General features: G+C 47.2%; 1 protein-coding gene across 2 annotated transcripts; it reads left to right on the top strand.

Moving 5' to 3' along the window:
- Positions 1–12,208: 12,208 nt before the first annotated feature.
- On the top strand, positions 12,209–116,116 carry ASS1 (argininosuccinate synthase 1). Of its 2 annotated transcripts, XM_083160882.1 has the most exons (16): positions 12,209–12,288; positions 23,382–23,444; positions 43,190–43,304; positions 47,326–47,394; positions 49,167–49,355; positions 54,269–54,325; positions 56,496–56,570; positions 68,322–68,392; positions 68,588–68,618; positions 77,516–77,606; positions 79,911–79,995; positions 84,850–84,914; positions 103,838–103,969; positions 109,274–109,430; positions 113,909–113,974; positions 115,771–116,116. In XM_083160882.1, the coding sequence occupies exons 3-16, from the start codon at positions 43,197–43,199 to the stop codon at positions 115,820–115,822; spliced, it is 1,248 nt and encodes a 415-aa protein (XP_083017008.1). In that variant the 5' UTR covers positions 12,209–12,288; positions 23,382–23,444; positions 43,190–43,196; the 3' UTR covers positions 115,823–116,116. The 2 variants fall into 2 exon arrangements, with proteins under 2 accessions (XP_083017008.1, XP_083017009.1); XM_083160883.1 differs by lacking the exon at positions 23,382–23,444 and having other exon boundaries at positions 12,268–12,288.
- Positions 116,117–121,896: the final 5,780 nt, after the last annotated feature.

Genomic DNA, 121,896 nt, shown 5'->3' with positions numbered 1-121,896 from the left:
CTACTTATAAGTGTGAAGTCAGCCACCTACTTCCAGGAAGGCATCAGCCCGCCTGTGTTCCAAGGGGAACGCCCATCGATTTCAGGGGGGGGGGGCCTCTAAAACGCTGGACGTTCCCCTGATCTGGCCCCGTCTGCCCCTGCTAAAGCAAATGGCTCAACGATTATGAAACTCACCAACGCTGTTCACTCCCGGACAGGGGCGGATCCAGGATAAAATGACAGGGGGGGCACCATGATAAAAGAGGGTTTAGGTGGGGGAGGGCCAGTGTTAGTGGTGCCAGTGTACATGCTAAGAGAGCGGCAGAGAGAGGGTGGGAATGGGATTAAAAATAGGCCCTGGCATTTAAAGTACGCAGGGCCACCATGGCGACAAAAGTGCAGGATGTAGTTGTATGCGCGCCAAAGGCGCGCTCCGGAAAAGGGGAGTGGCCACTCAACAGGGGGCATGTCCTTGAGTGTAGTGTACAAAACCATATACAACTTCTACACATTATGCAACAAAACACTAGACCCCATTACACTTGCCCCTTACACATGATGCCAAATGGAATGAGCCAAAATTCACATAATGCCACATGGATTGTGCCAAAATTAAACAATACGCTTCATAAACAGGGACATTTTCCACCAAAGGTGTGCATTAAACATTTACACCATAATGTCCATTACACGTTAAGTTACACGGCATGATGTCCATTATGTATTATGCCAAACACCATAATGCCTATTAAAAATTATGCTACATAAGTGCTGCTTATCAACATGCTCATTGCCAAGGGTTCCATGCTCATTGCCAGAGGTTCCATGCTCGTTGCCATGTGGGATTACATGCTCATTGCCAAGGGGGAATACATGCTCGCAGTAAATGGGGAACAGCCACCACCAGGCAGAAGTGATAGCCACTGGCAGTGGCACAGCCTGGCTGTATTCAGAGCACTGCAGGTCCCGGCTATTTGAAATAATACCCCTTTCACACCAGAAAATGCATTCCTGGATTGGCTCCTTTTACACCAGCCTAGTCCGTGCATTTTCTGGTGTGAGGGGGAGAGAAAACCACCCCTCCCCCTGTTTAACCAGTTGTCTCATTTAACCGGCTATATCTTCGGAACGAACTGACCCATTTACATGAGACGAGTATCATATTGAAGAACTTTTGAGTGGGCTTTGAATGATTTTGGTCCAGTGAAACTGGAACGTTTGGTTCCAGAGTAATCTGCCCTCAAAGAACATGAACAGCCATGAAATTACATTTCAAAAATAAAAAAATAGGTTTACCCGCAATATCTCTGGAACCGATTGACTGATATGGACCAGCCTGGTATCATATAGATACTTTTTGGGGTATACTCAGGATCTGGGCGCTCTCCTCACGGATATAAGAGATAATCGTTTTTCTCAGGGATCGATAAATGATCCCTTCTCTCCAAATACTGGAATACAAAAAGAAGAAATAATACTTCCCTTCCTGTATATGGTCTTGTCTGGTTCTTCTTCCTTTCTACACTGTCGTCTTTTTAGGATTCTCCAAATGTCGGCATATATGATAGGAGAAAAACAAATGTAGAAGAACCAATGTGTGAATAAATTTCAGAAGGATGTTAAATGCAATTTTCCACGAAGATAGATCCACTTTTTCGCTTTCAAAGATTACAGCCTGGTCTCATATTGAAGGCCCAGCGATTTGGAATTGAATGAGATCAACCACAAGCTTCTGTGATGCCAGGGGGGAAACTGGCAGCCGTCGGAACCGGGTGGGGGTCGGAATTGACGGGTCCCATATCATCCTATGGGGAAAAAACGTTACAGCTTTGCCCGGTGATATCTCCGGTTCCCGGGGGGGGGGGGGGGGGGGCGTCTAGAGACACAGGGCTGGGCTTGTTGGAAAGCCCTGGTCCTCAGCTACAAAATTAAATGACAGGGGGGCATGTCCCCCCCCTGAATCCGCCACTGCTCCCGGAGTCTGCACATGTGCACATAAGTGCATTCACAGACTCCCCCCCCCCCCACCATTGGAATGGGGACGAATTCTGCCTCGTCTGATCGGTGCTGAATGACCCCCTTAGTCAGATGTTTTTGCAGTGTAAATGATTGCCACTTTACCGTTCGGATGCATCCGGCACCGCTGAGGGACATGGACGCTATCACATAGGTTTATTATTGATTCAGCCTCTAGAACAGGGGTGGGGAACCTCAGGCCCTGGGGCCGTATGCGGCCCCCGTAGCCGTCTGAGTGGCCCTCCCACCCACCAGGCGGCTTTGCCGGGAGTCAAGTAAAGGGGAATTCTCGCGAGAGGTCGGTAGTTCTCGCAAGATTCCTCTTGATCAACAGCAACTGGAGACTGTCAGTCGTATTCAGCGGCAGCCGCCGAAGTGTGGGACGGCTGCAGCAGGACAATTTGTAAGAGACATTTTAACATATGGCCCCCGAAGGATTTTTCCCCCATACAAACGGCCCTTGGCACAAAAAAGGTTCCCCACCCCTGCTCTAGAACATGAACATCAAACCCAAATTATGTCTGCAAATATATATGATTACACTATGCTAGGGTCACAGTGGAATCAGGGGCCCCTTTATCATGGTGAGACGTTCTCCAGCGACAGCCACTACAGTCCACCTGTGTCTACCTGCCGGTCCTCCCTCACCTCTGCTCAAGCCTCACACTAACAAGCATCGGACGGAGCAGTGTACACTGACACTGGGCAGATGGGAGAGTCTGGGTTTGGCAGAGGACGGGAGAACGTTACCTGCCTGACTGCATTATGCCAACTCTGAAGATTGGTGGAGGAGGGATAATGGGAAGGGGCTGTTATTTCATGTTTAGGATAATCCCCTTATCTCCAGTGTAGGAACGTCTTATGGCTTTACATGATATCGCTCGTTTGGGACCTTCTGGGCAAAATTGTTTAAAATAGCAGATGTATATATATATGTATATATATATATATATATATATATATATATATATACATATATATATATATACAAGAAAAAAATGCAGACACTCACCGGACTTGCTTGTAGCTTTTTTACTTAGTCACCTTATTTAGTGCATAACAGTGGGTACAGGTCGACGTTTCGGTCCCAGCACAAGCAACAAGCAAGTCCGGTGAGTGTCTGCATTTTTTTCTTGTGGATATGGAAGCCCCTGGAGTGTGGTAGCTTTCTGGCATTGGCACCCTGGCTGTTGGCATTGAAAGTGGAGAGTGCTATCCTCGCAACATGGATATATATATATATATATATATATATACACACACACAAGCAGATACTCAATTAGTTCAGTTATATCCTTTAGGTTCTTGCAAGGGAGGGGGTAATTCTGTGTATGAAAACACAGCTATAGACCTTTCACACGTGCGACATAGCAATTATCCAGCATTTTGAAGGGTCATTTTACCATGTGCAATCTGACCCCCGTTCACAAAATATTGCCCAGTGTGTATGCTGCAAACGATGGAGAAGTCAGGTAGTAGGCTCTCCATCCATCCTGTCTCACTCCGGTTACCTCAGACAGGGCCAGATTCTCTAAGCTTCAAAAGTGATAAAATGGAGAGTGATTAACAGCCAGCCAATCAGCTCCTGCCTGACATTTTTCAAACACAGTCTGTGACATGGCAGGTAGGAGCTGATTGGCTGGCTGTTTTTTTCATATTCTACATACTGTATTACAGGCATTCCCAACCACGGTCCTCAAGGCACACCAACAGGGCAGGTTTTAGTGATATCCAGGCTTCAGCACAGATGGTTTAATCAGGAAAACTCAGGTACTAATTAAGTCACCTGTGCTCAAGCCTGGATATCACTAATCCAGCCTGCCATATTAGGAGAAGGCCCAAACAAGTATCAAACATGATCTAAGCCCTAGTGATATATTATGTACTAAGGTGCACCTGACAGACAGCATGTTCTGGTATCCCCTGCTTATTTCCCAACTGTACATAGATTACCAAACTGTCCTGGAACAGGGCCATACGCTGTTTGATCTGCAGTCACATTTGCTGATCATCAACCAAGCTTTTGGGACACCAAAATTGCCCTTCTCTGTAACAATCCTCAAAGTAAACGGTTTCATCACACATCAGTATTACGCTCTTCCCATACAACCTGTGCGTTTAGAGGTCAGTCCCATCTATTACAGCAAAACAAAAAGATGAAAGATAACGAGCGGGGCGATTCCCTCCGCAGCGCTGACCCGGCTTTGTACTGCACCCCCCCCCCCCCCCCTATACACATCTGTGTTTGGCACATTCACATATTTTCTGGACTTTTAGTGCCATCCCTCTCAGAGACACCAGAGCAGAGGTCCAAGTGACAATGGCTGTTTGTCTCACCATGGGGCCCCAGGAAAGCAATATGGCAATTCACTGCATCGCGCCCCATGGCGAGTACTTTTAACTGTCAACCTTCCCCATGTTGACCTAATGCTTGTGTTGACCTAATGACCCTGTCGACCTAACCCATGTTGAAATTCAGCCCTCTAAAAACATAAAAAACATAAAAATTGAGTGTACAGATAACCATCGATGACAGGAAACCACTTGGTTCACAGTCGATGGTAAAACTATTTAGGATCAGACACAGACCATCGATAGTTTAGAATCATAGGCGATTGATGGCCGTCTTTAGAGCAGTCTGGAATTTGGAACTATGGCTGAACTATTTAGCTTATAATCAGGGGTTAAAGTGAGGGGGAACGGGGTGGAGCTGAGTTCCACCACCTCTAATGGGGAGGTGGAACATTTTAACCTCCACATTGGCCCTGCACAGTAATTCTCACAGAACAACATTCTAGTTTGCAGGGGGATGCCAAAAACCCTACCACCGGCCCTGTCTCTGCCTAATGGTGGGAGGGGAGGGGGAGTAATTAGGTGGCAGAGAGAAATGAGTTCCCCCACCTCTGCATGACCACTTTAAGCCCCGCTTATATTAGTGCCACACACATGCTTTTCATGCGACAGTGGTATGTCCAGAGGGTAAGAGAGTCTGTGTGTGTCCTACTTTATGTTGTTTTGCAACCAGGACTGTTTTGAGACAAATCGGCTTCCAGTGCGAACAGTTAAAAATGCGGCCCCCTCACAAGTTGGTATTGAAGATTTTGCACGCACCGAAGGTGCACGCCAAAAAAGGGTGTGGTCTAGCAACAGGAAAAAGTGAAGGTGCTGAGGTGGTCTGAGCTGCAGGTCCATAGAAACCATCCTAAACTCAGCACTACATCACTACATACCCCCTATACGCAGCACTGCATCACTATACTGCATCCACCTATACTCCACACTGAGGGCCTTATTTTGGTTCATTCTTTCTGACAAAATCCTTCTTAGATGGAAAAAACCATGTGCACTGCAGGGGGGCAGATGTAACATGTGCAGAGAGAATTAGATTTGGGTGAGTTATTTTGTTTCTGTGCACGGAAAATACTGACTGCTTTATTTTTACACTGCAATATAGATCTCACTTTGAAGTAAAACCCAACCCAAATCTAATTCTCTCTGCACAAGTAACACCTGCCCCACCTGCAGTGCACATGGTTTTGCCCATCTAAGAAGGATTTTGTCAGAAAGAATGAACCAAAATAAGGCCCTATATTACTGCACTACATCCAATCTATACTCTGCACTACACGACATCCACTCTATACTCTACACTACATCACAACATATCCCCTATACGCAGCACTACATCACTACATTGCATCCACCCTATAATCCACATTACATCACTATATATCCCCTATATGCCGCACTACATCACTATACGGCATCCACCATATACTCCACATTACAGCACTACATACCCCCTATACGCAGCACTACATCACTACACTGCATCCACCATATACTCTGCAGTACATCACTACACAGCATCCACCATATACTCTGCACTACATCACTATATTACCCCTATGGATGTAGTGTAGTGCTGAAAAAAAAAAACATCCTCAATATAGAGAAAAAGATAGGACAGCAGGAGTCAGGAATACTTCCATGATCAAATCCCCAGCATAATCCGGGCACTTTCGGGCACTGAGCCAAGATACAATTTGAAGCCGAGAGTGTAGCACAGTGGTTCCCAAACAGTGTGCCGTGGCTCCCTGGGGTGCCATGGGACACTTGCAGGGGTGCCACGGGTTGGTGATCCTGGACCAATTCAAACTTTTATCGTCAATTATTTATGGACAAAACTAGCGCTGGTGGCTGCCAATCATAGAATATGTGTACACACAGAAGAAAATAGTCCCCTTTACTACATAAATGAACCTAATACCCCTTTCAGACAGAAAAGTCTGAAAATCCCATCAAATACACAACATTTCAAATGCCGTGTCAATTTGCCGGGAGCAGCCTGACCCCCCTTCACACAGAAGAACAAATTACCGGGTTGAAAATTTCTACCCGATAATTTGCTGAATAACACGGGTATTTCTTCTGTGTGAAAGGGTCAACACGGGTCATAAATCCCGTGTCCTCGACCCTGGTCAATTCCCGGGTCGGAGACACGGGATTTACGACACGGGTGTGTCCTTTCACACAGAAAAAGGACCCGTGTATTTAATGAAATTCCCGGGTGGAACTGCTTCACCCGGGTATTTCATTTTCGGTGTGAAAGGGGTATTAGGCTCACATATAAACACAATCTACTTCATTGTGTAATTTCTTTTTTTGGCCTAGGGGTGCCATGAAAAACTTCTGATACTCTAGGGTGCCGTGATTTAAAAAAGTTTGGGAACCCCTGGTGTAGCATATAACTAGTTACAGTAGCTAAGCTCAGAACTTTCACTGGATCCAAAAGTATCGAACCAAGGTCTGTGGTAAAGTAATACTAGAAGAGAATCAGAATTAAAACAGTAATGATGGTACAAATAATTCATCCATATATTCTGATTATTTGTGAGTTAACAAGAAAGGAAATGAAAGAAACACACACGCCAAGCGGCTTGGTCACACAGTTTAGTTTAAATCCCTTTTTTTCTGTATACAATCTACAAATAGTTTTTTTTTTTAATGTTGCTGTTGAAATAGATTATTATTTTACGGTAAATAAATAAAAGTTATATATTAGTAAATACTGTCTTAAGTGTGCCAGAAACAGACTCTTTCTCTCTCCCTTTTCTTCGCACTACACAACATCCACTCTATACTCCGCATTACTATCATCACTACATACCTCTTATATGCAGCACTACATCACTACACTACATCCACTCTATACTCCGCATTACTAGCATCACTACATACCTCTTCTACGCAGCGTTACATCACTATACTACAGATAGAGCAGATCCTGGGTACTTCTTTACTTTCACGGCGCCAGGCGTACTTCCGGGTTACGCTCGCCACTAATTAAGTAAAATAAACTAAGTTAACGCCATGCCAACATGGATAGTTCATACCTCCACTATCCATGTTGGCATGGAGTTGATTTTAATTAGCGTGGCGAGCGTAGCGAGCCACCGAGCCCGCAGCGTGGGCGAGCGAAGCGAGCCCCGCAAGGGGACTCTGACGCGCGGCGCCATGCTGGCGCCGTGAAAGTAAAGAAGTACCGATCCTGTTGATAGAATCACCATCCTCCAGCTCGGGCCAACCGCCTGAAGGGGACGCACACTCAAGAGATGCTAATGCGCCCTGTTACGACGGAGTCCTCTGCCGCCCTCTGCCACTCCCCCGTCGCAGCCCGCAGCCCCCCCACCCCCCTAACCCTGCCCGTCTCTATGAAGCGGAGATGGGCAGGGATTCCGCTCCCCACCGCCAAGTGACTGGGACGTGTGAGACGTCTGCGCTGGCCCTGGGACCCTCAGGCCTGGGTAAAAAGTACCCCCCTCTCGGCACCACTGGAGTGCACTGGTATGGGCCGATGCTTAATGACATAGCTAAACAGTAGGGAGTGCATGGCTTGGCCACCATGATATATATATATATATATATATATATATATATATATACAGATAGTGCATGAATGCTAATGTGCCAGATTAATAATACAGCACAGCATACTTGCCTACCTGACCCTCTCCATGTGGGAGAAAATGCTCTGCCCCTGGACTTCCCTGGTAATGTATGATTGCCAGCACCTGTGGTGACACCTTTCTTATAAGTTACCTAGCTCCCCACAGGTGCTGGCAATCATACATTATCCATACCTCCCAGCATGCCCCTCTCCAGGAGGACACAATGCTCTGCCCCTGGACTTCCCTGGTAATGTATGATTGCCAGCACCTGTGGTGACACCTTTCTTATAAGTTACCTAGCTCCCCACAGGTGCTGGCAATCATACATTATCCATACCTCCCAGCATGCCCCTCTCCAGGAGGACACAATGCTCTGTTCCTGGACTTCCCTGGTAATGTATGATTGCCAGCACCTGTGGTGACACCTTTCTTATCAGTTACCTAGCTCCCCACAGGGGATGGCAATCATACATTACCAGGGAAGCCCAGGAACAGAGCATTGTGTCCTCCTGGAGAGGGGCATACTGGGAGGTATGGATAATGTAGGATTGCCAGCACCTGTGGGGAGCTAGGTAACTGATAAGAAAGGAGTCACCACAGGTGCTGGCAATCCACCAGGGAAGCCCAGGAACAGAGCATTGTGTCCTCCTGGAGAGGGGCATGCTGGGAGGTATGGATAATGTATGATTGCCAGCACCTGTGGGGAGCTAGGTAACTGATAAGAAAGGTGTCACCACAGGTGCTGGCAATCTTACATTACCAGGGAAGTCCAGGAACAGAGCATTGTGTCCTCCTGGAGAGGGGCATGCTGGGAGGTATGGATAATGTATGATTACCAGCACCTGTGGGGAGCTAGGTAACTGATAAGGAAGGTGTCACCACAGGTGCTGGCAATCTTACATTACCAGGGAAGCCCAGGAGCAGAGCATTGTGTCCTGCTGGAGAAGGGCATGCTGGGAGGTATGGATAATGTAGGATTGCCAGCACCTGTGGGGAGCTAGGTAACTGATAAAAAAGGTGTCACCACAGGTGCTGGCAATCCTACATTACCAGGGAAGCCCAGGAACAGAGCATTGTGTCCTGGAGAGGGGCATGCTGGGAGGTATGGATAATGTATGATATCCAGCACCTGTGGGGAGCTAGGTAACTGATAAGAAAGGTATCACCACAGGTGCTGGCAATCATACATTACCAGGGAAGCCCAGGAGCAGAGCATTGTGTCCTGCTGGAGAGGGGCATGCTGGGAGGTATGGATAATGTATAATTGCCAGCACCTGTGGGGAGCTAGGTAACTGATGAGAAATGTCACCACAGGTGCTGGCAATCATACATTACCAGGAAAGCCCAGGAATAGAGCATTGTGTCCTCCTGGAGACGGGGCATGCTGGGAGGTATGGATAATGTATGATTGCCAGCACCTGTGGGGAGCTAGGTAACTGATAAGAAAGGTGTCACCACAGGTGATGGCAATCATACAAAACCAGGGAAGGCCAGGAGCAGAGCATTGTGTCCTCCTGGAGAGGGGCATGCTGGGAGGTATGGATAATGTATGATTGCCAGCACCTGTGGGGAGCTAGGTAACTGATAAGAAAGGTGTCACCACAGGTGCTGCCAATCATACATTATCAGGGAAGCCCAGGAACAGAGCATTGTGTCCTACTGGAGAGGGGCATGCTGGGAGGTATGGATAATGTAGGATTGCCAGCACCTGTGGGTGAGTTTGAAGAAACTCAGGAGCCCGAGGTGTGCTCCCTACCACCAGTGCTGTGCCTAAACACGTGCAAAAGCGGCCGTGCGATCGAGTGGGCTTATCTCCCGAAGGAGACGGGCCCCGTTTTTCCCCTAACCCCTCTCAGCCATAAGGCCGACGAGGGGAAAATAGGGAACGGTGGGTCCTCTTCGCCGAAGCTTAGAGAGACCCTCATTCCTCAACCCCCGAAAGGGTTAGGACGGTGGGTCCTCCGCACCCCGTGGTTTGGAGAGACCCGCTGTGGACTTCCCTCCGCCTTGCGGCTCGGGGTCGTCCTCGGGGGGGCACGAAGCTCTCCCCAAAAGGCGAGAGCTTCGGCACATTGGGGAAATGGAAGGCCCGTAAGGGACGACCACACAACCCAAAAAAACGTGACAGACTACAAAAAAACAGAAAACGTGAAGTGACGAACGTGAGAAGGAAAAGAAATAAATAATAAAGAAGACCCTAGCCAGAAGGCCAGGGTGGGGGGGTGTGGCACCTGTGGGGAGCTAGGTAACTGATAAAAAAGGTGTCACCACAGGTGCTGGCAATCCTACATTACCAGGGAAGCCCAGGAACAGAGCATTGTGTCCTGGAGAGGGGCATGCTGGGAGGTATGGATAATGTATGATATCCAGCACCTGTGGGGAGCTAGGTAACTGATAAGAAAGATATCACCACAGGTGCTGGCAATCATACATTACCAGGGAAGCCCAGGAGCAGAGCATTGTGTCCTGCTGGAGAGGGGCATGCTGGGAGGTATGGATAATGTATAATTGCCAGCACCTGTGGGGAGCTAGGTAACTGATGAGAAATGTCACCACAGGTGCTGGCAATCATACATTACCAGGAAAGCCCAGGAATAGAGCATTGTGTCCTCCTGGAGACGGGGCATGCTGGGAGGTATGGATAATGTATGATTGCCAGCACCTGTGGGGAGCTAGGTAACTGATAAGAAAGGTGTCACCACAGGTGATGGCAATCATACAAAACCAGGGAAGGCCAGGAGCAGAGCATTGTGTCCTCCTGGAGAGGGGCATGCTGGGAGGTATGGATAATGTATGATTGCCAGCACCTGTGGGGAGCTAGGTAACTGATAAGAAAGGTGTCACCACAGGTGCTGCCAATCATACATTATCAGGGAAGCCCAGGAACAGAGCATTGTGTCCTACTGGAGAGGGGCATGCTGGGAGGTATGGATAATGTAGGATTGCCAGCACCTGTGGGGAGCTAGGTAACTGATAAGAAAGGTGTCACCACAGGTGCTGCCAATCATACATTACCAGGGAAGCCCAGGAACAGAGCATTGTGTCCTCCTGGAGAGGGGCATGCTGGGAGGTATGGATAATGTAGGATTGCCAGCACCTGTGGGGAGCTAGGTAACTGATAAGAAAGGTGTCACCACAGGTGCTGATAATCATACATTACCAGGGAAGCCCAGGAACAGAGCATTGTGTCCTCCTGGAGAGGGGCATGCTGGGAGGTATGGATAATGTATGATTGCCAGCACATGTGGGGAGCTAGGTAACTGATAAGAAAGGTGTCACCACAGGTGCTGGCAGTCATACATTACCAGGGAAGCCCAGGAGCAGAGCATTGTGTTCTCCTGAAGAGGTGCATGCTGGGATTTATGGATAATGTAGGATTGCCAGCACCTGTGGGGAGCTAGGTAACTGATAAGAAAGGTGTCACCACAGGTGCTGGCAATCATACATTACCAGGGAAGCCCAGGAACAGAGCATTGTGTCCTCCTGGAGAGGGGCATGCTGGGAGGTATGGATAATGTATGATTGCCAGCACCTGTGGGGAGCCAGGTAATTGATAAGAAAGGTGTCAGCACAGGTGCTGGTAATTATACATTACCAGGGAAGTGACTGGAACAGATCATTGTGTGAGGTATGCATTCAGGAACCTGATCCCTAAAGGTAGAGGTAGGCTCCCAGGCAGTGTGTTTCCCCTGTACCCCCAAGTGCCAGTCCGGCCCTGCACAATGGTGCCTACACACGGGGTGATTTCACTAGATTGCTCTGTGTGTAGGGGCCATAGTGATGTGTGGCCCTGTGTGTGTCGCTATCGCCCGGCGATTAAGATACAGCATGCTGGATAAATCTAGTTAATCGCCGGGCAGGGCTAGTGTTGTCACCGGAGAACACTGGCCCTGACAGATCCCTCAGCACTCAGCGCTGACACATTGCTGTGCTGTGCGATCTTGTGCACTGTACATTGCTTTGATCGCTCAGCAATATCTCCCCTTAACAAGCGTGCGGTGGGAGATCTCTGGATGACTTTAACCGAATAACAGCAATAACACAAAAAAAGTTGACATTTTTATTTATAAATGAAAGCTCGCATCACTAAATAGCTGACTATTGCGGCTGCTTGTCCCTGACATCTCCAATGGTCGGTCTCCTCTACCAGGTTCCCAGGTGAGACATGAATCTGCTGAATGTGCTGCTGCTCTGTGCTGGCTGCTGTGCTGTAATAACAGGGAGGCAGGTACTGGGGATGACGCTCACAGCACACCTCCCAGTCCTGCCCTCCCTGCCCCTGGCTGCTATGTAAGGGATCAGGAACAGCTAGAGGCTACACAGAGAGATCAGCCAGCACCGTGAGTACTATACTCCCTATACCTCTGCTTCCATGCTCATACAGCCTCGTATTCTCCCCTCTGCCATAGCTGTCCCCAGTCACTCTCCCCCTTTACTCCTGTGCATGTTACATCAGCAGTGTCTCTGCCTGGTTCTGTAGTAAGACATGCCAAGCTGGCCAAGTGATGCGGTGGCAGGATATGGCACAATGGATTGGAATGTATTACAAGTTTAGGCAACCTATGCTCTTCTGCCTTGGATACAAAGCTCAGCCAGCTGGGAGTTGTAGTTCCACTGTAGCTCGAGAGACCCAGGGGGGAAATGTACAGGACTAAGTAAAAAACGGATCCGGACAAAACCCTGGAACGCTGGACCAGACATCAAACTCTGCATTCCGTAGCTTGTAGTGTCCCATTCGGGGGTGTCTTGTGCAGGGATGACTGTGATAACTTTCACCAGGGACATGGGAGGGGAGATTACAGCCTCCCCGTGTGGTCCGGACCGTTCCGGTATTTGCGGTGGGATGAGGCACATCCTTTCCTGTCATACTAACGTATATGCCAGAGTTTTGAATTTATAAAATATGTCAAAAATATAAAAAAAAATCTTATTTTGAAAATTCTAATAATTTTTATAGTCAAAACTCTGGAGTAAAAAGTCTATGGCAGGTGAGGCAGTGCCTCACCTACAGTGCCTCACCTGGCTATCTTTTCTGAACATCTCTTATCAAAACTCATCGAATATCCAGTGAAAAAACCCATGTCGACCTCGTGACCTGTCGACCGAAAGTCATGTTGACCTTTTCACCTGTCTACATTCTAAATGTCGGTATTTTGACCTTGTCGGGATTTTGACCATGTCGGCATTTTAAATGTCGTTATTTAGACCTTGTCGGGCTTTTGACCGTCGGTCAATGGTTGTCGGTATTTTGACCGTAGAGATTTTGACCATCAGGATTTTGACTGCATCCTGTTACTATGTAGAGCACACATATTCCGCAGCGCTGTACAGAGAATATTATTAATTACAAACAAAAGAAGAAAAAGAAACTCGGGTGGGGTGCACTCTTAATCCCCAGCAGCCGAGCAATCTTAGATTGGGGATTAAGAGTGCACCCCACCCGAGTTTCTTTTTCTTCTTTTGTTTGTAATTAAACGTATTTATACTCGGGGGTGCACCACTGGCCATCACATTTCTTAAAGCTACAGCCCTGTGCATAGGCTGGTAGGTGATGATAGACAAGAATTATAATTGTCAATTATAGTCAGTTTTTCCCCCAATTTTCCTATCTCTTTAATAACAATTCCCAATTATTAGTGCAGGCTCCTCCCACCCAACTTTCTCTTTATCCAGAGAATATTATTACCAGTTATTTATATAGTGCACACATATTCCGCAGCACTGTACAGAGAATATTTGAGCATTCACATCAGTCCCTGCCCCAGTGGAGCTTACCATCTATGTTCCCTACCACATGTACACGCACACACAGACATGCTAGGGTTAATTTTGTTGGGAGCCAATTAACCTACCAGTATATTTTTGCTGTGAGGCAGTAATGTAACCATTACACCGTCCGTGCTGACCCGTATATATAACACATGGTGGGAATAGAACCCATGACCTCAGTGCTATGAGGCAGTAATATAACCATTACACTGTCCGTACTGCCCCGTATATATAACACATGGTGGGGATAGAACCCATGACCTCAGTGCTATGAGGCAGTAATGTAACCATTACACCATCCGTACTGCCCCGTATATATAACACATGGTGGGAATAGAACCCATGACCTCAGTGCTATGAGGCAGTAATGTAACCATTACACTGTCCGTACTGCCCCGTATATATAACACATGGTGGGAATAGAACCCATGACCTCAGCACTGTAAGGCAGTAATGCTAACCATTACACCATCCGTACTGCCCTGTATATATAACACATGGTGGGGATAGAACCCATCACCTCAGTGCTGTGAGGCAGTAATGCTAACCATTACACCATCCGTACTGCCCAGTATATATAACACATGGTGGGGATAGAACCCATGACCTCAGTGCTGTGAGGCAGTAATGCTAACCATTACACCATCCGTACTGCCCTGTATATATAACACATGGTGGGATTAGAACCCATGACCTCAGTGCTGTGAGGCAGTAATGCTAACCAAGGCCAGTGGTAACTTCTGAGATGTTCCTGGCTAGAGCAATCTGTGCTTCTTCAGAGCCTCTTTCTCACCGCACGTTTGACCTGGGTTATTACCAGGTTACGGACGGTGGTATATATATATGGTTATAACCCAGGTTGAGCAACCCGAAAATTCAACCTGGGTTAAACCTGGGTCACCCTCTGTAAAATGGGTGACCCGGGTTTAATCTAAAAGTGCCAGACCTGGTACCGCAATCCCGTGTACAGCCCGGGTTTGCGATGCGAAAGGCGCACAGTTGACGTAGAATGACCAGATTAATGCTGGCAGCGTGTACTAACTTGGAGTCACAAATTGCTAAAGCCAGCTTTAACCCTTTGCGTACCAACATCTCTGGGAGATATTCAAGGCTGCGAATGGATGATCATGCTAAACCTCATTCACACAGCCAGCATAAGAACCGTGTGAGAGCTGTAAGAACCTAAATTGATCCTCTTCACACTCCGGAACCACTTTCAATAGAGAAGAGAGAGCGAACGCATTCGTCAAGCTATTCGGAGGTTGATAAATGTCCCCATATATTCTACAATTACCGCTGGACATCTGCAATATCTCCTGTGTTATCCACTTGATAAATAGGAGTTTTACGTGATTTAGTGATAAGTGATTTCCGCATGATTAACGGAGTAGAGTGGTTTAATAAATAGGCCCCTATTTGGTAGATTAATATTATATTCTGCAAATTAATCCAGAGTAAAACAGCATAATAACAGAAGACGTAGTTCTGCGCAGCATCATTGCATAGAGGATAAGAGCAGATACTGACAACTGCTTACAAGGGGCCGATTCAGGGACACTCGTAGCGTTCCAAATTTGGCCCCAGCCACAATGGTTGGAATTTCCGACAGCGGACGGCTTAGGTGAGTTACGCACTCCCCGTGCTGTTCGCTGCGGGGAGGCAGGGCCGGGGGTGGACGTCGGCAACAATGGGGCTCATGGTCCCTATGAAGATGCTGGGCCTTCCCATGGATAAGTAGGCGTGGCGATGCCTGTCGGGGCGCGCGGATGATGTCACAGCGCTTGTAGATAGTAGTCAGTTGGGAGCTGAGTTTTATTTGTGATGGATGGAGAAATCATTCGATGGATGGGGCAGGGTTTCAGGCGGGTGGCGTCTCAGGCGCTCGTTTAGCAGCGATGTTGGCAGCCAACCTGAATTAGCGCCAGGATGGGAATGATGGTACTGTGCATATTCTCCTTTTGGTACATACGGAGAACTGCAGAAGAACAAGATGTGCACAGTATTTGGCGGTTTATTAGCATATAAATCATTGGCATTGTTCAATTGTCATAAATAATAGTATTGCTCACAATCTGTATAATGACTTCATTACTGTTTTCATTTCTTATTCCACCCAACTGTTTTATCTCAGTTTCTTCAGGTAGAAGTTGTTTTTGTTGTGATAGAAAACCCCTGTTGTTAGTTTTTGAAGGCGTACTTCGCATTAACCGGGTGTATCGTGTCCTAGTTCTCCTCCGTATAACAGCAGCAGATACAGGCTTCATCCCAGGTCTGCCATAGGGCCTGATGAGACCTGCACACAGATCATTTACAATGATAGGGAACCTGCGGCTGTGCCAGGTCCGGGAGGTCAGCATTCCAAGAATCAACGGGTGTCGCCCCTGTTTTCTGGGACATAAGGAGTCATGCAGACTTCCTGTCCTCGCAGCCCCAGTTTCCGTCAGTCAGTAGCTGGAAATCTGAATGGAAACTGTGACTAATGTTCCACCAATGATCCCGGTGATGTTGGATCCCAGCTTGCTACTGTGGTCGCAGTGCTGGGATTGCAGTAACATGCCGGAAACAGTGGGTGAGATTTAATGGGATGAGAGATTGAGAAAGTGACAGATTTGGTAAGAAATCTACAGTTTTTTTTAAAGCGCAATCATTTACACTGCACAATCAGACTGCTATTGCAATGTAAATGATTGCCGCTTTAAAAAAACTGGAGATTTCTTACCAAATCTCTCACTTTCTCAATCTCTCATCCCATTAAATCTCACCCCTTGCTTCTACTGCCTGTCCCTCCTTCAGACCAGATGGAAATACAGCATTGCATTTCTGTCTATCACTGAATCAGGCCCATGGTTCCTAGAACGTAAGGCCTACCGTACCTATCTCCTCTTTTGCTTCAACCTAAACGTTAATATTTGCCATCTCAGCATACACAATTTACTAGTAAGAGTCTAAAGCTTTCCCTCACCTCTGTGGGGGGAATTCAAGTGATTTGCACTAGATGGCACCATCAGCACTGACATTACGTTAGACCTGGGGTAGCCAACCCTAGTCCTCGAGAGCTACCAACAGTGCATGTTTTGCAGGTCTCCTCACAGAATCACAAGTGAGCTAATTAGCTCCATCTGTGTATCTTTTAAAATGTGTCAGTGATTGAGTGCAGCTGTGCAGCAGCTAGGTTGTCTGGAAAATGTGAACTGTTGGTAGCTCTCGAGGGCTAGGGTTGGCTACCACTGCGTTAGACCATTTCCATCTTCTTGCATTAGATGTTGCAGTGTACGTCTACATTATTGCTATAAAGAATGACTGTGATATTACACTTAGGGCAGTGCTTCCCAACCTCCATCCTCAAGGCACAGTATCCAGGCTTCAGCAAATAGGGTTAAAGGAAAACATCCTTGGTACTAATTAAGGGGTAGATGTATGAAGCAGTGATAAGGGAGAAGTGATAAAGTGCCTGGTACTTATCACCGGCCAATCAGCTCCTGACTGTTAAGTTACAGGCTGGGTTTAAATAGGAGCTGATTGGCCGGTGATAAATTACCAGGCACTGTAACACTTCTCCTCCATTATCACGGCTTCATAAATCTAACCCTCTCTGTCACCTGTGCTCAAGTATGACTAGCCTTAAAACGTGGACTACTAGTGTGTCATGAGGACTGTGATTATGAACTCCTGACTTAGGAACTAATACATACAGTGACTGAGGTGCACATAAGGAGAATTACGGCAAAAACACTGTTTGGGGGTTTCACCACTTTTCCCGATACACTGAACCCACACATCAGAGCTTCGGTGCGGAGGAAAACATCAGCAAAAGCTGGTATTAGCTGTACAAGCCTATGGAGATCATGGATTCCTCCCAGCGTGCCCCGCGGCCACCAGAGGCCCTTCCAGCAGGAACTCCTCAGTCACAGACCCAAAAGTCCACCGCAAAGTACAACTCTTACTGTAACGCATACGTTATGCACTAATGCGTGCGTTACTAATCGCATACATTAGTGCATATGATATACGATAAGTATGGATGCAAAACGATGTGTGATGGGGTGCACAGACGGAGTTTCCTGCATCCCACCCAGTATCCTTATATGCATCATTAAGTCCTTATTACACTAGTTATGACTGTTCGCGGCTTCACAGTGTCACATCAGATAGATAGGGACATTAGATTACTAACAACCATGAGCAATTGCTACAGAGACTTAATGTTCATGTACTGACCGAATAATATATCCAGCCAGCAGCATATGACAAAATGCAGACAGGATACATGGTACTTTATAATACTTTATTAGGGACCCAATGGCAGCCACCTGTCCCAGCACACTTTGATGGACCAGTTTCCTCCTCCTGCTAGGGCTACACAAGGGCGCCAAGAAGACAATCGCTCACAGTTATTGGCTGATCAGCGAACCAGCCAGGCTCATTGCAGCCCGCCCCCCAGCAGTGGTGTATTTATAATGGGTACAGTGTGCACCCATTGTTCTAATACTGACTCTGCTTAGTCCAACATAGGCGGCAGGAGCGATGACGAAATTGCCCAAAAAATAGTGTGGCGGCCATCTTTCCGGCGACTGCACAGAGTCAGATCAGACTGACTTTGCCTGCGAGCGGGTCGACGCCCATCAAATGATTTTTCGATTGTATGCGAATTGATTTGTGTCGACGGGCGTCGATTAGTCCACATGCAACACTGCGAAATTGGCAGCGTTGCATGTGGACCAGAATAAGGTCCCAAATCTGGACATGTCAGTGTCTCGCTTGTCTCCACGTGCAGCTGAGTACACGTTACTGGTGGCAACAGGGGGGGGGGGATGCACAACATAGGATAAGTGTTCCATGGCCCAGTAGGCCAAAATATGGCGAGCCAAGGTGATTGTATGCAGGTCCATCTAATTTCAGCACCATGGACAGGGCCAGCGCACATGTACACTGACAGGGACGCCAACCGCGGTCACAAGCCGATGTGTAGCGACATTGAGCCATATTTCCCAGCACACATTGCAGACGTGTCTTTGTGCTGCTCAGCGGCTGGCTGGCAACTTTTAGCCTGGCGGGCAAGTACAGCGCACCGGCCAAAAAGGAGGTGTGGTCCCTCAAAAGGGGGCGTGGCATTAAGCTGGCTGGGGGGGGGATGAGAGGGGGTTAGGTGACGAGGGGTTAGGTTACCAAAGGTTAGGTGAGAGGGGGTGATAGAGATGGTGAGGTGCTGAAGGGGCAAAGTGTTGGGGGGTGACCAGGTGATAGAGATGGAGAGGTGGCCAGGGGTTACTTTAGAAGGGGTTAAGGCGAAAGAGGTGAGGTGCTAGGGGGAGACGGGGGGGATGTGATAGAGGGCAAGAGGGAGTGAGCTGATAGGGGTGATGAGGTGAGGTGAAAGGAGAGTGGGTGGGGAGGTGAAGCAAGTCTTCTGACGGTCTCCCAGTGCCAGCCGCTGCTTGACTCCCGCTCCCCTGCCCCTGCTTTTGAGTCTTGATCTTCGGCACTCTCTCTCGGCCGTGTGACAGCTGCGGCTGTTGAACTGTGGACAGGCCACGGCCGTGGCTGTTGAACTGTGGACAGGCCACAGCCGTGGCTGTAGCCACAGGACACACTGGACCACCGGGGCACTTCTTGCATTTTAAAGTGGCCCAAAACACTAGGTAACAGAGTGGCTCGGGGGACACATGGCACCTTGCCCCTTGGCCCAGCCTGCCACCAGAGCTGCTGTGATTCAGTCCCATTGTATATGTGTTTGCTTGCTGCAGTATTAACCCAATGCTATATGTCCCGCATCAGCATTCCTCTTGGGAAAAAAAGCAGCACTCATCCCAAATAGAACCGTATTTCCTTGGTCCCTTTGAATCACGAGATCCCTTCAGATGACCACTCTGGATGTTGTAACAAACTAAATGAAAAAAATATGCACCATTCAGATTGTTCTGACTCCCAGAATGACTCCTATTCTATGTGGCGCAGATGCCTTCACCTACAGTATCTTCTGTGACCATTATACGTTTTATAAAGTTAGAGCAGATCTATATGAATTCCGAGAATATATGGTCATCGTACACATATCTCTAATACCACTTTCAGACATGCGACCTGGCAATTAACCAGCATTTTGTGTGGTGGGTCATTTTGCCGGGCACAGGCTGACGCTGCAGCCTTTCACGCTGAGCAGCAAATTCCCGGTTCAAAATGTCAACCCAGTAACTTGATAACATGGGTATTTCTTCAGTGTAAAAGGGTGAAGAGCAGGGTTACCGACCCGGGATGACCCTTTCACATTGAACAAATTACTGGGTAGAACTGCTTCACACGGTAATTTGATGTTCAGTGTCAAAGGGGTATAACTGGTGTACAGCATCACCAGGAACACATACGAGGCCATAAAACATACAGGAAACATTAACCCTTTTAGTGCCACCGTTGCTGTGAGGGATCCTCAAAATAGCCGCAAAAAATGCCGGCGTCACTATAGACATGGCTGAAAAACATAGAAGGAAGAAAAAGTTACTGGAGGAATTATATACAGTAGTCCAGAAAAGTAGAGACGACAGTGGAGATTCCATTCCCGCAGGTACAATTATCAATGGTATATGAGAAGGATTCAATGAAGATAAGGGCAGCGGACACAGCAATGTTCCTGCCGTGAGTCCCTCCGAATTATGTGGCCATGCCCTGATCTGAGAACTTGCACCTCCTAAATTACACTTCCCTGTCATACGATATTCCTGGCTTCTCATGGTTACAGGATCCAGATCATACAGGTCTCTTCACTAAAGGAATGGCAGGGCCCCTGAACTCAGGATTCCAGTGCATTATCCCATCGCTAATCGGATGTGACATGTGCATCCTGTATACTTTACAGATCACTGCACCCTTGTTCTGTCCATCCCAGAATAAGAAATATTCCAAGGTGCCACATGCATAGAGAACAGCATGAGGCTGAAAACCATAATTGTCTTCCCTCCCTGATCAGTCATATATATATATATATATATATATATATATATATATATATATATATATATATATATATATATATATATATATATATATATATATATCCTGCTGCCCTACATTGACCTCTTAATATCCCAAATTCTTCAGATTCTGCCAGGGGTGCCACTAAGGAATTTCTTTACAAGGACAGTGATTTGCTGTGTTCACTGTGCTTTGCTTTGGCTGCTCAGAAGTCTATTTGAACCCCTGATAGGAGAGAGGGCAGCACATGATATGTGCTGGTGTGCACTCATCCATAGCATGCTGCTACTGTTTGTAGTGAGCTGTGAGATTTTTCTTAGTTAAACCTATTTAATTAGAGCATCTGATGTCCATACTGATTTGGATAATGCAACATCCAATAAAAATCTAGGTGGTGCATACAAGATGCCGACCGTGTGCGGTCCAGTGTTCACAGTCAAATAATATTTAATACACAAAAACGTACTTGTATGCTTGGGGATGAATTCACACAAGGTCAAAGTGCATGTGGATTTTATTTCATAGACATTAATCATCAGGGCTGCCATTAGAAATTGCGGGGCCCCGGACTGACAAAATAGGTAGGGCCCCGGGCCCCCTCTTCCTCCCCCTTCTCACTGCTGTGCTGATTGAAAATGACCTTACTACTTGTAGCTAGAGTTGCAGTCTAATGTTGACAGGCTGCTCTGCAGCCAGCATGACGTCAGTAAAGGTGCGTACACACGTACAGATTTTCTGTCTGATCTAACTGGTGGGAACAAAAACCTGGAAATATATGGGAGCAAATGACAATCAACCCAAATGCAGGAAAACAGAAAATCATGTTTAAATCATTCTGATATAACAAATTTATCAAAGCATATATTTTTCTGTTTTCCTGCACTACGCCGCACACCGTGATGACAATTACAGATTACGCCGCACACTGTGATTGATATTTACATATTACGCTGCATACCGTGATGACAATTACACATTACGCCGCACACCGTGATGACAATTACATATTACGCTGCACACCTTGATGACCATTACATATTATGGCGCACACCGTGATGACAAGTACATATTACGCCGCATACCGTGATGACAATTACATATTAGGCCGCACACAGTGATGACAATTACATATTACATCGCACACCGTGATGACAATTACATATTACGCCGCACACCGTGATGACAATTACATATTACGCCGCACACGTGCCACATATGCCCCCACAGTGCCACATATGCCCCCACAGTGCCACATATGCCCCCACAGTGACCGATATGCCCAGTGACAGACATGCCCCCACAGTCAGACCAAACATGCTTGGGGGGGAGCGGTTCTGTACCGTCAGATCCCGAGAATCCAATTCCAATTTCACATGTGAAGGAAATAGAAAACTGGTATGGTGTAATATCGCTTTGATAATATATCATAAAATGCACATCAAAAAGAACAAGCAGACTCGTAACCTGTGTCCTGGTCTACTGTTTTCAGGCAGACCTCAAGTGCTTTGGGGGGGGGGGGAGGAGCGGTCTCACACCGTCAGATCTCCTTGGTATCCCAAAACCAATTGCATATATAAAAGATAAAGAAAGCTGGTTTGGTGTAATACCGCTTTATTCACAATACATCTAAAACAACAGCATAGGGGGTCAAAACAACAGACTCTCACCGAGTTATAATGTCCACAAAATGAATGCAGACAAAATCGGCAGATGGTAATTATCACGCGTCCCTGTAGCCTCTCCCGGTGTAGGTCCAATGCGATCGCCCCTCTTGCTCCACGGCCAACGCGTTTCTAGACCACAATGGTCTCTTTTTCAAGATGCCGCATTGGCTGCGTGATGTCACACGCAAACATGGCCAACAGATTGCACAGCAGAACAGCTGCACGAGCGGTAGCCTGCTACAAGCCAGTCCCCAAAAGTAATGAATTTGTGGATTAGCTCACAGACGAGATCGTCGTTAACACTGACAAAAGGTCGACATGGAAAAGGTCGACAGGTTTCACTTTTTTGTGTGTTAATGTCAACACCTGAGCATGCGAATCAACAAATAATGTACCGTATCCCCTCACCTGCTTCAGGCCACTTTACCGTTCCCAACCGGAGTCCACATGGATGTAATGCATGAAAAAGTTGGGGGGAAATGTAAAGCCCATGCGGACTCTTTCATGTGTCAACCTTTTGTCAATGTCGACCTATTAACTGTCAACCTAGACCTCTGTGAGCCACCTGGATACTCCGGGGCAGGATATCCAATAACTCTCCAGCAGTGCGCTGAAATCGGGAAATATCATTGGCATTTCCTCTTTCCTTTGTAGTAAAGTCCCTTATTTCGGGGACACTTCCTACAAGGGGAGGGAATCGGGATGTACTAAATGTGGTTTCCGAATGTATTAAAGCCCCTATGGCGTATGAAATGCATATTTGTTTACATGTAGCTTACCGCTACACCCTGGCCCTTATTCTGGTTCACTCGCAAAGGCCCCACCTGCAGTGCACATGGTTTTGTCCATTTGAGAAGGAATTTGCCTCTGCGAGTGAACCAGAATAAGGGCCCCTGTGTATTGTATTGTGGGTATATTCAGTTGTGCTGTGACAAAATGGCTGACAGGATCTCTACAACAATCTTCTGTAAAGAACACTACCTAGAAAGTCCCCACTAGTTACATTGTGCTAAATCTGTCTCCCTCATTTCTAGGCCTCTGAGACTGAGTCGCGTAACTGCGTAATCCTCTGACTGATCTGCAGAATCCCACCACAGGTCCGTGAGTAATACTGATCAGATACTGGTATGTCACTGGTCTGATGGCTCTGTGGGGAGCAATGGGGAACTAGTCTACTATGAGTGCCACCATTGGAAGGTGCTACGTTCGGGGGTGGACGCGCACACACACACACACACACACACACACACACACACACACAATCCTATGTACACTAGACCCCCACACCATATACTTCCCCTCTATACACTGCACCCCCCCATTCTCTTCCATATAATGCCCCTATATACACACTGCATCCATACAGTGCCCTCTTTACAGAGTACCCCCCTTCCATACATTGCTCGCACCAGGTTCTGCATTCTCTGCACCCCCTCCTCCATATTCTGTAGCCCTGTTACTAGCCATCGCAGGACTCATCGTAGTAACCAGGGAACCACCAGACGTCCCGCAGCACTCAGGGGCAGATTTATCAAGCTTGTGAAGTGATAAAGTGTCTGGTTTTTATCACCGGCCAATCAGCTCCTACCTGTAAGTTTTTAAACCAAGCCTGTAACTTCACAGTTAGAAGCTGATTGGCCGGTGATAACAAAACAGACACTTGATCACTTCACCGTGCTTAATAAATCTGCCTCTCAGACACCTGGGACATGTGTAGTCACTCACTGTGCGTCAGCGGAGGGGCGGGACCCTGAAACCCAGCAGCTCCTGTGTGAGTGGAGAACGCCCAACCAATAATCCGGCCCTGGTGCCAGCAATTCTCATAGACTTATAACTAGTATTTTTATAACCTTTTTGAACTTTTCTTTTATCTAAATATTTAGTGGAACTGACTAGTTGGGTCACGTATGTGCATATCAAAAGGTCGACCACTAATGGTTGACAGGGTCAAAAGTTCAACAGGGTCAAAAGGTTGACATGGAAATGGTCAACATGAGTTTTTTTTTAAAATGGTGCCGACAGGCGGTATTCAATCCACTGCGGGAGTGAGAATATAATAGTATGGCCGTGCGAGTGGACGCGGTACGATGGCCATACCAACCTATGTCGACAAAAAACATGAAAGCTTCATGTCGACCTTTTGAAAATATGTTTATTCAAAAGCCATTACATATAAAAGTTAAACAATGTACAATAAACAGCTTCTCGAACATAGCAGACGCAGTGATAGCAGGTACATGCTACCCAGTTTCAAAGACTTATTATCTGTGGTAATACTGAACACCAAACCTCTTTAGGCCGTTTGGCCCACTGAACCGCGGTCTTATAAACCAGTATTATAGATGCCAGTTGAGATTTGTTGACTACCGGTATAGGTAAGAGTGTTGTGTCTGCTTATACATTCGGGGGATACTAGGCCCATCATTTTTCATATAATATAAGGGGGGGGGGGGGGGTGGAGATTTCTATATAATGGTGTAAATAAAGAACAAAGGGTTGGGGAGGGGTGAAGGGGGGGGGGGTAGAAGCGTGAAGAGGGTGAGTTCGCGTTTCGAAGGATGTCATATCGGTCGTAATACATATATTTTAAGAGGAGGGTCTCGACCTCAGTTACAGTGGGTACATGAGGGGTGATCCAGGCATTTAAGATAGCTTTTTTGGCTACCGTCACTATAAGTGTCAGGATGGGGATTAGGTATAGCTGAGAAGGGGGGAGTGACCATGGGTCGAAATTTGCAAAAAGAAGTGGGATCGGGTGGAGTGAAACTTTCGTTTGGAAGTTCCGATTTATGAAATATATTAGTTTAAACCAAAATTTCTTTAAACACCTACAGTTCCAAAAGTTATGGAGGTAGTTTGCTAACTGGTGTTTACATTTAGGGCATTTCCCCAATTCCTCTGGGACATAGTGGCTGCGTTGTTGTTGGGTGATATAAGCTCTGTGAAGCGTTTTGATATGCACCTCCTGAAGAATTGAGGCTTTCAGCATACATATGGTGGAGTGATAATATTTATAGAGGAGTGTTTTGTCGTCCGATAGTTGGATATCTTGTGACCACTTATGCGATATCTTTTCCCATACGACCTCCGCCGGCAGTTCCGCTAAGGTTTCATATAAAAATTTGGTTTTGTATTTGCTGTTTTGGAGTTTCATGATTAAAACCTTTAGCCACGGTGGTGTTTGGCTCTGGGTGTTCATATTGGGAAGAGATCTGGCATAGTGTAGTAATTTATATATAGCGAAGTAGCTGTTTGCGGGGAGACCGAACCCATCTTGAAGCTCCGAGGCCACCAATATTCCGCCCCCGGGGTCAAATACCTGCGATATAGCTTTGAGGCCCTTGTTTCACAGACGGTGGAAGATCGAGCTATCCACTACTGGTAGGAACATTGGATTTCCCCAGATGGGAAGCCATTGTGATACGCGGGGGTCGTGGCCCAGAGCAGTGGAGATCGTCCACCAGGCTGTGTGGACGTCTTTGAAAAGAGGGTTTTTGGAAATGTGTGTTGGTATGTGAGTTCTAGGTGTGTGTGTAGGAGAGCGGCTGGGGAGTAAGGGGAAAACATAGCGCTGTCCACGTGGAAGTCCGAGTAGTCACTTTTCTCTAGTAGCCAACCCAGAGCAAATCTACACAGGCGTGACCTCGAGTATTGCTTCAGATTTGGGACATTTTTTTGCCATTCCAAAGAAACTGGGAGAGTAGGGAGTTAATTTTAAGAATGTCTTTATTCTTTAGTGGGATAGGAAGCATTTGCATCACGTACATCAGTTTGGGCAGAATCATAGATTTTATGACTTCCGTCCTGCCTAGCAGCGACAGAGGCAAGTCTTTCCACGTGGACAGTGACATGGTTATGTTTTGAATAATAGGGTCATAGTTGCTGGGGTATAGTATAGTTGGTCGATTGTTGCGGGTATGTATATGCCTAGATATTTTATCTGAGTTTTTTTTTAATCTTTATGCTGCGGAGGTTTTGCTCGTCTGGGAAAGAGGGGGGTGGTCCTCTGTGTCATCAGCTCTGATTTGTGAATGTTAATTTTATAGCCTGAAAAAGTGCCAAATTGTTGGATAATATGGTAGGCTTCGGGAAGTGAATGTTGTGGGGCAGTGAGAAATAGAAGCATATCATCTGCGAACAGGGATACTCTTAGCTCTACAGATCCAATTTAAATTCCTTGAAACCTTGGGGATTGTCGGAGGGCAATTGCCAAGGGTTCCAGGGCTAGGGCAAATAGGAGGGGTGATAAAGGGCACCCCTGCCTGGTGCCTCTTAAAATAGGGAACGGGTTGGGAGGGGGGCGTGGCCTGGCTGTGAAGGACGCTGGTCGCATCTCCACAAGCTCCTGTCCCTTTACCAGCAAAGTGCCCCGTTTACACCACATCAGTGGTGACAAAAGCCACACAGAACCATCCCACAGCCGACTGACACCTTGCAGACAGCGGTGACCGGCAGGACAGAAGCGGGGAGGGGAGCAATCCCTCCCGGCGAGTTGCGGCCTTCCCTTCCCTGAAGCCGCGGACTAAATTTGAACCTGATCCCCAGAGGTCGAGCTCCATGCACCGATCGCCGCGGAAAACGGGCTCTGGAGGGGCTGAAAAGACCAGCAGCAGTGAGTAGCAATCCCCCCCTGCCCCACGCATACCCCGTCTGTGCCCTGGAGAGGTGCAGAAGCCAGACGAAGTCAGAGAATCCCTCTGCCTCCGGACGCGGCGGCCATCTTGGATTCGGGCACCCGCAGTGTACTGGCTCCCACGCACAGCGCGGCACACGGAGCCCTCTATACAGTTAAAGGAGAGGGCCCTCGGCCACAAGGGAGGAGATTAGGTGACCTGAGTGGCCCCAGGATCGGACAGGGGCGGCCGGATCTCCCCCACCTCTATGCCCAGCAGCGGCGGCCATCTTGGAATAACCCCCTCCAATACACACTGACTGTGACTTAGCTGCTGCCCCTGACACACACTCCCTGCCCCTGGGTTAAATATAACCCCATTGGGGAATCTGCCTTCTGAACTCTGGGCCCTGGGTGGGGTGTGTCCCAGGCCCTTTGCCTGCCCCGGGCTCTGGATACACCGCAGCACCCTGAGGGTGATCTGAATCAGGCCCCTCTCTGAATAAACCGAATCCTGCAGCTCCCTGGGCTATATTACAAGACCATTCCGAGGCACTGGAGGCGAAGGCACACACCCCTCTATCCCACTGCCCAATAACAGCATATAAAAGCTGAAGCTAATTGTTACTTGATTGGGACTTCCATATATATATACTTAACGGTGACACCAGCTACCTGAAAGTGCCAAGCAAGGTAGCACTGATAAGCTGCGGAGCCTTGAAGCTAATGCATTGAAAATCTGACCCCAGGGTCCTGACCTAACTAGACAAAGTTGGTTCATGAGAATGTGAGGCATACCCAGGCCACGAGGGGGAACCATGCGTAGAGCCACCAAACACTGAAAACCAGGCTAAAGGGGGGAGCACCAGAACTTATGCTGATCACTTCCACATGACAAAACGCCGCCGAAATAAACCCCTGGTAAAGACCCCTTCGAGACCGTCACAGACCGAGGCCTTTTGTTCCCTCTTTGGAACTACAGCTCCGGAGCCTGCCCCATCGACAACAGAGTCCTCTGCTTCTCCTCCCAGAGTGCCCTCAGCCGATCTACAGACACCGTCTCTCCCAGGTTCCAAGCCCACAATGGAATCCCCAGATCTCTCCACTATACTTTCTAAACTGGCGGCGATCCCGACCCGCCAAGAAATGCAGCAAGATCTGCTCTGTACAGAAAAAAGGCTCCAAGAATCCATGCAAGCTCACAAAGCGGTCATCAAATCTGACATAAAACATGTTGCAAATAGAGTGAACCTACTGGAGGAACAAAATGAGGATGTAGATGTCCGGCTTTCAGACCTTCACGACTTGGTCTCTCGTCAATCTAAGACGCTACTGGAGATGGGCCGTAGACTAGACGACGTCGACAACAGGGGGAGGAGAAACAACCTGAGAATCAGGGGTATCCCTGAAGATGTCGCACCTTCAAGTATTGAAAGTGTTTTGACAAAGATTTTTAACGAACTCACTAACGCCGACCCGAATTACCAGCTGATATTCGACAGAGCACATCAAGCCTTGAGGCCCAAAGGAGCGCCATCAGAGAAACCTCGTGACATCATCTGCAGACTACACTACTTTCAGGAAAAGGAAGACATTCTCAGAGCTGCCAGACGTTCCCCAAACATTGACTTCGACGGCCATAAGATTGAAATATACCAAGACCTCTCCTGGTCGACCCTACAACAAAGACGTCTACTGCGCCCAATCACGGAGGAGCTCAAGAGACGCGACATTCGGTTTCGCTGGGGCTTCCCGCTAAGTATCCATGTGAATCACAAGGGGACATCCGTCATTCTTCAAGATCCGGAAGACGTAGAAAACTTCTGCACAACATTGGGACTAAATACACCAGCATTGCCTAATTGGCTCGACCCTGCAGAACTTTCTACCCAACCTAAGCCCCGGAGAGAACGGTGGCAAACAGTCCACAGAGTCAAGAAGACTGCGTCAGGAAAAGAACAGAATGGAACACCAGCGACCAACTATAATACCCAACTTTGGCAACAACCGTTGTCACCTGGCGTTCCCGTCGCAGACACGTGATTATTACTCTCTGTTTACCCCCTGATTAATAACACAGTTGATGACAATTGCCGCTCTTTGTTTGTGTAAATGGTAATGGTCTATATATGAGGATTACTTAACTAACGAACACACTAGGGGTTTACTTGCGTGATACCTAAAATGCGGGGAAATGCCATATGTGTTAACAATACCATCCAGTACCCCATTACATTAATCTGAATAAATCCATCCAGCATACCTCTACCAAAGATGCCATTATCCCCTCCCAGCTTTGGCCTAACCCGTATCCAAGTTAAAGTTGTTTAAACGTCCTGATCAGGTGGTTCGCCCTGGTTCCCCCAAAACCCCCCTGCTCTGCTGTACACTTGTAGAACATGGGACCCCATTGGTGTCCCATGTCTAAAGATGCAGAGATCTTCGCTGATTGCGATAGTGAATGTTATGTTTATAATCTACTTTGTTCTTCCCCCTTCCTCCCCTCCTTATGTGTCTCCCCGGACTCCCCCCCCACCGCACCTAGTGAGACAGAGCTCCATAGAAAAATGATTTTTTTGGCACCTAACACAATGTCCACCTTAAAGATTATATCCCTGAATGTGAAGGGTCTCAATATCCCTGAAAAGAGGTCAAGAGTTCTTCACTCAATGCACACTGAAAGGGCCGACGTAGTGTTTCTGCAAGAGACCCATTTTAAAAAAGGAGCCGCCCCGAAGTTATATTCCAGACACTTCCCCGTGAGTTTCTATAATGATTTTTCTGAGTCCAAATCTAAGGGTGTAGCCATACTATTCTCCAAAAATGTCCTTATTTCTGAAATAACGGAGACCCCCATAGGAGATGGTAGGGGCTTATTGGTGAAGGCTACTATAGCCAATCAAATCTACACATTCATCAACCTATACCTCCCAAATAAAGGCCAAATACGCTTCTTTAGAAGAGCACTGGAAACAGTAGAGCACATGATAGAGGGGGTATTGGTAACAGGAGGAGACTTCAACTGGGCGATAGAACCCTCTCTAGACACGACAAACTCCTCAATTAAGACACCCCACAGGGAGCTAAAACGCTTCACAGCCCTCTTGCATGACTTCCAACTGATAGACACCTGGAGATTACTCCACCCTAGAGACAAAGACTATACATTCTACTCACACCCCCATAACTCATACTCGCGAATTGATTACTTCTGCTTAGGCCATAGATCTTTAGATCTACTTGTAGACGCCTCCATTGGACAGATAGTTGGCTCTGACCACGCACCTATTACGCTTACCCTGACGCAACTTCACCCCCCAACTAGACATTGGACCTGGCGATTCAACGAGCAGTTTCTAAGGGAGGACGATTGTAGGAAACAGTTGAATGAGGCAATAGAAGATTATATAGCCACCAATTCAACAGGAGATGTCTCCCCTGTTTCCATATGGGAAGCTCACAAATGTGTGATACGTGGCAAATGCATTCAAATAGGCTCATACCTTAAACGGAAAAAAACGGAATGCCAAGAGGCGCTGCTCACCAAAATCAGGAAACTAGAACTGATGCATAAATCCTCACTAACTCCCGATATATTCATAGAACTCCAGGAAGCACGTCTATCCTTGAACAGCCTATTGAATGATAGTACCCGCAGAGCTTTCCGCCGGTGCAAGCACAAGTTCCATAGATGGGGCAATAAGCCAGGGAAGCAACTAGCGAGAGCAATGCGCGCTCAACGATCCCTAACATACATAAAGGAAATGAAAGACACCACAGATACATTACATGCCAACAACACCAAAATGGCGGAGATCTTCCATAATTACTACTCAAACCTCTACAACCTCTCCGCCCAGAAGCCCCCTAGGGACATATTGACCCACGAACAAGACATAAGGACATATCTAAAAGACATACATTTCCCCACTCTTCCCACTGACCTAGCCACGGCATTAAATGACCCATTTACAGAGACGGAAATACAAACAGCCTTGAAAGCCACCCCGTCGGGTAAAAGCCCAGGACCAGACGGCTTCACCACAACATATTATAAAGCATTCCAAGACAAACTCCTGCCCCTTCTTTTGCGGGCCTGTAATGCAGTATCTCCTGAGACCCCATGGTCCGCTCAATCACTAAGCGCTCACATTACAGTTATACCAAAAGATGGTAAGGACCCGACACTCCCATCAAGCTACCGCCCTATCTCGTTGTTAAACGTTGACGTCAAGCTATATGCGAAATTATTGGCGAATCGCCTGTCCTCATTGATACCACTAGTGATACACCCAGATCAAGTGGGCTTTGTTTGTGGGAGGGAAGCGAGAGACAATACTATTAGAGTGTTTGACCTGATTGCCCATGCACAGTCTTCTGGAGTTCCCACCATGCTCCTCTCCACGGACGCTGAAAAAGCCTTTGACAGAGTGGACTGGAAGTTTATGGAGGTAGCTCTGGAGCACTTGGGCCTAGGTGGCGTATTTCTACAGAAAATACTTGCCCTATACAGATCCCCCTCAGCCCAGGTGAGAATCAATGGCATGCTTTCTGATCCAGTGGCTATATCGAACGGGACAAGGCAAGGGTGTCCATTGTCCCCCTTGATATATGTCATATGCATGGAGGCCCTGGCGAGGGCGATCAGGGGAAACCCGAACATCAGTGGCCTTACAGTAGGTACAATAAACCACCGGCTAGCGTTATTCGCAGACGACCTCTTGGCAATAGTCACAAACCCTGTAATATCGCTCCCTAATCTCATGGTAGAATTCTCTCGCTTTGGGGAACTATCGAACTTTAAAATTAATTACGCAAAATCCACCGCGTTGAGTATCTCCCTTCCGATTAATACCAAGACGACGCTGAGCACACAATTCCCTTTTACTTGGCACCCCACTCACATTAAATACTTAGGTGTCTCCATCCCGGTCTCTTTGCAGACCACGGTGTCTCTCAATCACGTCCCTCTGCTGCAAACGTCCGCAGAGAAATGTCTCAGTGGGCCACTCAGAAATTCTCATGGTTAGGAAGGATAAACATTATTAAAATGAATATTCTACCTAGGTTCCTTTACCTATTCCAAACTATCCCACTAAAACTGCCATCCCAATTTATTGGGGAGGCACAGAGGGCAATCAGCCGGTTTATATGGGGAGGTAAGAGACCTCGATTTAAACATTGCTATCTGTATTATAAGAAATCCCAGGGAGGCCAGCAACTTCCCATGCTACAGGCTTACCACCAAGCCTCGGTTCTGCATAGAGTTCTGGACTGGTCGAGAGCCGACACATGCCCAAAACAATGGGTGGATCTAGAGATGTGCTCCTCTGGCCTAGGACTCCAAACGGTCCCCTGGCTGCCAAAGATACCGCACTGCTCACACCCTACAGTTGAGCCTACATTAGCTATCTGGAGAACCCTCCGATACAAGTTAGCCCTCTCCTCGCGCGACACGCTGCTTCTCCCCTTTATTAATAACCCAGATTTCCCCCCGGGTAATACAGGACGCCTTGCCACCACCTGGCAAGCCAAGGGACTAACGAGAATAATACATGTATTAACGGGAGGCTCTATTAAGCCCTTTGCAGAATTAAAGTCAGATAAAAACTTGCCGCAGACAGACACCTGGTTCTATTTCCAAATATGACACTACATTCACTCGAAGAGAACTCTTACGACACTTAAAAAAGAACCTACACCATTTGAAGTGTTGTGCTCCCAATCCTCTGAGTCCGTACATGTTGTCTCAACTATATATAAAATTGTGCTGAAAAGCCACTTCAATGATCTCCCTTCCTTTTGCAAGGCTTGGGACTCAGATCTCTCTTCACGGGGAATAAGAATAAATTGGGAAAAACACTGTGACAACATGGCTCAATGCTCTACGAGCCTGGAGGTGGTGGAGACGCAATACAAATTGCTGACCAGGTGGTATAGATGCCCTCCCTTGATTCACAAATTCTTCCCCTCGGTATCCCCATTCTGTTGGAGATGTGGCACACAGAAGGGAACTTTGATACATATATGGTGGGACTGCCCCAAGATCATGGTCTTTTGGAAGTCAGTGATTCAACTCTCTTCAGTCATACTGGGTTTCCAAACGCCTGAAGGCCCTGATTTCTGGTTGCTTTCACACACCACTATGTCCGCTGTAAAATACAAACGCTCACTGCTGAAACATCTTAATAATGCGGCAAGGGCAGTGCTTCCAGTACATTGGAGGTCTATAGATCCACCTACTATATGGGAATGGTTCCAGAGGATCGATTTCTATGGTACCATGGAAGACATTTATCATTCTGCCCTGGACAAACAATCCGATTATGTAGCCACGTGGTCACCTTGGCTTGAGTTTAAGTCGTCCATGACATATAAAGATCATGTGCCAGCCAATGTACTCTGAGACTGCAGTAAGTACAAATGTACCTTTTGATATAGGGGAAAAAGATAAAACAAAGCAAGTGGATGCTATTCTCACATACCCCTTCCTTCCCCCCCCCCCCCTTATCCTGACACCTTCCTCTTTCTCTTAACCCCCATGTCTTGTCTTCGTTTCGATAATTATTATGTTTAATATTTTTCTACTGAATAGAATATGTTGCTGAATGCGGGGCAATAGGTTGGATTGAATTTTGTGGACACAAATCATTATTTGCTGTTTCTTTTTTGAAACATGAAGCGGAATAGACGTTTTGTAGATTCATTGAGATGTAACTGCTACTCCTTTTGTATTACAATGTCCCGATTCTCTAACTTGTTGTACCAACAAATGTTTGTAATGTTTTCACCTTTATCCAAAACCAAAATAAAGAATATATAAAAAAAAAATAGGGAACGGATCTGAGAGGATCCCATAACAGTGTATTCTGGATGCAGAGTTGCTATACAATGTGTTTAGTATGGAGATAAATTTTTCGGGGAAAGAGAATTTACGCAAAGTAGTGTATAGATGGTCCCAGTGGACCATGTTAAAAGCCTTTTCCGCATCCAGCGAAAGTATCGCCAGCACGGGGCCCGACACGGCCCACTGGGACTGCTGCAGCACCGACAGCACCCTCCTGATGTCCGTTACCGGATTGCGTCCCATAACAAATCCAGTTTGGTCCTTGTGTACAAGGGTAGTTAACATTGGTTTTAGTCTCTCGGCCAAGATCTTAGTTAGGATTTTGTAATCCAGGTCTAGCAGGGATATGGGTCTGTAGGAGCCTGGGTCTGATAAATCACGGCCCGGTTTGGGGAGTACTTTAATTGTGGCTGTATTGAAGTAAAGAGGGGCTTGGTCTGAGTGGAGAATAGAGTTGTACATGTCCATTAGTATGGGGGTGATTTGTGGTGCAAGGAGTTTTAAATATTCTGACGTCAAGCCGTCTGGGCCTGGGGCTTTTCCGGGCTTGAGACCTGCTATAGCGTTCAATATTTCGTCTAGTGAAAAATCTTTACAAAGAGAATCGGACATGGGTTCTGTTAAGTGTGGCGTCGGAAGATGTTCCCAGAATTGTGTGGCTGTACACTCATCGGAAACGGGGGCTGAGTATAATGATTTATAATAGGCATTTAAGGTATTGGCAATTTGCACATTAGTGGAGGTTATGGTGCCATCTTGACATTTCAGAGGATGGATTGTGGCGGGGGAGTTATACCCTTTGAGTAGATTTGATAGTAATCTACTAGATTTGTTGCCGTATTTGTGGAATTTAGCATTGGAGGCGAAGGTGTAGAGTGCTTCAGATTTTATAAAAAGACCCTCAAATGTGGCCTTGGCTAAGTTTGGTGGCTGGGGTGGGAGAGGATTTATAACTCAAGAAAGCGGTAGTGAGGTCTGTTTGGGCTTGGGCAAAAGCTAGGGCTATCGTTTTACGTTGGTATGAAGTGTGTGCGATTATAGCTCCTCTGATTGCAGCTTTGGAAGCCTGCCAGAATAGAGCAGGGTTCGTACGGGCCGTTTCTTTATTGTTTTGTGTATACTCATCCCATGCTTTTAAGACCACTGCTTTTAGGGAGTCGGATGTAGTGATAGATGAGGGGCATCTCCAAGATATGAACGAGCTTTTTTCTGGTGACACTTTCAGGGAAATCCAAATCACAGCATGATCGGATAGTGAGATTGGTTCTATATGGGACATGAGGATTTTTGGGAAAAGGTCCGTAGAAGTAAGTATATAGTCTATCCTGGATAGTGTGCTGGTGGCTGAGGAAAGACACGTGTAGTCACGGTCAGTGGGATGGAAGATCCGCCATATATCCTGTAGATGCAGTTGAGCTGCTAGGGCCGGGACACCTAAACTAGGGAGCTTTCTTGAAGTAGGGAATTGTTTATCTAATTCTGGATGAGAAATTAAATTGAGATCTCCACAGAGAATGATTGGGAGATGCATGTGTGGGGTGATTTTTTTAATGATAGTCTGAAAGAACGTTTTCGTATAGGCATTAGGGGCATAAGCGTTAAGGGGGATGTATTGTGTTTGTGCGATAGTGAGGCGTGTTAGAGTATATCTACCCTCTGGGTCAGAGTATAAGGTGTCTGCTGTCAGCGGAATGCGCCTCTTGCTCAGGACCACGACCCCTCAGGCCTTGGAGTTACAGGATGCAGAGGAATGCACCTGCCACTGGAGAGCGTTAAGTTTGGCGACCTCGGTAGGCATCAGATGAGTTTCCTGCAAACACACAATGTCAAGGTTTAATTTATTTAAGTACATTAGAATCTTTTTGCGTTTTTGTGGGGAGTTGATGCCACCCACATTCCAGCTACCTAATGTTAGCGTGGTCATCTAGGTAAAAGGAAGGGGGAAGGAGACAATGACATACAAAGCAAACAGTGGGGAGGGGGGGGGGGGAGGGGGGAGGGGAGGGGAGGAAAGGGAAGGGGGGGTTAGATGATATGGTAGAAGGGAAGAGAGAGGGAAGGGGGGGGGTAGATGATATGGTAGAAGGGAAGAGAGAGGGGTAGACACATAATATTGCATTGCAACTATCAAGAGCATACTGGCGTAACCATACAGTGTGTGTCTGCAAAACCCATATAGTTAGTTCAGTTTAATTAGGGGGTGGGGGGGGGGAGAGAGAGAGTGTGGGGGGGAGGGGAGTTAAGCATTAAAGTAGCAACAGGGGAGGGGGGGGGGAAGAGAGGTACAGTGATGGAAGGGTGACTGTCCATCCGTAAATGGAGCGTTTTTACCTTTTTCAGTGAATAATTTAAATATGGAGTAAAGTGAGAGGTAAGGTAAAGGTTGGGGGGGGGCTAGAGCCTCTACAGTTGAGGATTAAGCGTGTTATTCCAGGAGACATTATCTATCTGCAATTGCTGAACTGGGCCCGCCAACATTCAGCAAAAGAGGTAGGAATTGGTGGACAGTTTTCCATATTATCTTGTAGTAACAGTGGGGAGGAAAGCTTATAAACCATTGTCTTGCTGTCTTGCTGCTTAAGTATCTGCCGCCCAGTCCGTTTGTTGGTCTGCGGGTGGTGCGGCTTCATCTAGGTAGGCTTCGGCGTCCAGGTGGGTGAGAAAGTCTTTAAATGAGTTCCCCTCATAGATGCGCAGTCGCGCCGGATACAACATGGCAAACTTTATCCCATCATGGATGAGTCTGGAGCAGGTGGGGGCGAAGTCTCTCCTAGCTTTGGAAAGCTCGGCGGAGTAATCTTGGAAAACGAGGATCTTATGGCCTTGCCATGTAATGTCCCTGGTTTTGCGAGAGGATGACCATATGAGTTCCTTATGTAGGAAGTTTAAAGTTTTGAATATTACAGCACGGGGCCTGGCGCCTTCTTGTGGCCGTTGAGAGCCCAGTCTATGTGCGCGTTCGATTATTAGATCATTACACCTGTCTGCAATATGCAAGAGTTCTGGCAAAGTGATTCTAATAAAGTCAAAGAGATCCTGCCCTTTTACAGATTCAGGGATGCCTATCAGCCGTAGGTTACATCTCCTGCACACAGGGCCGGTGCAAGCCCCCCGCCCGCCCCCAGGCAAAGCCCCCCCGCACTGCCTGCCACCCGCGATGCGGCACGGGGGTGGGGGGGTTGCTATAATACTGTGATGCGGCACAGGGGGAGGGTGCGATAACACTGTGATGCGGCACGGGGGGGGGGGGAGGTGCGGGCGATACTGCCGCGCTGAAATCCCCCAAGCAGGGAGCGGGCAGCGTTGATTAACGGGCGGGATGGGGGTCGGGGAGGGGAGAGGGAGGATGACCGCTCCCTGCTTTCTGGTACCTCTCTATGGTACCTTGGCGGCTCAGTACCGCCCTCCAGTGGCCGGCGCCCTAGGCAAATGCCTAGTCCTGCCTAGTGGTGGCGCCGGCCCTGCCTGCACCTGTTCTCGAGATCCTGAACCTTGTTATGGAGGAAGTTTATTTCCTTGTTTGCAGATTTAAGAGAGGACTTCAAGTCAGTAATGTCAGCAAAGTTTGCGCCCACTGTTTGCTCTGTGGAGATAACTCTCTGTTGGAGCTGATCTATCCTTCTGCCAAGATCATCAGTCTGTGCCTTTAGCAGGGGACCTATAGCTGTCCTGATGGCCATAATCATGTCCCCATACGTGACTGGGGAATCGGGGGAAGGCAGGGTCTGGAGCGGTTGCGGACACTCATTGTGGGGATCGCTCTGGTCATCTTGGTGAGGGAAGCGCAGGGGGGGGAGTAGGACCCCTTGAGTCTAGGGCCGGTGAGGTTAGTGCAGGTCGGCGGGAGTTGGCGTCTTGCGCCATCTTAGGACCTGGTGTCTGGCGGTCTTTATCTCTCCTGCGTGCTTGGTTGCTCGGCATAGCGTTGTAATAGCGCTTCATACAATGGAGTGTAGGTAGGGGGAGGCGGGTTATTGGCAGGCGGCGGTTATGGAGGCAAAAAGCCGTGTATATTAGGTTTTTGGGCTGCCGGGTATTGGAGCTGAGGTCCCCTGCTACTGCTGCATCAGGGGGCGGGACCGGGAGACCTCACTCATATAGACTTTATAGAATTGTTGATATATAAAGGTAAAATAAAATATAATACTGGATAAAATGTAAACATCGCTGAGCTTTGGTGGGGGGTGGTGGGGGATGGTAGTTACCACCTGTGGCTATAGAGCAGGGTGTATTGTAATCAACATGCAGCACCTGAGCCCCTGTTGCCTGGCAGTTTGTATCTGTATAAGACTTCAGGTCAATGTGGTTCTTATGGTGAGGGAGATCACAGTCCCTTCAAAGTGCAGCAGCCTGATGTTGGAAGGTTGTGAGCAGGGGCGTAACTAGATCTTTGTGGGCCCCATAGCAAATGCTTGAAAGGGCCCCCCCCCCCACCTACCAATGTCCCTGTTATGCCCCTTAGGGGAGCAGAATGAGGGGCATGAGAGATAAAGAGGGTCTCAGGGGAGAAGAGCAAGAGAGAGGGAATGAGAGGAGAGAGAGAGTCAGGGAGAAAGAGAGATATGGCTGAGGGGGGAGAGGGAGGGAGGAGCAAGAGAAAGGGTGTGCAAGTGGGAGTGAGAGTGTCACTAAGGGCAGTATTCAATGAGAAAAGTTCTCCGTCTTTTGTGGAGAACTTGTGCTTTTTTCGCCGTGGAGAGAGGTTTTTTTTCTCCAAAGGCGAGCCACCCTATTCAATGTGAAATATTCTCCGTCTTTCTTAGTGATTCTCGCCGTCTCTCTCCGTGAAGAAATTCTCCATCTTTTGATGGAGAGCAGGAATGTGAACTTTTAAACTAAAAGGGTGTTTTTTTTAATTTTGGGGTCAAAAAATCAGGTTTTTTTTTCTGTGGAGGGCCATGTTATTTTTATTCATGTGCCTATAGCACATGAATATATATTTAATTTTTAAAAAAATATTTTTTTACATTTTTTTTTTTTTCTTATTTTTACACAGTGCAGCCAGCAGGGGGCCGGAGCGCTCGAGCCGCTCATTAGATATTCATATATTCACTGCACCCGAAGCACGTTCGGGTACAGTGAATACTGGGTCCCCCGCTGGCTATAGAGGGGGGCAGCCTGTGCTGCCTGGGTCCCAGGGGGGCCCCCTACCCTCACATATGTTCTGTGGCATCCAGGGAGACTTTAATCTCCCTGGATGCCACGTCCCTGTCAGCTCCCTGCTGCGGACGCTCGTCCGCTGCAGGGGTTAAGACTCGCCGCGAGTGGCGGCGAGTCTTATAAACATTGAATAGTGGCAGCAGGAGAGGCAACGAGCCCTCCGGAACACGGAGAGTGCACGGCGAGCAAAAAAAAATGCTCGCCGTGCACGGAGAATATCTCCATTGAATACTGCCCTAAGGGTGAGAGGGGGTGCAAAAAAGAAAAATAGAGGGTCAGAGAAAGAGAATATAAGGGGAAAGCAGCAGTGGGAAGGGGCAGAGAGAAGATGTCACAGGGATGGGGGGTTGACAGAACATGTCACTTACAGGAGGGGCAGTTGGCACATGCAGGAGTGCAGGCTGTTACTTACACGAGGGGGGGGGGGGGGTCATCTGGCACGCAGGAGAGCAAGGGAAACAGGCTGTCAGTTACAAGGGGGGATTGGCTGGCAAAAGCAGCGAGGGGCGGGCGGGGGGAGACAGACAGTCACCTTTAGCCATTTACATGAACCTAGGACAGGTCACATTCGAATCCCCACATACAGCTTTGGGGTCAGCTCTCATCTCCCCTCTCTAGAGCTGACTAGAGCTGACTGGTGCTGGCCATATAGTGTAGCACAGATATATGATGCTTAGCAGTCTGCTGAGCCCTCACTTCCTCCCTCCCTCCCAGCCCATAGCTACCTGTTTGGGCGTTGCGTTGTGTGTCAGGAGCGGCTCGATACACATGGTTCCAAGTGCTGGGGTCACACCACAGGCTCCGCGTCGCCCGTTCCGTAGGAGGAGGAAGAGGACGGAGTGGAGACACCTAGTGTATAGTGTGCTGTCTGCCTGGGAAACAGAGAAAGCAGCTGCAGCAGTGCAGCGCCCCCTACAGTGTGGTGGTGTGCGCAGCTAGCCTTGTCCGAGTCTGTACCCGGTCCCCGCCTCCTTTACTATACGGAAAAAAAACTGCCAGCCATAACCCTGCGCTGCACTGCACCATTAATTAAATAAATTCAAAATAATAATTCAAAAGGGTGCAGGGGATTGCCTGCTGGGCCCTCGGGCCCCCCAAGCCCTCGGGCCCCATAGCAATTGCATCCCCTGCACCCTCCATAGTTACGCCACTGGTTGTGAGGCTTATTATTAGCCTGGGGGCTGAAACAGATAGCCCAGGGTCTGTTGTGTGCTGCTGTAGCGTTTTAAAATGGCAGCCGGGCTTTGGGAGCAGGGGGGCTTAAAAGCCTGAAATCGCACCCACAGTAGTTTCTGGAGGGAGGGCTGCCCTTGGGGAAGCCTCCGGGGGTGGTGGGAGATGTGCGGAGAGGAGGTGAGTACCTGAGGCGGGCGTAAAAGCCCGCAATCTCGTCTGCGGTGTCCGCGTTCTGGCCTGCTCCAAAATCCAGGCCCCGGCTTCACCGGCCGCTCCGTCGGAGTAGGCCGCAACCCGCAAAGACGCTTAGAGGCGTCTCCCGGCTCCGCTGCTCTACCCGGCGGGCGTCCCCGGTATCTGGGTGCTTCAGTGGGTGGGTTGAGGCAGTTCAGGGGGGTCCAGGCACCTGCAATCGGTGGTTTTTGGCGTCCTCAGACGGAGCTCTCAGGAACAGCGTCTGGTCTGGGTCCCGGTCAGGCCCATGTCGACCTTTTGATTGTCGACCTATAGTGGTCGACCTTATGACTGTACACCTAGACATTGTAGATCTAAAATACCGTAACCAAGATCAGCTTATTCCCCCCAATAGACAATAAGACTTATTGCCCCCACTTTAACAAATAGCTACCCCCAGGGGGGCATTTTTCAGACACGATTTCAGCACAATCGTACAAACAGTAGGTTTTACTGCTACGTAAATTCATTTAGACATAAGGGTCAATGGGCCAGATGCACTAAGCTTCAGAAGTGATAAAATGGAGAGCGATAAAAATCCAGCCAATCAGCTCCTGCCTGACATTTTTCAAACACTAACTGTGACATGGCAGGTAGGAGCTGATTGGCTGGATGTTTATCACTCTCCATTTGATCACTTTTGAAGCTTAGTGTATCTGGTTCCATTGCAGAGATAACTGGGAACTGATGCCATCTTCAGATGCTGTTAGTTCCCAGTGGGCAGCTTCCTGTGGGATGGAGGACCAGATTTTGAAGAGGGATCTGATCAGATCCCTCCACCACCTCCGACCCCGTTCCCCACTAGCAGTGTTGCAGTACACATTTTCCAGGCTTTGCTTGTGGCAAACATGAAATAATGGCCCACTGGACTTGTTGTTCACTGGTGGATCCTGTAATAACTTCCAAGGGCAGATGTGGGATCTGGGTCAGTGATGGTCTTTCACAGAAATATGTCAGGACTGCCGGCCACACATCAGACCAACTTTCCTCCAACCATCCAACTGGTTGGAGAATAGACAAAAACATTCAGTGAAATTGTTTAAATCAAATAGGTCCAAGTACAGTACATTGGCCAGTATTCAATGCTCCCGATTCACCGTTTTTTTCCGGCAAATCTGGCTGTTTTCACTCCTTGCGGTGAATCTTTTTCTCTGAAAATCTGACTCACCCTATTCAATGTTCACTGTTTGACAAAAGGGACCAGTGAATGGCGGCCAGTTCTCCGTTTCATGCTCGCTGCAATTCGCTGGTGTATTGGGGTTTACACTGGGATTACTGGGATATGTACGAGTGGGACCAGTGCAGGGGCTCCCTCCACTGCGCCCCTGCCAACTCTCCGGGGGGGCAGTTTGTGCTGCCTGTGTCCCCAGGAGTCCTCCTCACATTCCGGCACAGGCAGGGAGGCTTCCATCTCCCTCCCTGCCGTCGTCCCCCGGCTCCCTGCGGCGTTCGCTGCAGGGGTTGAAAATCGCCCCTGCAGCATTGAATAGGGTGACGTGGAGGGCTGGCAGTGAATGCTCCAGCCCTCCAGAACGCAGCGAATCCATAACAGGATTCACTGCACATGCCAAAAAAGGGCATTGATTACTCCCATTGAGTGACCGTTGTCCATTTTCTGATTTGGGAAACAATTACTTAATTACAAATGACATTTTCTCCCATCCATTACCAGGTTTTTATTCCGTCCAACCAACTAGTTGGATGGCTGGATGAAGGTTGGTCTGATGTGTGGGCAGCCACTGATATGTGATTTTCAGACTTCGCACCTGGAATACAGAACCCTTTACAGTTCTATACCAAACGCATCATATAATACTTCTTTATAATGTCTAGCCGGATAGTACACAGTTATCAGTGAACATAGCAGATTATGTCTGAACCCATCACAGACCGGAGCAATGTCTACAGGAGAGGTTACTAAAGTACGTCTAACATCTACTCCAGTGGCGTAACTACATTTTGGGCGCCCCCCCCCCCCGCCGTTAAAGGGAGGGCGCCCAGCCACTCACCCGCCCCTCCGCCCGCCGCACCAACCCCCGTAGTCTAGATGTTCAGATCCGATATATCTGTGGGTACCTGGGGGAGCGGCAGGCGAGGACCGCAGGCGGCGCAGATGGAGACCGGGGGCGCGGCGGGAGAATAGGAAGAAATCCTATTCAAAAGACCGGGCGGCCGCTGATTGGCTGAGCTCTCAGCCAATCAGCGGCCGCCCGATCTTTTGAATAAGATTTCTTTATATTCTCCCGCCGCGCCCCCGGTCTCCATCTGCGCCGCCTGCCGCTCCCCCAGGTAGCCGTCAATGCAGGTGGGACGGACGCTGCGAGGCGGCTGGGGGGACGGACGCTGCGGGGGACGGACGCTGCGGGGGACACAGAGGCGGCAATTACTTACAGCTGAGCCGGGCAGGGGGAGCCGGGAGCTGTCACTGTCAGTACGGAAGAAAAAAAAAAAAGCCCATACAATGAATCGGCAGCCTGTGATTGGCTGAGCGCTCTCTCAGCCAGTCAGCAATTGCTGCCCATTCATTGTATGGGCTTTTTTTTCTTCAGTACAGACAGCTCCCGGCTCCCACTGCCCGGCTCAGCTGTAAGTAATTGCCGCCTCTGTGTCCCCCGCAGCTTCCGTCCCCCCAGCCGCCTCAATGCCCCCCTGCCCCCTGCTCCCTTCACATTGCAGCTAACGTAACTATAGCACTGCAGCCCCCGGTGCCCGCACATGCATAGCGCCCCCCCCCGCGGTCGCGGGGGCTGCGGTGCTATAGTTACGCCCCTGGTCTACTCACACTGACATGTAATTGTTCTTTCTTTTACCAGAAACAAAATGTCCCAAAACAAAGGCACAGTGGTCTTGGCTTACAGTGGAGGTCTTGACACGTCCTGTATTCTGCTGTGGCTTAAGGAGCAAGGGTACGATGTCATCGCCTATCTGGTACGTAATGGTCTTCTCACAATCATGGTGCTGACATCTGGCCAAGGATCAGACAAGTGAGCGATTCAGACGCACACATGTGTATTCCAGCAACAAACAGAAACCCAGGGTCCAAAAGGTGACCCCTCTCATAAAACTGTGTCTTCTCATACCCTGTCGCTACTTGCCCTTGAGCTAGGAATTGCCATCGACTATCAATGTTCCCAAAGCATCAACGGATGTCACCTAGGGGGTTATTCTAGTCCATTCTTTCTGACAAAATCCTTCTTAGATGGACAAAACCATGTGCACTGCGGGTGGGGCAGTTGCAATTTGTGCAGAGAGAATTAGATTTGGGTGGGGTTTTTCTTCAAAGTGAGATCTATATTGAAGTGTAAAATCATGCAGTCAGTATTTACCCTGCACAGAAACAAAATAACTCACCCAAATCTAATTCTCTCTGCACATGTTACATCTGCCCCACCAGCAGTGCACATGGTTTTGTCCATCTAAGAAGGATTTTGTCAGAAAGAATGAACTAGAATAAACCCCCTAGTGCTCTATGTTTTTGCCGTCGATAGTAGGAGTTCAGATAGTTTTCTGCTATCAATGAAGGGAAACCGATAGTGATGTGATGGTTTCTCTTAATGTAAACCTGTTAGAGGTACATGCTGCTGCCTACGGTGTGATGGGAGTGGGCGTGTTAGAGGTACATGCTGCTGCCTACGGTGTGATGGGAGTGGGCGTGTTAGAGGTACATGCTGCTGCCTACGGTGCGATGGGAGTGGGCGTGTTAGAGGTACATGCTGCTGCCTACGGTGCGATGGGAGTGGGCGTGTTAGAGGTACATGCTGCTGCCTACGGTGTGATGGGAGTGGGCGTGTTAGAGGTACATGCTGCTGCCTACGGTGTGATGGGAGTGGGCGTGTTAGAGGTACATGCTGCTGCCTACGGTGTGATGGGAGTGGGCGTGTTAGAGGTACATGCTGCTGCCTACGGTGCGATGGGAGCGGGCGTGTTAGAGGTACATGCTGCTGCCTACGGTGCGATGGGAGTGGGCGTGTTAGAGGTACATGCTGCTGCCTACGGTGTGATGGGAGTGGGCGTGTTAGAGGTACATGCTGCTGCCTACGGTGTGATGGGAGTGGGCGTGTTAGAGGTACATGCTGCTGCCTACGGTGTGATGGGAGTGGGCGTGTTAGAGGTACATGCTGCTGCCTACGGTGTGATGGGAGTGGGCGTGTTAGAGGTACATGCTGCTGCCTACGGTGTGATGGGAGTGGGCGTGTTAGAGGTACATGCTGCTGCCTACGGTGTGATGGTAGTGGGCGTGTTAGAGGTACATGCTGCTGCCTACGGTGTGATGGGAGTGGGCGTGTTAGAGGTACATGCTGCTGCCTACGGTGCGATGGGAGCGGGCGTGTTAGAGGTACATGCTGCTGCCTACGGTGCGATGGGAGTGGGCGTGTTAGAGGTACATGCTGCTGCCTACGGTGCGATGGGAGTGGGCGTGTTAGAGGTACATGCTGCTGCCTACGGTGTGATGGGAGTGGGCGTGTTAGAGGTACATGCTGCTGCCTACGGTGTGATGGGAGCGGGCGTGTTAGAGGTACATGCTGCTGCCTACGGTGCGATGGGAGTGGGCGTGTTAGAGGTACATGCTGCTGCCTACGGTTCGATGGGAGTGGGCGTGTTAGAGGTACATGCTGCTGCCTACGGTGCGATGGGAGTGGGCGTGTTAGAGGTACATGCTGCTGCCTACGGTGCGATGGGAGTGGGCGTGCTAGAGGTACATGCTGCTGCCTACGGTGCGATGGGAGTGGGCGTGTTAGAGGTACATGCTGCTGCCTACGGTGTGATGGGAGTGGGCGTGTTAGAGGTACATGCTGCTGCCTACGGTGTGATGGGAGTGGGCGTGTTAGAGGTACATGCTGCTGCCTACGGTGTGATGGGAGTGGGCGTGTTAGAGGTACATGCTGCTGCCTACGGTGCGATGGGAGCGGGCGTGTTAGAGGTACATGCTGCTGCCTACGGTGCGATGGGAGTGGGCGTGTTAGAGGTACATGCTGCTGCCTACGGTGCGATGGGAGTGGGCGTGTTAGAGGTACATACTGCTGCCTACGGTGTGATGGGAGTGGGCGTGTTAGAGGTACATGCTGCTGCCTACGGTGCGATGGGAGTGGGCGTGTTAGAGGTACATGCTGCTGCCTACGGTGTGATGGGAGTGGGCGTGTTAGAGGTACATGCTGCTGCCTACGGTGCGATGGGAGTGGGAGTGGGCGTGTTAGAGGTACATGCTGCTGCCTACGGTGTGATGGGAGTGGGCGTGTTAGAGGTACATGCTGCTGCCTACGGTGCGATGGGAGTGGGAGTGGGCGTGTTAGAGGTACATGCTGCTGCCTACGGTGCGATGGGAGTGGGCGTGTTAGAGGTACATGCTGCTGCCTACGGTGTGATGGGAGTGGGCGTGTTAGAGGTACATGCTGCTGCCTACGGTGCGATGGGAGTTGGAGTGGGCGTGTTAGAGGTACATGCTGCTGCCTACGGTGTGATGGGAGTGGGCGTGTTAGAGGTACATGCTGCTGCCTACGGTGTGATGGGAGTGGGCGTGTTAGAGGTACATGCTGCTGCCTACGGTGCGATGGGAGTGGGAGTGGGCGTGTTAGAGGTACATGCTGCTGCCTACGGTGTGATGGGAGTGGGCGTGTTAGAGGTACATGCTGCTGCCTACGGTGTGATGGGAGTGGGCGTGTTAGAGGTACATGCTGCTGCCTATGGTGTGATGGGAGCGGGGGTGTTAGAGGTACATGCTGCTGCCTACGGTGTGATGGGAGTGGGCGTGTTAGAGGTACATGCTGCTGCCTACGGTGCGATGGGAGTGGGCGTGTTAGAGGTACACGCTGCTGCCTACGGTGCGATGGGAGTGGGAGGTACATGCTGCTGCCTACGGTGTGATGGGAGTAGGCGTGTTAGAGGTACACGCTGCTGCCTACGGTGCGATGGGAGTGGGCGTGTTAGAGGTACATGCTGCTGCCTACGGTGCGATGGGAGTGGGCGTGTTAGAGGTACATGCTGCTGCCTACGGTGCAATGGGAGTGGGCGTGTTAGAGGTACATGCTGCTGCCTACGGTGTGATGGGAGTGGGCGTGTTAGAGGTACATGCTGCTGCCTACGGTGCGATGGGAGTGGGAGTGGGCGTGTTAGAGGTACATGCTGCTGCCTACGGTGTGATGGGAGTGGGCGTGTTAGAGGTACATGCTGCTGCCTACGGTGTGATGGGAGTGGGCGTGTTAGAGGTACATGCTGCTGCCTACGGTGCGATGGGAGTGGGAGTGGGCGTGTTAGAGGTACATGCTGCTGCCTACGGTGTGATGGGAGTGGGCGTGTTAGAGGTACATGCTGCTGCCTACGGTGTGATGGGAGTGGGCGTGTTAGAGGTACATGCTGCTGCCTATGGTGTGATGGGAGCGGGGGTGTTAGAGGTACATGCTGCTGCCTACGGTGTGATGGGAGTGGGCGTGTTAGAGGTACATGCTGCTGCCTACGGTGCGATGGGAGTGGGCGTGTTAGAGGTACACGCTGCTGCCTACGGTGCGATGGGAGTGGGAGGTACATGCTGCTGCCTACGGTGTGATGGGAGTAGGCGTGTTAGAGGTACACGCTGCTGCCTACGGTGCGATGGGAGTGGGCGTGTTAGAGGTACATGCTGCTGCCTACGGTGCGATGGGAGTGGGCGTGTTAGAGGTACATGCTGCTGCCTACGGTGCAATGGGAGTGGGCGTGTTAGAGGTACATGCTGCTGCCTACGGTGTGATGGGAGTGGGCGTGTTAGAGGTACATGCTGCTGCCTACGGTGTGATGGGAGTGGGCGTGTTAGAGGTACATGCTGCTGCCTACGGTGCGATGGGAGTGGGCGTGTAAGAGGTACATGCTGCTGCCTACGGTGCGATGGGAGTAGGCGTGTTAGAGGTGCGATAATTGTAATCATTCATTTGATCTTGGACAAACAAGGGGTCATTTGAAATCTTTTCTGTCTGTTTAGGCAAACATTGGCCAGAATGAAGACTTTGAGGAAGCTCGGAAGAAGGCGTTGAATCTTGGAGCAAAGAAGGTAATCTCCTTTTAGACCAGTGGTTCCAAACTGTGTGCTGCAAGTCTTGCCCAAGGGTGCTGTGAGACTCTTTTAGGGGTGCCTCTGGTTCGTGGCCCAGGACCAAGTCAAATTATGTATTGTCCAAGTGATTAGTCAAAACCAGTGCTAGTGGCTGCCAGACATAAACCTGTGGACAATCAGAAGCACAACTGTGCACAACCACGGTACTTGCCCTAATGATAACAGGGATACTCCAGGGTGACTCAAGAATGTTTGAGAACCACTGATTGTAGATAAACGTATTTGGTTCCGGACCCTTTTGGATTGTTATCTGTATATATGAGTTTTTCTCTTTAAGAACTAAATAAAAACCACCTATTTCTATGAGCTCCAAATAACATGGGGCTAAGCGGCGTTGCTTATCGTGCAAGCGAATCGCTCCTCTCGGCGGAATGGCCTCTGATTGATGTCCGATATCGCTGTTCAGGCTTAAGCAGCGGATAAAGACAATGGGACATTGTGTCCAAGGAGCAGTATCGGGAAACTGCTGAAAGGTCTACAGCGGTGGTTCCCAACCCTGGTCCTCAAATACCCAAATACCCTAATATCCTAGCAGTTCACGTTTTCCAAGTACCCAGCCGCTGCACTATGTGTCACCAACTGCCACGTTTTCCAAGTACCCAGCCGCTGCTCTATGTGCCACGTTTTGCAAATCCACAGGTGACCTTGGAAACGTGAAGTGTTAGGGATACTTGAAGACCAGGGTTGGGAACCACTGGTCTACAGGTAGACAGTCAATAGGTTGACACTTAAAGTATGACATGCAATAGGTCAACACAGACAAAAGGACAACATGCACTCAGTCGACCTTGGTTTTTTACAGTTTTATGGGACTTTTTCATACTTTACCATTCATATGGACTACAATTGGGAATGGTAACATTGCAAGCAAAGAGCGTTACCTGAGGGTACGCACTACACTCATTATTGACATTGACACAAAAATCTGTGTCGACTTATGTGTTGACATTTTCCATGTCGATAATTTATTGTGGACTTTTTTGTGGATCTATTGAATGTCTACTCGCTGAAGGCGACATACATTAGGTCAACCACTAAAGGTCAACAGGGCTTGTGTCGACACCTGAAATAGGTTGACAGTCAAAAGGTCGACATAAGTTTTCAACTTTTTTGACCTGAATGTCAACATGGACACCATCTAAGTGTACCGCGTCCATGTCGAATTAGTCGACATTCAGGACAAAAAAATTGGCGACCTTTTGACTGGTGACCTTCCCATTGTCTACCTAATGCTTGTGTCAACCTTAGCCATGTTGACTTATGTTGACCGAAGCCCTGTCAACCTTCAGTATGTCGACCTTCATAGGAGTTGATGTATTTGTGATAAAGCTAACGTACATTGGCCCTTATTCTGGTTCACTCACAAAGGAAAATTCCTTCTTAGATGGACAAAACCATGCACCACTGCAGGGGGGCAGATGTAAAATGTGCAGAGAGAATTAGATTTGGGTGAGTTATTTTGCTTCTGTGCAGGGTAAATACTGACTGCTTTATTTTTACACTGCAATATAGATCTCACTTTGAAGTAAAACCCCACCCAAATCTAATTCTCTCTGCACAAGTAACATCTGCCCCACCTGCAGTGCACATGGTTTTGTATATTTGAGAAGGAATTTGCCTTTGCGAGTGAACCAGAATAAGGGCTACGGTGTCTTCTAATTTACCAACCCCAGTCTGTCTTCTAACCCCTCGTTGTCCCCTGGCCGCAGGTCTTCATTGAGGACATAAGGAAGGAGTTTGTGGAAGAATTCATATGGCCGGCCGTCCAAGCCAACGCCATCTATGAGGACCGCTATCTGTTAGGCACTTCCCTGGCGCGGCCTTGTATTGCCCGCAAACAAGTAGAAATTGCCAAAAGAGAGGGGGCGAAGTATGTCTCTCATGGGGCCACAGGAAAGGTAATTCTTGTCTACGTTCTAAGCTCACTTCATGCATAGTCCTCCATTTATTTGTAGGTGGCTGATACTGACAGAAAATAATAATGTTTTTTTTATTTGAATAAAACATTTTTTAACGGTCTATTTAGATTTTTTTTTTAACTTCTATTTTAATTCATAAGTTTTCATTAACGATTGCCTTAAACTGCCAGCTGGCATGCGTACCACCTGAAAGACTTGGCCAGCAAGCGGTTACGCCTCACAGGTCTGGACCAACAATGGTAAATCTGAAAGCAGTCTTTGAGGGAAACTATGTAGGGAATCCGGTTATCACAGCAGGAGAGGAAGTTCTCTGGTCCTGGATGAGCGGGGACAGAGAGTACAACTGTAGGCGAAAGCAAACACCACAGATATTACACACTGATTACACTAAACCTTGGACAGACCAAACAAACGCTGTATAATTAGTTCAGAGAAAGTTCACGTATTGACATTTTTACGATACACGGAAATTCACTTAGTAGAAAATAAAATGTTCTCTATACGGCAACATTAGCTTAGCGACAACAACTGCATGAAAACAGTCGCCCAATTTCTGGTGCCGTATCGTATAAAATGCATTAAGAGTATATTTTGGGCCAAATGTAATAGGGTGAGAATCAGAAAGCGAGAGATTTGGGGCGAGTTTTCCCATTATTATTTTTTTAAAGCGGCAATAATTTATACTGCAAAAACAGATAGAGTTTTGCCATATCAGTGATTTCCGATTTAAACAAATAATGGGAAATTCCCCTAAAATCTCTTTGTGATTCTCACCCTATTACATTGGCCCTTGTATCTGTACATCACATCGGAAAGCTCACACCTTTTATCGTACTGTAGGCAAAAACGGTACTTGTTTCCTATCTGGGCGCCCACGATCAAAATCGCGTTGATCGGGGGTAAAAATCGCGGTCATCGCGGTCATCGCGGGCATCGCGGGTAAAATTGGATGGTCGCGATGACCGCGATCACCGCGATTTTCCCATAGGGAACAATGTTAAAAAAGGCTGATTGACCGCGATTTCACTGTTAAATGGCTCAATTGACCCGATTTGGCCATAATAACCCTGAATTAGGCCCAATTAACCCTTAAATGTCCCCCCCAAATTTTGACGCCACCCCACGATCGACGCCAACCCGAAGCGTGGCGAGCGCAGCGAGCCCGCGAGGGGCGGCGGTACGCGTCCTCCGACCTTTTCATGCCCTACTATCCACTAGGGCGTGGTGTGAGAATATAATAGTGTGGCGAGCGCAGCGAGCCACCGAGCCCGAAGCGTGGCGAGCGCACGCGGATACCTTCACTGTGAAGGCCGCGAGGGGACGCGCATAACTGTGAAGGTATCCGCGTCCTCTCGCGGGGCTCGCTGCGCTCGCCACGCTTCGGGCTCGGTGGCTCGCTGCGCTCGCCACACTATTATATTGTCACACCACGCCCTAGTGGATAGTAGGGCATGAAAAGGTCGGAGGACGCGTACCGCCGCCCCTCGCGGGCTCGCTGCGCTCGCCACGCTTCGGGTTGGCGTCGATCGTGGGGTGGCGTCAAAATTTGGGGGGGATATTTAAGGGTTAATGGGCTCTGTGGCCCATTTAACATTGATTCCTATGGACAAATCGGGTGGATTGAGGCATTTAACAGTAAAATCGGGTCCATCGCGGCTTTTTACATTGATTCCTATGGGAAATCGTGAGCATCGCGTCGCGGGCATCGCGGGTGCATTTATGGCCGGCCGCGACGCGACCGACACGATTTCCAAGTTTAACATTGGTTTCAATGGGAAATCGCGGGCATCGCGTCGGTCGCGTCGCGGCCATACATAAATGTACCCGCGATGCCCGCGACGGGCGCCCAGATAGGAAACCAGTACCGCAAAAACTTTAGAATATTTTTTTCCCAGTCATTTCCTCTATAATGTTATATGTACAGGGATATCGGTCTCTGGACGTAAAGGCCCAATAAGAGGAGGAACGTATCCAGCAGGAAGATTCCGCTACACGCGGCTTTCCATGATCTGTCTGGTGCGCATATAAATATCACGCAAAGGATTATCACTGTGGAAGATGGTCACAATTGTTCACATTTAATAACAATGAAGGCACAGGAGTTTTACCACCAACAAATACACACACACACACACACACACACACACACACACACGCATAATCCGTTCACCCGCATTTCCTTCCAAACGTGGACCTTTGACAAAGATTATTACAACAGTTCATTTAAAAAAAAAATTGGTTTTGCATAGTAGACACTTTGGGCCTGATTCAGTCCCACTTTCTGGGCTGTGAATTTGCAGCACGACCATGAAACACTGGGAGGCCCCCGGCGAGTGTGAAACTCACCAAAGGCATTTGCTCCGAGGGCTAGCACAGCCACATCTGTTACCAGATTTTATGGGGTAATACATCTGAGGGTATTGCACCGGTGTGGGGATACCTTTTTGACTATAGATTTGAAAGCTATAGACATATACTGATCAGAATTGAACCCCTGATAAGCCGTAATTGGGCTGTGTGTCAAAATTGTTTGTCTGTCTCACAGCCACTAGATGGCGATAAATACCTACCTTTTCCATTGAAGCGTTAGTTTTTGGAATCAAATTAAAAGAACTAAATGGTAATTATCTCTGAATAACAGAATAATGTGCAGGCAGCAGGTATGATTATACAATGCTGGAAATATATTGGCACTTCAGAAGGCTGCCGAGAATTATTAGTAAATGCTTTAACTGACTTATATAAGAGAAATTGGTTTATTTATAGGAGAGTTGGTTTATTTGATTTAACCATGAGAAACAAATGCGTCACCCCTACCACCTCACACAGTGGGACTTATACAGAGTTGGGGGCAAAACGTGTGGAAATGACTCAAATGAAGAGAAAAAAATATCGCTTAATTAATGTATATGGGGGTATAGCGCCGGTGACCACCAATTGTCACTGAAGACTATGGGCCTTATTTTGGTTCATTCTTTCTGACAAAATCCTTCTTAGATGGACAAAACCATGTGCACTGCAGGGGGGGCAGATGTAACATGTGCAGAGAGAATTAGATTTGGGTGAGTAATTTTGTTTCTGTGCAGGGAAAATACTGACTGCTTTATTTTTACACTGCAATATAGATCTCACTTTGAAGTAAAACCCCACCCAAATCTAACTCTCTCTGCACATTTTGCATATGCTCCCCTTCAGTGCACATGGTTTTGTCCATCTAAGAAGGATTTTGTCAGAAAGAGTGAACCAAAATAAGGCCCTATATTATGAATAGCCCACAAACATGGAAACCACTTAAGGCAAAATTCTCAGATGCTGTCAAATCCTTGATCTGGTCGATAGTCACAAACTGATAACTATAGAGGTTTCTTTTTAAGGGATGATATCGTCACCCATAAGACTGATCCAGTGTCATGCATGTATCGATCACACTGCTCTGTGGATGATACGGGTCCTCACTGACCTGTTATAGGTGCCCTATACACACATAAAGGTTTCTTTGTTCTTCTATATCACACACACAACTCAATGTCCCATTGAGATCTGTATCACATGAATGGTGCCCCCTTTGTACAAAACTCACCTAGGGAAAATCCCCTATGTTCCGTGAAAGGTTCCTTTTGGTTCCCTCTCCTCCCAAGGAATACGTGAAGAAATGGTGGAATTAATTCTCTGTGAAAAAAATACTTTAATGCCAAAATACAGATGGTTCGACAAGCCAAAAACGTATAAAAATTCCAAAAACATGAGGTGAAAAAAATACACAAAATTATAAAAAAAAAACACACAACCTGGTACCTGGAGACAATCAGGGTTCCCCTTTTCCAGAATAAGGGAATACCCCCTAAAAATTGAGTGAGTGATTCATTTATTTATTTATGTACAGTTTCTTATATAGCGCAGCAGATTCCGTTGCACTTTACAATTGGAGACAACAGTGATTAAACAAACTGGGTAGATACAAACCGACATGGAGGTAGGAGGGCCCTGCTCGCAAGCTTACAATCTATAGGGATAATAGGAGGGATACATAAGGATATAATTCATAGCATGGCAGTCCCATCAGATTATTAGACGGTCCTGATAGGATGCAATTAGATATAAATGCTACGGGAGTGTCCTGTCTGTGGAGGGCACACCTGGATTTTCCTGTTGAGACCTTGCTGTGAGTCACTCTGGGCAGAGAGAAACCCTGATTGTCTCCAGGTACCAGGTGGTGTGTATTTATCATTTTGTGTATTTTTTCACCTCCTGTATATATTTTTATACGTTCTGGCTTGTCCTACCATCTGTTTTTAGGCATCAAAGTATTTTTTTCACTGAGAATTCATTCCACAATTTCTTCACATGTGTATATATAATTTCTAATCCATATATTTATATTAAAGGGATTTTGAGGATCCATATTCTTGTGAATGCATTGCCATACTAGTGATTGGCCACTAGTGGGAGACATTGACCATTTTTCAGTTCTTTTCACCAGTCTGCTTCTTGATCAACTTACAAAAATAAAACTAAAATAAACGAATATATGCTTAAAAATCTTTTTTACCCCCATTTGTCTCCAGGTATAAACCCCCTGAAATGATGAAGATCAGTATTTTATGTGTAATTGTAGTATAACCATGTTACAGAGACCTTTAGATAAATGTTTTCCTTTGACAGTAAATAGATAATTGGCCTATATTAACCATGATGGACTTAATTCATTATCTGCAGCCTTGTGTACTCATTATCTGTGCATGGTGTACACAGGGAGTGAGAAGTGAATACATTCATTGCACTAATCACCACAACGTAACAATATAACACAGATGCTGGTTTGTGTGCTGCGTGATGTCTCTGTGTCCGCCATCTGCTCTCCGCTCACCTCCTCTCACTCCCTTTTCTTGCAGGGCAATGATCAGATTCGTTTTGAGTTGACCTGTTATTCTCTGTATCCAGAGGTCAAGGTAAATATCAAATAACCAAACATCCACTCGTCAGTCATCAGAAACACAATTCACAACCGCTTTGTTCTAGAAAGGCTCCAAACATGATCAGTACAGTAAAACTAAATTGAAACACTATATGCTTAAATGTAAATCTTATTTTTTCAATTTTACATATATATACTATGAGTGTGTGTGTGTGTGTATATGTGTGTGTGTATGTATGTATGTATGTATGTATGTATGTATGTGTGTGTATGTATATATATATATATATATATATATATTGTTGCAGCCAATTTGCAAGGTTTATAAAGTGCAGCTGACCAATATAGCGCAGACAACAGTCTGTGTGTGTATATATATATATATATATATATATATATATATATATATATATATATATATATATATATATATTTATATATTTATTCGCTGGTGGCACTTACAGACGACTTGTCATAAAAATCACAGGACTCTGCTGTTTAGTTTATCGACGTTTCCTGTGTCTCTATCTATCTATCTACATCAGTATATACACAAGGGTGGATCAATAAGTACCTGTGTCTGAAGACAGGTGGCGCTGCTGAGGACAGTTGGTATTACTATCGTGTACTACCATCTTTCAAACAACGCCAAAACAAATTTCAGATTGATTCATTGGTTAGGTTTTTTTCCACCACGACAATGCACCAGCTCCCTCATCTGGAATTGTAGCGGCCAATTTGCAAGGTTTATACGTACAGATTAGAACTAAGATAAAAAAAAATTATACGTCATGTATTCCTTACTTAAGGAAAACTGCCCAGTCCCTCCCCTCTTCACCCCTTGATGAAGTCAACTGACCAAACGCGTTGGGTGCTGCCTCTGACCTCCTACTTCTAAAGTTACGCTACCTCCATACAGTATCTCTTGTTAATCCTCGTTTTATACATATATATATATATATATATATATATATTTTTTTTTTTTTATATATAATTTTTTTGGGCTTCTATGTTTATTTTGTATTTGTTTGTTCTCTTAGATACATCGCTATTTATAGATCTAATCTATGTATAAACCTTTTAAAATGTGTCTGTCAATATTCTGAAATAAAAAAATAAATGAAACCTTTTCATTATACCGGTTTTCATTTTAACGTCTCATAGTTTGAGTGCGCAGCATCCGTGGTCGCTGAACCTCTACCCAGGATTGTGAGGCCACGGATCTGCAGTCCTTGGCCTAGCCATTAATTAAAAATGGGGATGACACTCGCATGTCCCATGAAAACACTGTCCCTCCCCGCATTATAGTGATCCGTATACTCCATATGCAGTTCTGCGTACGTATCGCTATGACGCGGGGAGGGACTGAGTTTTCATGGGGGCGATGCGCACAAGTTTGCAGTAACCCATAGCAACCCATTTCCATTTGATCAGGTGTGGGCAAACTATGGCCCGCCAGCTGTGGTGAAACTACAAGTCCCATCATGCCTTGCCACAGTTTTGCTATTAGAGAATGCTAAAACTATGGCAATGCATGCTGGGAAGTGTTGTTTTACCACAGCTGGAGGGCCACAGTTTGACCATAGCTGCATTAGATGTTACCAGAAGCATGTGGTGCAATATACAATAGTTTACGGGATGCAGACAGTATTTCTGCCAGTCTGCCCGTCGTTTTAAAGCGGCACTCATTTACAAAGCAAAGCCAGGTCGGTTTAGCCTAGTAAAAAATTGCTGCTTTAAAAATCTGGGCAGATTCGTAGAAATTCCCGAACCGGTGCCTTCTCGCCGGCTATTGTGTATTGCCTAACTGGTGTCATCTGTTTGCAGGATATACGTTGCACGTGCGCCACTGTGTCTAGCGTGTATGTGGTGTACCCAATATCATGTGTCAGCCTCTGTGACCATGATCTACAGTGGCCGGTTAATTACAGTTCATGGTATAGATTCTATACAAATAAGATGTTTCAGTGTCACTCCTGGTATAGATTGTTTGAGTTTTATAACTTTGATAATCGTGAATATTTTGAAGTTGCTTTGGTTTAATATGATGCATCTGTTCATCCCTTTCCCACTAAATGTACTTGGTTGGTTGTCTCGATCTTTCATTGAATTCATAGTTTTAGTACATTAAGAACAGGCGTTTCAGTTTTGCCTCTTTCCAATCATTTTGTTCTCTCGCCCCTTTCTCTCTCTCCCTGATCCAGATCATTGCACCTTGGAGAATGCCTGAATTTTACAACCGCTTCCGAGGGCGCACTGACCTCATGGAGTACGCTAAGGTACCGCAGTACAATACCTGTTCTTACACGTCTCGTTAGGTCAGTGGTCTCTGATCCACCTCTCTCTCTACATTATCAGATTGCAGGTCACCGTTCTCTGCTTTGTAGTACATAGACTGATGGCACATACAAACCAGTATAACCTTCCTAATGACAGATTTATTGATGGACTGTGTATAAGACTAGATGATGACATTCAGGGCATTTGTGTGAAAGGAAGACTCTAATGTATCCCATGATTCCAACGCTGAAATGCTCCGTTATAACCCAAATATCTGCGTCTGTTCCATTCCTGAAATAATGGGCAGATGGATTATTAGTGATGGTTATAGAAGTTCTGCTACTTCCAACGTTCCCCTCTTCTAGGACGACTGCTGCTCCAATCTTTAACCAAACCCATGTGCATTACTAGGACAATGTTTAAAGGGGCAGTGAACCTCAAATATAATATGGCCATTGACAGGCACAGTAGGGGGCCGGGGATAGGGGAGTTGAACTGGCAACCCACTGTGAATTCAATTGTCAATTTGGCCTTTTTGAGACCGCAATCTCCAGGCTTTTGGGTCCAAAATGGTTCTATATATTAAGCAAATTGTCAGTAGACTGCGTAGACGTTTATATGCAATCTCTGGCTGACCGCAGTTCACGGAAGGCATTGTAATCCTGTTGCTTGGCCCTGGAACTGTCACTGGAACCCGTGAGAGTGTATAGCTGTAAGAGGGGGGGGGGGGGGGGGGGGTGTTTGGTATGCTGGACGTTTCTCCCTCTCATTGATATTAGTACAGGTAATCCTATGTATTCCCCCCGGGTGATAAACATGAGCACTTGTGTATTTTATACGTGACTTTTTCATATCCGCCCTATAGAATCTATAGGGTGCTACACTACACTGCACACTACATCCTACTTGTAGTGCCACTCACAGACAAATATGGAATGAATGCAGGTGCGCACTTAAACGCTACTTATCAGAATGGGACTCAATGTCATCGTGTCTGGTAACCTCATCATCGGTTAAGTCCATCAGTTCTGGGGTATGGGGCACCCCCAGGCTTACCCAACCAAACCACCCCAAGGCACCGCACCCGAGGTAGCATGCTAAGTGTTAAATAAATAAAAGGGGTGTGTTCAGGATTCCAGCAGTTGGGATGGCGGCGTCCACTATTCCGACTACACCGATGCCAGTATCCTAACTATTGTCGGAAGACCGGTGCTGGAATCCCGACTGTTGGGATGCTGACCAATGAGTAACTGGGGTGGGTTAGCGTTACACTGGGGATGGAGGGGGGTTAGGGTAGGCGGCGGGGTACAGGGGGTAAGGACAGGCATTGGGGATTTTTTTTTACATTTGTTCTCAAAATAAGACGTTGATTCGCTGAGAGCGCTGTCTTTTGATTTTGTAAAAATTCTGGCCGCAGATCCGTTCAACACTCCCTGAACACTGCCCACTGCAGTGCTGCTCGGTCCCCCACACCCCCTGGGTGCTCAGCACAGCCCGGCACCGCCACTCCCAGGTTTTTACACTGCCCTCTCAGCTCCCTAGGACTTTACATGGGATAAATCACATGTGTGATCTAGGACATGTAAAAAATGCACATCAAGTGCCAAAATTATAAGTGAGCCTCCCGGGGAGATGATGGGGGAGCTCAGGGGAAATTGAGTCGGACCAGGGTATGGGGGTCGTAACTCTCTCTGCACATGTTACATTTGCCCCACCTGCAGCCAGGGCTGAATTAGGCCCTTTATCCTAGTAGATGGCTTCACACAGCTCCGATTATGCCGGCCAATAGAGGCGTGAGTACGGTGAAGGGGCACCTGTGTATGATGGGTTTCTGGCACCCAGCAGGGGACAGGTGTAACCGTTCTGGCAGGGGATTGGTAACAGTGGGCACTGCTGCTATACAGATCTTTGCAGGTAATAAATGATGTACCATTTGGGATGTGTCCTTATCCATAGGGATGCTATTTAGGGGAGGTGGTGGCTGAAGCGGATCCCCTCCCTCGCTCCCCATACCTGTTCCCACAGCACTGAATGCAGGTTCCGTGTCTGATCAGTGCTCAGTGTGTGTGGGATCCCTATTAGCTTGTGTGTATGTGACAGATTTGCCCTCTGGCACACCCTGAGCTGGTGATTATTACCTATTCAGAATAAACAAAGGGCGGCATTAATTGACTAACAAGCTCTTGAAAACTAATGAGAGGCCTGGAGCACTGTAGGCAGCGATGCATGAAGCGTTACAGGAGCTACAGGACATTGTTCCCCATGACACACGGTCCCATCTGGGACTTATATGGTAACATCGCTGAAAAGGAAAGTTAAATGTCCTCCCATTTTTTTAAATGAGCTCTATTGCATCTTTAGGGACCTCCATCCTGATGCTATACCCCCCCCCCCCCCGCATCTCCCCTTCTGTACATATCACCCTCTTTATTTTTTTCTATGCAAAGTTTCATTTTTGAAGATTTAAAGAGACTTTTTGTAACTGAGAATGGGGCTTAAACAGATCGCTATCAGTGGAAGCCTTGTGCTTCCATAATAGTCCCCCCCCCCGCCATCACCTATGTCCCCTGCCCTCCTCCTCTTTCCTAAATAATTGGTACCATTTAGAAAAGAGATAAAACTCACTGTCCCTGAGGCTGACGATTTCTCAGGGCTCTGTCCGCACATAAGTAAAAGGCTCTCAGTGAACTGAATCTTTGGCTATTCATTAACTGGATGATGGTAAAATGAACCAGGATTTGCTCAGGCTTCCTCTCCTTTCACTGTCTGTCGGGGCATTCCGTGCGGCTGCCCGCACCCATTCACACAGACGCAATTCATGGGGGCAAGAAGAAAAGGAGCTAATTGGAGTTTGTTATAGGCAGGTTATAAAAAGCTCAGATGGTCAATTGGAGCATTACCTATAATGGTACATTCTATTTATGGCAGTATAGGGTGGCACAGCATTGTACATAGTGGTACATTATATTACAGGACAGTATAGGGTGGCACAGCATTGTACATAGTGGTACATTATATTACAGGACAGTATAGGGTGGCACAGCATTGTACATAGTGGTACATTATATTACAGGACAGTATAGGGTGGCACAGCATTGTACATAGTGGTACATTATATTACAGGGCAGTATAGGGTGGCACAGCATTGGGGCTGGATAAGGTATAACCGCATTGTACATAGTGGGATATTCTATTACAGGGCAGTATAGGGTGGCATAGCAGTGTACATAGTGGTACATTATATTAAAGGGCAGTATAGGGTGGCACAGCATTGTACATAGTGGTACATTATATTACAGGACAGTATAGGGTGGCACAGCATTGTACATAGTGGTACAATATATTACAGGACAGTATAGGGTGGCACAGCATTGTACATAGTGGTACATTATATTACAGGACAGTATAGGGTGGCACAGCATTGTACATAGTGGTACATTATATTACAGGGCAGTATAGGGTGGCACAGCATTGTACATAGTGGTACATTATATTACAGGGCAGTATAGGGTGGCACAGCATTGTACATAGTGGTACATTATATTACAGGACAGTATAGGGTGGCACAGCATTGTACATAGTGGTACATTATATTACAGGACAGTATAGGGTGGCACAGCATTGTACATAGTGGTACATTATATTACAGGACAGTATAGGGTGGCACAGCATTGTACATAGTGGTACATTATATTACAGGGCAGTATAGGGTGGCACAGCATTGTACATAGTGGTACATTATATTACAGGGCAGTATAGGGTGGCACAGCAGTGTACAAAATGGTACAATATATTACTGGGCAGCATTGTACAGAATTGTACAGAATGGTACATTACAATTACCAGGCAGTATAGGGTATCACAGCATTGTACAGAATGGTACGTTATATTACCAGGCAGTATAGGGTATCACAGTATTGTACAGAATGGTACGTTATATTACCAGGCAGTATAGGGTATCACAGTATTGTACAGAATGGTACGTTATATTACCAGGCAGTATAGGGTATCACAGTATTGTACAGAATGGTACGTTATATTACCAGGCAGTATAGGGTATCACAGCATTGTACAGAATGGTACATTATATTACCAGGCAGTATAGGGTATCACAGTATTGTACAGAATGGTACGTTATATTACCAGGCAGTATAGGGTATCACAGTATTGTACAGAATGGTACGTTATATTACCAGGCAGTATAGGGTATCACAGCATTGTACAGAATGGTACGTTATATTGCCGGGCAGTATAGGGTATCACAGCATTGTACAGAATGGTACGTTATATTGCCCGGCAGTATAGGGTATCACAGCATTGTACAGAATGGTACGTTATATTGCCGGGCAGTATAGGGTATCACAGCATTGTACAGAATGGTACGTTATATTGGCGGGCAGTATAGGGTATCACAGCATTGTACAGAATGGTACGTTATATTGCCCGGCAGTATAGGGTATCACAGCATTGTACAGAATGGTACATTATATTACCCGGCAGTATAGGGTATCACAGTATTGTACAGAATGGTACGTTATATTACCAGGCAGTATAGGGTATCACAGTATTGTACAGAATGGTACGTTATATTACCAGGCAGTATAGGGTATCACAGTATTGTACAGAATGGTACGTTATATTACCAGGCAGTATAGGGTATCACAGCATTGTACAGAATGGTACGTTATATTGCCGGGCAGTATAGGGTATCACAGCATTGTACAGAATGGTACGTTATATTGCCCGGCAGTATAGGGTATCACAGCATTGTACAGAATGGTACGTTATATTGCCGGGCAGTATAGGGTATCACAGCATTGTACAGAATGGTACGTTATATTGCCCGGCAGTATAGGGTATCACAGCATTGTACAGAATGGTACGTTATATTGCCGGGCAGTATAGGGTATCACAGCATTGTACAGAATGGTACGTTATATTGGCGGGCAGTATAGGGTATCACAGCATTGTACAGAATGGTACGTTATATTGCCCGGCAGTATAGGGTATCACAGCATTGTACAGAATGGTACATTATATTACCCGGCAGTATAGGGTATCACAGTATTGTACAGAATGGTACGTTATATTACCAGGCAGTATAGGGTATCACAGTATTGTACAGAATGGTACGTTATATTACCAGGCAGTATAGGGTATCACAGTATTGTACAGAATGGTACGTTATATTACCAGGCAGTATAGGGTATCACAGCATTGTACAGAATGGTACGTTATATTGCCGGGCAGTATAGGGTATCACAGCATTGTACAGAATGGTACGTTATATTGCCCGGCAGTATAGGGTATCACAGCATTGTACAGAATGGTACGTTATATTGCCCGGCAGTATAGGGTATCACAGCATTGTACAGAATGGTACGTTATATTGGCGGGCAGTATAGGGTATCACAGCATTGTACAGAATGGTACGTTATATTGCCCGGCAGTATAGGGTATCACAGCATTGTACAGAATGGTACGTTATATTGCCCGGCAGTATAGGGTATCACAGCATTGTACAGAATGGTACGTTATATTGCCGGGCAGTATAGGGTATCACAGCATTGTACAGAATGGTACGTTATATTGCCGGGCAGTATAGGGTATCACAGCATTGTACAGAATGATACGTTATATTGCCGGCAGTATAGGGTATCACAGCATTGGACAGAATGGTACGTCATATTACCAGGCAGTATAGGGTATCACAGCATTGGACAGAATGGTACGTTATATTGCCGGACAGTATAGGGTATCACAGCATTGGACAGAATGGTACGTTATATTGCCCGGCAGTATAGGGTATCACAGCATTGTACAGAATGGTACATTATATTACCCGGCAGTATAGGGTATCACAGTATTGTACAGAATGGTACGTTATATTACCAGGCAGTATAGGGTATCACAGTATTGTACAGAATGGTACGTTATATTACCAGGCAGTATAGGGTATCACAGTATTGTACAGAATGGTACGTTATATTACCAGGCAGTATAGGGTATCACAGCATTGTACAGAATGGTACGTTATATTACCAGGCAGTATAGGGTATCACAGTATTGTACAGAATGGTACGTTATATTACCAGGCAGTATAGGGTATCACAGCATTGTACAGAATGGTACGTTATATTGCCGGGCAGTATAGGGTATCACAGCATTGTACAGAATGGTACGTTATATTGGCGGGCAGTATAGGGTATCACAGCATTGTACAGAATGGTACGTTATATTGCCCGGCAGTATAGGGTATCACAGCATTGTACAGAATGGTACGTTATATTGCCGGGCAGTATAGGGTATCACAGCATTGTACAGAATGGTACGTTATATTGCCGGGCAGTATAGGGTATCACAGCATTGTACAGAATGATACGTTATATTGCCGGCAGTATAGGGTATCACAGCATTGGACAGAATGGTACGTTATATTACCAGGCAGTATAGGGTATCACAGCATTGGACAGAATGGTACGTTATATTGCCGGGCAGTATAGGGTATCACAGCATTGGACAGAATGGTACGTTATATTGCCGGGCAGTATAGGGTATCACAGCATTACTTTGTACTGTATTACAGGACAGTAAAGGGCACGTAGATGTCGCTCGGTACCCTTTAGATTATTTTAGATCAGACTTGGCTCATATTCGCATTATGATGTTTGGAAATGACAACTTTCCGGAGCTAGACAGTATCCTAAATCCCACTACTCCTTTTGGATTCAGTACTGAATCCCGGCGTTCAGAATCCTGGCGTTCAGAATCCTGACGCCGGAATCCCGACAGCCAAAATCCCGACAAGGGGGGGACGAGGATCGCCCCCCCTTGCGGGCTCGCTGCGCTCGCCACGCAGCGGGCCCGGTGCCTCGCGTATTTATTCTCCCTCCAGGGGTGTCGTGGACACCCCAGGAGGGAGAATGTGTCGGGATTTCAGCGGTCGGGATTTCAGTGGTCGGGATTCCGGCGTCGGGATTCTGAACGCCGGGATCCCGACCGCCGGGATTTTAACTGCATCCCCTCCTTTTAGACCAATCAGACCAGTGGGACGAACCACAATGCAGGAAATTCAAACTGATTTCATTTTAAAGTTCTATCCTAAATGTTTGTGCTCCGCACCCCTATGCAAAATGCTTGTTTCATTTACCCGCTGCAGAGCTGCTGACAAGAGCGTTCTGCAGTGCATTATAATGAAGGACAAGTCAATATAACAATGAAGTGTCTTCTGGCTTGTGACATCTTCATTATTTCAGCTGCAGGCATTATTCCAATATACTGGACAGCTGATAAGTGTGAATGCTCCTACAGAGACCTCTCTGCTAAACATTAGCCAGAAGCCTTTCTTCAAATGTGGGTGGCATCGGAGAGGAGAAAGCGCTGGGAGTGGACGTAGGGGGCCTTTGGCTCTTTGTGTTTTGTTCATCAAGGCTACATTGCTTACCCTTCACTGCCTAGCCCAATGAGGGGGACACATCCTGCAGACCACCTAAGGGGGCCCCACCTAGATCCCAGTTGGGAACTGCTTCTTCCTGTGATGAGTTTGTTAACATATTAGCAACCTCACTGAGACAGAAGCAATTCCCAGTTATTCTAAGTAGTACCAGAGCACCTGGGGATAGGGACGGGGATGGCGGATGTGCCGGCTCCCTGTGCAGTATGTGAAGGGAGGAATACATTTGTTTTGTGAAGTGTAATGGTTTTGTCCTGGACTTGTGATTAAATTCACAGACGGACCTTGGTGGTGTTTATAATGCATAGAATCCAATGACCATTCAAAGCCGTATATCTGTGCTCGCTCGCTTGTGCTTCCAGAACCTCCCTCTTTCCATGCATATGTTGCTGTGTGTGCAGACTTTATGCGCCTGCAACGTGCAGAACGGCACAGAAGTGTTCAGAAGTCAGTGAGCACCAACGAGCTGATGTAAGTCTGTGAGGTGTCGCAGCAAAACATTGCATCAAGTTATAAATCAGTAACAAGGTCCTCGGAACATACTACAGTTTCCTCCGTCTACCATCCAGTAGTGTATGTTGGGGTTCAGGGGCCCTGACAAAGTAAGGGACTTGCTCAGCTGTGTTATGATGTCCTATATGATGCCCTTCTGGGCTACAACATCATGGAGGCTGTGTGTCTGGGCCCAGGGATAAGGGCTTAGGCCAAGAAGCAAGTCTGAGGTAATTATGCAGAGTGTTGCTCGGCGTCGGATGGACACGGGCCTCCCAGGGGTTGAGAGCAGGAAGCATTTTCCCCTCCACTGATGCCCATGTTGAATTTGCGCCCTCCTATAGTTTACAAAGAGACAGTGCACGCCAGGGGTGCGTGCTGAAAAAAAGGGTGTGGTCTCACAAGAAATGCTCACGCCACATAATAGCTTCCACATTTCCATTCACGTCACACAATGGCACAATTCACATGACGCCACATGTAGTGCCCCTGATTTATATTACAGTGCAGTGCTCCTTATTGATGTTACACTACACAATAGTGCCCTTTACACATAGTTGTAGCTCCTATATATGCAAAATAATGCCTGCAGTAGTAGAACCCCTTATACACACCATAATGCCACAGTAGTTGTGCCACTTACACAGATAATGCCCACATTAGTAGCACCCCTTATACACATAATAATGCTCAGGAGTAGTAGCGCCCTATATGCAAATAATACCCACAGTAGTAGCATCCCACGTAATACATAACAATAATGCCCCAGTAGTAGCACCACTTCTACACATAATGCCCGCAGTAGTTGCACCACTTCTACCCATAATGCCCGCAGTAGTAGCACCACTTCTACGCATAATGCCCCCAGTAGTAGCACCACTTCTACGCATAATGCCCGCAGTAGTTGCACCACGTCTACACATGATGCCCGCAGTAGTTGCACCACTTCTACACATGATACCTGCAGTAGTAACACCACTTCTACACATAATGCCCACAGTAGTAGCACCACTTCTACACATAATGCCTGCAGTAGTAACACCACTTCTACACATAATGCCCACAGTAGTTGCACCACTTCTACACATGATGCCCACAGTAGTAGCACCACTTCTACACATAATGCCTGCAGTAGTAACACCACTTCTACACATAATGCCCACAGTAGTTGCACCACTTCTACACATGATGCCCACAGTAGTAGCACCACTTCTACACATAATGCCTGCAGTAGTAACACCACTTCTACACATAATGCCTGCAGTAGTTGCACCACTTCTACACATGACGCCCGCAGTAGTTGCACCACTTTGGCACATAATGCCTGCAGCAGTAACACCACTTATACACATAATGCCTGCAGTAGTTACATCACTTCATGATGCCCGCAGTAGTTGCACCACTTCTACACATGATTCCCGCAGTAGTTGCACCACTTCGGCACATAATGCCCGCAGCCGTAACACCACTTCTACACATGATGCCCGCAGTAGTAGCACCACTTCTACACATGATGTTTGCAGTAGTAGCACCACTTCTACACATGATGCCCGCAGTAGTTGCACCACTACTACCCATAATGCCCGCAGTAGTAACACCAATTCTACACATAATGCCCCCAGTAGTAGAACCACTTCTACCCATAATGCGAGCAGTAGTAACACCAATTCTACACATAATGCCCCCAGTAGTAGCACCACTTCTACCCATAATGCCCGCAGTAGTAACACCACTTCTACCCATAATGCCCGCAGTAGTAACACCAATTCTACACATAATGCCCCCAGTAGTAACACCACTTCTACCCATAATGCCCGCAGTAGTCGCACCACTTCTACACATAATGCCCGCAGTAGTAGCACCACTTCTACCCATAATGCCCGCAGTAGTAACACCACTTCTACCCATAATGCCCGCAGTAGTAACACCAATTCTACACATAATGCCCCCAGTAGTAACACCACTTCTACCCATAATGCCCGCAGTAGTCGCACCACTTCTACACATAATGCCCGCAGTAGTAGCACCACTTCTACCCATAATGCCCGCAGTAGTAACACCACTTCTACCCATAATGCCCGCAGTAGTAACACCAATTCTACACATAATGCCCCCAGTAGTAACACCACTTCTACCCATAATGCCCGCAGTAGTAACACCACTTCTACACATGATGCCCGCAGTAGTAGCACCACTTCTACCCATAATGCCCGCAGTAGTAACACCACTTCTACCCATAATGCCCGCAGTAGTAACACCACTTCTACCCATAATGCCCGCAGTAGTAACACCACTTCTACACATAATGCCCCCAGTAGTAACACCACTTCTACCCATAATGCCCGCAGTAGTAACACCACTTCTACACATAATAACACTGGTGTGTTCTCTTTGTGAATACCTCCCCACTGTCCCGATTTTCGCAGAAATTTCCCTTTTTTTTGGGGGGGGGGACGTTCCTGTGTCCCACTCAGGTCGGCAGTGTGCCACAGCGGGGAAGGGGGCCCTACTCTGCGGTGAATAGATGCTGTGCGCAAAAGCAAGTAGTGTGTGATTATGCGGCTTCAGGGCCTGATTCTGGTTCACTCGCAAAAGCAAACTCATTCTTTAATGGACAAAACCATGTGCACTGCAGGTGGGGCAGATGTAACATGTGCAGAGAGTTAGATTTGGGTGAGTTTTGTACTTCAAACTGATATCTATATTGCAGTGTAACAATAAATCCATTAGTATTTACTCTGCACAGAAACAAAATAACTCCCCCAAATCTAACTCTCTCTGCACATGTTACATCTGCCCCACCTGCAGTGCAGTATGGTTTTGTGCATTAAGGAATGAGTTTGCTTTTGAGTGAACCAGAATCAGGCCCTGAAGCCGCATAGTCACACACTACCGTAGAATAACGAATTACATTGTTATACGAACCTCTACAACCTATTGTGTGATCTTCACATTCTGATAGAAATGTTATTGTTGTAACTGCTGTAAAGCTGGGGACACACGGTGCGATTCTGGATATCGATTTTGATTATAAATACTCAAAATCGAATAGAAAGTTAGTCAGAATCGCCCAGTATTCAGCCCCGATGCCGATGTGCGCCCACCATTTAGTCAGTATGTAAGTCCATCTATCTTGGCTGTAAAGCGTATTTGGCCAAATTGCAAGATAGTCTAAAGCCGATGCTGAGCTCCGCACGCACCGCTGCACACCTGCCATGCACCCGCTACGTGTGCTGAGCGATCCGTGCGGAGCGATCCGTGCTGAGCGATGTGTATAAGCTGTGCACCCGCTACGTGTGCTGAGCGATCCGTGCGGAGCGATCCGTGCTGAGCGATGTGTATAAGCTGTGCACCCGCTACGTGTGCTGAGCGATCCGTGCGGAGCACCCTTTTGCATAGGCAACACTCGCTGAGGCATTCGCACTGGTAGGGGAAGGGAGGGGGTGTACAGGGGTCGGCATCCGTGGAACGCACATCATTTATGTGCGCCCCCATGAAAATGCTGGGCGTTCTCCTGAAACTGCGGGTGTGCAGATGCTTGCATGGGGCGGGCCGCTGAGGTCACATGCGAATGGATGTGGGGGCATACAAATCCCATTGGCATGCTTCCGAGAGGATTCAGGGAGGGGCGGCAGAGGGTGGGCGTTCGTTCGCCCAGCGGGCGGCGTTAATCACCTCGCTAAGAAGCAAACAACGACTGCTTAACGAGCGGACCTGAATCAGGCCCTGTGTTTCACACCTTAACTTATACTCCTCTAGACGACCGTTCTCCCATCAGGGACAACTTTATTTTCTATCTTTTCAGAAACACGGAATCCCTGTACCCGTCACCCCGAAGAGCCCCTGGAGTATGGATGAGAATATAATGCATATTAGGTAACCGCCCGCTCAGCACGGCTCCTCTGAGCTCAGAAACTTATACATTATAGAGTTCAAAACTTTTTTTGCTAGTAAATTTTCATTCCTCGGGTTGCACTGAACAGTGTACTGACTCTGCAGATATTCAGGGTAGGTCTGAATGGGATTGTTAGTAATACGGAAATACAATAACTTCTCTTGTGTTATTTTCAGCTATGAAGGTGGAATTCTGGAAAACCCAAAGGTGAGTGTCTCTCCCTGACGTCCTAAATACTGCAAATTATCGCTGGTTCCTCTAAGCTATAATGTCCAGTCTAATGCCGGGCAGCGTCTGAGCACTCACTCAGACGCTGCCCGGCTATTCCCGACCCCGACGTGGGACTCTGCACTGACTGACGTGGTCAGAGGTCACACTGCGCAGACCGCACCTTCGCACCTGTCTGCTCTGCTGCCGCCCACCTGCTCACTCCCAGTGGCACCACCGCAACCGCTGCCGTCTGCCTTGCTCCCTCCCACCCATGTAAGTAAATGAGTGGAGCAGCTGGTGTGTGTATGGGGGTGGGGGGGGGGGGCAGTGGCGTAACTAGGTTTTGGGCGCCCCCCCTCTGTTAAAGGGAGGGCGCCCGCCCCGCCGCACCAACCCCTGCCCCGCCGCCCATGCAAACCCCCCCATCCCCCGCAGTCTTACCTACGTTCAGTGCGCGCTGGTCCCGGGTCCCTTCTTCTGCTATGAGGACCACCACAAAATGTCCGCCCCCATACAGCAGACCGTTTCAGAGAACTGTCTGCTAAATGGGGGCGGACATTTTGTGGTGGTCCTCATAGCAGAAGAAGGGAGCCGGGACCAGCGCGTACTGAAGACAGGTAAAGACTGCAGGGGATGGCGGCGGGGCGTAACTATAGCACTGCAGCCCCCGGCGCCCGCACATGCACAGCGCCCACCGCGGTCGCGGGGGCTGCGGTGCTATAGTTACGCCACTGGGGGGGGGGGGGGTTTATTAGGGAGGCCAATCCTGGGATTGAACATTTTGGATTGAAATCCTGGGATTGAAAAATCCCTGCTCATAGTCTCCCCGATCACAATGGTGACAGGCACCTGCTGGCCGTCCTGCGTGCCCTGAAGCGTACTCATGCTGGCCATCCGGTTTCCTCCCACAAAATATACTGGTAGGCTAATTGGCTCCCAACGAAATTAACCCTAGAATGTCTGTGTGTGCGTGTACATGTGGTAGGGAATATAGATTGTAAGCTCCACTGGGGCAGGGACTGTTCAAATATTCGGTACTTGTTTCCTAGCACGGCGCCCATCTCGTTGATTGTATGCCTTAAGTTTAAGGCACTTACGGCATACAATCAATGCGATGGACCCGATTTTGTGTCAATCCCCAGCTAATTTGCCGGTGAAAGACAAAATCGGGTTGATCGCGTCGGCCGCGGCCCATTATAATGGCCCGCGATGCGATCAACCCGATTTTACATAGGTGACAATGTGAAATGGGACAATATGGCCAATTTCACATGGAATATGGTTAAAAAGTATGTTTAACGCCAACCCGAAGCTTGGCGAGCGCAGTGGTACGCGTCCTCCGATCTTTTTCATATCCCTACTATCCACGTCGGCGTGGAGTTGATTTTATATATTGTGGCGAGCGGACGCGGATACCTGTGGATACCTGTGAAGCCCACGAGGGGACCTGTAAAGGTATCCGCGTACCCTCGCGGGGTTGCTGTGCTCGCCACGCTTCGGGCTCGGTGGCTCGCTGCGCTCACCACACTATATAAAATCAACTCCACGCCGACGTGGATAGTAGGGGTATGAAAAGGTCAGAGGACGCGTACCTCCGCCCCTCGCGGGCTCGCTGCGCTCGCTACGCTTCGGGTTTCGCGTCAATAGTGGGGTGGCGTTAATAATTAGGGGGGGGCATTTGAAACATGAGGGGGGGTTTGGTATTAAAATGGGGGGTTTTGGGGCTTTTTACATTGAAATCAATGTAAAATCGGGTCTCAGGGACCATTTTACATTGATTCCAATGTAAAAATCGGGCCCATCGCATGCGATTTGGTTGGCATGCGATGCGATCAACCCGATTTTTCCGACCTGATGGATACAATCAAAATCGGTGTCGCCGTGCTAAGAAACAAGTACCAAATATTCTCTATAAAGCGCTGCTGAATATGTGTGCGATTTATATAATAACTGGTAATAATAATAAATTATATATGTGTGTTGTTAAAAACTGCATTAGGTGGAGATATATTTTCTGTTCTGGAGAGCTTACACTCTACAATGAATGTAGTATAGGGTGAGCAGGAGATTATCTTTGTGCTCAGTCAGTCACTGAGAGGTAAATGATCTGTCAGCACTAATTACGCCATCAGTCAGGATGAATGGGCCTGGAGGGGAGGGGAAGAGTGGCAGAGCTGAGGTGTGCAGTGGCTGGGGAAGACTCCACTTTGTTCCAATATTTTGATAAACATTCGTCTTTGATAAATGTGACAACCCCGGTGACGGCTGTTTAACCCCAGGATCCAGGCAAACGGTTTTTTTTTCTACAGACCAAAGTGAATGGTACTTTGTGGCTTGTTGTGTTCTGCTAATTTACTTGAGTGGCGATGACAAGGTGATGACAAATCATTGTGAATCGTCCTTCTGTACTCGATTGCGCTTCTAACCCCCTTTCCTGGTGCTGTCTTTAGCCAGAGCATATTTTCTTCTGGAGTTTATGCTGCACTAGCACCTGGGGGAGCGGAGCCTTCCCCTCATACGGGTACATTATGCCAATGCCTGTTCCTGCATCATTGCCTAGTTATCAATCAATATCCCAAAGAAGGTTACAGTATAATGGTCGACAATGTGATAGTCACTGGGTCGACACCTTGGAATGGTCAATTAACCAATGGTTGACAAGAATTTTTCCTGGGTTTTGTCGACATAGACGAATCACTGCTATAAATGTAGTTTCTGATTGTGAAAAAAAACCCTTATGCAATATTGGTCCTGGAAGGACTACAGTAGATCAGTGGTTCCCAACCCCGGTTTCTTAAGTGCGCATTTTCACCTGGCAGGTGCACAGGTGTACTTATTATTCACTGACACATTTTAAAAGATCCACATGTGGAGCTAATTATTTCACTTTTGATTATTTGTGGAAACCTGGAAAACATGCACTGTTTGGGGTACTTGAGGACCGAGTGCGGGAACCACTGGTCTAGGTGACCCCTGTACTGTAGGGATTTTTACTGGGAGTGCAGGAAACCCTCCCCGACTTTAGCCTTTAATCCTACATTCGTGGTAGCGTCCTCTACTGCGTCATCGCACCCACTGTGCCTCTGGACCTCTGTGTGGTCTCAACAGCCTTCCAATTGGACAACCACAAAGACCGCTAAAATGATGTCATGAGGAATCTGTAGGCTGGATACACACAGTCACAACTTGACTGCAGACCTGCCGTTGCCCAGACAAAGTGGCCAATCAATGTATTAGTCAGGGCATCTGAACTTGCCCATCCTGCTGTGACGCCAGTCCCTGCAGCAAGTGTACGGGTGGGCAGCGGACCATCTTTGCACACAGCTGATATGATGCTATAGCTGAGGGTATATTGGACATTGGCTCTGCTGAGTATATTGGGTGAGCAAATCTATCTCTATCATGTCTATAGATCGTTCTGAAATCTTTTCTCCCCCTCTCCCGTCTCCCCTCCTCACCTCCTTTTTCTAAACCTTGAGCTGCCAACAGCAGGATTTAAAAAAAAAAAAAAAAAAGGAAAAAGCCCCAGATGGTTGGGTCATTTTCTGCCTCCGAGACCCGATTGAGGGGCAATGAGGCATTCTAATGTAAGAAAGATAGAAATTTACTTGCTTTAACTTCATATGGCGCTTTGAAAGAGTTCATTCAGACTCGGACACAACAACATCAACTGGGTGAATAAAACCATTGATGGCACAAGCATCCTTACACTAGCATTCAGTTCATGCCCCATTTCCTCCTAATCTCTCTCTCCCCCCTGCACCCCCACCTCTCCCTCTTCTCTCACACTTTCCCCTCCTCTCTTCTCTCTCCACTCTGCAACCCTCTGCTTATGGCCCACTCTGTCCCCACTTTTCTATCCGTACACTGTGTGTGTGTACAGTGTATGTATGTATGTATGTATGTGTGTATGTATGTATGTGTGTGTGTGTGTGTATATATATATATATAATATATATATATATATATATATATATATATATACTGTTTTTCCTTCCGCCTCTGTTCATTTCTCAATGACTTGGCTCTAGCAGACCCCTGCGGGGTGAGATAAATGGAAAGTCTGGTGATACGGTGCAGGCGCTGACTTGTCATTTGAACCGAGGCTTTGGAAGGAAATAACCATGGAGCAGACGTGGCTGACATAAAGGCAGTGGCGGAGCGATCAACGTTTTATTTCTCTTTGGTTATTTTATAGAATAGATGTTGTCAGCAGTGGGGTTCGCACGCTGGAGGTTAGGTGACTGATTGCCAGTCTTCAGTTAAGAAATTTAGAAATGTGATATTTCGCAAGTGCCCCCCAGGTCCGACCCTGCCAGCTCCTCGGAGTCGCTCAGTTTTGTGGCCCCTGGCACTGGGTAATAGGCGGTATGGAGGTACTGAGGTGGCTTGTCCATCGGTCGGTCTGTTAGCTAACCGGTAAAGGCTACCCCGCTGAACGCACACCCCGCCCCCCCCCCCCCCAGCCAGCGCTAGCATGCAAGCGGATATGTTGTATGCACCACATGCGGCCACAAGGATGTGAGGAAGTCTACACACCTATCTGATGGCCATTATCCACCAAATTGGGGTTGGACGCCCCAAGGATGTATGGCCATGCCTGCGTCTTCAGCGGTACGCCCAGCCTGTCTATAGGCGAGCCCACTGTGTTTGTGGGCACGCCCATAAAATTATTGGCGTACCGCTGCCCCTGCCCTCGTCCGCCCATCAGGGAGCAAACGCCCGATGATTGTATAACTCGCCAAAAGGCTATCGCTTCAAGGGATTGCACACGCGCACATCGCCATCGGCCGGGGGACCTGACCCATGAGGTCTGAATTGCCCCCAAAGTAACATTTCAAGACCGATTTAGAGAAAATGAAGCATTAAGGGGTAAATTAAATAAGATGGGAGTTATATTGATGATGGGATGTTGCCCATAGCAACCAATCAGATTCTACTTATTTATTTAGCAGCTTTTAGAAGATAATAGATACATTCTAATTGGTTGCTATGGGCAACATCATATATTCAATAGAACTCCCATCTTAGTAAATGTACCCCTAAGAGTTGGTGTATGTGTCGCCTACATGCAGTGGCAGAGCCGCTGTGATAATGGTACAGGAGATATGCTGAGAATTCTGTCACAAGGGCAACTGGTGCATGGCCAGCATCACAGAGCGTACCAGGAAGGCAACTAAAATGGTGCATGGCCAGCATCACAGAGCGTACCAGGAGGGCAACTAAAATGGTGTATGGCCAGCATCACAAAACGTACCAGGAAAGACTAATGCCCCTTTCAGACCGCACTTAAAAAAACGGTATTTAGCCGATTTTTAACCGTTTTAAAATGGTAATCTGTGCAGTCTGAAAGGTGCACAACCACTTTACCGTTTTAAAAAGCAGGTTTTAAAATTGGAGGGTCCTACCTGTTTCAGACCCGGTATTTTGGCATCAAAATCGGGTGTGAAACGGTATTTGTGACCCAGCCAATGAGCGGACCCAGCGCAGTGAATATTTAATGAGTGCTCATTAAATATTCACTGCGCTTTACCCCCGCTTCGCCCCCCCGCGCGCCGGTTAACATCCCCCCCACCCCCCCAGGGCTAACAACCCCCCCACAGTACCCTAAACTGCCACGGTACGCTACACTTCCACGTGACACTGCCACAATACCCTACACTGCCACGTGACACTGCCACAGTACCCTACACTTCCATACACTAATGTCAGTGTCACGTGGAAGTGTAGGGTACTGTGGCAGTGTCACATGGCAGTGTAGGGTACTGTAGCAATGTCACGTGGCAGTGTAGGGTACTGTGGCAGTGTCACGTGGCAGTGTAGGGTACTGTAGCAGTGTCACGTGGAAGTGTAGGATACTGTAGCAGTCACATGGAAGTGTAGGTTACTGTGTTAGTGTAGGGTACTGTGGCAGTGTCACGTGGCAGTGTAGGGTACTGTGGCAGTGTCACGTGGCAGTGTAGGGTACTGTAGCAGTGTCACGTGGAAGTGTAGGGTACTGTGGCAGTGTCACGTGGCAGTGTAGGGTACTGTAGCAGTGTCACGTGGAAGTGTAGGGTACTGTGGCAGTGTCACGTGGCAGTGTAGGATACTGTAGCAGTCACATGGAAGTGTAGGTTACTGTGTTAGTGTAGGGTACTGTGGCAGTGTCACGTGGCAGTGTAGGGTACTGTGACAATGTGACGTAGGGGCGTGTAGGTAAATAATGTCACTGGATAACGAGCAGGATGCTTCCCTCTCTGCTTGAGGACCAGTGTGTGCACAACTCTGTTGTCTGGAATTCTTCGCTTACAGTAGAAAAGCTTTTTATACCGAGTGCCGAATCCTGTACAAGATGGGCATACCATTGTCCACTTCTCCATTGTGTGATATATACTACAGGGCCCACTAATGGGCAGCCACTACATAAGTGTATACACATATTCCGATTTAAAAGCAAAAAGATTGCGACCTCTTGGAAAAGAACGAGACATGAGAAAAATCTTATTTCTCCAAGTGATAAGTGCCTGGCTCTGGGGTCCGGAGGAGGTCCCTGCATCAGCCCATCTTAGCCCCCACTTACAGCTAGTAATGCTATTTTAGCAGTTTCGGCAGGTACACCATTCTTTAAAAAAAAAAAAAGCTCGAAACAGTAGGTTACTGTCTCTTCCCTAGTACACCGCGCAGAGAACTCAGGGTGCCGGGGTGATTGACAAGCATTAGCACGCCCACAAGTCAGGGACAGCAAGCAATCAAAGCCAGACTTTAGCCACTAACCCAGAAAGGCCGCGAATGATGAGCGCTCGGGAAAGCGCCTCTTTATTGTAACTCTGCCAAAGCTGGCATTAGACTGATATGTTTTTAGATGAGTTTTTGCTTTGTTCCTCTCAGCTCCCCTGGATGTATTAACCTCGGGGACACGGAACGAGTGCGTTCCTGCAGTGCACCTGCTGGGGTCACCCAGCCTGATTTCTTTCTCCATCTTTGCAGAATAAACTACAGAGCTGTGTATGGGGCCTCATGTCTGCCGGCGCTAGTTCTCATTCCGCTGTGGTCGCCCCTCTGCACAGACTGCCCTCCGTTCAGGCAGACGCTAAATAAAATCCTATTTGTCATGTAACTATATAGAGACCACTCATACGGGCAACTCCTTTACTCTCATGTTTAAACTTTGACTAAGGGTATACTGTGCCATCTATTGTACAGAGGGGGGGGGGGGGGACACGACACCCTCTGCCTGCGGCAATAGATGCGGATGTATGCTCAAACCATGGAGTTAGTGTGAATAGATTGATGACTGTTTGGCATCGCGCATGCGCAGTCCTTAATAATCGATTGGCATAACAGCAATCAGGTCTGAATAATCCCGCCATGGCCACTGTACTATGGCCCTGATTCTGGTTGACTCGGTAAGCCGAATGAACCAAAATGACCCCCTATATTCCCAGAGACCACTAGCACTGCTCACTATTACGCTGCCAGCTAGAGAGGAGAGAACATTCTAGTTAATGTGCCTGATAATGACAGGGCCGGATTAAGCCTTTGGGGGGCCTGGGTCACTTTAGACAGGGGGGCCCCCTCCCACTGGTCATTACTGGCCACAAACTGCACGGGAGAATATTACACTGTCAAAACACAGAGTAAAGACCCGGGGGGCGGGATTAATATCTATACATTTAATACCACATGAAAAGCTTGTGTTTGTCCCTCTGTACCTTACTCTGTAGGGGCTCTGATATGCTCAGCCCTGCCTCTGATTAAAAACCCTCCCATGATGAGGCCGCTGCTGCTGTCCTCCATGGGCCTGAGAAGCATATGATGAGCTCCACCTAGGAGAGCTCAGCCCAAGCCGCTCAGCCTCTGAACTCTTGTGCAAAATCTCATGGGACTAAAACCCCTTTCACACCAGAAAATGCAGGGACCCACCCGGGAATATGGCCCAGGGATCATGCCGGGGCATTCCCAGGTTTGGCCCCTTTCACACCAGAAAAGTCCCTGCATTTTTTGGTGTGGGGAGGATGCGGGATGGCGGTGGAGGTGGGCAGGAGATGAAGAGTACTCACCCCGGGATGCTGGTCCTTGGTGCAGGCCGGGGATCCACCCAGGTGGTGGGTGCGGATAACAGGTCAGACGGTGTTAGCAGATCACCGGCTGCAGTGAGGGCGCCGGAGAGCTGCGTCATCTACATCCGCCACCTGTCCTGTCATCTGTGCCCACCGCCTGTGTGAATCACCGTCTGACAGCACGTACCGAGGACCAGCGATCCGGGTAATACCCCTATCCCTTTTACACCAGCCAGGACCCCGGGTTGAACTCTGGAACAACCCTGCTCCATAGTTTTTTTAATTTTCCCAGGAATTTTGGGCCGGAAACCTTACACACCAGTGTTAGTCGCCCAACCGGGAATTTAGGCTGGTGTGTAAGGGGTATTGGTCAACTCCCAGGAATGCATTGCACACTTGTGCAGTCAGTGTGCCTTGGCTCCAGATGCCCAGCACCATTAATCATTGTCACATTGGCAGATAGGTGAAGCTGCAGCACTACCCCACTGCCATGCACAAAACCTTTAGCTAAAAAAAATAATACATACCAACCATAGGGGGCCCCTAGATAGAGGTACTGATCCCCTGAGCCCCCCCTTAATCCGGCCCTGGATAATGGGGAGGCTGGTGGGAGGTATATGTATATGGGGGCCCCTAGATAGAGGTACTGATCCCCTGAGCCCCCCCTTAATCCGGCCCTGGATAATGGGGAGGCTGTTGGGAGGTATATGTATATGGGGGCCCCTAGATAGAGGTACTGACCCCCTGAGCCCCCCCCCCCTTAATCCGGCCCTGGATAATGGGGAGGCTGGTGGGAGGTATATGTATATGTATACAGAATATTTTAACTTTATTATATCTTTTTTCTCTCAGAACCATGCACCTGATGGGCTTTATGTGAAAACTAAAGACCCCAATACATCTCCTAGTACCCCCGATATTCTGGAAATTGAGTTCAAAAAAGGTAAATGTACAATGCCGTCACCAGTGGCTCCCAAATCCGATCCTCACACAAACCCTGACAGCCCATGTTTTCCGGATTTCTGTCTTCTTGGCTGGAAAAGAATGTTTTCCTATTTCCACAGACTGAAATACTGAAAACATGTCCTGCTGGGGTGTGCAGTATTAAGTCTACAGGCAGTAGGTCGACCCATGAAAAACGCAAAGCAAACATCGACATGAAAATAGTCAACACAGCAAAATTTTGACAAAGGGTTTTCATGTTTTTTGTGTGTGTATGTCGACATATGTTGACGCCCAAATAGTGTAATGCATCCCGTGCGACGATCGACATACTTTTAAAGTGTCACTTTATGCCCACAAGTCAGTAAGAAAAAAATGTGTCGACCTATGACCAATTGCCCGGATATCACCTGTTGGGTTTTATTTTTGGTGCCATCATGTGCGGCGTTCCCACCGATGTTTGTGCGTAGGACGTGGACTAAGCGGCACAAGTCTCTATGTCTGTTCTCGTCACAGCTTTGGGGGTTATTCTGGTTGACGACATGTGCAGCCTTGCGAGCCCACCAGACGCTGCCCACCCCCCTCGCATAAACATCCATTCGCAGCCTTGGGTGCGGGGGAGAATTAATTCAATAATCGGCAACCATCGAATGATTTCTCCAGCGTTTTGCAGATCTGAGACACCTCTGTGGCGTTTTTGATCTGCGGGCGCCCTGTGTGGGAAGCTGAGACCCGCTGACGTCTGCTGCCCGCCCCAGCGCCCGCATCATCGGGGAGTTACCATGGAAACGCCCGTGAAACACTGCGTTCCCATGTGCGAAGTTCACACAACCACTCACACGCTAGAGTGGGGATTCGGTTAATGGGGGGGGGGGGTGCAGGCGTTCGCTGTGGTGTCTCTTACCTGGTCGCTAAGCAGCAAATATACGCAGCCTAGTGAGCAGGTCTGAATCAGGCCCTCTGTGTTGCAAAGTCCTATCACAATGTTGTCCGTTCCATAATTGGGGGACTTATCCTTTCAGCACCAGGCTGGTGATGGTTCTACACTGGGGTCTCGCAGCTGCCAGAGGGCTGTCACACAATTATATAGTTCCTTATTTCCACGTGTAGCCGCTTCTGGCATTGTTCTGGAACAACAATAATAGTTAAAGTCCGATCATCATCTCACAGGACAATGACAGCCTCATTCGGTCTAGTCCATAACATTCCCCATTCATCTCTCACTTCATTTATTTGAAGTTCTAATCTAATTATTGACTATTTGAAAACTATAAGCTGCGACTAAGGGAGCCGAGCGATCCGCTATGGGCAGAGGTGACGGGCGGTATCCAGCCCGTATGGAGGGGGGAAAAAATGGGATCTCCAGACTGAGGGAGCTTAAAGTTCATTATTGCAAAGAATTACATTTAATAGCAATAGAGAGTGAAAGTGGTCTGTTAAGAGGTGATTGGCAGTGAATGGTGCAATCAATGCTAATGGGGAGAACAGATGGAGTAAAGATTAAGCAGCACAGTAGTCCCGGGCCGGCTTTGTGGCGAAACCCCTTGTCAGATTGCTTATACATTTATTGCTCATTTCAGTTTGCAAAAGAATAATAAACCCTTTCTTTTCATAGTCTGTCCTTTCCATCCCCAAATCTCTCCCCCAGCCCCCCCCTCCCCAGCCTCAGTCCGATCACCACACCCTACCCTCTGCCTTTCTTGTGGAAGGTGTAATAATTAATTCATGGGGTCTCCCTTTTGGCTGAGCCGCTTTAACTTCTCACTGACTAGAGCAGCCCCCCTTTGAATGTTGACAGGCAGAGAACTTGGTTGGCGCTCTTTGAAACAGACATTAATGGGAGGGTGGATGGGTGGGTTTTGCAAAACCACCGTGCAACTAGCCACCAGCTCCCCCTCCCCTGTTCCCATTTGTCAGGCTCGAATCACTGAGTGGTGGGACAGAAGGTGCAGAACCATAAGACAATGGGAGAGCGTGAAATGCAATTAGGAATGGGGCTGGTGGCAATTTCACAGTGTATGAAATGAAAGACCGGGCGACAGAGGCAGGGAGCGGGTGGGGGGCTTATTTTTATTGCAGTTTCTATTTTACCATAAATCTGTAACCTCTCCCCCCCCACCTCCTAATACTTAAGAAGTTACTTAGAGTTCATATCTGTCTCATCCATTTAATGCTGTGTTGTGTAACCAGGGTTCTCTGCATCCAGTGGAAAGTGCTCTGTTCCCCCCTCTGGGATTTCTCTTGTCTGTAAAATGTTCTCCTCCCGCACTTGACCACATGTTCTGTCTGTGCTCCTCCATTACAGGTGTCCCGGTGCAAGTCACAAACGTTAGAGATGGGACAAGGCATCAGACGGCGCTGGATCTTTTCTCCTATCTCAATGACGTTGCGTAAGTCTAACGGCGATCTGACCAAACCGATCACAAGATAACGTAAACGCAAACAAAATAAGTCAGCTGATGTATTCGCTGTGGGACCGGTAACAACTATTGAGCTCTCTAGAGAAGGCTTTCCATGACTTAGTATGGGTGAGGCACCAGGGTTACTGCGCGGGAGTCATTCAGCTCAGAAATGTGGATCCACCTGGGGCACGTCAGAGGTGCAGAGGGCGATGCCTTTTGTTGTGCTACTATTGGCACAACCAGAGACGTAGGTGGGTGATTACGGGCTCTGGAGGTTGGTTGCGATGATCAATATCCCGTCTTCAATAGAACTCCCATCTTAGTTCATTTACTAATTTACTAAATGCCCCAATACACTGCGGCAACTTCTCCCCTCGAAGAAGCCGCCGGCGATCCCCCTTGATCCGCCCAGGTGGCAAGATCGCATGCGATCCCAGCCGAGCCTGCCTGGCTGCAGAAACAACCCAAGAAATTGCTTCTGCAGCCGGTGTAACTCGCAGTCTGCATTGCAATGCCTTCAGGACCGCCCATCGCATCGGACCGGCTGTCAATCACCTGCTAATTGGGCTCTTTTCCTGCGATTGATCGTCGCAATTGCAGGTGAATAGCATACTGTACGGGAGCCTTAAGTATCCATTTATCCATTAAGATCGTGACGGCCAACAGTCTCGTCGTCATCTAACCATTAACCGATATAGCTTCAATGTCAAATTAAAGTGTTCCGGAGTTAAAGGGCTTCCATGGTTTCCTCAAGAAACAATAGCATCTCCTCTAATGCAGAGCAGGATTATACTGGACCTAAAGTGGACATTAAAGTGTATTATACACTTTGTAAGGTGGTACAAGAGATAATGAGAAATGGAGCAGGCACAATAAGTAACAACCTTGCAGTATTGTGTTCTGACTCTGAGATGCCTCAGAGCAGACAAAAACATTAGGTATATGAACTTGCTTATTGTCTTTCCCCTACAGGCTTCAGTTCATTGTTTGATTGATTAACAGTGTGGTGACTAAGTAATGAGCGCCCCCTACTGGAGTACAAGGATATGACTGTTTACAGAGGGAACAGCTGGTGCTGGATCTCTATGAATATCAACAACTTTATTTAAACTCTAAAAGAGTGAACATTTAACAACATATTCCTACCCTTGGTAGCAGGTACATCCCCTTCGCCAGGAGGAACTTTCCCATCATGCACTAGGTCCACGTCTACCTGGAGGGGTAATAGAATCCTGTGGCGAGCAAAGTGAGTCCATGGGGGTCCACTGCAGCCGAAATAACATAAAATAACCGACAACAACCTAAATTACAGTAAAATAAATAGCACTGTAAGGGCATCTAACATCTTCCCCTCTCACCTCACGTCCCATCAGAATCCTTTCCATGAAGGGAAATAGTCACAACCTTCCTCCCATGTGGCTGTTAACAACTGCATAAGTTACAAGGTCATGTATATTTATTAAATGGTATGACCTGATTTGTAAAAGGGATGACTAAGAAAGCAATTGGCTCCGGTAAAGGGTGCTAATCATGGCGGTGACTGAAATGCCCCAATTCATAACACCCCCTATCGCAAGGTACATCCCGCGCTGTGAGGGACTCACCGCCCGTTCTATGGCATGGCGAGGACACTTCCCTAAGTGGCCAACGTCCCCCTTGGAGGCGGGACTCACCAGCCATTCTGGCAAAGGGGGGCAATACCGCACAGCGACCACCTGACACCTCACATGACCGCTGGTGGAGAGTGCCTTCTCGTCGATTTCAATTAAATTTATATTTAACTGAATTAGGTGACAGCCGAAAGGGCAGGTAGCACATGAGAGAGCAAGGGAAGAAGGAGGGTGAGGTTCCAGACTCCAAGCCGAAGCATCATTAGACTCCTCCTACTCTACCCCTCTCTAATCTGCCGCCCCTTGGCTACCTAACTGGCTAACGCACCTGACGCACAACCACATAATCTTCCTGGGTAATCTGTTCTTCTTCAATAACTTTATTAAACAATCCCCAAATTCACAGGCTCTTAAATACCCTTGTGCCTATACAGCCCTCGTTATATCTAAGGGTGGATTCCTTCGTTCATATTCCCATGTTTATATTCTTGTATAATTAGTATCTCAGTCAATTTGAATTAACCATTTAGACTGAAGGATGGACTTGCCACCTGGACTCCAAGGGCAGAGTTTGGGAAACTTTGCTGTATGCATTTCATAGCCAGAAGTGTGTGTGTGTGTGTGTGTGTGTGTGTGTGTGTGTGTGTGTGTGTGTGTGTGTGTGTGTGTGTGTGGGGGGGGGGTTATACCTGCTGAAACAACTCCTAAAAAGGGTATGTTCCCATAGCAGCCAGTTAGATATTGCCATTCCTTTCTGAAGGAATCTTATTGAACACTAGGGGCAACATCACATCATTATTTGGAACTAGTTTTTTTTGGAGTCATCAAGTATTATTCAGTCGGAGGAGGGGGGGGGTCTTAGGCCGGGCACACACTTGATTGATGCATCGTTCGGTAGTTCACAAACCTATCAGCCGATGCAATATAATGGATTGTTTGTTATAGACGGACCGACGGCATCCCCACATTCAATATCCTGCTGGAATTTGATTAGTAGTTTAACCCTAATCCTATACCTAACCTTAACCATCCCCCTCCCACAGCCTAACCCTAACCCCCCTCCCCCTGCAGCTTAACCCTAATGCTCCACCTCGTGCCACACCCTAACCCAACCTCAGTACTTATCACCTGGATTCTGACCATGTGGAGGCTGCGTCAGCGCCAGGATTGCGTGCGCTGGGATAATAACTACATCCCCCTGGGATAATAACTACATCCCCCTGGGATATCCAGCTGTGTGTGCTGCCCACCAGCCGGCCAGCTGCAGCAATCGCACACAATGACGTTACAGCTGGTTGGCCGCTCATGTGATGTTTAGCTAGATGTATCAGCGTGGCTGATCGGTAAGTGTGTATACTTACCACATGGACAACTCCATCGGCAGCCGCTGCGGCATAGTCTGTCCTCGGTGTCTGGTGCCTATAGATGTGGGAACTTACGTAACAATATTACAGCAGTAAATGCACCTCTCAGAGGTGACGTTATAGGGGGTCCACATCGTCTTGGTCAGCCACTTACGGTCCACACCTGAAAATGGTCCATATACCATTGGTCAACATTGCCTTAAGGTCGACATGGTTGACAGTCAAAAGGTCAACAGAAGGTTTTTTATGGCTTTTGTGTCTATGATGACATGGACACCGCGTCCCCGCATGCTCGCTGCTCTTACCATGTGGTGCCACCCTGCGCTCAGTACACTATTATGTTTTCGCTCTATGCCTAATTGGATAGTAAAATATGAACCAAAAGAACGTGAACAACTTGTGTTGACCATGTCGGCCTTAAGCTTGTGTCAACCTTCTGTCAATGCCGACCTCTGGTATGTTGACCCTTTTCAGTTGTCGACCTAGTCACTGTCAACCTAGACCTTGTTGACCCAAGGACCGTAAACCCTCTCCGCATGCTGTTACCAGTAAAGGCCCCATACACGAGGCGATTCCAGTGGATCAGGCCCATCGTCCTAAATAGCATGTGTCTGACATCGGATCCGATCTGATGCATGGTGCCGTAATGCATCGGATTGGACCCAGAGATCAAACGTGTTGCACGTATGATTTCGGCGTGGGACCTTCTCCCGGCGGAGGGTCCTGGGTGGCTAAAGTGTAACTGGATGCGACACGCACATAGTGTATACAACAGCACCGATCTAACCGCTTTACAAGAGTGCTGATGTTTAACCGCTCATGTGGCATCATTTTTATATGAACCATTTTGAAGTAGTGAGGAATGGAGACATTTCAGCCTTTTATCTGGTTTATTTTATTGCTATTTGGTGTGCGCAGCTGTGAGGGAGATGCAATGACTGCAGCTGTTTGCATAAAAGACATTGAAATTCCAGTTTACTGTGCACCTGTCAGTCTCACACAGTGGAGCACAACCATTTTGTGAGATGGAATCAATAGACATGACCCCGCATCATTCTCTAGGAGCCAATGAATATGTAGTCATGATTTCTCGTGATGTCACTGGCCCCTTGTGCTCCCGAAAATGGGACAGGGGGCGCGACTGCAATAAATTGTGGGTGTGTCCATGCTGCTGGTTGGGGTGTAGCCACACCTCTGGTGGGTGTGTTCATAAAGAAAAATTCTTAATTGAATGAGCGTTGCAGAGATGTTTGGGCTGCCCCCAATGGGAATATGTTGCTCTTATTCCTCAGAATAGAATTCTGCAAATTGTCCATATGGTGTAAGGCGAGACGACCTCTTCCTGTCTTCTACTGATGAGATCTGACAAAGGTGAGACAGGCTGTAGGGAGATGCCCTGTGTCGTGCTAAAAATCCTAATGGGTTCAGCTGCATCAATTGAAAGATCTGGTGTTAAATGTATATACAGAACTCCGCAACATGTCCTGTCATAGAGACCCCACATATGTACACCTGCTAATCATGTAATAGTCTGTCAGAAAGCCAGGTGTGGGAGCAGGAGAGGAGCCTGAAGACGACAGAGGCGGAGCCGGAACTCTACCATTGGTGCAGCAGATGCCGTTGCCCTGAGGACTAAGGGCCCCACTGCTTCTTCTGCCGCCCGCTGTTTTTTCCTGTCACACTCTGCCTCCCTCTGTCACCCTCTGCATCTGCCTGGTACCCACTGCCATGTTGCTGATTGTACACTTGGGTTGGGGCAGAGGAGGGGGGGGGGGGCAGATTATATTTCCTGAACCTGGTCTCACCACCCACAAGCTCCGCCTCTCCATACAGCGGTTGTATATAATGTTCTCTATATCTCTCTGCAGGGGGAAGCATGGTGTCGGAAGAATAGACATTGTGGAAAACCGATACATTGGGATGAAGTCACGTGGTAAGTTTCCCACTTGTAACAAAACTTAAACGATAGGGGCGAATTTACCCCAGTGAGATCAACCTTAAGGACTGAGTGTCCCCTCCCCAGTACAAGTAGGGGATCACTGCCGCTGATATCCTCAGCCGCTGCTAGCTGCTATCCTCAGCCGCTGCTATCCTCAGCCGCTGCTCTCCTCAACCGCTAATATCCTTAGCCGCGATGGGGTTCCTTTGCACGGGGAAGGTTGAGTGGCACTTGTTTCCATCAGAGGATACTGGCGATTGCAGGTCAGATGCACAAAAAAACCTATATTATTTTATAAATATTTTTATAACCCAGTTTTATTTATTTAAATTTTTTTATATCAATTAGTGGAACCTCTGCTTTCGGTTCTGATGCACATTTACACAGCTAAGAATCAGAAGTAGTAGGGCGAGTGACCCTGCTCAGCTGGGGTGTGGTATAGGGGTCCGACAGTCGGGATCCCGACTGGCCGGACTCAGACAGCATGGCGAGCGCAACAGCGGGCTTTGAGCTGTGTGGTGCCGGCAGCATGTGACTGGCTAGCAGCGGGCTTTGAGCTGTGTGGTGCCGGCAGCATGTGACTGGCTAGCAGCGGGCTTTGAGCTGTGTGGTGCCGGCAGCATGTGACTGGCTAGCAGCGGGCTTTGAGCTGTGTGGTGCCGGCAGCATGTGACTGGCTAGCAGCGGGCTTTGAGCTGTGTGGTGCCGGCAGCATGTGACTGGCTAGCAGCGGGCTTTGAGCTGTGTGGTGCCGGCAGCATGTGACTGGCTAGCAGCGGGCTTTGAGCTGTGTGGTGCCGGCAGGGTGTGACTGTCTGGCATCGGGATTTGAGCTGTGTGGTGCCGGCAGCATGTGACTGGCTAGCAGCGGGCTTTGAGCTGTGTGGTGCCGGCACCGTATGACTGGCTAGCAGCGGGCTTTGAGCTGTGTGGTGCGGGACATATCAGTTATTGTGAATTATAACAGCAGCACTATATAATATTTTCTATTAGGTGACTTTATTTGACTGCTAATATTCTGTGAGCCGCCTTTCGGAATCGTACGATGTCTGTCCATTCTTAAGTATAAAGTTCCATTTTATTCTTGTTTTTTGTCAATTCATTACTTCTGTTATTGATAGGGGCCCCAAAAGTTTTTGTCCTGGGCCCCTGCAGACCTTAGCCTGGTCCTGACAGCAAATGTGTATGCCGGAATGGATATAAAGGGCCTGATTCAGGTTTAATAACTTGGTGTCGAATATAGCCCCGTTTCTGATGGTGCGGGTCTGTGCATGTACGCAGCGAGTATCACACTCACCGAGGTATTGGCATGGGAGGGAATGGGGTGTACAGGGGCCAGTAGCAGGGGGATGCCCAGCTTTCTATGGGCGGCTGATGTCACATTACATCAGCACCTGCCCCCATTTCCGCCATCTCCCTCAAAAATAGGGGGGGGGGGGCGTTCTACCTGTTCACTGCCTGGCTGCAAGTGTACGTAGCTTAGCGACTAGGTCTGAATGAGGCCCAAAGTGTGTTGAGGATCAGAGGTTGGTGGAGAAAGAAGCGCAGCAGGGCGTAGCGGGTGGTAAGTGGGTAGCGGTTGGTAAGCGGGTGGCGGGTGGTAAGCTTTGGTGGTAACGGATGAGGGACGATATGAAGCCAGCCATAGCGGTACCAAATAAAATGAGCAACAACTTAAATACAAATAAATGTTCAGGTAGGTAAGGTACGGTGGATACCCCACATACTGTACTTTCTCTGTTCTCTAACACCTTAACCACGAAGAGACCGCAGTGCGTGTTTTTAGCATTTGAAGGGTTAACAAGAGCTACACCAGTAGTGGGGAAGGAAGGGGGGATTGCGGCCATGTTGCAGGTGTGTAGCGTTACTCCCATCTAGGTGACTGTATACGTGACAGAGCTGCCCCCCCCCCCCCCTAACAATGGACTGCTCCATTCTGAGTGCTAGCAACGCAGGGCAGCTGAAATTGCAATAGATTTTATGCATATTATGTCTTTTCAGTCTCATTATCAAACTATGGTTTTTGCACTGAAGGAGGCCTAATTAAGTGAAGTAAATTAAATCTGTAGGAGGGAAGAAGTGCTGCTCGTTTAGCTTTTTAATTGTGCCAAAATAACAAAGGATTTTTTCCAGGTTTTTTTCTTTTCCTTTTTCAGCTCCATTCTCATATTCATACATACATATATATATCTTCTTTTTTTATGGACTCTTAAGTAGGAGACAAGAAATGGAGATTTAATTGAAGCTGCTAGACGATGGAAAGTTCCTAGCAAGTTTCCGTTCACCGCGGCGAAGCTTCATTCTTATAGACTGTGTAATTACCTTAGACTGGCACTATAATATATGTAATAATTGTTTTTCTGAGGAAATCCAATATAAGAAAACATGTTTACACTGCATAAAGTCCATTTGGTATATTGAGATGAAGATTGACCAATGGCCTCTATGTAATGTTTTATTACTGCGTCCGTTTATTTATGTACAACACACTGACCACGGTGGTTACAATTCTAGTTTTTGTAGAAGCCCCCAGCTCTGCAGTCACTTGTCGGTCTGAGGTGAATAATGGTGAATGGTCAGTGTGCATGACTGAGATGTATTCAGAATCCTACACCTACGAATACCTACAATTAGGGATATATTTACTAAAGTGCTGGTTTTTAGATATTCTCATTTATCTAGCACCTTCTAGAAGCTAAGTATAATCGTATTGGTTTCTGTGGGCGACACCTATATTACTGACCGTGGGAATTGAAAATCCCCCAGTTATGTTTCTCTGTGGTTTTGAATAGAACAGGGGCTGGATATGGAAATCTGTGTTGCTGGAGGCCGGAAGCTTTGTATCTTTGGTAGTACCGACTCCGCAGGAGCTGGTTATGTAGGCAGAACTTGGTCAGCCGGTGAAGATGCTAGGGCAGTGGTTCCCAAAAATTTTGAATCACGGCCCCCTGTAAGCATCAGAATTTTTTTCAAGGTACCCCTGGGATTTGAGATTTTTTTTTAAAATTAAGTAAATTGTGTTAATACGTCATCTTTAGGTTTAATTATGTGGAAAGGGACTGGATTCACTTCTGCTTGTAGTTTATGATTGACAGCTACCAGCAGTGGTTTTGCCTATTACAATGACCATTAATAATTTTCATTGGTCCTGGACCCCAAACCCGAGGCACCCCTGCAATCACCCCAGGGTGCCACGGCACACAGTTTGGGAACCACTGTGCTAGGGTATAGATGCTGGGACCCCAGTTTATTGGTGAAGCACAGCGGCCGAGCAGCCGTAATCCCGGGGAGGCTACTGGAGAGGTTCACCTTTGGTCCTGCTAGGAACTGTATTAAACTGCAATAACTGAGTTTTGGGGACTATGCTGGGACTTTCGGGGTGTTCAGTCAGATAATTATGATCTGTTCTAAAAGCCCTGTTAGGGATTGTGATGTTACCTAGGAGGCTGATGGTATTTTACATTTACCTTTCAACAAATGTGGAATTATCTTTCTTATCTGTGTGAGTACTATATTTAAGGGGCTTTATATCCTAAATCTAAAACACAATGTTGTGCCTATGGGTGGCCTGTTACTCAAATCTGGCCCTGAGGATGATACCTGTGTGTGGCCAGTAGACCTGCTGTGATGCCACTGGTCTCTTTCTGGCTTGAGAGGTGGACCAAGATTCATGAGTAGCCGCGCTGCAAATCCTGTAGTGATCACTGGTGAACTCATCACTGCTACAGCTCAGCAAGCCGTGATCTGGGAGTCCACTGACTGTCTGGACATTGCACGATCACGGCACCAAGGGGCAGCAAATCTCTAGGGTGCGGGGATGCACTAACATCCGCCGCCGCACATCACCGCTTACCGCATCCATAATAATCGCATATGCACTAACATCCACCACCACACATCACCGCTTACCGCATCCATAATAATCGCACCACCGCACATCACCACTTACCGCATCTATAATAATCTCATATGCACTAACATCCGCCGCCGCACATCACCGCTTACCGCATCCATAATAATCGCACCACCGCACATCACCACTTACCGCATCTATAATAATCTCATATGCACTAACATCCGCCGCCGCACATCACCGCTTACCGCATCCATAATAATCGCATATGCACTAACATCCGCCGCCGCACATCACCGCTTACCGCATCTATAGTAATCTCATATGCACTAACATCCACCACCACACATCACCGTTTACCGCATCCATAATAATCGCATATGCACTAACATCCGCCGCCGCACATCACCGCTTACCGCATCTATAGTAATCTCATATGCACTAACATCCGCCACCGCACATCACTGCTTACCGCATCCATAATAATCGCATATGCACTAACATCTGCCGCCGCACATCACCGCTTACCGCATCTATAATAATCGCATATGCACTAACATCCGCCGCCGCACATCACCGCTTACCGCATCCATAATAATCGCATATGCACTAACATCCACCACCGCACATCACCACTTACCGCATCCATAATAATCGCATATGCACTAACATCCACCACCACCACCACCACACATCACCCCTTACCGCATCCATAATAATCGCATATGCACTAACATCCACCACCACACATCACCCCTTACCGCATCCATAATAATCGCATATGCACTAACATCCGCCGCCGCACATCACCGCTTACCGCATCCATAATAATCGCATATGCACTAACATCCACCACCACACATCACCACTTACCGCATCCATAATAATCGCATATGCACTAACATCCGCCGCCGCACATCACCGCTTACCGCATCCATAATAATCGCATATGCACTAACATCCGCCGCCGCACATCACCGCTTACCGCATCCATAATAATCGCATATGCACTAACACCCGCCACCGCACATCACTGCTTACCGCATCTATAATAATCTCATATGCACTAACATCCGCCGCCGCACATCACTTCTTACCGCATCCATAATAATCAGATATGCACTAACATCCACCGCCGCACATCACCGCTTACCGCATCCATAATAATTACATATGCACTAACATCCGCCACCACACATCACCGCTTATCGCATCCATAATAATCGCATATGCACTAACATCCGCCGCCGCACATCACCGCTTACCGCATCCATAATAATCGCATATGCACTAACATCCGCCGCCGCACATCACCGCTTACTGCATCCATAATAATCGCATATGCACTAACATCCGCCGCCGCACATCACCGCTTACTGCATCCATAGTAATCACATATGCACTAACATCCGCCGCCGCACATCACCGCTTACCGCATCCATAATAATCTCATATGCACTAACATCCGCCGCCGCACATCACCGCTTACCGCATCCATAATAATCACATATGCACTAACATCCGCCACCACACATCACCGCTTACCGCATCCATAATAATCGCATATGCACTAACATCTGACGCCGCACATCACCGCTTACCTCATCCATAATAATCGCATATGCACTAACATCTGACACCGCACATCACCGCTTACCTCATCCATAATAATCGCATCTGCACTAAGATATGCGATTATAAACACAAAGGGCAGCTCTTGCAGTAACAGCTGTCCTTTGCAAAGCGTCTCCGGTGCTGGACTTCTGGGTCTGAGTAGGGATGGTCATCAACCATCAGTGATTTTAATCGATGGTTTATGGCCGATGTCGAATACTTTTGCCATCGATGGGAGAGAACCAGATTATTTCCGTCCATCGATGGAAAAGCAAAACCAATGTTTTTTTTGCGGGGGCAAAACCCCAGAATCGTGTTTTAATTGTCCCACCAGCCAATCAGTGAACAAATTGGGTGACCATCAATAGGTAAACATATCGGTGGGCATCAATTGCATGCTTTTACACCATCGATGGCCAGTTGCATTTATTGCCGTCGATGGCAATGGCTACGATGGCCATTCCTAGGTCTGTGACCTGGGAATCCCCCTGCGCATGCTCAGAGTGACCATGCCGGCCGCGGGGCAGGCTGCAGTGGGAGGGATCCGTCACAGAGATACAAACACCGCGCCGACTCTACCACCATTAAGCAGTACTTCCAAGCTGCCTGTAACATACTGGTGCAGGATCAGCACATCTCTATACGGGTTTAGGGAGAAGGCAAGAGGCTCATGGAACAGAGACAAAAACAATGGTCCTGTATTCATCGTAATCCTTGTAAGCTGACTTGGTGACAGCTTTGTAAAACCTGACTGTAGCCTTATAATTATACATTCATGTCTTAACATTTACATTAGTAAAATTCTAAGGAAATAATCGCAGCAATTTGGCTTTATTGGCAATATCAAAGCTAAAAACTAACGGGAAACAAAACATCAAGGACCAAATGTATATTTGTGATTAATGCCATACACTGGCAGACAATGCAAGCTATTTCATGAAAGGCGGAGGTGCCAATCACTGCTGTCACAATGATGGCACCTGAGGAAGGGCACACGTGGCGTGCGTTCTGGATTTATTTATAGCTGTTAAGTCTTTAAGTCTATTCCGCTCCCTGCTCTGGCTCTAACATCCTGCTAATATTCCTCCGCACCCTGATCTGGCTCTAACATCCTGCTCATATTCCTCCGCTCCCTGCACTGGCTCTAACATCCTGCTAATATTCCTCCGCACCCTGATCTGGCTCTAACATCCTGCTCATATTCCTCCGCTCCCTGCGCTGGCTCTAACATCCTGCTAATATTCCTCCGCTCCCTGCGCTGGCTCTAACATCCTGCTAATATTCCTCCGCACCCTGATCTGGCTCTAACATCCTGCTCATATTCCTCCGCTCCCTGCGCTGGCTCTAACATCCTGCTAATATTCCTCCGCTCCCTGCACTGGCTCTAACATCCTGCTAATATTCTTCCGCTCTCTGCACTGGCTCTAACATCCTGCTAATATTCCTTATTGTGTAAGTCAGAGTACACCGGCCTCATCCTCACCGGGAACTACTGTACCTCCGCTCCCTGCGCTGGCTCCATCATCTTGGTAATATTCCTTATTGTGTGAGTCAGAGCACACCAGCCTCATCCACACTAGGCACTACTGTACCTCCGATCCCTGCGCTGGCCCTAACATCCTGCTAATATTCCTTATTGTGTGAGTCAGAGCACACCAGCCTCATCCTCACCGGGAACTACTGTACCTCCGCTCCCTGCGCTGGCTCTAACATCCTGATAATATTCCTTATTGTGTGAGTCAGAGCACACCGGCCTCATCCTCACCGGGAACTACTGTACCTCCGCTCCCTGCTCTGGCTCTAACATCCTGATAATATTCCTTATTGTGTGAGTCAGAGCACACCGGCCTCATCCTCACCGGGAACTACTCTACCTCCGCTCCCTGCGCTGGCTCTAACATCCTGATAATATTCCTTATTGTGTGAGTCAGAGCACACCGGCCTCATCCTCACCGGGAACTACTGTACCTCCGCTCCCTGCGCTGGCTCTAACATCCTGCTAATATTCCTTATTGTGTGAGTCAGAGCACACCGGCCTCATCCTCGCCGGGAACTACTGTACCTCCGCTCCCTGCGCTGGCTCTAACATCCTCTAACATCCTGCTAATATTCCTTATTGTGTGAGTCAGAGTACACCGGTCTCATCCTCACCGGGAACTACTGTACCTCCGCTCCCTGCGCTGGCTCTAACATCCTGGTAATATTCCTTATTGTGTGAGTCAGAGCACACCGGCCTCATCCTCACCGGGAACTACTGTACCTCCGCTCCCTGCGCTGGCTCTAACATCCTAGTAATATTCCTTATTGTGTGAGTCAGAGCACACCGGCCTCATCCTCACCGGGAACTACTGTACCTCCGCTCCCTGCGCTGGCTATAACATCCTGGTAATATTCCTTATTGTGTGAGTCAGAGCACACCGGCCTCATCCTCACCGGGAACTACTGTACCTCCGCTCCCTGCGCTGGCTCTAACATCCTGGTAATATTTATTATTGTGTGAGTCAGAGCACACCGGCCTCATCCTCACCGGGAACTACTGTACCTCCGCTCCCTGCGCTGGCTCTAACATCCTGATAATATTCCTTATTGTGTGAGTCAGAGCACACCGGCCTCATCCTCACCGGGAACTACTGTACCTCCGCTCCCTGCGCTGGCTCCAACATCCTGGTAATATTCCTTATTGTGTGAGTCAGAGCACACCGGCCTCATCCTCACCGGGAACTACTGTACCTCTGCTCCCTGCGCTGGCTCTAACATCCTGATAATATTCCTTATTGTGTAAGTCAGAGCACACCGGCCTCATCCTCACCGGGAACTACTGTACCTCCGCTCCCTGCGCTGGCTCTAACATCCTGGTAATATTCCTTATTGTGTGTCAGAGCACACCGGCCTCATCCTCACCGGGAACTACTGTACCTCCGCTCCCTGCGCTGGCTCTAACATCCTGGTAATATTCCTTATTGTGTGTCAGAGCACACCGGCCTCATCCTCACCGGGAACTACTGTACCTCCGCTCCCTGCGCTGGCTCTAACATCCTGGTAATATTCCTTATTGTGTGTCAGAGCACACCGGCCTCATCCTCACCGGGAACTACTGTACCTCCGCTCCCTGCGCTGGCTCTAACATCCTGGTAATATTCCTTATTGTGTGAGTCAGAGCACACCGGCCTCATCCTCACCGGGAACTACTGTACCTCCGCTCCCTGCGCTGGCTCTAACATCCTGGTAATATTCCTTATTGTGTGAGCCAGAGCACACCGGCCTCATCCTCACCGGGAACTACTGTACCTCCGCTCCCTGCGCTGGCTCTAACATCCTGGTAATATTTATTATTGTGTAAGTCAGAGCACACCGGCCTCATCCTCACGGGAACTACTGTACCTCCGCTCCCTGCGCTGGCTCCAACATCCTGGTAATATTCCTTATTGTGTAAGTCAGAGCACACCGGCCTCATCCTCACCGGGAACTACTGTACCTCCGCTCCCTGCGCTGGCTCTAACATCCTGGTAATATTCCTTATTGTGTAAGTCAGAGCACACCGGCCTCATCCTCACCGGGAACTACTGTACCTCCGCTCCCTGCGCTGGCTCTAACATCCTGATAATATTCCTTATTGTGTGAGTCAGAGCACACCGGCCTCATCCTCACCGGGAACTACTGTACCTCCGCTCCCTGCGCTGGCTCTAACATCCTGATAATATTCCTTATTGTGTGAGTCAGAGCACACCGGCCTCATCCTCACCGGGAACTACTGTACCTCCGCTCCCTGCTCTGGCTCTAACATCCTGATAATATTCCTTATTGTGTGAGTCAGAGCACACCGGCCTCATCCTCACCGGGAACTACTCTACCTCCGCTCCCTGCGCTGGCTCTAACATCCTGATAATATTCCTTATTGTGTGAGTCAGAGCACACCGGCCTCATCCTCACCGGGAACTACTGTACCTCCGCTCCCTGCGCTGGCTCCAACATCCTGCTAATATTCCTTATTGTGTGAGTCAGAGCACACCGGCCTCATCCTCACCGGGAACTACTGTACCTCCGCTCCCTGCTCTGGCTCTAACATCCTGCTAATATTCCTTATTGTGTGAGTCAGAGCACACCGGCCTCATCCTCACCGGGAACTACTGTACCTCCGCTCCCTGCTCTGGCTCTAACATCCTGGTAATATTCCTTATTGTGTAAGTCAGAGCACACCGGCCTCATCCTCACCGGGAACTACTGTACCTCCGCTCCCTGCGCTGGCTCCAACATCCTGGTAATATTCCTTATTGTGTGAGTCAGAGCACACCGGCCTCATCCTCACCGGGAACTACTGTACCTCCGCTCCCTGCGCTGGCTCCAGCATCCTGGTAATATTCCTTATTGTGTAAGTCAGAGCACACCGGCCTCATCCTCACCGGGAACTACTGTACCTCCACTCCCTGCGCTGGCTCCAGCATCCTGATAATATTCCTTATTGTGTAAGTCAGAGCACACCGGCCTCATCCTCACCGGGAACTACTGTACCTCCGCTCCCTGCGCTGGCTCCAACATCCTGGTAATATTCCTTATTGTGTAAGTCAGAGCACACCGGCCTCATCCTCACCGGGAACTACTGTACCTCCGCTCCCTGCGCTGGCTCCAACATCCTGGTAATATTCCTTATTGTGTGAGTCAGAGCACACCGGCCTCATCCTCACCGGGAACTACCGTACCTCCGCTCCCTGCGCTGGCTCTAACATCCTGATAATATTCCTTATTGTGTGAGTCAGAGCACACCGGCCTCATCCTCACCGGGAACTACCGTACCTCCGCTCCCTGCGCTGGCTCCAACATCCTGGTAATATTCCTTATTGTGTAAGTCAGAGCACACCGGCCTCATCCTCACCGGGAACTACCGTACCTCCGCTCCCTGCGCTGGCTCTAACATCCTGATAATATTCCTTATTGTGTAAGTCAGAGCACACCGGCCTCATCCTCACCGGGAACTACCGTACCTCCGCTCCCTGCGCTGGAGCTAACATCCTGGTAATATTCCTTATTGTGTAAGTCAGAGCACACCGGCCTCATCCTCACCGGGAACTACTGTACCTCCGCTCCCTGCTCTGGCTCTAACATCCTGATAATATTCCTTATTGTGTGAGTCAGAGCACACCGGCCTCATCCTCACTGGGAACTACTGTACCTCCGCTCCCTGCGCTGGCTCTAACATCCTGGTAATATTCCTTATTGTGTGAGCCAGAGCACACAGGCCTCATCCTCACCGGGAACTACTGTACCTCCGCTCCCTGCGCTGGCTCTAACATCCTGGTAATATTCCTTATTGTGTAAGTCAGAGCACACCGGCCTCATCCTCACCGGGAACTACTGTACCTCCGCTCCCTGCGCTGGCTCCAACATCCTGGTAATATTCCTTATTGTGTGAGTCAGAGCACACCGGCCTCATCCTCACCGGGAACTACTGTACCTCCGCTCCCTGCGCTGGCTCTAACATCCTGATAATATTCCTTATTGTGTAAGTCAGAGCACACCGGCCTCATCCTCACCGGGAACTACTGTACCTCCGCTCCCTGCGCTGGCTCCAACATCCTGGTAATATTCCTTATTGTGTAAGTCAGAGCACACCAGCCTCATCCTCACCGGGAACTACTGTACCTCCGCTCCCTGCGCTGGCTCTAACATCCTGATAATATTCCTTATTGTGTAAGTCAGAGCACACCGGCCTCATCCTCACTGGGAACTACTGTACCTCCGCTCCCTGCGCTTGCTCTAACATCCTGGTAATATTCCTTATTGTGTAAGTCAGAGCACACCGGCCTCATCCTCACCGGGAACTACTGTACCTCCGCTCCCTGCTCTGGCTCTAACATCCTGATAATATTCCTTATTGTGTGAGTCAGAGCACACCGGCCTCATCCTCACTGGGAACTACTGTACCTCCGCTCCCTGTGCTGGCTCTAACATCCTGATAATATTCCTTATTGTGTGAGTCAGAGCACACCGGCCTCATCCTCACCGGGAACTACTGTACCTCCGCTCCCTGCGCTGGCTCTAACATCCTGGTAATATTCCTTATTGTGTGTGCCAGAGCACACTGGCCTCATCCTCACCGGGAACTACTGTACCTCCGCTCCCTGCGCTGGCTCTAACATCCTGGTAATATTCCTTATTGTGTGAGTCAGAGCACACCGGCCTCATCCTCACCGGGAACTACTGTACGTCCGCTCCCTGCGCTGGCTCTAACATCCTGGTAATATTCCTTATTGTGTGAGTCAGAGCACACCGGCCTCATCCTCACCGGGAACTACTGTACCTCCGCTCCCTGCGCTGGCTCTACCAATCTGTTTTCTTACCAATAGGTGGCATGTTGGCCGCTTAGAAAAGCATTGGCATGCTGGTGTTGTTGATTAAAGACCACCTGATTAAAGACCACCTGCACATTTTATAGTATGCATGCTAGTAAGGGGGTTCTCTGCAAATATTATTTTCTTTATGGGGCAGTATTGCAGTGGGGAGGGGGTATTGGGGACAATATTAGCCCCACCACACCACACCTCTGATTTTGTAAACCATTTGGTTCACTGTGACTGTATCCACCAATTCAGTCCAGCACAGCAGGAAAATAGGGAGTGTGCGATTAATTGTGTCATTTCATGTCCATGCCGGTGGCGGAATTAGTGGGTGGTGAGCCCAGGTGCAAAAATATAACTTGGATCCCCTTTTCTCCACCCCAATCCAAGTTCACAATATGCAACTCGGCAATGGGTGACGGTGAGAGGCAGTGGGTGGCAGTGGGTGACAGTGAGAGGCAGTGGGTGACAGTGAGAGGCAGTGGGAGGTAGAGTTTTACTAGGAAAAACAGGGGTTGATAACAAGAGGGTGACTGGGGAAGCAGTCTTGGGTATGGATCACAGAATAGACGGATATTAGATCGATGGTCATAAAGGTAGACAGGGTCATTAGGTCGACACAAGCATTAGGGCGGCATGGGGAAGGTCGACAGTCAAAAGGTCGACATGGGGTTTTTCACCCAAATGTTAAAACAGTCGACATGGACACTAAAAAAGTGCACCGCATCCTCTCGCCATGCTTTTGGCACATCGCCATGCATGGCGACCTAATAGTGTCAACCTAGTGACCGTATTTAGGGGCCCTGTGCATGGCACCTGCTGCACAAACTGTAGGTCCACCTCTGGTCCCTGCTAGTCCAGTCCTTAGTTGTCCTGTAGATGGGTCCAGTCCTTCCCATTGTTGAACTAATGCTGATGTTGACCTTCTGACCTTGTCGACCTATTTCAGGTGTCGACCTTGAGTGGTTGACCTGATGCATGTTGACCATTAGTATGGTCCTAATGACCATCTCCCCTTGAACCACTTGTAGAGTTTCTGTGTATTTTCCGAGCGGAGCGTAATCCGGTGCCGCTCACATGTATTATTACAGCACCTGCTCCGGTAAATGCGCCTCTGTGCCTTGAACGCTGCCTGAGCTCCTCACCCTGCTAGCAGGCTGAATGTGGGTAATCTCACTGGAGTGTCAGCTTGATGGGACCCTTTCATAGCGGCTGTGCCCCCTTCTTTCCTCACAGCGCCTCTGCTGCCTTTTAGCTGAAGACATCTGTCACAGCAAAGAAAATATAAAAAATACGCCTGCTGTGAGTCTGAAATGGGAGTCCTATATGGAACGGGGAAAAATATGTTGACAAATAACAATAAGCCTTTTTTTTTTTTTTTTATGATGATCACTTAATCACATTTCCCAGAATCCCTTTCTGATTCCTCTACACAGTAAAAAGCTGGCTACCTCGCTTCAAAGACAAAGCATTAGAGATGTCACTGAAAGCAAGACACAAACCTGCTCTTCTATTCCAGCTGTTCTCTCGCCACATTCACAAGTGGGTCCACCTCTGTTTAGGCTTGCCGGAAGGAACGAGCGCTTTTTCTACCGTGCTCCTGTGACTACCGTGCTCCCAGTGTCCAGGCATCAGGTTGTGTTTGAGAATTATTCTAGTCGGTCTTACTAATAATGGCCGGACTTGTTCTCGATCCTGCTTGTTCTGCTAGTGACCCAGAAATGGGGCCTGTCCTTTCAAGTCTCTGCCATAACTGTTTGGCAACTTATTCCTGTCTTGCCCTTCTTCATGGTTCTCTACTGTCAGTCAGTTAAGGCCTGTTCTTGAGCTGCCTACTGTGGTTTTCCCATGGCAATGTCTTGTCATTATTACCGTGCCATGGATTTAGCCATCGCCCATTACCGACAGTGTGGTGCGTCAGATCTACAACAATTATCTTACTGTATGTTTTGCTGAGCCACAAACCCTGCAGTCGTTCTTATGCTTCCCTGAGGGTTGTACTTCATCATGTGATTGCAGAAGACTTACCTTGTCCTACCTACTTGTGGAATCCACAGACAACCTTCCAGCTCTGCCCACTCATTCTTCCAGATTAAAGCAGATGGATGGGAATGTTTTGGTACTAGAAACTGGCATAATGAGTATCTTGTCATAAACTTGCATTTTTGTGAACTTCTGTATTGTGTTGTCATTGTCTACTTGGATAATATTACTATGTTCTGTTCATCAGCAGATGCAAGAGGCAATGCCTTTAAAAGATAAGATACCACAATGCATGGCCTGTGTAAACCCTTTCGTAAACTCCAGGACATCCCCAATTATCATTACCTCTGTCTCTCTCCCCCCCCCCTCTCTCTCCTGGAGTTTTAGAATCCTATTCTGTGGTCCATCAAGTTATCAGGGAACTTCCTTGTGGTTTGTGTGGCCTTCACTCTGGCCCCTGCTAGATTTTCTATCAGTGGAGAACTATCTGATTCGTTTTCCATCTCTAAAGGATGTCCAATTTCCCTTTAATCTTTGTCCTGATAATTGAGCTTCTAGACTCTATTGTACAGCTTAATCCTAGCATCCAGGGTGTGTAGGTCCTGCACATCTTCTCTAATTGCCTTTTTTTGCTTACAACATTCTGTTCCCACTTACTCATATTAAAATCTCTTTGCCAAATCTTTACAAGCTACTGGATGGCTATGGTGCACTTTCCAGGTAAAAGATCATTTACGACATTGAAGGCCAAGCTTCATGTACTTCCGCAGAACACCGAATCCTCTAAATCCTTCTATCACTTTGGAAATACATAACACTTAAATACCTTGTGGTTTTCCTGTCTTCTCACTATCACTAAATTTACCAGGAAAACTTCTCACCTCTAAAGAGCATTATCCACTTATTTGGAAGGCAAAACCCCAGATATCATCCACCCTCCTCTCAAAAAGCCCACATCCAAGAACAGTAGGGGTCTTCTAGATTTCAACTTGGGCCTTCAAAAGCCCTGTATGACATGGACAAATCTGAACCTACAATTTCACATGGATTTTAGTGTGAGCTTTGGCTTTCTCTTTCAGGTCTACAATCAAAAGTCCCTGCCCAATCCCTCAGCCTGTTCAATCCCTACCAGATACAGCACTTACAACACTCTATGCCACATGACTCACTTTTTCATACCCTCCTCCCTTTTGAACACCTTTTGTAGGTTCCACCCAGTGTCCGAAGGACACATTTCCTTTATAGATCCTGCACTTCTTCATCATTGCCCTCACAATTACTCTTGAGAGGTGGACCTCACCCACCAAGCAAGGAAGCTTGCGATGACATGAGAGAAGCTACTGCCAAATCCTATATTTCCAAACCATTAAAGAAAACATCCTACAAATTCTACTATTGCTGGAGCTATACACCGGTAAAGTTCTCACAAATGTTTCCTTCTGCCCCACCACTTTGCTGGTGAAACTGTCAACTCCAAGGTTTTTTGGACCTCGGTCCATACCCTTATAAATAACTTGAGGTTCCAATCCCACAGGATCCTTGAATCTTCTCTTACCTTCCCTCTGACCTTTCCTAGCTCTCTATGAAGCTGTTGTCCCACATTCTAGCAGCTGCCAAAAAAATTGAAAGCTCACAATTAGAAACACCTTCTCCTGCCATCCATCTTTGCCTTAAAATTCAAAATGCTAATTTGGCAAATTGCGTTGATGGAAAATATCACTCTCATATCGCCACAATGAAGACCAAGTGTGGGCTCCGTAGCTCTCCTATGAAAGCATCATCACCCTTCGACCCCTATATCTACCTCCTCCATGTTTGACGTGTGCCCAAATGAAAAGGAGACTTTACCGGTAGCGGCCTTGTATCTAATCGCAGTGGGTTAATGTGTTTGCCAACAGTTGGCGTGGCGTTTTTCCCAGTTGCACATGTGTTGGTAACAGCTTTGCCTCAGTTTCTTTATTTCTGGTGCGTGATGGATTCCTCCAGATCAGCGCATTTATCGCAGGATGAAAGCCGTGTACGGAGAGTAGTGTCTCGCATTTGGGAATAAGATCGTCCACAGCCAAAAACATGGCAGGGTTGGTGACAACACGCACTTGCCTGGGCCGTGGCAAGTCCTTGATGCTTTTGCGTCCCGCCTCATAACGCGGACACCACCGGAATATGGTGCACTGTGTGATACGCTGCTCTACGTACACCGCATCCTGCAATATATTTCTGAAGCATTTTTGCCTCCTGCGCAAAGAAATGGGATAACCGCTCTTTGTGCTGATCGGGAGGAACCCGTCATGCATCCGACCGTGCAAAAGAACTTTCCAGGAATGAAGAAACTGAGGTGAAGCCATTCACTACACATGTGAAACTGGGAAAAACGCCACGCCAACTATCGGCAAACACATTAACCCACTGCGATTAGATACATCACCGCTACAGAAAACTGTTTTTTATTCGGGCACCCCTTATGCATTCCTAGGTGCATTTATATATTCAGCCGGCCACTACTCATGAGCTCTTTAAGGACTTTTAAAAGAAAAACCCTTTTATGTAAAAAATGTGGTTTGACAAATATTTTTGTGCTTTCCCTTGCAAAGTTGAAGAATATCCCTCATTTTAAAAGTGTGATTCAGCATCCATTAAACACGCTGTAACATCGGCTAGTGCATTATAACCATCCAGTGTTCCAGCAATTACTACTTATTGTAGCTTCTTGCCATCGTACAAGTTGCTGCCTATAAATCTAGTTGTCACACTGCCCAGTCTCTGTTTCTTGCCAGTTTATCTTAACACGGGGTGTCAGGGGACTTCTGAAGGAGTAATTTGTAGACACTGAAAATGGGAAGGTCTTCACCTACGCACCCTGGAAGCCAGTTTTGCGGCTGGCTTAGCACAAGAGGTCTTGTGACAACAACCGTCTTTAATAAGCTCTCAAGATGTCAAGCAGGTCAAAGACAAATAGAAATCTCTGTTGGATACTCTAGGAGCACAAAATTAAACAATGTCTTTATCTCCGTGGACTTCAGCCACACAATGGAGGAGAAGGAAGGAAAATAATGATATTTGAACCTATATTTTAGATAGGCCTTATATTTATCATCGTAACTAATGGCTTTGGCTTGAAATATTTTGTCATTAAAACAATATATGGTTTGTCACTATTGCTAGTTAAATATAATGTATTATTAAATTAAATAATTAATTGTATTGATAATTGGACCCAATGGATTTGCTTTATATCACTGATAAATGATTTCCTTCCCAGGCTGATGCTACTGTACCTCAATACACTTCAAAAAGTCCTGGGTTGATAGCGTCAATAGTCCTCCATAACCACCGACACGACACTGTGGAATGCTCTCCTGGCAAACACAGACTGTTTTATTTGCACCATGCACCTGGCTTTGGGCCCCAAAAGGAAGCCGCCATGACGCTGTGGACATGACGTGCAGCAAAGGCGACGCCATAATGTTATTTGTTATCTTACTGATATACTCATATCGTCATATCAAATCTTATTATGACGATAATGTCTCAATTCCATTTTTGGCCAGAGTTGTCTTTTGTCTTGACCCTGTTACAGCATCTTAAGTTTTGAAACGTAAATAGATTTAATTATAATGTCTTAGATGATAAATTGGTAATAAAAAGACAATGAGGATATTCAATTCGGGAATCCGACTGTTGGAACGTCACAAAAGTCAGAATCCCGGGCAGTTTCCATTTCTTCCAACTGTAACTCGACAGACGGAGTTTAATGTTCCGTCTGTCGAGTTCGGAAAAATCTGTGGTTCGTGGTGGAGGAATTTAGAGTTAGACTGTTGGGTGGGGGATTATGTTTAGGCATCGGCGTGCAGGGGTAAGGGTTATGAAATCACGGTGTGGGGGGGGGGGGGGGTGTTAGGGTCAGACTGCGGGGGGGGGGGGGGTATGGTTAGACCACTAGCTTTGAAAAGTGATAGAATGGAGATTGATAAACAACCAGAAAATCAGCTCCCAACTGTGATTTTTAAACCCAGCCTTTGACATGACATGTAGGAGCCAATTGGCTGGCTGTTAATCACTCTCCATTTGATCACGTTTCAAAGCTTGATACATCTGCCCATTTTGTGATGTTGGTGGCTTCGAATCACCAGCAAAAAAAAGGTCTGGATGCCGGAAACTTGCGCCCAACTCTTCAGGATGAATCGCCCCCTCGGTATGAAGACAGAGTTAAAAAGGGACCAACTCTTAGATGTACCTTTTTGGACATTCCCATTTACTGCTGTAGAACTTTCCCATCACCCTTTTCTGTTGGCTTAGCTTCTGACGCGGCGAATGAAAGGCCGCAGTGTCTGAAGAAATGCTAAGATACTGGCAAGCGCCGGTTTACAGTCACTTTCCAGCTAATATTGGCTCAGTGTACAGAACCTTTCCAACTTAGGTTGTTTTGTGTCCAACATAGTTTAACATTGTTCTGACAGCCAGAGAATGAAGCTGTCATTGTAGTCGGCTCCCATCCAAGCACATGGACATTTAGCTAAATGAGCAGTTATCCTCAGGAGAGAGATCCTCTCAGCTTTGTTGCTTGTTATATAGCTCTCAATCACACCGTGAGCCACCAGCCTTCAAATCATTCCTGTTTTTAAATAGTATTATTTCCTAACAGCTTATGCTTGGGAGAAAGTGAGAGTGAAGTAGGGGGAAGCAAGGGAGGGTGAGGCAAGGAGGGGGGTACAAAGAGAACTGTTATTTAAAGGCCCTTCTCCTCCGTGCCTCTTCTACTTCTCCTCGACTTTAATTACAGCCTTTCTGCGGGAGTCCAGTGGGCTAGAGACGGGGAAGCGATCAGTTTCTGAAACCTGTCATTTCATCCTCTTCAAAAAAGAGGAATCTGCACATTTTCACCACAAGGTGCGGAGTGGTCTGTCTTTGCCCCCAGCAGGGAAGTAATGACAGATACACTTTGCTGCAAGCTGCGAGTGAATGAGGTCCGACTGCAGTTCTTCTGTCACGGGCCTCATTAATGGTGTCATTTTGAAAGCAAATTGGGCTTCAAGTAACCTTTTTTTTTCTTTTCTTTTTTTCTCCCCCCCCCCTCCCCCAACGCCCCCATCCCTTCTTTCTCTCTCTCTTGCTCTCTCTCGCTCTCTCTCTCTCAGGTATCTATGAGACCCCAGCTGGGACCATATTATACCATGCTCACTTGGACATCGAGACGTTCACTATGGACAGAGAAGTGCGGAAAATAAAGCAATGGATGTCGCTGAGGTTCTCCGAACAGGTATACAATGGTATGTGGTCCTGCATTCTCAGGTGTTTCCTGTATCGCCGGCTGTCTTATTGAAAGCACGGCTCTCGTTTCAGGCGTAGATATACTAAGCCTTGAAAAGTGATAAAATGGGGAGTGATAAAACACCATCCAATCAGCACTTAACTGTCATATTTCAAACCCAGCTTGTGACATGGAAGAAAGGAGCTGATTGGCTGGTCATTTATCACTCTCCATTTTATCATTTTTCAAGCTTAGTACATCTGGCCCCTCATGTATCTGTTCCTTTTCCCCTTTAGACTGCTGCAATTAACATTAATGCTGGGATCTTTCCTGGCGGAGATTCTATAGAGGAGACAGGAGCGCCATGTGCTATCGGTGGCATTCATTTCATCAGCGTCACCCTCCTTTGCTCAATGCCACGAGGGCTAGGTCATGATGGGGCAAATCTGGGCACACTCCCTCTAAATTGTAATGTTCTGGAGAATAGATCAGTATGGATCGGGTATCTGATCGGTTGCTATGGGTTACAGAAATGGTTCCCAAACTTTTGGGAATCCCGGTGCCCTAGAGTGTCAGAATTTTATTCAAGGTACCCCTAGGCCAAAAGTTTCTTATTGAAAAATGTGGATTTTTTTTAATGTAATGTAATGTTAAGGTTTCATTTTGTGGTAAGGTGCATAATCTGCTCCTGTTACATAGTTAATGATTGCAAACCACCAGCACTGGCTTTTCCTATTACATTGACCATAAATCATTTGAATTGGTCCGCCCTGAGGCTCCCCTGCACGTGTGTCAAGTCACCCCGGGGGGCCACGGCACAGGGGTAGATGTATGAAGCAGTGATAAGGGATGAGCCAGAGAAGTGGCCCATGGCAACCAATCAGCTGCTCTGTATAATTTTATATTATGCAAATAATAGATGTTACTTCAGTGCTGATTGGTCGCCATTTGCTAATTGATCTCTGCCTCATTTCTTATCCCTTATCACTGCTTCATATATCTACCCCAAAGTTTGGTAACCACTGATATTATTCCCTATAATCTGGGGGCTTCTCGGAATGCCAAGTGAGCCACAAAGACTGGGCACACAGACTGGGCACACAGACTAGCACAGCAGCAGGACATTGATTTGCCAGAAATCAGTAGGATTAATCAGTCGCTATAGGATGCAGAATCTTATCTGCTAAAATGCTCTGGAATCTCGGTCTGAATCAGAGGTAGAGGAAGCGACGATGTTTAGTCCCAATGTGTACCGCTGGAGGACACATTTCGGAGAGAGGTCATTTCAGTGAATGATTGTGGGAGGTAATAGAGGGGTGACTAGCCAGATGCAGATGGGCCATGGCCAGCGACTGCATCTTATGTCACAGTTGCATTGACATTGGTGCCCATGTAACGGCGGCCATTTTGCACCTCCATAGCAATGGTAAGTGTTTCTATTGGAAGCCCGTCACTGTGGCATTGGAATAAAGTCACAGTATTGGCTACAGCTGCACCAATCAGGGAATGATTGTTAGGATAAAGGGTCAGATTCGGAGATGTACACAAGAACAATTGCTAATATATGCTAATAACTTGGGCGCCATCTTGTCCATAGGGACACCCATTACCAACATCCATCTCTTACTTACAAAAGCAGAAACCTCGAACGCACATTGCTCATCCACTAAACCGCTGAGGAATACTCTGCTGTGTCATACAGAACGGCTCTACTAAGGACTAAGGACTCCCCTGCAGTCCTCTAGCCCCTATACCACCCTGAAACACGTGAATCACTGGTAGATTTTTACGCAGGCCTCAGCTATTAAAATACTAACAGTTGTTGATTTATTATTTGACTAAGGGGGGTATCCAGGGAGCATCAGTGAATAGCCCCCAGCGAACCGGTCAGCCGTTGCAAGTTACCACTGCTAATAGGATACCGGCTTTGAGGATCAAGCAAGCACTGATTTAGGAGAGAAAGAAAGGGAAAGTTTAGTCCATTAAATGGGTCATCCAGAAACAGCAGAGTAATCGTAATAATGTAGTAGGCCAAGAACATTTCTGTCAGGTTATCAAAGCATCGGATCACCCGTATCCCCGACACATTGAGATGATGTCATCGTCAAGCTCCAGCAGAAGAGTTCCATTGCCCCTGTCCGCAGTGTCAATGGCGTCCGTGTGGAAGGGATCTCTCCTGGGTCTGACCTGCTTTTGGAACAGTGTTCCATATCCCAGGTCAGAACCAGGACTTTGGTGTGAAAGAGGCATATGATCCAGAATAGGATGGCGATAGACAAAAATACATGTATATACCCATCTTCACATGCTGAAACTTGCTATGGTAACCCATACACAGAGATCCATCCAAATAAGACCCTCTGTATGCAGATAGACAAAATGTGGTTTGCCCCAATGCAGGCACTCAGAGATAAAAGAGGTGCAAATATATATATATATATATATATATATATATATATATATATATATATATATATATATATAATTATAAAAGTCTAACTCCTCCTCGCCTCTATGAGGTGAAGTATCGCCAGTGACCACTAGATGAACCAAAATACTCCTATGTGTGCTAAAAATTGTCATAACAGAAAGTGAAAGCAATTTTTGCAGGGGCACAAAAATTGGAGGAAGGAGCAAGGGGGGGGGGGTGGGGAAGAGAGTTTGTGGGCTAAAAACTGTCACAGCTCAAAGTTAAAGTACAAACAGTCACAGCTCAAGTATATTGCAGAAGCCGAAATTTTAACTAGTACGTAATAAAAGGTTGTGTCACATTTTCCTGCTGAATGAATGACCCCCCACTTTTCCCAAAAGTAACAAACTTTTATCAACTTTGAAGGCATACCGAGCATAATTAATGCTAATTCCACATATCTGCTAGAACCCATGGCAACCATTAGTTCAGCGTGAGATAGACTGGTCAGTGGTCCATGTATGTCTACGGGCTGTTGCTTCCCACACAAAGCTATTACAGAACATTTTTGGTGTGTGACAAAAACCCCTTTTCTATTGCAACAAGTTGTGTTCTAGTTGCTGCCAGTTCATTGATAAAGCCACCATAGCCCCAGGGATTGGCCGCTCTGTCGGAGACCCGGGGACAGATGTGCTTTGGTATTCCTTTCCCGGGAGAGCCCTTTCTTCCGACATCGACTAATGTTACCTAAGGAGAATGCCGTGGAAGGTGAGCTCACCTGAACAGGCTCTCAGCAAACAGCAGCCCATATGGGCTCTGATTTGTGACCCTGATAAAGCGCAGGGTCAGGCCGCAGCCTGGCGTCTTTCATCTAGAGGCCACAGGGGGGTAGGGAGAGGACGGGATTTTGTAGCACAGAGAAATGAAAGCAGTGTTATTGTATGCGGTTTATAGATCCCTAGGAAAAGGAAACCGCATTCTGCAGTGTCAGATAAACCCCAGCAATAGTTTTCCTGTATCTTTGATTACGATCAAAATGTTACCAACCAGTGGTAAGTTGCCAGTCGTCTCTCAGCAGGTCACGGAACACCATGCACAAAGGTCTGAGCGTATCGATGTGATTAAAAAAAAAATACCCAATACATTGTTAAGTTTCTTTTCTTGATTAACCCTTTGACCTGTAATGTCACCGTATTTAGGAAATATAATCTTTATTTTTTTTTTTACCCAACATTTTTTAGTTGAATTGATATAACAAATGTGAGCGACGCTGGCATTTATAGGGGATATTTTGCACATCCCTCACAGATGTTGACATTCAGACAGTTAATTTTTCACTTTACAGTCGGAAAGCTAAGAGAACGCTTACCTGTGTGATTTTCTGTTTTTACCAAATCCAATATAATTTCCACAATTATTTATTGTTTTCTTTTTGCAATTTTATTCTGCTTTTTGTTTGTCTTATTGAAGGACACGCTACCAATTTCATTTGCAGATCGGGAAGTGAACTGAGTGTTGTAAAATTGCCTTCCCCATAGACTATTAATATGCAGAACTATTTTATCATAAATCCCCTTTGATCCTTAATTTTTTGTTTTGTTTCTTTTAACAATTTTTAATGATTAGTAATTATTCAAGTGTTGGATGATTACCATGACAACTACAGTCACATAGCACATGTAGTGAGTACAGAAGCTTTGCAATGCCCTTTTGAGATGTTTTCAATGTGACATCCTCACCCTCTTTCTCCCTCATCTGCCATCACACAACAAGCCGGCTCTGAAAGCCTGTGTGTAGGAGACTCCTTGTCAGCCATACTTGTTTTCCCTCCAGACAGATTTTGAAATGGAGATAATTATTTGCAGGATGATGCGTAACAAAATTAGGCACATGCTTAAAAGTTATTTAACACACTGAAGAAACGAATACTCCTGTGTGAGAGTGACGATTTAACATTTGTTTTTAGTAGTAGCCAGTTCCTGTTATATGGTTTAATTTCTTGTTATATATCTTATTTAAAATACCTGACGCAGCCTTTTATTAGTAAATGTAAATGGTGGCTAGTTGAACGTCTTACTGTAATAAGCTATATTGTCACAGTGGGGTTCATTTACTAAGATAGGACTTCTATTGGGTTCAAATATATAGTATTGACCATGTTTAGGTCAACAACACCATGATTGACCACTAGTGGTCGGAGGCATCTAGTTAGATGCTGAAACTTGGTCGAGCACGTCTAGTTATACAGCAACGGGATAACGCCGCCTGTAAATGATTGACGGTAACGCGTTCGACAGTAGCAAGGTCGGTACAAGACTTTCATGTGTTTTTTGTGCCGAATATCACAGGGGTCCTCGTGTACACTGTATATGTGCACAGTGTCCCCTTGCATGGCTCGCTGCACTCGTCATGCTTTGGGTGCGGTGACTTGCTACGCTCGGCATACTATTAAAATCTAGATCTATAACCGCTTGGGTAGTGAACCAAGTGGATCTGCACCAAAAACATGAGATACTTATTTCAACATTGCTACTGTCGATCACGTTCCCGTCGACCGTTTACAGGCATCGATCTCCCGTCACTGTCTAGACTCAGTCGACCAAGCCTTCTGCCGCTAGTAATCTTCCAAGGTAATGTGGACCTAAATATGATCTATCCGCCGTCCGGATATGGTTCTATTGGAGAAGGCATATTACTACGGGCAACCAATCAGATTCTATCTCGCTAAATAAGAAGTAGATTCTGATTGGTTGGTATGTGCAACATCTGATCTTCAATAGAACTCTTATTTTAGTAGATTTGAACCCAGTGGCTCCATACTATATATAAAGACTACAACCTCCTTTGTTCTGAAGTTGTATATAGTGATGGCATTTCTCTGCACTCTTTATGAAGATCTATTTGTGTCCTTAGGTTATTGGTACAGTCCAGAGTGTGAGTTTGTGCGCGGCTGTATCTCCAAATCTCAGGAGCTGGTGGAAGGGAAGGTGCAATTGTCTATCGTGAAGGGACAAGTTAACGTGCTGGGGAGAGAGTCACCGCAGTCCCTGTATAATGCGGAGCTGGTCAGGTAAGCTGGTCACTAGTTCTGCTGGTTGTAGAATTACTTTTACGTTCATATAGACTAGTACAAGTGATCACGTGGGCGACCATGTTGGGACACCCACCCCTCTTCCTGTTTATAAATGACAGGAATAGCTGTAAAACATACAACTGTTAAGGCTCAGGGCTTCCCCTATTAGATGTACATCACCAGGAGACCATGTCTTGCTTGGTTGAACATCAGTGGAGGCTCCTACCTCTTTGCGGGAGGGGGGCTGCCTCTGGCCGCAGGCACCCCCCTCCCCCTGTCCTCCTGCCCCCGGCGCCTGTCCTATGATTGCGGATGCCGGGACTGGCGCATGCGCAGTACAAACATCTGTACTGCGCATGCGGCCAGCTTGTATGGGCAGCTTCGGCAACAGCCCATAGAAGGAATCTTGGTCCCGGCACCTGTACAAAATAAATTACAGGCACCGGGACCAGAGCGTGCGCAGTACGACAGTGCATGCGCAATTGCCAATTTTGCCCAGCAGCGCGCACAAAGGCGTCTTGGAGGGAGGGAACACCTCCCAATGGGGCTGCCTTGGTGACTGGCAGGTCGGACTTCCAATAGGAAGTCACTGCCAGTCACAGCGAAGCCAGTGCAGTACTTTCATTCACTGCGGCATAGCTGCTCTCACCAAAAGGAAACAAACGTCCCAGAATGCTTTGCTCATAGCGCTGAAAAATCAAGCTTGGCCCTCAGAAGAGGGATCTTTAATGTCCCCTGCCTTTCAGAGTAGGGACAGTGTCTCTACTGGTAGAAGGTCCCTTTTCTAAAGGGGACCTTCTAAGCAGCTGATTGGCTGATTTCTGCGTATTGCCTTGGACAGCCTTCTGTATACTGCCGCTACACAAACCCTGTTCTCTTGTACGTATACTTGCTGTAGCTCTGTGCACGGTCCGCTACATGCTACCACTTGTACTTGATGCAGTTCCTCAGAATTGTAACTCTTCGCACCCTCCATCAGTTTGGGGGGTTGCAGTATCTATGTCCAGCTATAGCGCACCTGCCTAACAATAAAGTGTAGATGCAAATTGATTTCTGTTTATCACTTCTAAAGGGAGAGAGAACTCCGATTATCCCCCCCCCCCCCCTTACACACACACTACCACCAACCATGGGTGACTCTCCCCCCCCCCTTCCTCCCGTGTGTTCCAAATCAGCAGCTTCTCAAACCACCTCCACCCCCCTCATTATGTCACTCTCTCTCTTGGAGGTTCTATGAATAAAGTCAAAAGAAGAAAAAAAAATCGCCTAAAGTGAGAGCGCGATCAGTGGAGAGCCGGCTTTTATACTCACCGTGCGCCAACCATTTGCCTTTCTTCTTTTTGACTTCTGCATTTCTGCTTTGAAAGCTTTTGAATGACAGCATAACGGGAAGCAGGGGGAGCGAGCGAGCTGCTGCAACTAACACAGGGTGGAAATGCCTTCGCACAGTGGGTATAAAGTAACGTAATTATAGAGCAGGTCAGAGTCACTTCAATGAGCAAAAATAAAAGCCACCGGTTTTCTTCGCTGTCTCTTTCCTTCATACTTTAGTTTCACGTCAAGGGAGGTAAAATCATTCTCAAGTCGTGTGGGTTTTTTTTTTTTCTCCCACAATTTAAGGATGGTGGTAATTTATATTGGGAGGGGTAGTAGATGCTGGTAGGGCAAGGCGGCGGTTTGGCTTTACAATCCCCCTGTTTCAATCTTGCTGTAATAGTTAGTTCGATATTAACCGCAAGTAGGGAGCACGCGACGACTGATGGGAACTGGAGCGGGGACAGGGGGAATGCAGGAGAACTGCTAATGGGGAATAGCAGACGTAATTGGGAGAAATTCACAGACATAATCCTGAGCGATTATTGAGCGGCATAAAAGACGTTTACGTGAAACAAGGGTCAGAGCGTGGAACACATTGCACCAATATTGGTTCTGCCAGCCAACATACTGGCGTCAGAGTTCCTTCTGTATAAAATTCTGTTGGCGGTTATTCACTTTGGTTATTCATACCTGCGCGCTAGAATGCGTTTATTTAAAGCTTAACGACGCCCCAAATCCTCTCGCTTACACATCCGCGGACAAGTGCCCGCCCTTCAATGGTTACTTACCATCGAATGATTTTTCCTCTGTTTGCAGCTGATAAGTAGCCCAGAACTTACTTTTCGGCTGCATGGCGTTCTGGGAATTGGGGGTGGGCACCGACACGTCATATGACAGTATTGAAATATTTCTCCGGTTATGAAATCCAGAACCATTTTTCAGTGTACTGTATAGATCTTCCACCGGTTGTTTGCAGGAAGTTGAACCCATGAACCTAAAACTGTCACTAGACATTCGTGCCGATCACTTCACCACCGAGCTGCCTCACAATTCATACAGGTTCCACAAGGACATATACTGGATTCCATTGCCAAGCCAGCTGCAGTTATTTAGCTTATCGTGTATTTTAGGAGAACACACACACGCGCACGTACTCACATACACACTTGATTTATAAAAGTGTGTTAAAAAATGTCTGCAATATTTCATGCCCTACCAACCACTAGGGCATGGTGGGAGAATAAAACCGTGCCCGAAGCATAGCGAGCAGATGCGGTACATTGAAAACTGTGTCCATGTCGGCTGTGTTGACATTTGGATCACAAAACAAGGAAAAACCCCATGTCGACCTTTTGACTGTCCACCTTTCCCCATGTCCACCTAACGCTTGTCGACCAACTTGCTGTAGACCAAACGATCCCACCCCGTTCTGTAATGGAAGGAAGTTGTGTTCCCCTTCAGGTTTGTCTGTCTTCCTGTTATCCTGCTTGTGTTGAGGTGGTTTCTCCATAGAGCACAGAGCGCAGGCTTGGTGGCCATCTAGAGACGTATCTGCTAAATGTTTGTGGATGTAGCAACATTGCCAAGTGGGCGGAAGGTGAAGATGCACTATGGTCACAGATCCAGATCTGTCCTGATCAATTCATTTAGATCATTTTATTCCACAAAGCAAAGGATGGAATATTCACTTCATTTCCCATATACCCTCAGAACACATTGATTCATACCGTCTTTCCCCGATAATTAGACCTACCCCGATAATAAGCCCTACCCCAGATTTTGGACGCTGGTCCAAAATAAGCCCTCCCCCGAAATTAAGCCCTACCATTTTTCCCATTCATTTGTATGTACACCATGTACACCATATGTGTAGCCTCCGCTGGTCCCCCGCTGGTCCCCCGCTGACCCCCGCTGACCCCCGCTGACCCCCGCTGCCCTCCGCTTACTCACCGCAGCTCCCGTTCCCAGGGATGCATTGCGGTGGGCGCGGCGTGACGTCACGCCGCGCACATCGCGCCGCGCAGATCACGCTGACTGACTGACTGACTGGCTGGCTGCTGCTCACCACACAGCGGTGGCACAGCACAACGAATATCCATTTAAACTGGTACCGTACAAACAAACAGGTGGGGGCATAAAATACAGGCACAAATTGTGGCATTTCATAAAGGCGCAGTATGGGATGTTTTAAAGGCAGTGGGGAAACAGGTGGGGGCATAAAATACAGGCACAAATTGTGGCATTTCATAAAGGCGCAGTATGGGATGTTTTAAAGGCAGCTGTTTTAGGACATTTGCTGTCAAGGTCTATTAAAATAAGCCCTCCCCCGAAAATAAGACCTATGGTCTTTTTTGGAGGAAAAAAAAAAATAAGACAGTGTCTTATTATCGGGGAAAGACGGTATTACAATGGCGAAGCACTATGGGCCTAATTCAGACCTGTACGCTGGGCTGCATATACTCACAGCCTAGCGAACATGTAGGGCATCCCACCGCCCCACCGAACCCCCCCACCCCTGCTGCTGAATCCCTTCGCTAGAACACACCCCCATGAATTTGGTGGAAGGGGAGAGACCCCTGACCATTGAATGATCTCTCTCCCTTTGGTAATAAGTCAGTCTAGACTAACTCTTATTTCCGCCGCTGATCGCTGAATACTGGGCAGGCGCTGAAGTCATGTGATGTCAGCCCCAAGCAGGGGAATGGCCAGCATTTTTATGGGGGCGCTGTGCATTCTCCTGCTCCAGCCCTCATCCCGCCCCCTCTGCAGTGAATGACCAAAGCCATTTGCTCCCAAGGTTTGCGCTTGCACATATTCGCACATGCACAAACCCCCCACCATTCGGATCCGAACAAATGGGTCTGAATTGGCCCGTGTGTCACCTCTACACGTAAATATGGTAAATGCCATGTCATTATTATTATAATGGCCAATTACTATGATATTTTTGGTCCCGTATATTTTTTACATCATTTTTTTATGGATTTAAAGGAGATATTTTCGCATAGTTGTCAGACATTTTAGGATTCTATGATATTTTATGTATATTGGTGCAACCAACAAAATGTCGGTCTCCAAAATGGCCGTCACAATGTGGATATGTTCACCTTAGATCTTACTCTTCTTGTATAAGCATTTTCCGTCTCTTCCCTGTACAGCATGGACAAGCAAGGGGATTATGAGCCCAGCGATGCATCTGGATTCATCAAGATCAACGCTGTGAGGTGAGTTGTACTGTGTACTGCATGAATAGCCTCAGGTGCCTGGGTGTCCAAGTAGCCATGGTGGATTGCACCAAAATATTCGGCGACCATCTCATTTCTTAGACCGTCAGACCTGATTCAGACCCTATTGCAAGGCTGAAAATTCACAGCATTGCTGGTTATGGAACGACTGCACATGTGCACGCTAAGTAGTGCGCACGTGCAAGCCGCGATGGATTGTCATCGCTGGCCGTTCACAACTTGATATGACAGTTGGCCAGCGTTTGTGGACGGCATACCAGCGTTTTCTGGGAGTGTCCCAGAAAATGCAGATGGTGCCCGGACGTTGGGAGGGAGTGATGTCAGCGGTCCCGATCTCACCACAGCCGTCACAGGGCCGAGTAAGTCGGCGGCTGCAAATAAGGGGATTCCATTCCTGGGGGGGGGGGGGGGGGCTTTTACCTTTAGACTGTGTCTAGCTAGGCCCTTTTGGAACATTTCTAAATATCCTATAACACTACTAAAAAACACTCCTAAATCTTGTATCCAATCACGTCACTGATGGGGAGATTTATCACATTTTGGAAAGGGATAGTCCCATTCCATTCCAACCTGTCAGCCTCTAACAATCATCTTACAGGCTGTGGCTGTGCTAGAAAGTGATTGGTTGCTGTATATCTGGTCATACCCTTTCCCTCGCTATCATGGCTTCTCTGAATTCATATTTTACATCTGGATTAATAGAATTACTGCTGCGTTTCTATTGCAGTCCAAGTTTTAAGATGCTATCTATGCTTGAGTCCAAATGGCTATATCAAATTGATTGAGTTATTAAATTAAGTCACCTGTGCTCAAGCATGGAAATCCTTAAAACCTGGACTGTAATGGCAGGAACACTCTAGGTTCTACCCCTTTCAGATAGGTTGACCCGGGTTATGGCTTATTCTGAAAGGATCCTCCAAAAACAACCCGGGTTGAGTGACAACGCAATCCAACCCGAGAAGTGAACATGATTGACGGGAGAATGACCAGGATGGCGGTAACCTGGGTGATATGACCTGGTCCTGTTTACAGCATGGGTGTGCAGTGTAAATGGCACCAGAGCTGCAGTGTGATTGGGGTCTGGCCTGGGTCGTACCCGGATTAAAGATACGATTTTACTATGGGCAACCATAAAATCTACTTCTTTATTTATCACTTTCTAGAAGGTAATGGAGTCTTAGTAAATAAACCATGTAGCTTTCCCACATAAGTCATCCTGACCATCTGCCCTGCAGGAGACACTCACGTGAAATTCGGAATAAATATACCAGTATTAACATTTGGATGTGAATAGCCAGAAATGCATTATTATGGCTGAGTGTAAATGTTCTATCGCACATTGGGCGCCGAGTGGGATGCACTAAGCCCGAGAAGTGATAAAGTGGAGAGTGGGGCAGCGTTCACCTGCTCGCTAAGCAGGGAATATACGCCGCTTAGCGAACCCGTCTGAATCCGGCCTTTTGTACCTCACGTGCTTCCTCAGCATTAACATAAAAAGCTTTTATCCTGTTTTAATTGGCTTTATTCAAAGCTTTTGAATCACCAGTGATCTTCCGCCACCCTTCCATCTTCTAAGTCATTTACGTGGAAGGTGAAAGTTAAAGCAGCATCATTCTTGCATTATTTTAATAAGAGGCTCCTTGACTTATTAACAAATAACTTTGACCTTGCGACTTCTTTCCATTGCCGAATATGATTTGCATGAATGAGGACATTTCTTTGCTAATTTAATCCCCCCTCACCTCGACATTCCTTGTTTTCTGTCTGGTTTACAGGTTAAAAGAATATCACCGTTTGCAAAAGAAGGTCACCGCTCACACAAAATGAAAAATGGGGCGCCAACACAAAGCAGAAAGAGAAGAACGCCATTCTGTGCGCATTTTATTCACCACCCTCTTGCCGCTTCCCCACATTCATTGATTGGTTTGTGTTATCATTACAGATCTTTTGTGCAGTAAATCACAGGTTACGGAAGTCTGTCTCTGGCTTTCTCAGTCCTGTGGAAGAGCAATTACAGGGATTTGTATAGTTTAATGGGTTAAACTTGCTGTTAATACATAGATCTGAAAGGAAATCATTGCAGTAGAGCTTATAAAAAAAATAAAAAAATTCCTCACCGTCCTTCTAAGTAGTGGGCTTATTTTGTTAATGTGCTGTATGTGTGCAAATACCTGGTTCTCGTGAAGGGAGAGAAAGACGTTGAAAATAATTATATACATTAATATGGCAAATGCAAAAGATGGAAACTTTAAAGGATGAAACCCAAAAAAATGTTTTTTAGCCGTCACAAACAAGCCCCAGACCTGATCACACTCTGATTGGCTACTTGTGCTTCAGTATACCTTAGAACTGCAAATTAGTATACCACAGAGTGGCCTACCCTCCTGGGATGGCCGGGAGGCTCCCGAAACTCGGGTCCCCCTCCCGGCCCCCCGGAAAGGTGGGCAAACCTCCCAGATTCAGGACCCCCACTCTGCCCCCTGGTCGCAGTGTCCTCCCCCTGACCATGCCGTTTAAGTACTGGGTCTCCGAGGAGGGGGCGGGGCTAAAATGTCATAATCGCATCATTTTAGCCCTGCCCCCTCCATGGAGATCTGTGAATCGGGTTATTTCCTGACCTGTGGGTGGGGCTTGATGATGTCACGCTCAAGCTCCTCCCCCGAAGTGCTGCTGAAAGTGAGGAGACTAGAAAAGTAGGCAACACTGGTATACCATAGTGTATTATAAAAAAAACATATTTATTTGTATCAAACATACTAGTTAAATGTCCATCAAAATGACGGCTTCTGTAATGTACTTTCAATTTTGCGCTGTGACCGTTTTTAGCCCACAAACTCTCCACCCCACCCCCCAGTCCCCATCTGTCTTCGCAGCTCCTTCGCTCTATATCCATCAAGTTTGAAACAGATCAGTGTCCCTGTAAAATTGCTTTCACTTTCTGTTATGACATATTTTATCATTATTTATATATTACGTTATTTATATAGAGCACACATATTCTGCAGAACTTTTACAGAGAATATTTGAACATTCACATCAGTCCCTGCCCCAGTGGAGCTTACAATCTATATTCCCTTCCTCATGGACACACACACAGACATGGGATAATTTTGTTGGGCGCCATTCCAGTATAGTTTTGGATTGTGGAAGTACCCGGAGGAAACCCACACAAGCTTGGGGATCAAACCCATGACCTCAATGCTGTGAAGCAGTAATGCTAACCATTGCACAGTCCGTGCTAGCACACAAAGGAGTAATTTGGTCTGTTGGCCTCTAGTGGTCACTATCTGTACTTCACCTCATTCAGGTCCGGTCCATAAATACTGGGACATAGACACAATTCTCATATTTTGGGCTCTATACACCACCACAATGGATTTGAAATGAACCAAACAAGATGTGCTTTATCTGCAGACTTCCAGCTTTTAATTAGAGAGTATTTACATCCAAATCAGGTAAACGGCTTCTATATGTTCCTCCCACTTTTAAGGGACCAAAAGTAATATGACAATCAACTCAAAAGCTATTTCGGGGACAGGTGTGGGCTATTCCCTTGTTATTTCATCATTAATTAAGCAGGTAAAAGGTCTGGAGTTTATTCCAGGTGTGACATTTGCATTTGGAATCTGTTGCTATTGTCTCTCAATACGAGATCCAAGAAGCTGTCCCTATCAGTGAAGCCATCCATCATTAGGCTGAAAAATCAAAAGAAAGATGGCAAAAACATTAGGTGTGGCCAAATCAACTGTTCGGAACATTCTTAAAAATAAAGAACGCACCCCTCCAATTTTTCCAAAACATTTAAGGTACTAATATCTCCGGTGCTTCTCAAAGTGTTTAATGAAGCATCAGTAATAAAACATTTGTTAGAAGCTCAAATTATTACCATTCCCAAACCAGGGAAATCACAAACTTTGGTTCAAAATTTGAGACCCATTGCACTTCTTAATTCAGATTTGAAGCTATATGCTAAATTAATTGCTAACTGTATACAGTATGTCCCCTTCTCCCGTCACTTATTAAAAAGGATCAGGTTGGATTTGTATTAAGCAGGCAGGCTCTGGATAACTCACGAGGGATGATTAATGTTATTGGATATTATACGCTTCCGGATATTCTCCTTCTAGTCCTATCTCTGGAAAAAGCCTTTGATAGACTCCATTGGGGGTTATTCAAGCAACTGTAGAAAAATGTGGCTTTATCGGTAGGATTTTGGATTCCACATTGGCACTGTACTTCACCATCTGCTAAGGTTTTTGCGAACGGATGTCTCTCCTCGGGATATGGCATCACTAATGGCACCCCTCAAGGTTGCCCATTATCCCCGCTAATCTATGCTGAGTACATCAGGTGATGACATGATAAAAGGTCCAGAGTTTGGCGGTCTATCTAATAAAATAAGTATTTTGCGGATCATATTCTGCTCTGTTTATTGGACCCTGAAAGTTCTTCACCAACCCCACATACCGCACTTTAGGAATACTCAGATGTCTCGTTCTATAAACTGAATACTAATATAACGGAAGTACTCCCACTTATCATCCCACCCCACTGTGGTCGATAATCTGAAAGTACTATATAAATACTCTTGGCAGTCCTGTTGATTTGACAAATTAATACCTATATATTTAAATGGAGAAACCTCTTGTAGAGTGCAACTATGGTCCTCTATTGAAAGCCTTTGTGGGGCTGACTGGAGATTGATTGTTGCAGGAGGTTTCTTGGCTGGGCAGAATTGCAGCGACAAAGATGGTCCTCCTCCGAAATGAATGTACCTGTTCCGCACTATCCAGAGACCTCCCACTAAAAACTGCTTTAATAAAATTAACCAGATTCTCTCCAGGTATGTAATGTATGGAAGGAATCTAGACCGAGAATCACAAAGCATATCCTAATTTTATCTAAACTCGAGGGTAGAGTTGCCTATCCAGATATTGAAAAATATTTATCTTGCAAGCTTGTTGTGCCAAATTAGAGACTGGTTTGATAGTAATTAGAGACTGGTTTGATAGCCCTAGAGAGCACTCATTCCCATTCTGTAACCCTTCCAGCCTTATTATGGTTGCCACCTCCTGTCACGCACAAATCTACCAGAATAAGGTCCTGAATCCGATCGAGCATGTCACTTGATGAAGACAAAACTGAAGGGGAAATGCCCCAAGAACTAGCAGGGACTGAAGACATTTGCACTAGAGGCCTGGCAGAGCATCACCAGGGATGGAACCCAGCGTCTGGTGATGTCTATGCGTTACAGATAGGGTGGCGAATCCCGGGATTGGGATCGGCGGAATCCCGGGATTTGGCCCCTAAACCGCTGGGATTTCAATCCTGGGATTGGAGCTTCCAATCCCGGGATTTCAGGATTAGACTGTGGGTGCGCAGTCTAATGCTGGGCAGCGTCTCAGCGGGTGCTCAGACCCTGCTTCTCCCATCCCCGGCAGTGCGGCTCTGCGCAGCGTGACGACGTCAGAGGTCACGCTGTGCAGACCACACAGCCGCCTCATCCTAGGCACGCTGCACTCCCGCCCTGGCTGCATGATTCAACCGCCCACCTGGCTGGCCCCATTCGCCCACCCTCCCAGCTCCATCGTCCGCCCACCCATCTGCCCACCCGGCTCCATCACCCAGCCGCACCAACTAAATATGCTGGGTGGCCAGGGCGGGTTTTTGTATTAGAGATGCCAATCCTGGGATTGTAAGGATCCGGATTGACTGTAAACTCTTGATATTGGACCAGCAGAGATCTCGATTGGTAGGAAAGACTTTATACTAGACCAGCAGAAGCCAGGCAGGCTGGAATCACTCAATACAATACCAGCTGGAGCCAGTTTGGACCGGGATTAACCAGACTGATAGGAAACACTTGAAACTGGACCAGCAGTGAACTGGAATGGCAAGAAACAACTGGTACTAGGCTGGCAGGAGCTAGACAGACTGGAAATACTTCATACTGGACCATCTGAAACTGGACTCCTTCGACGAGTATTGTGTGAGACTTGATACCAAACCATTAGGGTACTGGATTACCAGCAGACACACAGGCAGAGAAGCTTGAACAGAGCTGTAAATATACAGGAGCTAAACTTGATAAATTCCCATGCGACTCACTGTAGACCAGAGACAATTAGCACACAGGAGACTGCAAAAAAAGTTGCCCTGGCAAATTGGGGTTCTTGGAATACCCCTTAAATACCTACAGGCCTCTGCAGATTGGCTAATTAAAACAGGTGACACTAAACTATATTCTGATTGGTTGAAGATGAGTCAGCTGACACCAACAGCATGGTAGCGCCCAGCTCTGAAGCCCCCTACAGAGAACAGATGCATCCCTTCCTGCCTGGACAGGTAATCGAAGGGACCCCCGCAGTGCACTATGCTGGTTTTTGACAAGAGTTGGTACTTTTTTGGGTGCAGGTTCTACCCAGGGACATTAAGAGATCAAAAACACAACAACAAGCTTGCTAAAATTTACAATGCACACCGTAGCTGCCCCTCTGGTTCTACCCACAGAAAGAGTCAATCCCACATCTTATAAATGGCTTGAAATGTTTTATCTCATTTAGAGTAGTCTGAACCTAACATAAAGTAAAATGAGTATTACATCACAATAACTATACAATAACTATACTATAACTATTCTATAACTATAATATAACTATACTATACTATAACTATACCATAACTACAGTATACAATAACTATACTATAACTATACAATAACTATCCAATAACGATACTATAACTATACCATAACTACAGTATACAATAACTATACCATAACTATCCAATAACGATACTATAACGATACTATAACTATACCATAACTACAGTATACAATAACTATACTATAAATATTCTATAACTACAGTATACTACAACTATACTATACTATAACTATACCATAACTATACTATAACTATACAATAACTATACTATAACTATACAATAACTATCCAATAACGATACTATAACTATACTATAACTATACCATAACTACAGTATACAATAACTATACAATAACTATACTATAAATATTCTATAACTATACTATAACTATACTACAACTATACTATACTATAACTATACCATAACTACAGTATACAATAACTATACAATAACTACACTATAACTAAAATAACTATCCAATAACGATACTATAACGATACTATAACTATACCAAAACTACACTATACAATAACTATACTATAACTATTCTATAACTATTCTATAACTACACAATAACTATACTATAACTATACTATAACTACAGTATACAATAAATATACTATAACTATACTATAACTATACAATAAATATACCAGGGTTGCCGACTTTCAAAAAATCCTCTCCGGGAGAAGCCCGGAGAGGAATCTTGCATTACGAGTTTTGGGGGCGGGGCTTAACTGTGTCATTAAGCCCCGCCCCCATTACGGCAAATAGCCAAAATAACTGATATCCATGGAGGGGGCGGGGCTAAAACTACACGATTGTGCCGTTTTAGCTCCGCCCCCTCCCCTGAGACCCGCGGATTGCGGCATATAAATGCCGCAATCGGGGGGCTCAGTGGGGGTCCCCCTGATTCCGGGAGGGTTGCCCACCCTTCCGGGGGCCGGGAGGAAGGACCCGATTTTTGGGAGACTCCCGCAAATTCCGGGAGGGTCGGCAACCCTGAAATATACTATAACTATACAATAAATATACTATAACTATACAATAACAATACAATAACTATACTATAACTATACTATAACTACAGTATACAATAACTATACTATAACTATACAATAAATATACTATAACTACAGTGTACAATAACTATACAATAAATATACTATAACTATACAATAACTATACTATAACCACTGATTGTGTCACTTAGCTTAGCCCTATGGGGTATATTT

Source organism: Crinia signifera, chromosome 9 (genome assembly GCF_055691185.1).
Source record: "Crinia signifera chromosome 9, ASM5569118v1, whole genome shotgun sequence".
Classification (NCBI taxonomy): domain Eukaryota; kingdom Metazoa; phylum Chordata; class Amphibia; order Anura; family Myobatrachidae; genus Crinia; species Crinia signifera.
The sequence above is the reverse complement of the archived record's forward strand: the minus strand, read 5'-3'. Positions and strand labels throughout refer to the sequence as shown.

Bases quoted from the DNA above. Each gene is read 5' to 3' on its own strand.
- ASS1 (XM_083160882.1), top strand. From the start codon at position 43,197: ATGTCCCAAAACAAAGGCACAGTGGTCTTGGCTTACAGTGGAGGTCTT. The intron at 103,970-109,273 runs GTATGTGGTCCT...TTGTGTCCTTAG, and splicing joins CTCCGAACAGGTATACAATG to GTTATTGGTACAGTCCAGAG. The intron at 109,431-113,908 runs GTAAGCTGGTCA...TTCCCTGTACAG, and splicing joins TATAATGCGGAGCTGGTCAG to CATGGACAAGCAAGGGGATT.